The 110,408-nt window shown below is 39.9% G+C and overlaps 1 protein-coding gene across 2 annotated transcripts; it reads left to right on the plus strand.

The window, feature by feature from the left end:
* Positions 1 to 345: 345 nt before the first annotated feature.
* rasgrf2b (Ras protein-specific guanine nucleotide-releasing factor 2b) lies at positions 346 to 103,583 on the plus strand. Of its 2 annotated transcripts, XM_057831536.1 has the most exons (29): positions 346 to 1,006; positions 33,729 to 33,835; positions 36,530 to 36,677; positions 47,202 to 47,291; positions 47,364 to 47,500; positions 50,058 to 50,174; positions 50,262 to 50,341; positions 50,452 to 50,645; positions 52,950 to 53,059; positions 53,186 to 53,304; positions 55,880 to 56,040; positions 56,115 to 56,181; positions 61,178 to 61,314; positions 61,579 to 61,661; positions 65,950 to 66,198; positions 66,406 to 66,498; positions 72,634 to 73,100; positions 76,340 to 76,465; positions 78,990 to 79,079; positions 79,281 to 79,387; positions 82,268 to 82,380; positions 83,988 to 84,048; positions 84,556 to 84,659; positions 84,779 to 84,863; positions 86,468 to 86,665; positions 92,335 to 92,414; positions 92,499 to 92,616; positions 92,675 to 92,743; positions 97,566 to 103,583. In XM_057831536.1, exons 1-29 carry the CDS (start codon positions 731 to 733, stop codon positions 97,656 to 97,658), a joined length of 3,879 nt encoding a protein of 1,292 aa, XP_057687519.1. In that variant the 5' UTR covers positions 346 to 730; the 3' UTR covers positions 97,659 to 103,583. The 2 variants fall into 2 exon arrangements, with proteins under 2 accessions (XP_057687519.1, XP_057687520.1); XM_057831537.1 differs by lacking the exon at positions 66,406 to 66,498 and having other exon boundaries at positions 347 to 1,006.
* Positions 103,584 to 110,408: the final 6,825 nt, after the last annotated feature.

Raw genomic sequence — 110,408 nt, forward strand, 5'->3', positions numbered from 1 at the left:
TCTGTTCGAAAAATAATTTTGACCCATTATAAAAATATCTTTTTTTTTTTTGTTCGTTTCATTCATTTTTGTTGCTTGTTTTATTTCTTTACAACTTTTATAGACAATATTTGACAGGAAACATTCTTAATTTTAAACTCATAGGAAAGTCAATTATATGCAATGACTCTTTTCGGCCACCAGGAGGGCCTGGCCCTCATGCCCCCCTTAAACTCCGCTTATGATCGTCCCTACCAATGTTGAGACCAAACCCACGCCCTTAGACCAATGTATGCCACTGAGGTCTTTAATAATACTGTACTGTACTCTAATAATTGACGTTGTGCCTCTGTGAGAGAGTTAGTTTTCCAGGCAGGCAGAGAGGGAGGAAGGGGAAGGGCGGGCTGGTTACGTGTGTATGCATGTCTGCTCTGCGCCGCACTCGGGATTGACCAGAGTCAAAAGCCGATTAGCGTTATCTCTTTTGTGTCATTTTGTTCTCGTCCACTTGAGGCTTCTCCACGTTGTCACTGAAGTTGTGAGCGAGCGAGCCAGTGAGCGCTATGGGTTCCTCGTCGGCGTCTCCGGGCGCGAGCTGCTCCGCGGACTTCGGGTTTCGGACGGCGGCACAACTTTTACGCGCGGCTCGGCGTCGTTGAGCACTGAGCCTCCCGGCACCGGCAGGGAAACTGTCCCCTCGAGGATGGCGGCCAAGCGTTGAGCGAGAGAAAAGGAAGAAAACCGTCTGACGATGCAGAAGAGCGTGCGTTACAACGAGGGCCACGCGCTCTTCTTGTCGGCCGTGGCGCGCAAAGAGGGTACCAAGCGCGGCTACCTCAGCAAGAAGACGGCCGAGAACAGCCGCTGGCACGACAAGTTCTTCGCCTTGTACCAGAATGTCCTCTTCTACTTCGACAACGAGCAGAGCGCCCGTCCCGCCGGGATTTACCTGTTGGAAGGCTGCACCTGCGAGCGCGCGCCCGCACCCAAAATGTCCACCACGGGGAAGGAAGCCTTGGAGAAGCAGGTGGGAGACCATTTCAACACGTTTTACCGTCCTTTAAAACTCAATGGACACCAATGACGGCGCTAGACGTCCAATCCGTTTTGATTGGGAGAGGCTGGCAGGCAGCGCATGATCGCACTGACACTCCTCCCTGATTAATTCAACTAGACGTCTATCGTTGTCAATGGCAGGCAATGAGTACACCATGACACAAAATCACGTATTCTAATACACTCTAACGACAAGCAAAAACTCTTTGCATTTAAACACATTGACACTTAGTTTTTAATTTGCAGCTGGGTAGACATTTATTTAAGCCATTTTATAGAATCCATTTTAAACTGCCAGCCTCTTCCACTCCCAATGGATTGGACGTCTACCGCCGTCAATGGCAGTCAACAAGTTAGACACTTCTCCAAAAGTTTTGTTTTGTTTTGTGTTATGTTAACTAAAGGGCTGGTACTACGATTTGGGATAACATATTCATGCATTCATTTCAAGTCAAAATATTAGAAAAATATCTGTATAGTTATAGGATGTTTACTGGCATGTACTGGCATTAGTAACACACAGTTGAGGTATGTGGTAGTTAATTGGAATACTGTATTGGAAACTACGCTTAATATAAAATAGTACGCCATTTAATAGCAATTTTAATTGCTGGTTTTCCATCACATTAGTGTGCATAATGCTTTTGTAGAAAACTGCATAGTGGCTGTGTAAAGTTGCACAAAAAGGTGTTTGTAGCAGCATTGTTGGAACATCTCTGCAGTGTCAGCGCCTCCTTCCTTGCAAGTGATCCTCCTCACTGGAAGGACTTTGTTGCGCAATACATTGACTGCTGCAGTGGAGAGAGATGCAGTACATGATGTGGACTGGATTTCGTGGAATGCGGGAAGTTATAGTGCTGAAGGTTAAGATTTTGTCAACAAATGTTTCACCTTGGAGCACGGAATGAGGCAACAAGTTGTTGTGTGTTGGCTTTGCAAAATGGCAAAGCAAAGCAAATTTATTTGTATAGAACAATTCAACATAAGGTAATTCAAATGTGCATTTACGTGACATTAAAATTATAAAAATATAAAATAATACATATACTGTACATAAATAGGGGTGGAAACCTTTGAGTAGCTCACGATACGATACGATTTGCAATACAAGGCTCACGATAACAATAGTCTCACGATATGGCAATAAAATAATTATCGATACATTGGTCAGGAAAGCATTTTGGGATATTCTCCAACATAACTAATAAACAGAAAAACAAGCTATTTCCATTCTTTTGCTATGAATTGGGAATGAGTTAATCACTAGTAGACATTCAATCCATTTGAAGTGGGAGGGTATCATGTCATTTCAAACCAAGGGCGTAGGTTTGGTCTCAACATTGGTAGGGACAATATAACAGCATAACCTGTATGTACACTTTTTGCTCGAGATGTGATATTAGTAAGACCAAACAGATTGGGTGAATGGGTGTCAGGGCTACATTTCTCACGAATATGAACCTAGTTAATTGATGGGCTAAATCAGGGGTGCTCATTACGTCGATGACGATCCACCAGTCGATCACAATGCTAGCGTGGGTAGCTTGCAGCATTCCCCCCAAAATAAAATCCAATAAATTAATGTACATAGTTAATTGATTATGTTTGTGTTGTGTTGGCAACATATGGGGTTATTCAGCACCCCTCTCTCTCTCTAATCAGCTGCTTGCTCATATTTTTCTGGTTCTATAGTTTCCAGCAGAGTTCACGACATTTCTTACAGTTGAATTCAATTTAACAGTAGAAAACACATACAGGAGGACAACTTCTCTCGAAGCAGCTTCCTACTCGAGTTTCGCAGGTTACCAAGTTCGCACAGTTTAATGTTTTTCCAAATCCGATGCAGGTCAGACTTTCGGTAGCAAAACTAGTGGTGTGTTTCCAGCCTCCACGACATTGGTGTATTTTTCAATTACTCACAGTGGCTGCTGCTGGCCAAAAAACAACCTTCTAATATCCCTTCTCTGCGAAGGGGTTGGAGTAGGAGGCGGCATGTTGTCGACATGTATTTCTGTCAGGGTTCTGTGAGTGTGTGTGTGGCGGGGGTGGGTCATGTTATCCACACTCGAACGTGCGTTTAAGAGAAAAAACTGTTTAACTGAACTCATTCTATAAAGTTGCTAAAAAGTTGGTGGGCACAATTTGAGCAGCCAGAAAAGTTGGTAGTGTTATGTCCCTAGCGTCCCTGTGCAAACCTACGCCCTTGCTTCAAACGGATTCCCTTTCCCCTCTAAAGGATTGGACTATGGTCTATGGCCGTCAGTTACAGCCAATGCCAGGCTTCCTGCTTCACTTCCTGCTGATTTTGGCAATTTACAGGTCAAATCCTGTTGATGTTGGGTTACTGAGAAGGGAGTGTCTCAAGAATATCCCCAAATCAATAGGAAGTGATGTCTAAATGCCCTAAAATTAACAAGAAATGACCTGTAAATGCCCACAAAAGACTGGCTGTGAATGCTCTAGTGTCAGTGCTATTGATGGCGCTAGACGTCCAATCCAGTCAAAATGAACTGGATGTCTAGTGCCGTCAATGGCAGCCAGTGAGCTAACGTAGGCGCTATTCTAATGGAAGGTTTTCGTAGCAACATACTGTTCTCTTTTTTTTTCTCATTATCAAACAGTGACACCTTTTTTAAACCTATATATCGATTCATAGTGGGAGCATATCGATAACCTTTTGGGCCACAAAGTATTGCGATATATCATCTTTTCGAATATAGTGTCACACCCTTACATATAAATCACAATAAATCCTCAAGTCAATTAAAAACAAAACAGGAAATAAAAATAAAACCTTGTCATATAACCGGAAATTCGAACTATGTGGACAGATATGAATATGCTGTAGTAATCTGTAGCATTTTAGTCGTGATTTAAAGGAGCTAATGGTTTCTTCAAAGCTTCAGGTAACTTGTTCCAGAGGTGACTGAATACTGCCTCACCCAGCTTGGTTGTTGTTCTTGGAAAACACAGCAGATGGGTTCCTGACGACCTAATAGATGCTTCATTGGGTGGCAAACAAATCAAGCATGTATTTTCGTCCAAGGCCATTAAGTTTTTTGTAGTATTTCATAGTCTACATTTGACTCACAGGAAGCCATTTAACAATTTCATAACCAGTGTAATATGATCCAGTTTCCTTGTATTTTTAAGGACTCTGGCAGAAACATTCTGTATTAACTGCAGCTTCCTGATTGATTTTTTGTTAAGACCTGTAAATATACCGTCACAGTAGTCTAATCTACTCAAAATGAATGATTGGAGTTTTTGGAGGTGGCAGTCGCCAGTTAAAAAAAAAGACAAACTCTATATAGTAGGGCTAAATGATATTGGAAAAACTGGCATTGTGGCTTTTTGGAGGTTTGTGGAAAAAAAAAGTAATATATATTGCGACATTAAAACTAGAAGAATTTTCAGCAGATTACTTGAATAACTCAGTTTGGGAAGACTTTGGTTGACTCACCATGACCACATTGTATTCATATAATACTGTTTAATCCAGACTAAATCTGTTCATCTGTGAATGATGAAGATTACTGTATACATTCAGGAAACCATGTCTAAACACTTGCTGTTTTTATTAAGCGAAACAGAAGTTTGTGTGTTCAAATAAAAAAAAAAAAAAAAATTGTAGCGTGTCCTGCGATGGGAATGTTGGGCATGCGCACATGACGATGGCAATGTTTAAAAGATATATTGTGCAGGGCAACTGTTTAGTCCCTTTTAAGCAATTGCTATTTCATAACAAACAGGGTCATCACATTTAAACAAATAATTCAACAAAATCCTGCATTTGTGGATTTTTTATTCATTCAGGTCATAGTTAAGGATGTCGCGATATGCAATAAGTCAATTTATCGCATGGTGTATGAAAGTGAGGTTGGTAATTTTCCCGGCTGCGATTTATCGCCACGTGCGTGCATAAATACATTTGTGCGTGCGTCTGCTTGCGTGTGCTGCATGCACTCGGCACACGTGCATGTTGATTGCATATGAGACTCCAGTTTCTTTCACGGATGTTTATTTGTCGTCAACATATCGTAGAAATAAAGTTCAGATATAGTAACCAATCAGGACAGGGTGAATACTAGTGCAGGAGACAGCAGGCAGGAGAGAGAGGCGCAGCTGCATTTAAACCGAAATAACCCAGTTTTAAATTGATCTTTCATATCGGCCGGTCGGATTAAAAAAAAAAAAAAATGCCGATACTGATATATGTCAAATTTTCCAAACATCTGTGCTGATAACCGACTAAAATTTGTTATCCGGAAAGGCCTAGTCACAGTAATGATGCACAATGGTCCAATTGAGGCAAATAGGCTCTTTGTTGAAGATATTTCACCTTTAATCGCTTGAAAATGACAAAGAAGGACATTCCAATTACCTCGCGTCGTGATAAAGTAAGAAGTCTTTGCTTTTTTTGTTGTTGTTGTTGCTATAACCTCAAACACGAGCAATAAGAACAACCCGATTGTACTACTATGTTACATCACCCACTCTTATGTGGCCCCTGTGGGTCATTGACTTAAATTTCCAGTATAGTTTGTGGAAAGATTTGTGGGTTGTGCAAGTGATGAAATTCCTCATAGATGAGTGTTTATTTTAAAGCAATAAAGTGGACTGTTTGATGATGCCTTTTTGGTTATTGTGGCCAGGGCATTTCTGCCTATCTACCAACATTGTGAAAGACACTCAAGAGAATACAGTATTGATGGTGCAGAACATTTTCAATAATTATCCTGCTTGAAAAATGATGTTTCCACTGTTATAGCTGACAGGAATAGTTTGATTCAAAAGAAGTGTTTCAGCTTTTGACTTTGGTGATTTGAAACAATAGCTGAAGCATTTGGGTTATAAAGTGTCTGAACTAATCTAGATTTGTTTACAAAATATACAAAACCAGTGACATTCGGACCTTTCCACCTTTGGAATGTTCCAAACAGCTGTTTTTTTTTTTTTTTGTACATTCCTAGACTTTCCCATTCCTTTTTTGCCCGTTCAGCCTTTTTTAGACTGTATTTAAAAAATAAACAAGTAAAATACTGTAAGCCAGCCACAAACAAAGTGTTAAATAAATTTAAAATAAAACAAAAAATCTAGATAGCATTAGTTAACCTAATGCTATTAGTTAACCTAATGCTATTTAGATTTAGTATCGACTGCTATAAGACTGCAAGGGAAGCTCGGCTTCCCCCAAAATGTAAAAAAATAAGTGATGAAATGCATACTGTTGTATGTACATGTCTGACTAAATATGCGTTACAACGCGCTCAACTTTTGTTCAGAATTAACTTCTTACCACCGGTTATGATGCGGCTAGCTTTTTATTCATTCGCACAGCTTCTCAGTTCTTTCAACAGTGTGGAAGCTGTATGTCTCCAAAGTTAAGAATGCATTGTTCCACTACAGTAAAATGAGACAAGCCATTGGCTAAAGGCTGGGTTTATCCAACCCATCGGACGCTGTGAGTCCCTGCTGTGGGCAGTGGGCGGGGCTCAGCTGGCTCTGCTTCTCTGCATGATAATGGATCTATTGTAGTCATGCCCCCAAATTACAAAAGTCGGACACCAAACTGTGGAGTTCGTAATACTGTGTGGTCATGACTTAAAACATCTTTTTACTAACTTTAAAATAGCAAAAACCCAATGGTTTAGCGCTGTGCTTGAGGTCTTGAGATTAGGGGGAGGAATTTTTTGTGCCTTTTTCAATGCCTAAAGGCTTGCCAAATGCAAGCTATGGATAAGGCTCTATTTCTCAACTTGCCTGCACAACAAGAAGGTGAAAAACCTTAGCTCAGGGGTCTCCAAACCGGTCCTCAAGGGCCGCTATGGGTCCTGGTTTTTGTTCATACCGATCAAGCACAGACCTTTTAACCAATGTTGTTTCTACTAAAACAAGCAGCACCTGACTGCAATCAACTGATTACACTTATAAAACACCAGATTGGTGAAAAAGTGTGGTCTTGTTTTGTTGGAATGAAATCCTGCACCCACTACGGCCCTATGTTGAATAGTTTGGAGACCACTGCCTTAGGGCAGTACTTATTTCTCTAAACAATACAATAAAATGTACACTGGTGGAATGAATTCTACATTTTCCACAAACAAAAAAAGTGTCCTTAGAAATAAGACTTCTTTTAACCAATATACTTTGTTTCCACAGATTTCTGTACTATTTCATGTGTTTGTAGTGTTACCGCTGTACTTAATCCTGGTTTTAAACGTTCTGCATCTGGAGTAACTTTTGTAGACGACGAAACAACGCACAACTTGACATGGAACTACATGTTAGCGAAGTCGCTAATTAGCATAGCGCTCGGCGCTAACCAGTAACATCTCAAGAACAACAACAATAAAAGCTAAACAGTACAAGAGGGTTCGTGTACTCACCTCTGATAGACATTAGCGACTTTTTCCAATGAGCACGACTTTAACCTACTGCTGGACACCTTAAAGACAAGGAGCAACAAACTACAGTATCTCCAACTAACCACTCTCCCCCATTAGTAGGAGTAACGTTCTTACAGGAAGGCACTGCCCCCTGGCGGCTGGTGGCATTCTCTTCACATCCAACGTTGTGTGTGTGTCCATTAAAGGTGTTTGGGCGGCAGATATGTCTTGAATTTCTTTCCGTTATGAGCGGCTGTCATAAGTTATTAGGGAAAATCATCGTTTTTGAACATTTATGAATCGTAATCAGGCTCGAGCGTATGATGTGGCACTCGCGAGGTTTCTGCCGCTATCGCCATTTTGGAAGCGGAAAGTTCGGTGTCAGAACCCCGGGAAACATAAACAGTGAGGCATTTCAACACAGGTCGCTCTTTAAAAATGGTTGGAAATTATTGTGCGGTAAAGAATTGCAACAACCGATCGAATAGAAAGGAGAACGTACAGCTCAACGGAACCCCATTGAGTTTTTTTCCGGATCCCTACATGGAGAAAAGGCGAGGGAAAGGTCATATCTGAACTTACCAAACGTCGAAGAATGGCATGGGTGGCCTCGATCAGAAGGAAGGGCATAACGTTTGATTCTCCAGTTACACACAGAGTTTGCTCTATGCACTTCCACTCCGGTAAGTTAATTTCGTTTGTTTACGCACATTTCGGTAACTTTATGCCCTAAGTCGGCCTGTTGTTAGCTATAGCTACAGCTAAACAACTAGCATGCATACATGTGCATTGTCTTCATAAGACATCATTCCTGTCGTTGCTAAATGAAAAAGCTGTAATATGTTGACGTGAGAGAGTGGCTAAGAATTTGTACACAGGCGACATTTTCTGAAACAAAAAATTTGTACATCCGTGGTCACAGACTAATGTAAACACACATTGCCAACCTTTGCTAGAAAGATGGTGTTGCCGTTTGCTATGGTCATAATGATCAGGTCCTGCACCCATCCGCAGCAAAACTGTTTGTAGCTTTGTAGCGATTTGTAGTTTCGGAGTTGCTGATGAGTGTAGTAACTTACACCAAACGCTAAATACAGCATGATGTCCATATCGCGTAGTGGTGGAAGCTTGTCGACATCTTTATTCCATTTGTGTTCGGCTTGCTCGTAAGGGTCAACATTGTTCACATCCTTAAAATTGCTCACATATCTGTCCTTCGCCGTGGTAACAAGTTTGTGTCTGTATCGAACTGGCAAGTTTTCCTTACTTTTTTCCATCTTTGGCACTCGTAGTTGAATTATATTTGCCGTTAAGTTTAAATGTCCCGTGTTGCAGACGTGCTTCCAAAATGGCTGCGTTGTCACAAATCTTACATGATCCCGTGCTGCTGTGACGTAAACGCTCGAGCCTAATCGAATCGTGTCGAATCGCGATGCTTCTAATAATCGATTTTTTGGAACACCCGTATTGTGGTAGGACAATACCAAACAACTGGATCCCACACAGATTTTGAAATGCAGACACCTTACAGATTTAAAGGGGGGAAAATGATCACAAGAACTTAAAAGATACATTTGTTTCTTTAGGCCCAATTTTATTTTCATATATTGTTCAAATGCATTGTTATTGTTGTACTAAAGCAAATAAAAAAAAAAAAAAATCCCCTCTTCTGATCTATTCATTTATGATTACAGTACAACACTGAGTTATCTAGTCGTATTTGGAGTCTTCTAAATAATCCGTGTGCACTGGTTACAATACCATGAAAGTTGATCAGTTTGAGCACAAAATATTTTTAGTGTATTTAATTGATTATGTATTGAAAAGGATCCTTGATTTTATTATGCCTTTTGTTTGTGATGCCTCTGGCCCGTCTCTCTCCCACTGGCCTCTCTCACTCTCGTATTACAGCTGCGATGCTTAATTAGGGCTATTTTCAATCTGCCCTTATGAAGTCAAAATATGCTATGTTCAGTTCATCTTCACCCAGAATATGAATGAATGGATCCACTTTTTGTTCATTGAACTCATTCAGGTACAACACTGTATAGTGTTCATGTGAGCAGTATTAGCTGCTATGTTAAATGGTCGACAACAAACATACAATATTTAAAGCTGTTCGATAATGATTTTTTTTAACCGACAACCTGATGTTGTCTTGTTAAAGGGTCTAAAACAAACATACAGTATTTGAAGCTGTCCGATAATTACTTTTTAAAAGATGATGTTGTCTAACTCCAAATATCAGATACTGATATCAAACCGATACTGTTAAATGTGGTCTTGGACTCAATGGCTCATTGTATTTTGATGCCCCACTGGATGCTTAAAGTAGGCCTGTCGCGATAACAAATTTTAGTGTGTGATAATTTATCTCATAAATTATTGAGATATGCGATATTATTGCGCCCCCCATTTTTTAAAAAAACCAATATACAATAACACAGTGAGAAAACAGTATATATTAATAGATCAAGTACACCCATTTAAACGCGATAAATATTTACTCTTAAATCCAAAAATACTTTTTAAGAAATCACAACTATAAAAAATAGACCATGCCTCTTAAGTAAAAGACAACAATATTAATACCGCACAGAAACACAGCATAAATAAATGTGTTTTTCAAGAAAAAAATAAAATAAAATTGCACGTAATAACTTAAGCATTAAGGCAAATGAAAACTTTTCCCTTCATAGCTTCTGCAACGGTGTTCCATAAGGATGCAACGATACAGTTAGGTCACGGTTCAGTACGATTTTCGATACGGGGGACACAATTTTCGATCCGATTCAATACATTTAATGCTCTGAAAAAAAAAAAAAGATTATATTTTTTGTTTCTTTTGTTTTTTTTGTTTTTTTTGCTAACGAGCAAAAATTAAATTGCCATCATATAAACATGCATTTTAGTGCATAATATTTATGTGCTTACTTCTTGCTCATCTGAAGAAGTTTTGTATGAATGTGCTGAGAACAATTTTTACTGTTTGTAAAGTGAGGCGGGGCACACTGTTGATTGCTACAGCTCTCTTAGCAGCTAGGTTTACAACATGAGCAAGACATCCTATTTGTGGTCCGAATCCATCTGTGTCACGTACTGAATTAACAATATTTGCAACATTATCTATAGTCACTGGTATGGATTGATTTGGCCTTCCTAACTTCCATTCAGTCATGACAGTTTAGAAGTAATCGATGTAGTATATGGACTACGTGTCCCATAATCACTTTGGGCTCACGTAACCAATGGCAAGGGATGTAGCACATCTAGTTTGCTATTTCACGATATCTAGTGTGTGCGCACATTAAAAAAGTTACCAAACGCCGCTGAAGTCACGTCTGCTCATTACTGCACAACACCAGCATATGACAATCGACTTTCATAAACAGGACGAGTTTGAAGCACAGCGCTCTTAATTTGCCACTCAATGTTCATCATTTCCATTCAGCTGCTGGTTGTCAAAGCGATGTTGTTCGTAGCAGCCAAGTCGGTAACAATGTTTTGTCGGATTTCGTTGTAAATATCCGGCATTGTGCCGAAAAATAGTCGCCCGCGTGAAATGTCACCCCTGACGGGAGTGCCCACACGTCAAAAACACCCGCGCGCCGGAGATGGTCCACAGTCAATCCGAAGCACTGACGCGGCCGGTATACGTTGAACAATAGGATATAATAGGAACGATTGGCTCCGGCGCTATTTTTTGCCGGACCTGGAACGAAGATGCATTTTGCGCAGTTGGTTACAAGGAATCCGATTTTTTAACAGCACGTCTGCCGCACACACGCACACACGTGCACGTGAGGCGATAAATCGCACCGGAAAAATTACCGCCTTCATTTTTATTTATCGTGCGATAAATGGAATGATTGCATATTGCGACAGGCTTAGCTTAAAGAATGATAAATGTAACAACCTGAAGGTTTTCCAAATAAAATAAACATTCTGTAAAAAATACAAGAACAACTTCAACTGAAGTTATAGAAAAACTGCCAAAATAATGCCCATATAAATAAAGTAAAAAAAAAAAAAAAAAATCACCTCTCCTGATCTATTCATTTATGATTACAGTACAACACTGAGCTATCTAGTCGTATTTGGAGTCTTCTGAGTAAATCGTGTACACTGGTTACAATACCATGAAGTTGATCAGTTTGAGCACAAAATATTGGATCTTTTTAGTGTATTTTATTGATTATGTTTTGAAAAGGATCCTTGATTTTATTATGCCTTTTGTTTGTGATGTCTCTGGCCCGTCTCTCTCCCGCTAGCCTGTCTCACTCTCGTATTACAGCTGCGATGCTTAATTAGGGCTATTTTCAATCTGCCCTGAGCTGCAAGCCTGTTCTCTGCTACATGAACACTCTACATGTATCACAATGCACTGAGGAGCAAGAAAACAACTCAGTACAGTTTATTGTCATGTTTTTTTATCTTCTTTTTGTAGTTTGACTAATGGTGCTTGTCAACTTAAAGGGGAAGTGATCCCTGTGGAATGGGTATCTTTCTTTCCTTCTTTTTTTTTTTTTTTTTTTTTTTTTTTTTTTTGCATTAAAGTGAAGTAACCACCCCCATAGTGAGCTGCAACACAAGCGCACGCATCCGGCACAAGCGCACGCAGCCTGCTGCGTTCCCCGTTTTGTATTCTCACAAAGATACAAACCCTTCAAATTGTTGGAGTGCATTCACACCGGCCTGAATGGTTTCCACAGCGACGGTGCCACCGCTATTTCAACAAGAGTGTGTTTACTTCTGTGCATATTTGGCTTTGTCGACATACACAAGTACAACATCTTACCGGAGTGATGTATTGATCCTGACTGAAAAGTTCACCCGAAGACGAATGATGCATTTTGAGCATGAAGAGGACGCCGAAGCAATATATTCCTTTTGATTAGGGGAAAAAAAAAAAAAGAGTTTTCTGAAGTGTAGAAGTCAGGATTATCTCAAATTGGAGTGACAACATTGTTGGTGTGAGGTGTGTCAAAAAAATTGAGAACATTTGTACAGATGAAGTATGTATTCTGGGAATTTCCATGTGGCACACATGATCTTGTGGCATTTGCTTTGGTTAGCATGTGAAAAAAGAGAGTAACTTGTGGCAGGACAGTGAGAGGCGGCTTCACCATAACAACTAGATTTGAGAACCTCTGGGTATCTCACGATACGATTCGATTTGCAATGCAATGCTCACGATAGCAATGATCTCACGATATGGCAATACAACAATTATCCATACATGGGTCTGGAAATCATTCTAGAAAATTCTATTAAATATACTAGTAAACGTCCAATCAATTTGAAGTGGGAGGGTGGCAGTGAATGCCATCAGCGGTAGCCAATGAGTTTATTTTGGGGCATTTCACGTCATTTGGTGTTGATATTTTGTCACTTCCTTTTCTATGTGGGGTACTTATAGGTCACTTATTGTTAATTTTGGGGCATTTAACTCTCTTCCTGTTGATTTTGAGTCACTGAAAAGGAAGTTATTCAAGAATGTCCCCAAATGAATAGGAAGTGACTCAAAATTAAAAGGAACCTGTAAATGCCCTAAATTGAACAGAAAGGGACCTGGAATGCCCACAAGACTGGTTTTGAATGCTCTGTTTTCAGTGCCACTGACAGCGCTAGAGGTCCACTCAGCACTGTATAGTGTGCATGCGAGCAGTATTAGCTGCTATGTTAAATGGTCGAAAATAAACATACAGTAGTCCTGTCAAATGGTTGAAACAAACATGCAGTATTTGAAGCTGTCCGATAATTACTTTTTAACCGATAACCTGATGTTGTCTAACCCCAAATCAGATACCGATATCAAACCAATACTGTTAAATGTGGTCGTGGACTTAATTGCTTATTGTATTTTGATGCCCCACTGGATGATTAAAGAATGATAAATGTAACAACTTGAAGGTTTTCCAAATAAAATAAACATTCTGTAAAAAATACAAGAACAACTTCAACTGACGTTATAGAAAAACTGCCAAAGTAATGCCCATATAAATAAAGTAAATTGAAATGTACCAAAATGTCCGTACTCAAATAATAGGAATAAATTGCGTTTACAATAATTAGGGAGCGAAGCATTACAAAAACAGGCAGGCAATCATAGGACATGTCAGTGCAATAACAATTCCCAAAATGCAATTTGCTGGGCTTTTGTACAGATTTTAAATAATTAAATATTTATTATATATACAGTATCATTATTATTATATATTATTATTTTATATAGTTATGTCTTTTATTACTGTTCTTAGTGACTATTTCTTTCTGGTGACACAGTAGCTGAATGTGATTAGTTTATAATTCATTAATTTTAACTCAATGTTTATTTTATGTCTGCACCATTAGGGTCTTTCTCTCGGTTAATAAATCCCAAAGATCTTTAGTTTATAGACATCTAGAGATCACTCTAAGCACAGCGGCTGTGCTAATCTATGACCAGCCAATGCACAAAGACTGCTGGCTTGTACAGCAATTTGTAACCCAACATGCAAAGTGGCATAAAACCAATACTGATATTTTCTGATATAATTTAAATGCTTTTATCGGCCAATATTATCGGGAGGCTGATATTATCAGGCAACTCTAAACATATTCATTGATTTTTCTATCCTCTTTCTGTATCATATTGTGCGTTTTTTTTTCATATACAATGGATTCCTTTAGTATACATTTTAGCTACATTCACTAAGTGCTTCATTCCAGTGCTACTGACACACACAATCAAAATGTCAATGTGTCATATCAGCAATTCCATTGTGTGGTGATGTAATGGCATCGATCTTTGTGCAAGCTGACCATGTTCATGCATTCAAAGCAATGTCACCTCGTGGCCACATACTGCGTGGGATAATGTACCAATGCTGGCCTGTGGCATGGAGAAACCCCTTTGCTTGATTCTTTTTTAGTCAAATACAACTACATTTTTTACAAGTCATCAGTTTTTTTCATATTTTGTAATTACATTTTTAATTTCACGCATTGTTTTTTTGGTCAATGTCGAACAGTTGAAAGTGCAAAGTAAAATCTGGCCTGGATGCAAAAAAAAGTGTCTGCTGTGACGTCATTGATTGGCTTCACCTTGACTTTTTATTACGTAGAGTTGACGACATGAAAAAGCCTTTATTTATTTATTTATTTATTTATTTTTATCTCTTACGGCATACATGGCGATATAACTCTTTTGGAGACTCAATTGCCCTCAATGTTCAAACACACATGCACACACACAGTGGGTAATAAAGCTCTGAGGGAATGAGCCTCTGTAATGTGCACTGATGTTATTGTTATTGCTTGTATCTATGATAGCCACACATGGTGGGGAGGTGGCACACCCCACGGGGTTTTCATGTCAATATTTTGTACTGTCAACTATTTGGATCATCAAGCGTCTGTGCTAGGCCAATAAGGCAAAACAAACACAGTAAAGCAGATTTACAGTGTATTTAAACACCTCTGCTGTTAAACCGAAAGAAGAAAATCCCCATATGTGATATTTATGGCTCACAGGTAGTATGCCTGCAATCCTCCTGGAAGTCATAGAGCACCATTGCAAGAGTAAAACATTTAAAATGTGGAAAAGTGCAGGGTGACGAAACCAGAAAGGCAGATATAATGAGAATAAGAAAAGCTTTAAAGATTCTAATTGTTTTTACAGAATAATGACTTCTCTAAGTGCTGTAACCTTTCCATGGGTGCCCTGTGCAAAATGCATCGAGATGAGAAAAATGTTTTTTTTAATTTATTTTTTTTTTTGGGGGGGGGGGGGGGGGGGGGGGGTCAAATGCAGATCTCATTTTTATATGATTTTAATCATACTATGTGGTAATTTCCTGGGTAAAATCACAGTCTGAGAGGTTTTCTAAACCATTCACCTATGTTTGAGAAATCATCGAATGGCCCCTGTCTGCTGGTGGGGCCTGCTGAAACTCACAGTGGTACCTACCTCCTAGGCCTGAACGATATTGGAAAAAAAAACTATCATTGCAATTTTTGGGGTTTTTGCTATACATTGCGATATTAAAATTAGAAGAATTTTTACCAGATAACTTGAATAGCTCTGTTTGGGATAGGCCTGAATGATATTTGAAAAAATTAACATTGCAATATACAAGGGTTGCACAAAATAATGGAAACACCAAACATTTTGGCATCATAATCATTGAACATAATTGTTAAAGAATGGCATGAGGAACATTTTAATGAAGTTGAGCATCTCATATGGCCGGCACAATCACTAGACCTCAACCTTATTGAGCATGTAAGGTCAGTTTTAGAGAGTCAGTTAAGACGTCGATTTCCACCGCAATCGTTTCTAATTGAGTTAGAGGATGTTTTAACTGAAGAAAGGCTTAAAAATTCCTTTGGAAACAATTCACAAGTTGTATGAATTAATTCCTCAGAGAATTGAGGCTGTAATTGTCGCAAAATGCTGACCTACACCATATTAAATTAGTTTTGGTGTTGTTTTTTTTAAGGTGTTTCCATTATTTTGTCCAACCCCTGTATAGTGCCCAGGCTCCACACTTACTTTTTGCATTGGTAGCACTAGTTGCACCTAACTACTTTAATCATCTCCATAACATTCATAAATTCCTTCATTCATCTTCTGAACCGCTTATCCTCACGAGGGTCGTTGGAGTGCTAGAGCTTATCACAGCTAACTCCAGGCAGAAGACTTTGCCAGCCAGTCACAGGGCATCAATCACAATCATTCACGCACACACTCACACCTAAAGACAATCTTGAGTGTTCAATTAGCATACCATGCACCTTTTTTTTGGGATGTGGATGAGCATGCAAACTCCACACAGGAAGGCCGGAGCCGATATTGCACCCACGATCCCAGAACTGTGATGTTGACATTGCACCCACGATCCCAGAACTGTGATGTTGACATGCTAACTACTGTCCAACCATGCCTCCTTCATAATGTGAATTATTTTTAAACAAGAATAACGTAGAACAATGCTTCTCTTTATTAAATACTTAATTGAGTGAGTCAACTCACATTCACTCACGCTGTTGAGAACAGCCTCTCACATACACAGTGAATGAGTTGGCACAGCACACTTCAGACTGGGCTGTTTAAAGATGATTAACACATTTGTCCCCTTGATCATAAAACTACTGAGGCTTCTCTGGCCAAATCAAAGTTACAAACCTGTCAATCATCGTTAACGTTAAGTACCAAATGCCAGCTGTACTGGTGACCAAGAAAAACAGTTTGGTCGCACTGCTTAGCAGGAGGGAGGGTGAGAGTCTGTGGCGCTGTACGAGCATGAAGCAGAAAAACATGAATTTATTTTTAAAATTAAAACCCGATCCTTTTCACCCGATTCCGATCCTCTGAAAAATGGAACTATCCGCCGGATTTCCCATCACATGATCGGATAAGGGACAACCCTAATTTATATAATGCCATTTAATTCAGGTTTGCTGTATATAAAAGGGATCCAGGATCTGCACTCTTGCAGGTTTTATGAAGTAAAGCTAAAGTTTACTTATTAAAAAAACAATTGCACCGATATGAGTATTGTGCATGCAGACATTGCAATGGCGATGTTCAAACGATATATTGTGCAGGCCTACTACCTCCGCCTTATCCTCCAAGCTCATCCTCTACTCCTCCTGAGCCCCACCACCACTCACCCGCCTTGCCTACCCTCCCCTCCACCTCAAAACAAGTTTGCATGTAATGCTACGGCTTAGCTACCACTTAACGCTTGGGCAGACTACAAGTGTGAAGAAATATCATGTAACTTTATCTATATTTATAAATGCACGTGAGTCAAACTGTCAGCTAATGTGATTGTCTTTTATTGAAGGGCCTCTGCGTAGAGGCACTGACACATTTCCAGCCGTTTGAGACAACAATGATGCAAAGAAAAGTTTATAGTGAGTTGATTATGAAATATATAGCTTTCACTTAGCTTGTTGACTGTGCTTTCATTTGATTATTGTTATTATTATTCATTTCATATTGCACAACAACCTTTGTTTTGAAGGCATGTTTATTAACATAAAGATGCTTACAGTATATAAATGTCTGTTTTATTGTTTCATTATACAGTATTTCATAGTGTTAGGAGTTGGTTTTTATATTATTGATATTTATTTATTTTTTTAAGTAATGTAACTTCAATTAGTTACTTTTATAACTGAATAACTACTAGTAGTGAAGTAATTATTTTTCAGAGAAGTAACTTGAACAACACTGTTCACTGCACGCACATTTGCATCAAGTAGCAATTTACCTGACCCATCTTCTGAACATAAAGATTGCTGATAACACGGTATGGGCGCGTATAACTCTACAACATAGCCTTCTTGCTAAACGTCTTTGTTCCTCTACAATGACAAATACTGAATATTCTCTCAATTCCAACATTGCATCAAAAGCCTGTCATGTTCCAAATTTCCCACAAAATCTTGTAATTGGATGAATTTAATTATGAGCATGAGTGCAGCAGACTGGAGGTCCATGATTGTTTACTTCCATATTTTACTGCGTTACCCCACCCAGACTGTTTTGTCCTATGACTGAACAACGTTTGCACATGTGTCAGTTTGTTGTCAAATCCTGGGACTCTCTCTTTCAAAATTTGCAATGGGAAAAGCAACAGAATTAAATCAAAAAAGAAACTCTGTGTTTTGGTCTGGACCAAAGAAAGCGAACTATGGACTTTCCTTGTGTAAATATGCCCTCAGTTGTTGAGGGGATGGTACTCCATCTTCCGAGGCTTTAATCTTCCTACTGAAAAAGAAACTTTAGACATAATTAAAAGCTTGAAACATGATGCTGCTGGCCAGGTCAGGGCAAGCTTGATGATTAAAGGAGGCTTTTCTGCCATCAAGCCATTGACATACCCTCTCCGACCACTTTATTAGGCATACCTGTCCAACTGCTCTGTAACGCAAATAGCAAATCAGCCAATCACATGGCAGAAACATGAATGGTGAAGGCATTTCTAGTTTTCATTCTGTTTAATTATTCCTCTTCCTGTTTTATAATTACTTTCCTATGCTGCTACTGCTTGATTTATTGTACTCGTTGTCGAGCCATGCATTTTACATACATTGCTATGGACACTCATTCAGGTCACGGGTGAGCTGGAGTTCTATGATAAATCTTTATTATCATCAAGATAGAATTTAGTTGCCCATGTGTGATTTTTTTTTTGGGGGGGCGCACAGTACATACGAGACATTGCACTTACCTGCATCAATTGGTTTTCATCAAATTCATGATTACCACATAGCCTGTAGGCACACGTGGCTTCCTTCCTCTGTACAAAACCAATTTCACACTCGTGATATAGTCACACAGTGTGTTATTTTAACTTTCTAAGTTCATAGTAAGGCCAAACGTGAAGCAGTATGCATACTTCTATTCTTTTTACAGGTTCAAGGCCTGTCAAGTTGCCACTCAGGTTGTTGTTCTTCTTGTGGACACTTACTTTGAAGTCTTACTCCACCGTCATTCACAAACTGATTGTCTTGAAACTTGGTATTTCTGTAGATCGGAGCCCGTTTTTTAATTTGTTTTGTATCAGGGCTGATTGATTGTAATTAAAATTATATAAAAATTTGGTGTTAGAAGTTAGCCAGTATAATAGAGGGCACCCTGCTCTAGGAATTTGCAGTGTTGAATTATTGTTGCTTGTAGGTTTTGAGTATCATGTAGGTGAGAAGTTAGCCAGTAGTGGGCAGCTGTTGGTCAGTAATAAGACATGCGCGCTTTACTATAAAGCATCATCTTTCTAGTTCTCGGTTTGTTTTGGATTTTATAGATATTCCCTCTTACTTTTATGGTGTTAGCACATGGTGGTGGGAACTCACTCTTTAGAAAAGAATGTATTTGGGGGTCTTGACCTGCAAAACCCACAGTTTTTGCAAGCTTGTATATTATGATGAAGATGCATGATTATACACACACGTAATGCATACAGTCACACGCCACCATCAGCGGTATTAAATTATGTTAGTTCACTTCCCGTTTTATTTTGGTGGGTTCCTCATTTACTTTGTGTACACTGTCAGCCTTATCAGTGGCGCCTCCAGAAATTTTTCATAGGGGTGGCCAAATGGGGACACTTAAAATCTTGGGGTGGCACACCAAAACTAAAGCCATAATTTCAGGTTTTCATTTTATTATTGCAGTAAAAAGGTCAGGGGAAAACTATCAGAAAGACTTAAGGACACCGCTACTGACATACTTGGGTGTATTGTGTAATATTTGATGTTACTAATGATTTAATGTGCATAGTCCATAACTGTCCAGTCAACATTTTGAGTTCCACAACAATTCTGTTTTATTGTGTTATGTATATATTAGGCATCAGGTGTACATTTAACAAAACAAAATAATTACAGGGGAAAAACAGGTGCTGGCAGATTTGCATTTGGGATGAAATGCATAACTGATGCTACAACAATCTAACAATATAGTGGCAAGCGGGGTGGCCAGTGGGGTGGCCAACAAATTTATAGGGGTGGCCGTGGCCACCCCTGGCCACCCCCTGGGGGCGCCACTGCTTATCTTTGATCCCCGAGTTACCTGAGTGCCCGCATCTGCCTATCATGAGCAGGGGTAGACAATAAGGGAATTGTAGATCACTGGCCCTACTATTAAAACCACTGGCCCAGGTCAGTGCATCAGTTATTGTTCCTAATAATCATGAAAAAGAACAATTTGCTTGAATAACATGAATACAATTTATTGTTGTGGTAGATTTAATGAAAAGTGCAGGAAAACGGTGCAAAACCGTGAATCAGGTGTAAATAATTCAGTTCTATAATCATATTCATAATCACTCCAGTATAGCCAACATTATTTCTTGGGAGCTCCAGGGGAAGGCAGGTCCACACAAGAGCCCCGTACCTAGGCAAAGCTTTCCTGTCTTCCCCTTACGGCCCTCAGGAAGTCTCCCTTGGCTCGTTTGTCGTGGCAGTAATTTAGAAGTCAAAGAGATGGCAATTATGGATTCACAAAATACAGCAATGTTCAACTTTTGTTATTCTTCATAATTAGTTCTATCCCTCTGTGATTTTCTATGTCCTTTTATGTATGTTGTCTAAAGAACAGCCACAACTTCTCCCAGTGGGATGTTAGTCATTTTTTCCCCAATTACCAAATAAAACTGGAGCAAAGTTCATTTTATATATTGCTTTTCCTTTATCTGTTTTACCAATACATCAGGTTTCAATCTATTGTCAAGCATCATGTCAAAACTCAAAGAATGACATACAGTGGGGCAAACAAGTATTTAGTCAAACACCAATTGTGCAAGTTCTCCTACTTAAAAAGCTTAGAGAGGCTTGTAGTTGTCAACATGGGTAAACCTCAACCATAAGAGACAGAATGTGGGAAAAACAGAAAATCACATTGCTTAAACGATTTTTAAAGAATTTATTTCCAAATTAGAGTGAAAACTAAGTATTTGGTCACCTACAAACAAGCAAGATCTCTGGCTGTCAAAGAGGTCTAACTTCTTCTAACGAGGTCTAACGAGGCTACTCTCGTTACCTGTATTAATGTCACTTGTTTTAACTCATTATCAGTATAAAAAACACCTGTCCACAACCTCAGTCAGTCAAACTCCAAACTCCACTATGGCCAAGACCAAAGAGCTGTCGAATGACACCAGAGACAAAAGTGTTGACCTGCACCAGGCTGAGAAGACTGAATCTGCAATAGGTAAAATGCTTGGTGTAAAGAAATCAACTGTGGGAGCAATTATTAGAAAATGGAAGACATACAAGACTACGGATAATCTCCCTCGATCTGGGGCTCCATGCAAGATCTCACCCCTGGCGTCAAAATTATAACAGGAACGGAGAGCAAAAATCCCAGAACCACATGGGGGGACCTAGTGAATGACCTACAGAGAGCTGGCACCACAGTAACAAAGGCTACTATCAGTAACACAATGCGCCGTTAGGGACTCAAATCCTGCACTGCCAGACGTGTCCCCTGCTGAAGCCAGTACTCATCCAGGCCCGTCTGCGGTTCACTTGAGAGCATTTGGATGATCCAGAAGAGGACTGGGAGAATGTGTTATGGTCAGATGAAACCAAAATAGAACTTTTTGGAAGAAACACAGATTCTCGTGTTTGGAGGAGAAAGAATACTGAATTGCACCTGAAGAACACCATACCCACCGTGAAGCATGGGGGTGGAAACATCATGCTTTGGGGCTGTTTTTCTGCTAAGGGGCCAGGACGACTGATCTGTGTAAAGGAAAGAATGAATGGGGCCATGTATCGAGAGATTTTGAGTGAAAATCTCCTTCCATCAGCAAGGGCATTGAAGATGAGACGTGGCTGGGTCTTTCAGCATGACAATGATCCCAAACACAAAGCCAGGGCAACAACGGAGTGGCTTCGTAAGAAGCATTTCAAGGTCCTGGAGTGGCCTAGCCAGTCTCCAGATCTCAACCCCATAGAAAATCTGTGGACGGAGTTGCAAGTCCGTGTTGCCCCACGACAGCCCTAAAACATAACTGCTGTAGAGGAGATCTGCATGGAGGAATGGGCCAAAATACCAGCAACAGTGTGTGAAAAGCTTGTGAAGAGTTACAAAAAACGTTTGGCCTCCGTTATTGCCAACAAAGGGTACATAACAAAGTATTGAGATGAGTTTTTTGGTACTGACCAAATACTTATTTTCCACCATGATTTGCAAATAAAAATCAAACAGTTTGATTTTCTGTGTTTTTTTTCCACATTCTGTCTCTCATGGTTGAGGTTTACCCATGTTGACAATTACAGGTCTCTCTAATATTTTCAAGTGGGAGAACTTGCACAATTAGTGGTTGACTAAATACTTATTTGCCCCACCGTATGCGCGTCAGGCCGGCATTAAACAAATAATGAAATTAGTCGTTTCATCGATGTATATTTCTCTCTATATTTCATGTATAGGTGGGTGTATTTTATCAGGGTTTTATTCTCACGCTTGGCCTGGTAATGCATCGTCATTGATAAAGTGTTTTTATTATACGGCAGATGCCAGTAATTGGTGCAGACACTAAAGCAGCAAATTAAAATTGAAATGTTTGTGTGTGGTATATTCTTTGCTGCCACATGAACAAAAGTTCCATTTGTAACAAATGAACTTGTTCGGTGGCACCATTTCAAAATCTCTTCCTGGTTATTCCCGTTGCAGAGCAATAAAAGCAAACCATCGAAGACAATACGAATGCTATTCAAATCAATCCGAAAGGATAAGCATTGTGCCATTTCGTCCATTTTAAACTAATCTGATACCTGCCAGTCTTTCAAAGTACTGCCCATTGGCTGATTCAGTCTGAATCAAGCAGTAAAGTGGGTCTTAGGTCATTGGTCACGTGATTTGAGGCAAGCTCCGTAGCAGTGCTCCAGAAACTAGTCCCTCTAAGTTTGGGGTGTGGTTTGGAGCCCCGCGAGGGAACATCACTATTAGCCTATTGTCACATTCCCAAGACGATAAACTGTTACTCTTATATTGTTCTCTTGTCAATAATGTTGGGAAACAAATCTCCAGGTTGTAAGGGCGTTGATCTAGAATACCTGATTCCCATTACAGCTCAACCAACAAAGTCTGGAAATTTCCGTGTGTCGTGCTACACACAATTATGTGTCTGCCAGTAGTCGCAGATAGCAAAGCAGATGGCATATTTACGTCAGAGATGTGTATTCCAGTCTGGGGAGCGATACTGTCACGTGTGCTTTAAATATTCATAACAGATGAATACTTCTGGAAACTCCCCCAGTTGTCATTTACCTAATAAATGCATCAGCAAAGTCGCATCTCTCACCCTTTAATTATAAAAATAGCTGTTTCATCTTGAATCTTCAGATGGTTCCCAGCTGTGTACTATTCATTCTGCCTGTGAAATTCTTGGATTTTAATGATCCATTCACAATCACATTGAAATATTACAATTAACTGCTGATTATTGTAATGTTTCTGTTCGTGTTGTTTGAGAAAGGCTCCTCGAGATGAAGATGCAGGTGTACAAGTGGAAGCCGAAATAGTTCATTTCTCCAAGCGTTCGCCTCTTGTCTGGATCTGTCTAAAAGGAATTTCTTACAGTACAGTGAAAGCCCTAGGGGATTAGAAGGGTCCATTGGAGCCGATTTGAAGGGAGAGTGAGCGTGCAAGTGATTCTGAAATGACTGTGTGGGGAAGATGAATGTTGATGTGAGAATGAGTGCATGTGGAAACTGTGAGGCTGCCATTGACAGTAATAGACGTCTGATCCATTTGAACTGGGGGTGAGCATGTTTCAGTATCACGGACGTACAAATCTTTTCAACTACGAGGGCCAAGTTTAATGGCGGCCAATGAGTAAAAAATTTAAATTAAATTATTCATCTTCTGTGTCACTTGTCCTCATGAGGGTCATGGGTGTGCTCAAGTCTATTCCAGCTCATAGACAAAGCCCGCCCGTCTCGTCTGACCATAGGACAAGGTTCCAGTAATCCATGTGCTTTGTTGACATGTCTTCAGCAAACTGTTTATGGGCTTTCTTGTGTACCGTTTTCGGAAGAGGCGTCCTCCTGGGGTGACAGCCATGCACACCAATGTGATGTAGAGTGCGGTGTATGGTCTGAGCACTACCAGGCTGACACTCCCCACCTCTTCAATCTCTGCAGGAATGCTGACAGCACTCCTGTAATGAGTCGCATGACATTTTGGAGGGAAAATGACACGCAGTACTCAATTTGGACATTTAGGGATGTACATAGTTTCTATGGGGTGTACTCACTTTTGTTGCCAGGGGTTTAGATATTAATGGCTATATTTTGAGGTATTTTGAGGGGAAAATAAATTGACTCTATTATATAAGCTGCACACACTTTTCATTGTGTTAAAGTGTCATTTTGTCAGTGTTGTCCCATGAAAAGATACTTAAATATCTGCAGATATGCGAGGGGTGTACTCAGTGTTGTTAATTTTACTTTAAAAAAGTAATTAATTACAGTTACAAATTACTTCTCCCAAAAAGTAATTGCGTTAGTAACTCAGTTACCTGAATGTAAGAGTAATTAGTTACTTGGAAAAGTAACTAGTGGTAATTTTTTTTTTCCTCAAAAAAAAAAAAAAAAAAAAAAAAAACAGGTCACGCAATGTGAAGTTTAAAGGGTTTGGGGGACAATTGGCCCTAGCCCATTTCTTTACCCTCCACTTAACTAGACACAAGGGTATTGCGATAATTAGATAGTAACCTTTGCTATGTGTGGAAGTCATTTCAAGTTGTGAATCAACCGTTAAAGTTGTTAAAATTGCTCCCGTTATTTCATTAGTTCCCTTCTGTCTACTTTAAACATGTGTAAGTTTTAAAACTGTTTCATCATTTAAAGATAGATTTAAGTTAAGATTTTGCCGATTTAGGAGCATTTTAGATTTAAAAAAAAAAAAAAGTTACTTAGGTTCGCTATGAAGGATCTCTACATCAGAACCTTCCTGAGAGGTCTACTGCTTTAAGATGGCGGCTGTTTACTAACGCATGTAGTCCTTAAAACATGTTGCCAATGCAGCTGTGTCTGTCAATTGCATCCAGTTCTATAATATGATATCTACCGTGTCATGTGGGCGTAGTTTGTCGGCAATGGCTACAGTCAGGTATTATTGGAGCCACCTAGCATCGCGGTTGCAACGGCGTCCTCCCTACTCCTGCTCTGCTCTCTCGTCTCCGTGAGTCCGTTTCTCTCAGACTTTTTTTTATACAACCAACTTAGTAACGCATAGTAACGCACGCCTTTCCCGCCTCAGTAACGGTAACGGCGTTGCCAAGATAAGAAAAGTAATTAATTAGATTACTCATTACTGAAAAAAATAACACCGTTAGTAACGCCGTTATATTCTAACGCCGTTATTAACAACACTGGGTGTACTCCCTTTTGTGATACACTGTATATGAGGCTCCATGAGCAGCAACATAAAAAAATTCAAAGTCGTTTCCTAATAAAACCCTGATTAATTATTTTTAATACAAGTATAACAAAATTTAAAATGACTATAAAAATCTTAAGGTGTTCTGTTATTGGACTTCTGTGCTCGTCACGGTTTGTCCATAACGAACACCATGTTCAAACATAGGGGTGTCCACATGTGCACTTGGCACCAGGACACCCTAGGCCGCAGTTCAATGATCGACTTTGTAATCGTGTCATCGGACTTGCGGCCACATGTTTTGGACACTCGGGTGAAGAGAGGGGCGGAGCTGTCAACTGATCACCACCTTGTGGTGTGTTGGCTCCGATGGTGGGGGAAGTTGCTGGCCAGACCTGGCAGGCCCAAACGTATTGTGAGGGTCTGCTGGGAACGTCTGGCAGAATCCCCTGTCAGAAAGAGTTTCAACACCCACCTCAGCCAGAACTTCTCCCTTGTCCCGGGGGAGGTGAGGGACATTGAGTCCGAGTGGGCCATGTTCCGCACCTCCATTGTTGAGGCGGCCGATCGGAGCTGTGGCCGTAAGGTGGTTGGTGCCTGTCGTGGCGGCAATCCCCGAAAAAGGGGGACCGGAGGGTGTGTTCCAATTATAGAGGGATCACACTCCTCAGCCTCCCCGGTAAAGTCTATTAAAGGGTGCTGGAGAGGAGGGTCCGTCAGGAAGTCGAATCTCGGATTCAGGAGGAGCAGTGTGGTTTTCGTCCCGGCCGTGGGACAGTGGACCAGCTCTACACCCTCGGCAGGGTCCTCGAGGGTGCATGGGAGTTCGCCCAACCAGTCCACATGTGTTTTGTGGATTTGGAGAAGGCGTTCGACCGTGTGCCTAGGGGAGTCCTGTGGAGGGTGCTCCGGGAGTACGGGGTACCGAGCCCCTTGTTAAGGGCTGTCCGGTCCCTGTACGACCGGTGTCAGAGTCTGGTCCGCATTGCCGGCAGTAAGTCGAATTCGTTCCCAGTGAGGATTGGACTCCGCCAAGGCTGCCCTTTGTCACCGATTCTGTTCATAATTTTTATGGACAGAATTTCTAGGCGCAGCCGAAGCGTTGAGGGTGTCCGGTTTGGTGGCCTCAGCATTGCATTTCTGCTTTTTGCAGATGATGTGGTGCTGTTGGCTTCATCAAGCTGTGACCTCCAACTCTCACTGGGGCGGTTCGCGGCCGAGTGTGAAGCGGTTGGGATGAAGATCAGCACCTCCAAATCCGAGACCATGGTCCTCAGCCGGAAAAGGGTGGAGTCCCCTCTCCGGGTCGGGGATGAGATCCTGCCCCAAGTGGAGGAGTTCAAGTATCTTGGGGTCTTGTTCACGAGTGAGGGTAGGAGGGAGCGGGAGATTGACAGGCGGATCGGTGCAGCGTCTGCAGTGATGCGGACTCTGCAACGGTCCGTTGTGGTGAAGAAGGAGCTGAGCCAAAAGGCGAAGCTCTCGATTTACCGGTCGATCTACGTTCCTACCCTAACCTATGGTCACGAGCTGTGGGTCGTGACCGAAAGAACAAGATCCCGGATACAAGCGGCCGAAATGAGTTTCCTCCGCAGGGTGTCCGGGCTCTCCCTTAGAGATAGGGTGAGAAGCTCGGTCATCCGGGATGGGCTTGGTGTCGAGCCGCTACTCCTCCGCGTTGAGAGGAGCCAGTTGAGGTGGCTCGGGCATTTGGTTCGGATGCCTCCTGGACGCCTCCCTGGAGAGGTGTTCCGGGCATGTCCCACCGGCAGGAGGCCCCGGGGTCGACCCAGGACACGCTGGAGAGACTATGTCGCTCGGCTGGCCTGGGAACGCCTTGGAATCCCGCCGGAGGAGCTGGCTGAAGTGGCTCGGGAGAGGGAAGTCTGGGCTTCCCTGCTAAAGCTGCTGCCCCCGCGACCCGACCCCGGACTAAGCGGAAGATAATTGATGGATGGATGGAAATCTTAAATTTTACGCTAGCTGCACAAAAATCACCAAATGCAGAGATAATCACCTATATTTTCAGGATCAATAGCAATATTTAACATATCATATAAGATTTTGCCCAAAATAGCGACAAATTTTTTGTTTTGTGTGTGCAAATTTTAAACAGCTAATAAATCACTCAAATTTCTCATCAGTCAACTTAATACTTGAGGAAAGCATGCAGAATCATCTTAATTTTACTCAACAAAAGCAAAATTTGCATTATTCAGGTTGAATTCCGCTATTGTGTAGAGATTCAAAATCCAACATGGGGGCCATCACAAAACAAAGAGCTTTTTAAGTAGAAAATTCCTGTAAACAAATGCTTAGATCACGGAATTTCTATAGATATCAACATAGAACAGTATAGATTATTGGTTGAAAGCAAAAAACGGGCAGTTATCGTTCAACGTACGTAAATAATTCAAGCCAAAGTTACGGCATTGTGTAATCCAACATGGCGGCCGTCACAAAAAAAGAGCTTTTTAAGTTTTATAATTCTTGTAAATAAATGCTTAAATCTTAGAATTTCTATAGATATGAACATAAAACAGGCTAGATTCTTGGTGAAAAGCATCGTTTTACGTAAATATTTCAAGCAAAAGTTACGGTATTGTGTAATCCAACATGGCGGCCGTCACGAAACAAAGCTTTTAAAGTTGAAAATTCATGTAAATAATTGCTTAAATCACGGAGTTTCAATAGATATGAACGTAAAACAGTCTAGATTCTTGGTTAAAGGCTAAAAAACGGGCAGTTATCCTTCATTATACGTAAATATTTCAAGCCAAAGTTACACTAATTTTATCCATTGATTTTTTTTCACTTTTCAAAGTGCATGCATGCCGCTATTTAATATAATAATTACTTTGAATCCTCGACCAAATCACTCTTGAGATCTTTTCATCTAAATCCGGCGTTAAAATGCAGCGTGTGTTTGAGTTTATCAACGTGAAAGCCAACTCAGCGTTCTGCTTGGGTCGGCCCCCTGCGGAAAGGCGTGGCACAATGTCTGTGGGAGCTCTCTTGTCAATTGATGGTGGAGTCTTTGCCCAGCTAACTAGGGCTAGTCGGCGGGTACACTCTAAATTGGTTTGCTGGGCACAAGGAGACAAACAACTAAGGCTTTAACAATACACGTAACAAAATCGAAATCACGATACTGAGGGTCAAAATCATGTTTCATGGTGTGGGACGATAGAATCGTGACACAAAAGTGTCATGATCAATATTTTGGCGGGGATAGAGAATTGTCATATTTTTATTCCTTCATTTATTTTGCGTGTTACTGTTAAATTTTCAGGTGATTTTTTTTTTCATATAATATTAGTATTCGTGTCATTTAAGGGAAATATTTTTCATATTTAAAAATCTTTTTGTGTATTGAATCGTGATACGAATAGTATAGTTAATTTGAGCATCGTTAAAGCCTTACAAACAACCATTTATGTGCATCATAATTATGGGATGAAACCAGAGTACTAAAATCCCACTCAGCCACGGGGAGACATGCAAACTATACACAGGAAAAATGGAGCCCACACAAGATTGAACCCTTGATCTTAGAACTGTGAGACGGACGTTCCAAGCAACTCAGTCACCGTGATTGTATGAATGATATCAAATATTTTCAGAATTTTCCCATCTTTCACTATAACACAAAAATTTCTTTTCTTTTTGTGCCGAAACTTGTGAGAGGATCAATAGAAATTCAATGGCAAAGAGGCATCGCGGGTGATGGCAGAGGAGCATAACACAGGAAGAAAAGTCGGATGTGGCGTTGCCATGGAGACTCTACTCTGTTAGAAACAATTTCAAAACATGCACGCGCTAAAGAAATATTACGCAATGGCTCTTTTTTCACTCCGGATCCCTCGTCGCCTCTCTGTCAAAGTCTGTTACGGCACCGATTAGCATTGATGTCATAATGTCGTGGAAACCCTGGAATCAAAGTGACAGGTGCTTTTGGAATAATACAAATTTCATGACGCCTTAATATAAGGAAGGAGACGGGGATGTTTTTCTCCCAATAACCTCAGTGAGTGGAGCGGCCCATCTTTGAAGCACCGGAGCCTGTCCGTCGTCCTGAGGGCAAATGTGTGTGCCTCCTCTGGACTCTGTGTGCTTCACTGAATCCTCATGGAGACACAAAGAGATGAAAGCATGAAGGGATGCTAGTATGGAGTAGGAGGAGGAAGAGTGAGTTTGGAGTGGAGGCAGAGTGGGATGAGAGGTGACGTGCCAAGCGAGAGGAAGGGAAGAGAACAAGAGCCAAAGTCCACTCAGCGCTCTCAGTCTGGTGTGTGTGTGTGTGTGTGTTTTTGCACTGCTAAGAATAGCAGCTCTTTTGCTAACCCAGTGCCCCAGGACGTGGCCATTTGAATAAAAGCTTCTATCACTTCACACAATGCTACTGTATGTGCAGTTCTCTAGGTGAGTCCATGTGATGCTTTGCATCTCTGGATCTAGTATACATTTTAAGACCAGAAACACAAAGGAGTGATAACTAGTTAGTTAAAGGACACAAAGGCTGTCCAGTCTTTTGACAATTTAAAAAAAATGTTACAAAATGAAATGCATTACTCTTATCAGTCTACAACACTCAATTATTCGTCATACGCTCACGCTCTGGATGATAGAAAGAACATTTGAAAAGTTTTTTATTACAAAAACACTGTAAAGGCTTGGAGAGTCATTGTTTTCAGGGTGCCATTTGTGTTCCCAGTATATATTTAGCTGTATTATCACTGAAGCTGGACAAATACTCATTTGACTTTTTTTGTGTGTGTGTATTATCCATTGCTGTCTATTATAAATTCAAGGGTGCAGGCTTCTAATTAATTTACTTCTGGTAAAAGGTTGTTATGGAATTTTGCTATGTCTGCACTAGACCTGCACAATACATTGTTTGAGCATCGCGATTGCAATGTGCGCATGCGAAATAGTTCTATCGCAGGACATGCAACTTTATATTGTTTTTTTATTTTATTTTTTTAATGTAAACTTTTGTTCACTTTTGTTGTTTTTTTCTTCATAAAAGAAGCAATTGTGCAGAGACGTGGCTTCCTTTATCCCTTTTATTAACACCACTCTACATCATTTACAGATCAACCCCCTTAGTCTGGATTAAACGATATTATATGAATAGGTATGTCCCAATTGCATGTTTTTGCAACTAAGTCCGAGTCCAAGTCACCTGATTTTGAGAATCTACTGATAGACAGTCCCAATCCAATACTTAAATAATTTTTTTGTTTGTTTTTGCTTTAATGCTCTCACTGCCAAGAACACAATGAATTAGTTGCCACAGCACACTTCAGACTGTGTCCCAGTTTACATTTGTGCCTTCGATCATCGCTCTACCAAGTTGTCTCTGGCCAAATCAAAGCTACAAACCTGTCAATCATCGTTAACTTTAAGTACCAAACGCCAGCTGCGCTGGTGACCAAGACAAACAGTTTGGTCACACTGCATTTCAGGAGGGAGGGTGAGAGGCTCTATAACCATGAAACAGAAAAACATAAATATATTTTTTAAAATTAGGAACCTGTTCCTTTTCACCCGATTCCGATCCTCTGAAAAATGGCACGACCGTGTGATCGGATTGGGAAATCCTCTAATGAATACAATGTGGTCACAGTGAGGCAACAAAAATCTATCCAAACAGAGCTATTGAAGTCTGGTGAAAATTCTTGTAATTTTAATATCGCAATCTATCGAAAACCCCTCAAAAATCGCGATGTCAGTTTTTTTTCCAATATTGTTTAGCCCTAGTCCGCAGTGTGTTTCAGTGAGATTCAGTCAATAAAATAAGTACTATTAGTAGACAAAAATTCCCAAATAGTTGTTATGATTTTATTATCCTGAATAAACTTCTCAACAATCTTTTATCATGTGTTCGTTTCAAATTAAAATATATTGTTTAATTTAAAAAATAAAAGGCTTTCTGTTTGTCCCCAGTGCCAATGTCCACTCCTAAGTTGTACGTTTTAAGTCTTAAGTTAGTGCCACCTCTAAGACAATTGCTCATTTATTAATGACAGCTCGCTTCCGCGACAACATCTCACGGAAAATTCAATTATGGTAAGCAGTTTTATTTTTTATTAAATAAAAATTAGAATGGATTTTGCAGTTTTATGAAGTACAGTGGGGCAAATAAGTATTTAGTCAACCACTAATTGTGCAAGTTCTCTAACTTGAAAATATTAGAGAGGCCTGTAATTGTCAACATGGGTAAACCTCAACCATGAGAGAGAGAATGTGGGGGGGAAAAAAAACAGAAAATCACATTGTTTGATTTTTAAAGAATTTATTTGCAAATCATGGTGGAAAATAATTATTTGGTCAATACCAAAAGTTCATCTCAATACTTTGTTATGTACCCTTTGTTGGCAATAACGGAGGCCAAACGTTTTCTGTAACTCTTCACAAGCTTTTCACACACTGTTGTTGGTATTTTGACCCATTCCTCCATGCAGATCTCCTCTAGAGCAGTGATGTTTTGGGGCAGTCGTTGGGCAACACGGACTTTCAACTCCCTCCACAGATTTTCTATGGGGTTGAGATCTGGAGACTGGCTAGGCCACTCCAGGACCTTGAAATGCTTCTTACGAAGCCACTCCTTTATTGCCCTGGCTGTGTGTTTGGGATCATTGTCATGCTGAAAGACCCAGCCACGTCACATCTTCACCTTGCTGATGGAAGGAGATTTTCACTCAAAATCTCTCGATACATGGCCCCATTCATTCTTTCCTTTACACAGATCAGTCGTCCTGGTCTCTTTGCAAAAAACACAGCCCCAAAGCATGATGTTTCCACCCCCATGCTTCACAGTGCGTATGGTGTTCTTCGGATGCAAATCAGTATTCTTTCTCCTCCAAACACGAGAACTTGTGTTTCTACCAAAAAGTTTTGTTTTGGTTTCATCTGACCATAACACATTCTCCCAGTCTTCTTCTGGATCATCCAAATGCTCTCTAGCGAACCGCAGACGGGCCTGGATGTGTACTTTCTTCAACAGGCAGACACGTCTGGCAGTGCAGGATTTGAGTCCCTGGCGGCGCATTGTGTTACTGATAGTAGCCTTTGTTACTGTGGTCCCAGCTCTCTGTAGGTAATTCACTATGTCCCCCCGTGTGGTTCTGGGATTTTTGCTCATTCTTTTTATCATTGTGGCGCCACGGGGTGAGATCTTGCATGGAGCCCCAGATTGAGGGATATTATCAGTGGTCTTGTATGTCTTCCGTTTTCTAATAATTGCTCCCACAGTTGATTTCTTTATACCAAGCGTTTTGCCTATTGCAGATTCAGTCTTCCCAGCCTGGTGCAGGTCTACAATTTTGTCTCTGGTGTCCTTCGAGAGCTCTTTGTTCTTGGCCATAGTGGTGTTTGGAGTGTGACTGACTGATATTGTGGACAGGTGTCTTTTATACCGATAGTGAGTCAAAACAGGTGCCATTAATGCAGGTAATGAGTGGAGCCTCGTTAGACCTCGTTAGAAGAAGTTAAACCTCTTTGACAGCCAGAAATCTGGCTTGTTTGTAGGTGACCAAATACTTATTTTCCACTCTAATTTATAAATAAATTCTTTAAAAATCAAACAATGCGATTTTCTTTTTTTTTTTTTTTTTCCACATTCTGTCTCTCATGGTTGAGGTTTACCCATGTTGACAATTACAGGCCTCTCTAATCTTTTCAAGTAGGAGAACTTGCACAATTGGTGGTTGACTAAATACTTATTTGCCCCACTGTATGTTCAGTGTTGTTGATCATGATGTGTCCACTCTGTCAAAGCCAAATATAAAATAAAGTAATTGAATCATTTCATTTTCTTACTGGTGGGACGACAAAGTCAAAAGTCTCAACTGCTCTTTTCTATTGAGTAGTATGGCTTTAGCCTGAATCCTTGTCTTTGGTTTCAGCAATGCAGAGACAAACCGTTACAATTTTGTTGTTGTTGTTGTTGTTGTTTTTTTTTTTGCACAATTTCAATATTAATGGATCTTTGTGAGTCTTGATAATTAATTTTTGAATACTCCTTGGCAAGATTCAATCATTTAATTAGTGTGAAAAAAACATGATGGGGGACTTTAATGTTTTCTGTATGTTGACCTATTCACCATATCTTTATGTTACAACATTTATCTTTTTAATGTCTGTGTGTGGCATAAGAAAGAAAGCGATTTGTTGTCATTTTCCTCTTTGTACAGTAGTCTAAACGTGTTCTTCCGATTGCTGAAACGTGCCGTAATTGTGAATGTCTGAGTGGTTTTCTTGTCTTGATTTGAAGTTGTCTTGATTTCAGAATAGTAGCTTTGGAAGTGTGACTAATAAATTCAGTAAGCTGCCACGTCTACATGTCTGCAACACATGTCGAATGGAATGCTGTATTTGAGATGCCATGTTCTGTCTTTCATTTGCACATGCAGCACTACTTCCTCGTGGTGTTCGGACATGATGGACAGAAGCCTTTGGAGCTGCGAACAGAGGAGGAGGTTGAGTGCGACCAATGGGTGGAAGCCATTCAGCAGGCCAGGTATAGGATCTCACAAATGCATCCTGTGATTCTTCATATTGAGATAAATCAGGAAGAAAACGATGTGTTCAAGAATGCCGGGAGTTAGAAATATCCAAAAGTTCTCATATTTAAATGTTGCAGTGACACAAAACCATTGCAGATGCTCGATGGTGGCTTTACTTTTAAGTCCATAAATATTGGTGATTTTGGATGATCCAAACTCCCAAACAGTTGCACTAAAGCAACGTGTTTTGCTACATTAATGATACAAAACCATTGCAGATGCTCGATGGTGGTTTTACTTTTAAGTCCATAAATATTGGTGATTTTGGATGATGTTAACTCCAAATCGGTTGCACCAAAGCAACGTGTTTTTCTACATTTGTGATTCTTGACAAGCATCCGTGGCAACTCAGCCCCAGCAGCTAGCCTGCTCCACAGAAGGTTATGTCCACGGATAAAGTGTGTCTCGATTGGGTAGCTCTGCTGTCAGTCATCTTCTTCTTCACTTCCATAGTCTTCTACAACTTAATTGCGGCAGGCTAAACACATGCATAGCGCTATGATACCTTATTCTGTCGTATAGTTTGATGAAGAGAAATTTTAAAATCTACCAAAGGCGATTTCGTGATCAATCTAAAGATTTTTTTAAGTTGAGAATTCTGCTATCCCTAAATCTAAAAGCGCTTGTGAACAAAATTTATTTCTCAGCAGAATACAGCACACCATGTCAGTATTGTTAGAAATTAATGTTTTATTCAGAATTCCCATGTACATTCAAGTATTTTAACTTCAGTCGTTTCATGCTCAGTCATTTACATTCAGAATTATTTAAAGGGATCCTCGATCTTAAAGACATGTAGGCTGTAATAAACCACAATTGTTCTCTTGTACTAAAATATGTTGTTAGAAACACATAAAATGTTAAATCAATGGCAATATTTTATAATATTTAGTACATATTTTGAGCGATAGTCGGTGCCATGTTTTGCGGGCTTGGAGTGATGACGTAATTGGGACGTTTCCAATTGTGTACAACAATTGTGTATTGCTGCCTAAACTTGCTAAGTAAAATGCCACGATGTGCTGCTTTTGGATGCAATTTCCAGTCAAATGGAAACAAGGGGAGTAATGTGAGTCTCCACAGATTTCCTATTGACAAGAAGAGGAGAAAGGTTTGGGAAAATGCCTGTAGACTGACAAAACTTTCCAAAGACCCAAGGCTTTGTTCTCGCCATTTTTCTCCAACCACGTTCGAGGCTTTTAGTCCACGACAACTTATGAAAGAGCTCACCGGAGTGGCTGGATACAAGCGGAGACTAAAATCAAATGCTGTTCCAACTATTTTTTCTCACAAGAAGCCTCAACGCGCTCGGATAACAAGTGAAATGTGCGCAATAAAGCGCCAAAGACTCCAAAAACTGCTGGACGCTCTCTTAAGCAGGCAAGCCGCTCCTGTTGCTACAGTGATAAGCGAACCTTCTGGCGTGTCGCTAGTCTTAGAGGAAGCTAACAATTCACCTCTACTGTCAGTTCATCAGGCAGTAAGTGTGTCTGTTCAGTATCCACCTAATATGAGTGATGCTGCCACTCAAACTGATCCAGACACGTCCGATGCAGCGATGCAGTGGCCAGCTGATGTGCGCCGAGCACTTAATATGGACCACCCTTACGTAGCTAAACGTGAGTTGGATATACAAGACATGGAGGACACTCGATCCAGATGACGAATTTAATGAGGACAGTCAGCCACGACACGACTCCGATCCTGACTATCACACATGTGCATTCATCGTTTTATTACCTTTAGTGAGAGTTTATAATGTCAATAGTCATGAAAATAAAAATGCACAAATGACAAGGTGTGTTCAAGGGCGAGTCGTGCGGCAGCAGCTTTAGCAGAGAAGCCAAGACTTCCGAATTCTTATAAAGTTGCTCTTAATTTAAAAAATCTTTCAATTAATTCATTTGGTTTCAGCCAAGAGTTATGTTGAATGCTCTACTAGTAATAATTAAGGAGCCCCGCCTCCTTTAACTTTAATGACCGTTGCCATGGAGTGCGTTTTATTAATGTACCATACATGTTTGTGTTACTCTCAATAATGGTCAGCTATTGTATGGCAGGAGCACTTATTTTTGCTTTTGGTGAATACTGGCTTTTAGTTCTCTGAATATTGTTGAAGAAGCAGCTCTTTAGGAGTAAATGAATATGTGCATGCAATGTCCATTGCTCCAGCGGTGATTCTATAATGGATTTTGTGGTCTTGTTGAGAACGCGCGTTTATCTTAAAAATCCACATCTGGCTTGAATTAACTGTGTCCCATCATCCTGGCACGGCAAGCGTGCAACCAATTCATCCAAGAAAGCACCGATCAGGCTGAGTCAAGTCGCGTCTTCATGATTATCCTATAATTCTTAATCCTACTTATGTGCAATACCCCCAGGAATGTAGCCTTGTAATCAAGCCCCCTGCTGAGATTAGCGTGGAATACACTGTTTTTCATGTACATCTTTTCATTAAAAGAACATTTCTAAAGATGAAGAATGAAGTTGCTTTGATATATCTAAACAACCTCAGCAGGAAAACATAACATATTTCCAATAAACCACAAATGATACTTTACACAATCACCTTCCATGATGTTTGCATACCTTCCGATTCCAATTTTGTTTCTCAAGATGGCATTTCTTCAACGTACTCTGTTTTTTAGTTATTCTGATATCATCATCGAGCGAGAGGTGCTGATGCAGAAGTACATCCACCTGGTACAGATAGTGGAGACGGAGAAAGTGGCGGCAAATCAGTTGCGCACACAACTGGAGGACCAGGACACGGAGATCGAGAGGTTGAAAGCGGAGGTATCCTTCAAACACACAATACATGTAGACACTTTTGCCCAACACCTGTGGAATTTGTTTTGGACAAGGCAAGGGCTGTATCAAATATTATGATTCATAGTTATTTACACACAACTAACCTACTAACACAAGAAATAAAATGATTACCCTATCAGATTGGTATTATCTTTGTATAAAAAGAAGATGCACAATTATTTTAAAGCTTTTGCATACATTCATTCTGAAGCACTCTTGAAAATAGGTGAAAATACACAGCCACTAAACATTGCATGTGCTATATGTCCTGTACTACTGTCTCTTTGATTCCAATCCAGATGTCATGTGAAAGCACATGTTTACATCTACAATCTACAGTCATATCACTGTAGGTTGGAATGTGTAGTGTGTGTGTAGAGGGATTGATCAGCGTTCCGAGCGTGGGAGTAAAATAAAGAGCAGCCGTCACGTGTTTACGAGCAGCTGACAAGCAACTATTTTACTTATCTGCGCGCCACGTCCCTCCAGAATAAAACGCTTCTACACACTATCATACAGGCTGTAGTGACCATTGAAATAATGTTCATCTTGATTGTCTGCTGTCCCATAGTCACCCAAGCAATCACAGGTAATTATTAATATATGATAAAAGTCAATTCTAAAAGTAATGTTTGTTAAGTAAGCATTATGACAATTATAACTGGATGGACGCTTGAATGCTAAAATGAAGACATACTTACAACTGCCGTCACTTTTTTCTAGGCAGACTTTGGTGTTTATATGAATAACTCTTTTAATTCTATTGATGGAGAAAGACGACCAATCCATTTGAACTGGCAGAAGCTGGCTGTCAGTTTAAAAACATTGGGCGTCTCACAATGTCAACGGCAGGCAATGATTACCGTGATTTTCGGACTATAAGCCGCTACTTTTTTCCATCATTTTGAATCCTGCGGCTTGCAGTCTAGTGCGGCTAACTTGTTGATTCATTTGGGTTAATAGGTAACACTTTATGTGACAGCAGCACCATAAGCCTGTCATAGGATCGTCATAATTATGACATGAGACTGTCTTGTGCATTAATGAATGCTTATGACAGATGTAATTAAGTGTTATCAATCAATATCATTTGCTGTAAATATCCCATAATACTGTGAGGACAGCTGAGGTGTATGGTCCGGTGCGCCTTATCTATAAACAAATGCCGTTTTAGTGTCAAATTTGATGGGTGGCGGCTTATAGTAAGTTGCGCCTTATCGTCCAAAAATTACTAGTGTTGCACCGATACCATTTTTTGGCCCCGATACCGATACCGATACCTGGCTGTGCAGTATCGGCCGATACCGATACCATACCGATACCGCCCCGTTTATATATATATAATCCCCCCCCCCCAAAGAGCTACATAATTGGATGTGAAATCATTGCTATCAAGTCTTTGTCAGGCTGTTGCTTACCTTTGCAAAATAGGAAAAAGACTAGTACAAAGTATAATACTAGCCCCACAGTAAGAAAGTAAAAATAAGTTCATAATAATAAACTCTGAATGAACTGAGTAAACTTTTTCTAAACCTCTCAAAGGCCAAACAGTGCAACTTTCATGAAATTATTGTCACATTCTGCTGCTGGTTAGATTGTGTTTTGTTGCTGGGCTGTTAGTGGGGGCGTTCCTGACGTCGCACCTGAATCCAATGTGGGGTCATCAACGCAGCATTTAAGCACGGGTGAGCTCAGAGAAGGCTGCCGAGATATTTGCTTTGCTGATCGCCATTTGACATATCGCACTATAGTCTCACTTCATTTGCCTGTTACGCCCCTGCATTGGGTTTTTTCTGTTTGTGTGCTGCACTCGTTTGTAACCCTTACCCTGTGAAGGTATTTGAGTGTTTTTATTTTGGCTTTTTGGCTCGCTGCCTATCGTCTTAGTAACCTTCGAGTTTGTAGTACTGAGCTCCGTCGACCTGCTGTCACGGACTCCTTTTGTTATTTCTACTATCCCGCGATCGCGTGTAATTTTTTGTTTGCAATTAAACCCTTGTACGTATCCCCCGCTTGTTGTCCGCTTCGAGGTCCAACCTTGTTTCCGCATTTGCGGACGCTAACAATTATATGTAATAATAATTGACCACAGCATCCCGTCTCTCTATTAGCCTCCTTTTTTCGGGACGGGGGGGGGGTCCCTTATTTCTATTTCTGAAAGGTGGCAACCCTACTTTGGAAACAGTTCCCAAATTACTGCAGCATTTCTTAAAGTAAAAGACAAAGTTGACGTAGTGAACTGACTAGAGATTGTTGCACCGGTCCAGCGCCCATCCTCTGGGTAGCAGTCCTGCTCTTGCAGGCTCAAACTCGCTGTGTTCGTTCACGTTTCGTCTTCAAATGTTTTATCAGGTTCGAGGTATTGAAACTGGCCGATTTAATTCCACATCTCAAAACTTTCAGGCCGCAAATCTTGCATGCAGCCATTGATTTTAATTGACGGGATTTCTATTTTGAAATATTTCACGACCGCCGCCATAGCGGCCTTGTCATTGGTCAGGAGTGGCTACTGGCCCGTTCTCATTGGTCTGGAGCAGGCCAATAGCAATAGCTGCTTGGTGTTCACGTGTCATCACACAACACAGAGACAGTGTAGTGTAGTGAGCGCCAGGAGAAAAAAAAAGGCTGCGGTCAAATGTTATAATAAAAGACCGCTAAATGGTATCGGCGCCGTCATTGTTGGTACTCGCCGATACCGATACCACCATTTTGGGACGGATCGGCGCCCCGTGCCGATACTAGTATCAGTATCGGTGCAGCTTTAAAAATTACAGTAATTGATGTCAGTTTAATGTCATTTTAAATGTACTGTTGTCCAGGAATTATTCCTCCCTTATCAATGGAAGGATTGATTTGAAACGTCATTATGGATGTAGTACAAGCTACAAGGATATCTGCATCGACGCTCAGAACCCGATTTTTAAATTTTTGTTTCCTTAATTGCTTTCATTAGTTCAAATCCAATTAATTGTAACTCATAATAAAATAATCCTGTTTTGTATCAAATCGATTAGCAGTGAGCTCAGGTCACAGCCTTAGGGGTTACAAAAGGATAGACATCTCCAATAATGACTAATAAAAAAAAAAAAAAAAAAAAAAAGTTCATTGATCATTAAAATCCAATCAATTTTTTAAAAAATCAGAAAGGGTTCATGTTTGGCCTCAAATCAATAAGACCGAGCGTAGAATACACCTGTACAATTTCTGGAAAAATACAGCAATTCACATGTGAATTGTTCACAGTCTTCAGCCTGTAATAGCACAATAGAGCTTGCTTTGACAGCGTTAGGCTAATTAAGTGTCACTGCGGAGAAAGGACTGGGAGAGTTGGCAGGAACAAAAAAGACAAGTGACCTGCACTGCTTAAACTCCTGTAACTAAATGACCGTTGTTGCCATAGGCAAAGTTGGACTTTTGTGGCAGGGGGGTAGAACATGTTGATGACCCGAAACGTGGTGTAAGCAAATAAAATTAACTTACAAGATATATGTTCGATTAGTAGCTGAGCCCATGCTCGTAAATACGGGCATCCCAGTTATGTGGGTGTGCGTGTATGTGAGAGCGCACGTGTTTGTCCGTGGAGAAGAAGTTTTGCGTTCTGGGGGAAAAAAATCAAATCAAATAAATAAATAAATAAATAAACAATCAAAATTATCGCGTTAACGGGCGTTAATTAATTTTTTAAATTAGTCACGTTAAAATATTTGACGCAATTAACGCAGATGTCCCGCTCAGACAGATTTAAATGACAATACAGTGAAACGCTCACTTGTGTTTTATGGAGTTTTGCTGCCCTATGCTGGCGCTTGGGTGCGACTGATTTTATAGGCTTCAGCACCCATTACATTGTGTAAGTAATTATTGACATCAACAATGGCGGGCTACTAGTTTATTTTTTGATTGAAAATTTTACAAATTTTATTAAAACGACAACATTAAGAGGGGTTTTAATATAAAATTTCTATAACTTGTACTAACATTTTTCTTCTAAGAACTACAAGTCCCTCTATCCATGGATCGCTTGAACAGAATGTTAATAATGTTAATGCCATCTTGTTGATTTATTGTTATAATAAACAAATACAGTCCTTATGTACCGTATGTTGAATGTATATATCCATCTTGTGTCTTATCTTTCCATTCCAACAAAAATTTACAGAAAAATATGGCATATTTTATAGATGGTTTGAATTGCGATTAATTGCGATTAATTACGATTAATTAATTTTTAAGCTGTAATTAACTCGATTAAAAATTGTAATCGTTTGACAGCCCTTATATATATATATATATATATATATATATATATATATATATATATATATATATATATATATATATATATATATATATATATATATATATATATATATATATATACACACACACATACATATATATATATATATACAGTCAATGGGAATTCAGTCAATGGGAAAACCCATTGGCAGTGTATCAAATACTTGTTCTCTCCACTGTATATATATAGTTCATTCATTCATTTTTGTTGTTTGTTTTATTGCTTTACAACTTTTATAGAGAACATTTTACCGACAAAGTCTTAATTTGAAATGCATGTATTGGAAAGTCAATTACATGCAATGACAATTTCGGCCATCTGCATATGCTTATTGCCCACTCACAAAATCATTTTTAGTTTACTTTAGAGTCCACAAGATGGCAGTGAAGCGCTACTTTTATCTTGGACTACAGCATGTCCTAAATGAAGCGCCTAAATTCACTTCAATATAGTTCCAAGGTTCCGATATGCCACAAGTTGTGCCAACCCAATAAATGGTTTTCACAAAAAAGTACGAAATCAGCAAATATGTAACTTTTAAGCAAATCATAGAGGATGGGTAGTTTGGTATCCTTCAATCCTACCTGTTCATTTTCAAGTTTTTTTATTTTGTTTGTTTGTAAATATGTGGTAACACAAGAGAAAAGTTATATTTGCCCAATACATTTTTTATAAATGAATATACTGGGTGACCCAATAAAACATTTTACATTCCAATAAAACCTTGGTGGAAGAAAAATATTTTATTCATAGTAGTTTAAAACTTAAAACATGTTATTTAAGAAACTTTACTATGACATCTTTTAAAATAGCATCTTCCTGTACAAATGCATTATTGAAATCTGCTGTTGAGATTTTTCATTGACAGCTGCAACATCTCATCTGGGATACTGTGAATATCATCCTGAAGTGACCATGGTTACAAAAATGTTTACTTGCTCAAAGTCACAGTCTCGCGATGCTTCCACTTGCTCATTTCTGCCAATATGCACTTCAAGAATTCCCGTTTTAAGGTCAAAACGGCTTTAAAACAAAATTCCATTATTGTATCTTAGCTGGCATGTTTTAAGGTTTCAATTGCTATGAATATAATATATTTCTTCCACCAAGGTTTTATTGGATTGTTAAAAGTTCCCGTTTTATTGGATCACCCAGTAAATGATAATAAACAGTTTGAATTTTCATCACCAGCTGGTGTTTCTGGAAGGTATCTTAAAAATAAACGTGGAACTAATCCTATTGTGGTGAAAGATTGCACCATATTTTTCGCTTGAAGGTAGTGCGGAGGTGCTATGTAGAAAGACAGTCAACATGCTGGTGCTTGGTGAAAATGGAAGTTGTGGGCAAATGGCCCCCGAGGGGACCAACAGCTATCATCTCTATAAATCACACCTCCGACACCATGCATTGTATCTCACCCCGCTAATTGCTTTCATAAACAATTGGTCTGTATTGTTTTTGCGTCCTGATCAAGCCCTGCTGATCATCAACATAATCACAAAAGGCTTTTCTCTATTATATTAGGAAACATCTGCCTGGGTAATGGGGCAGCACATGAAAAAACATCATTTTAGAACCAGTGTACAGCCAGCAATCACTCTTGCATGTGTGTGGATGTTGATGAATAATTAAGCCAACTAGCCACTGTAACTATCAACAGTTGGCAGTCTTCTCATTGCAGCCATTTGCATGATGCTGCTCAGAGTGTGTAAGCGTTTTAGTGTATTGAGTTTAGGCTGCAAGGGAACTAAGGTTACACACACAAGCTGGCGCTGACAAGAAGGAAAATAAATGCTTTTAGCAGCTCTTCTTGCCTTTAAAAAAGAAAAAATGGCAATTACCGTGCAGAATCTGTTGCTTTCAATTCTTTGCAAGCTTTTCGTTTCAAATCTAGAAAGCTGGGTGCTGATTTTATGGCAGTTTTTTTCACCATCCACCAGAAAATGTCATGTTTTTAAATGTGAATGGACAGGTTATAACGAGGAGCTGCCACAGACAGAATAGGTCTTAACACAGGTCTTTAAAAGCCTTTTTACATTTTGCAGACAAAGAACAAGTACTGAGATTCAAGATATCTTTCACTTGGTCACCAAAATAAATGGTGATGATGAAGTTTAAAATAACATTTATTGGTTATCTTAATTCCAAAATATTCGTATTAGTCAAGTAAGCATTGATTTACACTCCTATATACTGTACATCAAGATTAATGGGAATGCAAGAGCTGATTTTGGAAAGCAATAAAACCCTTTTGATTGAAACTCTTTTACTCTTACTTTTTGATCTAATAAGGTGTTAAAATGTTGCATTGGCAGTATGGTGAGCTAGTGGTTTATAGAGGATGAAATATACTAGTCCTCAAAAAATTGGCATATTACGATAAAGTTCATTATTTTCTGTAATGTACTGATAAACATTAGACTTTCATATATTTAAGATTCATTACACAAAACTGAAGTAGTTCAAGCCTTTTATTGTTTTAATATTGATGAATTTGGCAAAAATATCAGGAAAATCCCTATCTAAAAAAAATAGCATATTTCATCCGACCAATACAAAAAAAGTGTTTTTTAATACAAAAAAAGTCAACCTTCAATTAATTATATCAGCTATGCACTCAATACTTGGCCGGGAATCCTTTTGCAGAAATGACTGCTTCAATGCGGCGTGGCATGGAGGCAATCAGCCTGTGGCACTGCTGAGGTGGTATGGAGGCCCAGGATGCTTCGATAGTGGCCTTAAGCTCATCCACAGTGTTGGGTCTGGTGTCTCTCAACTTCCTCTTCACAATATCCCACAGATTCTCTATGGGGTTCAGGTCAGGAGAGTTGGCAGGCCAATTGAGCACAGTAATGCTATGGTCAGTAAACCATTTACCAGTGGTTTTGGCACTGTGAGCAGGTGCCAGGTCGTGCTGAAAAATGAAATCTTCATCTCCATAAAGCTTTTCAGCAGATGGAAGCATGAAGTGCTCCAAAATCACCTGATAGCTAGCGGCATTGACCCTGCCCTTGATAAAACAATGTAGACCAACACCAGCAGCTGACATGGCACCCTAGACCATCACTGACTGTGGGTACTTGACACTGGACTTCAGGCATTTTGGCATTCCCTTTTCCCCAGTCTTCCTCCAAACTCTGGGACCTTGATTTCCGAATGACATGCAAAATTTGCTTTCATCTGAAAAAGTACTTTGGACCACTGAGCAATTGTCCAGTGCTGCTTCTCTGTAGCCCAGGTCAGGCACTTCTGCCGCTGTTTCAGGTTCAAAAGTTGCTTGACCTGGGGAATGCCGCACCTGTATCCCATTTCCAGCACAAGCCTGTGCATGGTGGCTCTGGATATTTCTACTCCAGACTCAGTCCACTGTTTCTGCAGGTCCCCCAAGTTCTGGAATCGGCCCATCTCCACAATCTTTCTCAGGGTGCAGTCACCTCTTCTGGTTGTGCAGCGTTTCCTGCCACACTTTTTCCTTCCCACAGACTTCCCACTGAGGTGCCTTGATACAGCACTCTGGGAACAGCCTATTCGCTCAGGAATTTCTTTCTGTATCTTAGCCTCTTGCTTGAGGGAGTCAATGATGGCCTTCTGGACAGCAGTCAGGTCGGCAGTCTTGCCCATGATTGCGGTTTTGAGTAATGAACCAGGCTGGGAGTTTTTAAACGGCAGTCTTGCCCATGATTGCGGTTTTGAGTAATGAACCAGGCTGGGAGTTTTTAAAAGCCTCAGGAATCTTTCGCAGGGGTTTTGAGTTAATTCGTTGATTCAGATGATTAGGTTAGTAGCTTCTCTAGAATACCTTTTCAAGATATGCTAATTTTTTAATTTTTTGAGATAGGGACTTTTGGTTTTTCTCGACTTTTTTGCCAAATCATCAATATTAAAACAATAAAAGGATCGAACTACTTCAGTTGTGTGTAATGAATCTAAAATATATGAAAGTCTAATGTTTTTCAGTACATTACAGAAAATAATAAACTTTATCACAATATGCAAATTTTTTTAGAAGGACTAGTATAAATACATCTCTAAATAACAACTTAAATGTTTCATTCATATAAAATGGGAATTAAATACATAAAAGTGTCATTAAATGTGTGTTGGTTGTTAGTGAAAATAACAGTGCTCAGTGCGGTCTTGCAAAAACACTATTTCGTTAGGGAAAATGGGTGTCAAAGTTGTCGAGTCGCACTTGAGAGGAGGAAAAAAACAGCAGTCTCTGGCAGCAGTTCTGTGTTTACAGTGAAATAAAAATTTTGCTATCAGAAATATTTGCAACATGTTTTGGTCTTAAATTAAATTCTTAAGGTCTTAAAAATGTCTTAAAAAGCACAAAATTTGACTTTTTAAATGGTGCAAGAACCCTGTGTTATCAAGCGCGAAGTTCAAAAGCCAGCTGTGATGGGATAGGAGTTGTTAGTCCCCATAACAGGGGTAGCTTGCACATCTCTGACGGCACTATTCATGCTGAAAATTGCATTATATAGAGATATTTGAAAATGTGTGGCGCAAGTTGGGATGGTGTGTTGAATATACTGTAATCTGTCATCCAAGCAGTTTTTTTCATGACCGTCCCTGCCTACCCAAGACAATCCACACCATATTCTACATGTAATACAAGAGTGTGGTTTCGTCGTAAAAGAATGCGGATACAAGAAAGGCCTGCCTGCGGTACAGACCTGTCTACCATTAAAAATGTGTAGCGCTTTATGACGCGTAAAATGTTACAATGGAGACCCCGGACTGTTGGAACAGTTGAATCTCTACATCAAGCAAGAATATGAAAGAATTCCACTGACAAAGCTTCAACAATTAGCGTCCTCAGTTCCCAGATTTATTGAATGTTGTTTAAAGAAAAGGTGAAGTAACACAGTGGTAAACATGCCCCTGTTGCAGCTCTTTTGGAATGTTTTGCGGCCATAAAATTCCAAGTTAATGATTATTTAGTTTATCAGTTTGAACATTTGAATATCATGTCTTTCATTTGCAAATAATTTTATTGTTTTATAAAAACTGGTATGAAAAAGTATCTGAACCTTTTGGAATTTCTCGCATTTCTGCATAAAATCACCATCTAATATGATCTGATTTTTGTCAAAATCACACAGATGAATATACAGTGTCTGTTTTAACTAAAACCACCCAAACGTTTATAGCTTTTCATATTTTAATGAGAATAACATGTCAACAATGACAGAAGGGGGAAAAATAAGTAAGTGAACCCTCTGCCCAAGGAGACTTAAAGAGCAATTGAAACCAATTTTTAACAAACATTTTTAGTCAGGCATGTGCCCAGTCACTGATGAGTGGTTGAAAGCTGCCCTGCCCACTATTAAACCCACACCTGGTAAGAAATGTCTTGATGAGAAGCATTGTCTGATGTGCATCATGACTGCCTGAATTCAAAAGTTTATCAGGAGGAAAACCTGAGGCCGTCTGTCAGACAGATGAAGCTAAAAGGAGGATGGATGCTACAACAAGACAATGATACAAAACACAGAAGTAAATCAACTTCAGAACTGTTTCAGAAGAACAAAATGCACATTCTGGAGTGGTCAAGTCAAAGTCCTGACTTGAACCCCATTAAGATGCTGTAGCATGACCTAAATACAACGATTCATGCCAGACATCCTAGGAATCTGACTGTGCTACAGCAGTTTTGTAGAGAAGAATGGGCCAAGATTAGTCCTGATTGATGTGCTAGACTGATCGACAGCTACAGGAAGCATCTGGTTGAAGTTATTGCTGCCAAAGGGGGGGACACAAAATAGTAAATGTGATGTCTCACTTACCTTTTTCCCCCTTCTGTCAGTGTTTGCATACTATCCTCATTAAAATATGAAAACTTATAAATGTTTGGGTGGCTTAAGTTAAAGCAGACATTGTTTTTTTCATCTGTGTGATTTTGACAAAGATCAGATCACATGATCATTGATGATGATTTTATGCAGAAATGTGAGAAATTCCAAAAGGTTCACTTACCTTTTCATACCAGTGTATGTGTCATACAACATCCCAGTTGGGAATTGGGTGTTGTACTCTTGAGTAGTTGAGGCTGATGTAACACAGTATTGAACGTGCCTCTCTTTGTGACTATATTATCTCATCCTGTATATGAAATGAACAGTATACAACTGATATCTGAACATTTCATAAATTTGTATAGATGTGTTTTGATTCATGTTACATTCGATGATTTGCGTTGGCAGATCATTGCTCTTAACAAAACCAAGGAGCGAATGAGGCCTTACCACGTCAGCCATGAAACCGAAGACCCGGACATTAAAAAGATCAAGAAGGTAAGTGTCATCCGCGACGCATAGTTTTAAAAGATGCATTTCCATCATATTTATGCTTGTGTCTAAATTCAGGTGCAGAGCTTCATGCGTGGCTGGCTCTGTCGCAGGAAGTGGAAAATCATCGTGCAGGATTACATCTGCTCCCCTCATGCTGAGAGTATGAGGAAGAGGAACCAGATTGTCTTTAACATGGTGGAAGCAGAGACAGAGTATGTGTTTGGATGTTGAAAAGCTTCTATAGTGTTATATTCACTTGAAACCCTCTGTGCTAATTGAGCAATGGAATGGATCATGTTAGAGTTTGCTTTTTGGAACACACAGATCTCAGTTGCTTTGGTCTTCTTCTTGTTGAGGACACTAACCAAAATTGCTAAGCCTCCGTTAATCGTGGAAAGATCAATATGAAAATTGGCGGGTACATTCTTCAGATATATACACTAAAAATTACGCAGTAAACCTTGGAGCCCCATTTTTATTATTATTATTTTTTGTCTAAAGGCGGATTAATCAGATTAACTGTGGATTTATTGCTGCCTGTAGTTTCTGAGGTGTGCTTATTTTGTCTCTGGGGTGATGTAGTTTAACTTTATTTAACTTTTATTTCAAACAAACAGTTGTCAGAGGTATATACTATTTTGTAAAGAAGATTTTTCCCCCTGTAACAGATTATTTTAATTTTCGTAAATAAACAGATGACTACGCACAATTCAGGAGCAGAAAGAATGCAGTTATGACCTAAGCTAAATACATTTAGTCATCAATGAACAATTAAAAGTTCTCGAGTGTCCCAAGGTGCCTTCGAGAAGATTTGGTACCTGACCTTCCAAATTCTTCTTCTTTTTCTTTTGGCCTTTCCCTTCAGGGGTTGCCACAGCGAATCAGTTGACTCCATCTAACCCTGTCCTTTTGCATCTTCTGCCCCCCCACCAACTACTTTCATGTCCTACATCCATAAACCTCCTCTTTTGCCATCCTCTAGACCTCCTGCCTTGCATATGGAAATCCAGCATCCTTTTGCCAATATACTCACAATCTCTCCTCTGGACATGCCCAAACCATCTCAGTCTGGCCTCTCTGACATTTTCTCCAAATCCTCTAACATGTGCTGTCCCTCTGATATGCTCATTCCTGATTCTATCCATCCATGGCTGAAAAACAACTATTTATTGAATGACCATCCATCCATCTATTTTCTCCCACTTATCCGAGGTTGGGTTGCGGGACAGCAGCTTCAGCAGGGAAGCACAGACTTCCCTCTCCCTAGCCACTTCATCCAGCTTTTCTTGGGGGATCCCATGGCGTTCCCAGGCCGGCCGGGAGACATACTCTCCCCAGTGTGTCCTGGGTCGACCCTTTAGCCTCCTCCCAGTGGGACGTGCCTGGAACACCTCACCAGGGAGGCGCCCCGAAGGCATCCTAATGAGATGCCCGAGCCACCTCATTTGCCTCCTCTCGATGCATAAGAGCAGCGGCCCTACTCCGATCCCCTCCTGGATGACCTAGCTTCTCATCTTATCTCTAAGGGATAGCCCGGACACCCTACGGAGGAAACTCATTTCGGCCGCTTGTATTCGGGATCCTGTTCTTTTGGTCACGACACACAGCTCTTGACCATAGGTGAGGGTAGGAATATAGATCGACCAGTAAATAGGGAGCTTCGCCTTTCAACTCAGCCTCCACTTCACCACGACGGACCGACGCAGAGTCCGCATCACTGCAGACGCGGCATCAATCCGCCTGTCGAGTTCTCGTTCTATTTTTCCATCATTCATGAACAAGACCCCAAGATACTTGAACTCCTCCACTTCGGGAAGGACCTCATCCCTGACCCGGAGAGGGCATTCCACCTTTTCCCGATTGAGAACCATGGTCTCGGATTTGGAGGTGCTGATTCTCATCCCAACCGCTTTTCACTCGGCTGCAAACCGCTCCAGTGAGCGTTGAAGGTCACGGCTTGATTAAACCAACAACACCACATCATCTGCATAAAGCAGATATGCAATACTGAGGCCACCAAACCGGACCCCCACAACACCTCGGCTGCGCCTAGATATTCTGTCCATAAGGGTTATGAACAGAATCGGTGACATAGGGCAACCTTGGCGGAGTCCAACCCTCACTGGAAACGGATTTGACTTACAACCGGCCACACGGACCAAACTCTGACACCGGTCATACAGGGACTGGACCCCCTGTATTAGGGATTCTGATACCTGGTACTCCCGGAGCAGTTTGCAGTTTTTAACAAATGCTAAAACACTAAATCACTAATTCTCTAAACCAAATTCTCTGTGGTTTACTCAGAAATAACTCAGAAATCCACTTTGTTCTTCTTCTTGTTTTTCTTGGGGAGGACACCAACTAAAATTTCAACTCTTCCGTTATTCGTGGACCCCTTAGAATGAAATTTGGTACTTATATTCTATAGATGTGTACACATTGATCCCGGGAACCCTATTTCTGATTTCTTTGTCTCAAGGCTGATTATTGCTCAGAGTTAGCCAGTAGGGGGATTTAGGCAGTCGTAGTACATTTTGAACCTCAAACACATTTGCAATCACTAAACAATACATTCCCCACTGTGAATGCAGTGTAATGAATGATTATACGTTTAATGAGTGTTTTGTGTTTTGAGTTTATTTAATACTTGTGTGAATGTGAGCTGAGAATGATTCTTTTTTTTTTTCTTTTTTTTTTTCTCTTCAATTCAGTAGAGATAGCATTTTCCTTCATGTCACATTTGTAATATGTATATTATGCTTACAGGTACGTCCACCAGCTCTACATCTTGGTCAACTGCTTCCTCAGACCGCTGAGGATGGCTGCCAGCTCCAAGAAGCCACCCATCAGTCACGACGACGTCAGCAGCATATTCCTCAACAGGTGTGCGCTGACACATTTTGATTCCAATCTCACGGCAGACGTGTGAATTATACGGAGCAAGCTGACAAAAGTGGTGTTGTGTTACAGCGAGACAATCATGTTCCTACATGAGATTTTTCACCAAGGCTTGAAGGCCAGGATTGCCAACTGGCCCACTCTGGTGCTGGGTAAGCTGTCGCTTGTCCACACACAAACACGCACTGTTGTTTGTAGCCACGCAAAGACATTTTTCACATCTTATCCAGAGCGTCAATATGATTGTCCGTGTTGTCTCCAGCGGACCTCTTCGACATCCTGCTGCCCATGCTGAACATCTATCAAGAGTTCGTGAGGAATCATCAGTACAGCCTGCAGGTTCTTGCCAACTGCAAGCAGAACAGAGACTTCGACAAGCTGCTCAAACAGTACGAGTCCAACGCCGCCTGTGAAGGGAGGATGCTAGAGACCTTCCTCACCTACCCCATGTTCCAGGTTGGTACGCTGACAGACAGGCAGCCTGCTGTCATGATAACCTACAAATAAGATTATAGAGACAATCAGAGGTGGGTAGCGTTACTTCTAAATAATATTACTAAAGTAAAAGTAGTCATCTGAAAAAGTACTGCAATTTAGTGCAAGTATAAGAGTATTCTTTTCACCGAATACTTAAGTAATGAGTAACATTGTAAGTAAATGCTGACAGTGTGATATTTTTTAAACAATGGTAGATTTTTTTTCAGCATGTCATCTATATGAACTGTTATTATTATACTGTAGAGCAGGGTTCACTAAATCTGGACCTCAATGCCATCAATCCTGTCGTGTTTTCTACGTCTCTCTCCCCTAACACACCTGAATCAAATGATTATGTCATCAGAAACCTCTCCAGAAGCCTGATAATGATCCTGATTATTTGATTCAGGTGTGTTGGAGGAGGGAGACATGGAAAACACGACAGGAAAAGTGGCTCCGAGGTCCGGATTTAGTGAACCCTGCTGTAGAGCAACTGTATAGCATATACGAACATGACCATATTAAGCCCAAAAAATACTAACTAGACTAATTTAATCTAAATTGAACATATCCCACCCAAAGAGCATGAGTGCCCTCTAGGGGAGAAAAAAAAATCCTACCGGGAAATGAAAACAATCATATCTTCGGTTTTCCATGGTCTATCTGTGCCAAATAAAAATGGAGAGGGCTTGAAATCGAGTAATGTTGACTCTATGTCAAATAGTTTCATTTTTACGCCGTGTGATTTAACAAGCAGGTGTAATCATAGGACTGCAAGCTTGTGTGTGGTCATGTGACTGTGTTGTTATGTCTGATTAGTATCACGGAGTCATAAGATTTTTTTGGTGATGTTTCACTGGTGAAATTGGTAGTGCCACTGTTGGCATCTCTGGCAAAAATAAAGTCAAATCTAATATGTAGAATAAAGAGGAAAAATGTAAAGTTAAGTAATAGAGTAAGAGTGGCGATTTTTCTTCACAAACCTACTTGAGTTAAAGTAAAAAGTTGAGTTGCCTGATTTTTATTATGGTTATCGGGTAGCAGAAATATCGCCCGATTAAAGCATTTTAAAATGATATCGAATAGTATCGACAATGTTTTTTTTTTTTCAATATCAGATTCGGACCAATATGCATGTTGCCTTCAAATTGAATGTAGAAGCCTTCTGCCTTTGTACAAGGGCTGGTCACATCTTAGCCCAGTAGTTATGCTTATTGAACACTTGATATCTCCAAACAAAGATGCTTGGGTTTTGTTATGTGAGCATTATCATTATTAAAGCATCCAGTGGGGCATCACAATACAGGGTGACCCAAAAAAAGTTTACACTCAGTTGACTGCTTGTTTAAAAGCCATTGAAACATATCTAAATAGGTTTTCATGCTTAAGTGATTCATTAAGGTCACTCAATGCAGCTGATAATCTCTCGTCTCTACAATTCCTGCGCTTCTGCTGAAAATGAAGAAAACTTTAGCTGTACCCTAATTGCTGCGTGCCGGTCTGACAACTACTGAGATTGCAGCAAATCTGAGAATATCCAGATGTGCAGTCTACAAAGTTAAAAAGAAGCTGAAAGATACTGGAACAGCCTCACGAAAACCTGGGTCTGGAAGTGCCCGATCTGTGGGGACCAAAAAGTTGATTGACAAGGTGATATGTGGCCACCCAGAGTCCAGATCTCAATCCCCTGGATTATAGCATATGGGCAACTGTTGAGGACAGTGCCTGTAAGAAGCCACAAACTTCTGTGGCAGCCTTGGAGAGGTCCATTGTTAGATCTCGGGAAAAGATAACAGCATCCTACATAGAGAAGACCTGTCAAGCGTTCCGCAGGCACCTGGAGGCTATTGTGACACTTAAGGAAGGACACATTGAAAAATAGAGTGTACTGTACATGTTCTTTACAATAATGTATAATTTGTGATTAAATTCTAATTCTAAGTTGAATAAACATGGCATTTAAGTTGTATTATGGCAGTGTAAACTTTTTTTGGGGTCACCCTGTACAATTAGCCATAATATGTTAAGTCCACGACAGCATATATCGATATCGGTTTGATATTGGTATCGGATATTTGGATTTGGATATCAGTTATAGGTTAAAGAGACATTATCGACAACCCTATAGACAACTCTCGTAAAAAAGTATGGCGTGGTAAAACTACTCAGAGAAGCACATCTAAAAGTTACTTAAGTAAATGTAATGGGCTAAATGGAACACGTTACTACCCACCTCTGCAGACAATACATGTTACTAAGGCATTTTTTTCTCCTTGGTACCAGATTCCTCGTTATATCATCACACTGCATGAGTTATTGGCACACACGCCTCACGAGCATGTAGAGCGCAAGAGTCTAGAGTTTGCAAAGTCCAAACTGGAGGAGTTGTCCAGGTAAAGATTTTCTCTTTTTTAAATTTTTGTTCAGTCCTTAGCAAATATTTATAATAAATCGATAAATAAATATATGTGAGTTCTCAATCGTCTCACTGACAATGACCATTGGTGTGTGCGTGGCAGAGTCATGCATGACGAGGTGAGCGACACCGAGAATATTCGAAAGAATCTAGCCATCGAGAGGATGATTGTTGAGGGTTGCGACATCCTGCTGGACACCAGCCAAACCTTCGTCAGGCAGGGTGAGTCACCATCACTTGTATGCATGTTGACATTGAAAAATAATCATCAGCTCCCGACTCATTTGCTGCATCCATTGATTTTGGCAGCCCTTTTCATTTTTGTCTTCGTCTGAAAGACAAATTACGTATTATTCTAAGTCATATTTAGTCATTTCAAAACATCTTCATCTAGTTTTAGTTGACGAATGTTATCTGTAAAAATTCAAGATTTTAGTCTCCCCCCTCCAAATAAATAAATATAAATACAGGTTTTCAGCAATTTCGAATGAACATTGACAGACGAGCTCATATTGTAACGTCTACAAGGAATAATGAAACCTTTGTGAGGATTTTATTTGCGACCGGAAGCACGAAGCACTAACACTGTAATTTGTAGCCGACATCAACAAGTAAAAACAACATTACAGAAGTTTAAGAGGACGCTCGCATTGCTAAAGTTAATACTAATGCTAGCGCGAATGCTGTGTTACATTGAGTTACATTTAGTGTGTGATGATCCATCAGCACAGACTTTAAAAGGCTAAAGCAACATTGCATATTCTCTCTTGCCAAAAAAAAAAAAAAAAAAAAAAAAAAAAAAAAAAAAAAAAAAAACCTTATGTTTCAAAACAAGCAAGCCTGGAACGCAACCTGGCTTGAAGAACATCAATGAGTTAACCACCAGTCACAGGTTACGGTCAGGGTGGGAAGGGGGCGCAGGACATGTCACATGAGTGACAAGACCAAACACTGCTTTGACGCAGGCTGAGTAACTACACGTACAATAAGAAAATGTCACACAATGTGAACATATGAGGGAAACTATGGCGTATTTTTGTCTCGTTCTCGTCAGATAAAAACTGGCATTTGTCTCATAATGTATTAGTCTCCCAAGACACATTTTTAGCCACTTTATCGTCTCGTCATCTTCATGAAAAAATTGTTGTCGGCGAAATATTTTCGTTATCGTCATCGTTGAAGAAAACAACAATGGCTGGCAGTGAATGATCCCTGTTCAAATGGATCTAGCGTCAATACGTCCATCTATTTTCTGTAGTGCAGTAGAAATATTAGACATTACATAAAGTGCGAAGCTTATGAAGACACTTCAACTTCACTTCAACATATGGTTGCTCAAAGGGCGTAGATTTGGTCACAATATTGGTAGGGACAATATAACAGCATAACCTGCATGTACACTTTTTGCTGGGGGCGGGACATTAATAAGACCAAACAGATTGGGGGAACGGGGGTCAGGGCTACATTTCTCACCAATATGAACCAAATTAATACATAGGTGTTTTCCGAAATTTCCAGGTTCGCGGTGACTCATTAACAGGCACACTTTTGCAAAATAGACAATGTTTATTGATTAGAAAATGCAGAATAAATGAGATTTATTGATTACAATCCCACAAAAGCAAGCAAAGAAGTATCAAAAACAAGCATAACAAGGCTAACGATGACGCTAGATCGAGTTTGTCAATCCCAGAATCCCCACGAAACCGTTACAGCACAACCAGGTGTTCCTTTAGCAATGAAAATCGCTTACCGTGACAAATGAGCGGGAGCCAACGCTCCGGTAAGGCGGCGAAGGAACAAAGCCAGCGGGTCACGTACGGATCGACTGACAAATGAGCGGGAGCCAACGCTCCGGTAAGGCGGCGAAGGAACAAAGCCAACGGGTCACGTACGGATCGACTGGTCCCACAGTAGTAGTGCTTGTTTTGGCTAATATCCACCGGTGAATGGGAACATTGGGAAGATTTTTCTGCAGCCGTTTGGCTGGTGTAATGCGAAAAATAAGCGTGTTAATCCGCAAAATCAGCTGAATCCTTAGTCCTTCTCATACAACAGTACGGCTGTATAGTGAAGATGACTCCTTCCTCCGTACACGTCACAGCGCCCTCTTTCTCAATTCGAGACTGTTGCCGGAAGTCACTCATTTTCATGGCGCGGGATTCAAAAAACTAAATAAATATAGCGATCGCTTCCACACACATCCAAGCGGTCCATTTCTTTCAGGAGCATAAAATACCGCGTGTATTATGAGATAAACATGCTTTTTCGTGTCACAGGCACTTTAATTCTATCTTAACAACATGGAAGGCAATCTAAATTATCTATATAACTGATCTCATTATATAATGTAAATAAGGTTGCATGAAAGTTGATGGGGACAATTTGAGCATCCTGAAAAGTTGGTAGTGTTAAGTCCCTACTGTCCCTATGCAAACCTACGCCCTTGAGTGGATCCATGCGTATTTGCTGATTGGTACCTGGAGATTTATGTATTTCCTGAAGTTTACACCATTTCCCCCCCCTTTTTTTTGTGTGTGTGTGTGTGTGTGTGGAAAAAAACAGACAGTAAAAGGCACCAAAGCTTGCAAAAAAGCTTGCAAGAATCACTGGAGATAAATTCCAGACAATAAAAAACGAATAATGTCTCACTAATGGTTGGGGGTTTATAATTGTTAGTTGAATGGGGGTGAGGAGGTTGGTGTTGTTCGGGCAGACGTGGGCGAGAACATGAACTTTTTGATGCAGTCAAGATCCAAATCCTAATTTGTCATTGAATGAAGAATTCTTTCCTCAGGCTCTCTCATCCAGCTGCCGTCGGTCGAGCGAGGCAAGCTCAGCAAGGTGCGACTAGGCTCGCTCTCCCTAAAGAAGGAAGGGGAGAGGCAGTGCTTCCTTTTCACAAAACACTTCCTGGTGTGCACGCGTAGCTCGGGTGGCAAACTGCACCTCCTCAAGGTGACGACACACCCTTCAAGTAGTTTTTCCAATTGAAGTGGACAACTTTTCACTGCAATTTCCTTTCACTGCAGCAAGGCGGTGTCTTATCCCTGATCGACTGCACCCTCATCGAGGAACCGGACGCTGGAGATGAAGAGGGTGATTGCTTGCACGCACACTTTTATGGTTCCCCAATGTTCGCGGAGGTTAATTGGCTGTCAGCTGATAAGTGAACGCTAATGAGTTCTCTTTAAATATCAACCGCTTCTCGTTTAAAGGCCAGGTTCGCATCCTTTGCCATGAATGCTCAATTCATTCACTGAGTTGTGAGGCTGCAGAAACACTCTTAAAGGTTTCTCAACTTGTGAAAACAGTGTTTTCTCTTTTTTTCAGCAGTGGGGACTTAAATAAATTTAAGAGTACATGGATTTTAAATTATTTTAAATGCATTTATTGAATAAATAAATGCAGTAATATGAAATTTTAACAACATAATAACAACATTAAAGTCCACAAATAATATTTATGTGGAATTTAGTCCAATAACATAGGAGAAAACGTGTTGAGGGGGACACAAAAAATTTGAACTTTTTGAAAATTCAATCCAAACCAAGACTGATGGGAGAAAAATATTTTCTATATGTGGGCATGCTTTTAGGGCGTGAAGGTGGTCTGGGTGGGTGAGAGTAAGGTGTTAAAAGACCGTATGATCATGGGTGGAGCTATAACATAGAGTTTTAACTCTATGCGCGGAGCTATAACATAGAGTTGGAACTCTATGTTATAGCTCCGCGCATGATCCAGGTTTTTGCACTTCCGATCCGATACCGATACTGTTTTGCACTTCTGATCCGATACCAATACTGCCTATACCGATACCGGCCTATCTGAGCATGTATTAAAGTTTAAAGTTATTTAGCCTCCTTACTTATGGAGAAACAGGAGTGCAAAAATTCAATAAATAAATACACAATTAAATAAATAATTAAAAGTGTCATTAAAATGCTTTTATTTCAATATTTATTTATTTATTTATTTCAATATATATTTCCATTTTTATTTATTTATTTCAATTTATATTTATTTATTTCGATTTATATTTATTTATTTCAATTTTTATTTATTTTAATTTATATTTATTTATTTCGATTCATATTTATTTATTTCAATTTTTATTTATTTCAACTTATATTTATTTATTTCAAAATTTATTTCGATTTTTATTTATTTATTTCAATTTTTATTGATTTATTTCAACTTTTATTTATTTCAATTTATATGTATTTATTTCAAAATATTTCGATTTTTATTTATTTCAATTTGTATTCATTTATTTCAACTTTTATTAATTTATTTCAATTTTTGTTTATTTATTTATTTATTTTAAATTTATTTCATCATTTATTTATTCATTTCAACATTTATTTATTTCACTTTTTATTTATTTCATTCTTGCACTCTTGTTCCCCGTGTGGCCGCATGAAATAATCTGTCATTGGCGCATCAAACTCGGTGGGCGGGCGTGAACTAGGCGGGGTTTGAGTTGACCGAGTAATAAGCGATTGCTTCGTCCTATTTCTTCCCAACATGGCGGCGTTATCTGAGATTTTGCATGAACTCTCTTGGGACAAGTTAGATTTCTCAGAACAAATTGAAGCAGGACATTTGGACCCTGAGTACGTGTCCTACAAAACAGAGCAATTAAGTAACGTTATTGGCATCATCTCGGCTCTGTCAGATCAAGATGTTGATCGAAGAGTTTTCGATAGTTCAGAACTGCGGTCAAGCCAGCCTCCACTCGTAAAAACGAAGTCAAACCAGCCGCCCCTCGTTTGGATTATTGTTTGCATTATATGCATTACGGTAATGCAATGCGCTGGCTTCAGAATGCAATGAGGTGGCTTCAGAGCGCAAGTCCCTTTATTAGATATATGAAAAACAAAACGTGACCTATTCGACAACGGGTCCACTTTAGAGAGACACTGGTTGAGTTTCCCGTAAGCAGACATAAACCTCTTTAAAGGCGCTGGCCCGCGCGATGTAGAAGCCACAGACTGGTCTCCACCATGGCCTGCTGGTGGAGTTCTCCTCAGTTTCCTCGATTAAATTTGCTGCTTCTCTGAGCAGCTCTGGGCACGTTTTGGACATATGTATGTTTTGCTTGGACAACACACGAGATGAGTCAAGGCCTACTACCGCTACACTGACCACGCTACTAATCTTCGTCGTCTTTGTGATTTTGAGGGAGCAATTATTTTTCAGATTATACGGATCTACACTGCCACTTTATGTATCGGGTGTACATAAAAATTAGCCAGTGCCTCAGGCGTCAATCTATTATCTGAGATCAACTAGTTAAGACTTGCTTTGCTGAGCAACCAATCAGACGTTAGAAACTTTGACGAACACCAAAAATGGCTTCTCTACACTTTGTTGCTCCATCCCAATCTATTCTACACACTCCGTTCAGCTGTTTGCCCTGGATGCAGTCCCAGCATGATGGGGAGACTTTTTTTGACAAAGACAAGCATTTCAAGATGCTCCGGTGACAGCTGACATGTTTTACCGATAAACTTTAAATTTACGTTACAGTCAGAATGTAGGAGGTGCCATATGGAGTCACAGGAGTGCCAAAATTAAAAATAAATAAATAAATGAATAAATAAATAAATGAACGAATAAATAAATATAAAGAGAAATAAATATATAAATAAATAAGTGAATAGGTAAATAAATAAATGAACAAATAAATAAATATAAAGAGAAATAAATATGTAAATAAATAAAAATATAACGGTATACTTTGTCATTGACATTTACTTTTGGTCATTAACAACCACAAACGGAAAAAACAATGACAATTGTATTTTTTGCCTTTGCCTTTTCTGTTTGGCTTTTACATTGTCATTTGTCGATCGCCTTTCCTCTTCGGGAATGTAAATGGCAAATGCGCAGAGAAACGGTCTGTCACTCAAATGAAGTTGGGCGGGGCTTTCCAACCAGCAATAGTAGTTGATAACTGATTATTCCTAGTTTACTCGAAGGAAAGTGACGTCGGTTATCGAGTTGCACGTGCGGTTTTTATGGATAGGATAGACTGGATAGATATGGATATGGATAGACTTTTTACGTGATAGATTCAACGATAGAAATACATTTTTCTAGACCAGTAAAAAAAATATATTATAAAATATATTATCCGACACACATGCCAGACCATTCAAAGAATAATTAATTTCTATGTCCGAATCTTCGTGTTTTTAATCATGACGACATTTGAGGAAGTGGCGTAGTGCAGTCACACAAAACAGCCGTGGTCGCGCTTGGGTAGCCATACGGCGCATGTGCGGAAAGTTAAACCGATACCGATGCGCTGTTATTTATTTTATTTTTTTTTGCGTATATCGGCAGTTGATCCGATCCAAATATCGGATCGGGACAACCCTAGTTCTAATATAGCTGTTGAACGCAGATGATTCCTATGTGGGGCCCGTGGAAGTGTGGAAGGGCCACCCACCGGTTGGTACTCATCACAACCAACCTGTTCACATTTGTTGATCCACTGGTTGCACTTATTACATACTGTATATCGTAGCATAATGATCATAGCATAGCAGGAAATTGCGTAAGTCATTTTTTGTCCAAATTGTGATATGTGCCTAACTTTATCAGGGTTCCCACGGGTCCTTAAAATGTCTTAAATTTAAAATATGAAAAAGACAAGGCCTTAAATTGTCTTAAATTTAATGGAAATTTGCAGTAGGTAGCTCTGTGTTTACGGTGAAATAAAAATGGTGTTTTTTCTTCATCAGAAATTGTTGCGATACGTATTGGTCTTAAATCATAATTTTAAAGTTTTAGAAATGTCTTAAAAACCATAAATTGTCTTGTAAAAGGGTTTAAGAACCCTGTTTATACTTCTTTCAATTCTGCATAATCCTGCCTTTCTGCTAATATCCTTGGCCAATCACAACAATTTTAGGAAACCAAAACAATACTAATAAAAAATGGCCAATCAGTTTTCAGACAAATATGTTTTTTTATCTTCCAAAACCAGTGAAATATGATTCAGCCCATGGGTGTCAAATATACGGCCCACGGGCTGGCAGGGGCCCTCCAGGTGGTCCAATCCGGTCTGCTGAGCTGTTCTGCCTGACAGACGTGTTGTAGCTCATTCGTACTGTGTACACAAAAACACATGCTTTTATTTTGACATTTGCGTAGATTTGTGTGATCGAGTGCTTGTATAACTGCACTTGGCCCGCTTTCATCCACAGTTACATTCATTCATTTGCCCCCTCCCAGTCAAAATGGATTGGACGTCTCGCACCGTCAAAGGCAGCCAATAAGTTAACAATGAATTAAACTCAACTGGACGCCACGAACTGTATGTAAAATGTTTTCCAAGAGTTTAAGAAGACAATGGGTCATCGTGCTAAATGCTAATACTAATGAGCACCCTATTGTAACGCTACAGGTTAGTTTAGTGTCTGATGATCACTTAGAACAGACCTTTAAAGGCTAAAGCAACATGTCATATCTAGCAGAGATAAGAAAGAAAAACTTTCCAAGTAGCACCTGAAACATGTTTTACAAACTGATACTGGAATGGGCACAGGCTTACGGTGAGTTAGCGTGTGTGTGGGGCGGGGGGTAGGGTTGCCACCTGTCCCTTAAAATAAGGAACAACCCGAAATTGGGAATTAAATGTTGCGTTCCGTATTGAACTAATACGGAATACAAATGAATAGATACATTTCTATGCATTTTAGGAGTTTTTGGGATGTCCCTTTTTTTCTCTGCCTGTACAGCTTTGGGTGCGAGGGGGGGCGTCCCGTATTTCTCATTTCTGAAAGGTGGCAACCCTAGCGGGGGGGCAGGGAGGATTTGCAGCACGACACATGAGTGACACGCCCAAAAACTGCTAAATGCATTCCAACAACACATACAATAAGAAAATATCGCACATAGCGAATTTTCATCTCGTTCCCGTGTCGTCAGCCGACAACTGGCATCCATCTCGTTATGTTTTCGTCTCGTCTCCTAAGACACTTTTTCAGCGCATCATCGTGATGTCATCGTCATGAAAAATCTAGCCCATATTGTATGGACTTGTGAAACAATTAATACCCATTGCATACTTGTTTTTCTTCAGCAAAAGTTGGGGGTCAAGTGTTTGGCCAGCTGGACTTCAAACTGGTGGTGGAGCCGGCTGACTCTGCTTCGTTCACCGTGGTGTTGCTGGCGCCCTCGCGGCAGGAGAAAGCTGCGTGGACCAGCGATATTAGCCAGGTGATACACACACCCGTGCACACAGAGAATAACAAGAACCGCCGAACAGAGAGAGCGCGGGCCCGCAGGGCTTTGTCGAGGCTTAGTAATGCGTAAACACAGACACGGGAGCGGCTCCCTGGAGGTGAGTTCAGCTCGGCGCCTCCAAAACACACACAAGCTCTATGCGAGGAGCTCGATTTCCGTTCGTAAAAAAGAGAAAAGTGCTTTCCACACTCATTTGTGATCTTTCTTCCCCCCATTCTCTTTGGTTTCCCCCTTTAGTGCATAGATAACATCCGCTGCAATGGCCTGATGACCAGCGTCTTTGAAGAGAACTCCAAAGTCACCGTGCCTCACATGATCAAGTAAGTATGTGAAGAGGAGGCGGCCATCTCTTCATGCGCATGCTGCAAAACATCAAGCACTTGTGGATGATGATGGTTTAAACGTGTTGATTCCGAACCTAAAAAATAGCAGTTTATTTTTCTTTGCTTTATTTCTTAATTCTTTTTTGTTTCACAGATCTGATTTGGTATTCATTCTTTCTTTTGCAATACAGTGGAACCTCCAAGGTCCAACATAATCTGCTCCAGAACAATTAGTATGGAATTTGCAACAGTTGTGCCCTTGGGAAATGACAAAAAGAGAATTACTGTGTTTTATGAGGTTTGAAATGCCCGCTGATAAAAACTAGTGTTGACAAGACAAGGCATGTTTTAAAGTGCGTATGACAGGATAAAAAAATTCTTAAAGAGCATTAGTATGTGAATTGGAATCATATTTTGAGACGATTCGATTATATACAGTACAACAAAATGGCAAAGCGCAGATGACGAGAAATTCGTTTTTTAATCTGCTGTTTAGCTCCGCTTGCCACTATAGCGCTCTAGCGTCCCCAACAGAAGGATGACGTCGGCAGGGTCATGGTTTCATCTGATTTAGAATTTAGCCCATTGAGGGGAAATTATTCAGAATGAGGAAAATGCAACAAAGAGAGCCGCAAAATGTCATTGTTTCAATCTCTCTACTCCACTATTATTACAGGATAATCTTTCTATCTATGTATTTTTCCCCAGTTGCTAAATAAATGTATGGTCAGGACAAATAACAGTCTTGTGCTAAATGGAATATGAAAATTAAAAATGCATTTATTAAGTACCACATGGCAAAATTACTCCATTATGGTCAAAACTGTCGACTTGCACTTTCCCGAACGATATTTTATGCCACTGGAGTTAGTCCGGCTTTTGTCATTTCCCAGCCCCGGTTTCGGAGAGCGTAAACCAACCAGGAGGCGTGACAGTTAGCTGACATGCTAAACCTAACCGAGTAAAGTTTTAAAGTCTTCGAAGCAAAAAAAAATCACACAAAACTGCGCCAGATGATTTCACACGGCAGCGGGGTTGTTGATTGTCTTAGCAACTCGCCCGGTGACGAGCAAGTTACAGCTCGTCGTTCCCCTGCTTCGGGCAGGAGAGCTCGTTTGCTGGTGAAGCAGCAGAGAATGACTGCCGGACAAACCGGTCAACGTTGGAGGAGCGCGTAGCTGCCACATGGTCAACCTCGAATATGGCGTAAATTAATGGTTAACACGACGAAGACGTAAATAGTGAGAGAGCGGCGTGCAGTTGTTGTGCAGCTAACATGGCAGGATGTTTCTGAGGAGAACTTTTCTACATGTCCGTCCATGATCAAACATAAGTAAATAGTCCTTTATATAAAGAAACTTTGTAGTGTTTACTTTGTAATCGCTGTATTCGCGGCCATTTTTAACACAAAGTTGCGATTTCTGATGGGGTGAAAATTTTGACGGAACACTGGGCACACGAAGAAGGCAATAAGCAGAGAATAGCGCTCTCCCAGCGGGCACTAGAAGGACCGAATGGGGTGTGTGACAAGCTGCCGGTCGTCGGCTGAGTGGCATTCTCAGTGGACAAGGAGCATTGTCAGCCACAATATGCGAGCCACCTTCGTATTAAAACGTGTGCCATGATCCCAGTATTTGACAAAATACAAAATACGATGTTTACTCACTTCATTGTAAGTCAAATGGTTCCAAAGTTGTCCAACTTGTTTTGGCCATTCTCCGAGGGTGAACGGGAACGTTTAGAAACCCAAAAAGGCTCACACGCCTCTCCCTGGTGCAGCAACAAATCCCTGCAGCACATTTGGCTGTCGTGATGCGAAAAATAAACAAATTAATCCGCAAAATCAGCTGAATCCACAGTCCATCTTCATGCTATAAACCAATGCTGTATTGTGAGACGCTGACCCAGGTGACGTCACATTCGCATTCCTCCTCAAAACAGGAAGTTATTCATTTTCATGGTGCGGTGTTCAAAAGATTGAATAAATAAAACGATCGTTTCCACACACATCCAAGCAGTCCATTTCATTCAGGAGCATAAAATACCGCATGAAATATGAAATAAACATGCCTTTTGGTGTCATAGGCACTTAAAAGCAGCATTTAACAGGACAACTGTCAATCAAGTGTAAACAGAAGATAAATGTTGTTAATGGAGGGGTTTGAAATAATTTGCGCACCCCTGATAATTGACATTTTTTGTTTATAAAGGTGTGCAGATCAGCAAATTCATTTTGATATACGAGCGATGTTTGGAAAGTTTTAAGCACCAGAAAAACTAACTATGGGATAAGGGATTTATTTATTTATTTATTTATTTTTACATAGTCTTGCTCCAACGGTAGAGAAGAACTCAAGAAAGGACTCAAGAAACCTGTCAACTGTAGCTATGACATCGTTATCAATGGCAAAATAGCGACTAACCAAGACATTTTTTATTTTGAGGGTAAAAGATGGAAACCGGACAGGGCCAGGTCTGGGAAATAAGCTGGATGGGAAACGAGTTCGAATCCACAATCGGCCATTGAGGTTCCATTGAATCTGAAACTAACAGAGGTTTCACTGAATCCTTGATCTGTGCTTATTCAAAAATCTGCAAAAATTATATGAATCATTATGATCGTGAGCAGAGAACCCCAAAACGGGCACGTGAGATGGTGAGAGTAGGAGATCAAACAGCCGTGGGGTCTTTGGCATGGAGAGCTTGGGCGAAGGTACAAATAGGCGTGAGGCGTAGGCAAGATCAATGAACTGAAAGGGATGATCCAGCGACGTGGTGGAGCTCTGGCTGGCTTATGTAGGCAGTTGATGATTGCAGACACCTGCAGTTGCTCCACCCGTCAGGTGCTGGTCCTGGGTTGATAGACACACCCATACACTCGCCCATCCCGGGGCCTGACAGGTACAATCTTAAAATTTGGCAGGAATACTTAAAAATGGTTGAACTTTCAAAAAGTTTTACCATGTGTACACAATGCTTACAACTTTGCTTATATAAAAAAAAAAATGATGAATGAAAATAATAGAAATTGTCAGTGGTGCCTAAACTTTTTTATATCACAGTATTTGTAATGAAATGGTATTTTCATTTGTGTTTTTAATTGTAAAGCAAATGTAAAAATCAAGTTCTCCACAATTAATTTTAAGGCTATCGTTTTTTTTTTCTTTTTACTTTTATTATTAATTGTCATATAAATGTAAGAAAAAGGGATAACCTTAAATATTAGTAAATAAAACAACATTTCTCTATTTTGTTAATTGTGTATAAAATTAAATGAAATACTATTAAAACCTTCTCATTAAATGTTTGTATTTTAATTGTATTCTTGTTTATTACGATAAATTATTATTAAGACATTTTAAAAGTTTTCATATACAACATTTTCATGTTGTTATAATGTACATAAATATAAAACAATGCTATTAATGATAACTGTTACCGTATTTTTCGGACTATAAGTCGCACCTGAGTATAATTCGCACCAGCCATAAAATGCCCAACGAAGAGGAAAAAAAAAAACGTATATAGGTCGCACCGGAGTATAAGTTGCATTTTTGGGGGAAATTTACTTGATAAAATCCAACACATAGAACAGATATGTCATCTTGAAAGGGAATTTATAATAAAAATACAATAGAGAACAACATAAATAATAATAATGAACAAGTATACGGTATGATAGTGTTATAGGATGCATGAACATCGAAATGCTAACGTGGTCGGTATGTTAGCGTAACATAGCTATTAAGAGTTATTCAGGTAACTATAGCATAAAAACATGCTAACAAGTTCACCAAACCATCAGTGTCACTCCAAAACACCAAAATAACATGTGAAATGACATAATAATGTGTTAATAATTCCACACATAAGTCGCTCCAGAGTATAAATCGCACCCCAGCCAAACTACGAAAAAAACTGTGACTTATTGTCCGAAAAATACGGTAATAATAATCACTTTATGAGTAAAGACAATGTTATTTTCAAGTATCATGCAAAGTGGAGAAAGCGTCAAACACTCCAAACCTCAATAAACCAAAGTTAATCAGTAAATGCTCTCTTGAAATGCAGTATGTGACGACGGTGACCTTTTGGACAAAGTAAGAAAAGACGCACGTAGTTTTGACAATTGTTTAGTGTGACGTCGAATTCTGAATTGTACTTGAGAGGTTTCAGTGTATGTGATTTTGGAACTCATTTTAAATTCCGCTCTTTTTCACGCTTTGCAGCAGCAGTCACCCTTGCTTGTGTGTTGTGTGTGTGTTGTACGTGTGTACCTCATCAGATCCGATGTGCGTCTCCATAAAGATGATGTTGACATTTGCTTCAGCAAGACGCTCAACTCCTGCAAGGTCCCGCAGATCCGCTACGCCAGCGTGGAGCGTCTGCTGGAAAGGCTGACTGACCTGCGCTTCCTCTCCATCGACTTCCTCAACACCTTCCTGCACACCTACAGGATCTTCACCGCCGCCAGCGTGGTCATGGACAAACTAGCCGACATCTACAAGAAGCCATTCTCTTCCATTCCTATCAGGTCACACTCCGACGAGGCCATTTGCCCCACACCCTTCATCGGCATCCTTTCGTTTCCTTCATGTTAGCAAGTTCGACTCATTTCTGTGCATCTGTCACAATCTGTTGTCCTTCACCTGAATTCATTTTTACAGCGTCATCCTCCACATTATTGACGTTTCCTTGTCCTCCGTGGCTGTGTGTCTACCACGCTCGGTCCAAACTGCAGGGCGCAGTACCACTCATTTGACCGTCTGTCCATCTCATCCATCTGTCCCGACTACAGTCTGAAGATCAAGAAGATGGCCATGGATCCGTCCAAGTAACCAGCCACTCTTCTTTGCCCTTGTCTTGGTCTCTTTCCTACATTCTCTGACTTGTCCTCCTCTTTTTTTGTCTCGCTCGGTTGATGCATGGCTCTCTGATGTAGTTTTACAATCAGTGGACAAGCACCTTGCCCAAATATCATAGGATGATTTAGTTTACTTTAGTACGGTGTGTTCTGTTCTCACTTCTAAAACATCCTTGCATCTGTAGTGATTCACTTGTCTCCTCTTCTGCCTGCAATAACCTTCTATTTTCATTTCCCCTCTTGCAATCTTGCAACGCAATTTGATTTCTGCTTGTTTTTCCTCAATGGCTGTGTTTTTGTTTGATTACAGCTATGCAATTGTTTTTTGTTTTTGTTATTGGGTTTTTGAAATAAAGGCCAATCCGTAGAGGTAGCAGTCATTAAGGTTCTTAGGTGAATGTGATGTGAAGAAGATGTGAAGCAACTGTAACAAAAAAGATGGAATTAAGAGAAGGCCTCTGGAAAACAATACAGTGGTACCAGACATACGAAAACTTTGGTGTACGAAAAATCCATTTTACGGAAAGTTTTTCAAAGCTTTTTTTTTTCTTTCTTTTTTTACTTCATATTACGAAAAATTATTGAGCATACAAAAGATATAATCCGAACCATGATGGATGATTCCCGCTCGCAGCAACGCAATAATGTTACTATGTTTGACTATAAGTGTAAGCAAATGAAAAATATACACACCACAATGTGTTACGCAATGCTCATGTATATGAAACAAAAGAATTATACAACTTAATCAAGGCACAAACAGTGATATGAAACAGCAAACAATTGCTGCAGAAGTTAGCTCATCTTTCAGCACTACGTGAGCTTGAGTGGTCATGTACTAACGTCCGTAGGACGAGTCTAACAGACTAGTTACACTAAGCCACTAGGGTTTAACAAAGCATTACAAATAAAGACAGGCAATCACAGGACATGACAGCAAATTTAATGTGGTGTTTTTTTTTTCACTGACCGCTGTAATGTGTGGCAGAAAATGACAGTAAATATAAAACAACACGGCGGGGCTAAAAACAAACATTAAGGCTACGTTCATACTACAGGTCTTAATGCATGAATCCAATTTTTTCATGTTTTTCCGACTCGAGTGAGTCATTAACTTGACGTTCTGAACATGACAAGTCGCATAGAACTGGACCATTTCAAATCCGATCTGGGTCACTTTCGTATGTGGTTGAAATCCGATCTGAGCCACATTTTTCCAGACTGTCGCGGCGGTCTGTACTGTCCAGTCTCTCAAATCAGAATTCATGCAGCAATTACGTCATCAAAAAGCGAGAGAGACGCTACGGTAGCGGTGCAGCTGTGCGTCATTAGTGCCTGGCTTGCCTTGAACACGGCTTTTTAGGAAGGGTCGGACTTGACAACAGTCATACAAAAAATAAAAATGGGTTGAGGGTAAGCCTGAGAATGATCGGTTTTCTGTCTGCTCCATATAAGCAATATTTCAACATTGCTTACACGGCCGAGAGTCTGGGCAAACTGCCCGTATGTGTGTGTGACATGCATGGACAGTGCGTGCATGCTATCGATCCATATACTTTGAATATAAGCCTAAACTGGGATTATTTATGTCTATTATTTGTGTCCTCTTTTTAAAAAGAAAAATATGATATCCCTGGAATGATGGATGAGAGCCAGCATGTGTGGTCATTTGTTTTGATGCTTCTGCGCATGCGGGTCGTCTTGCTCAACGTGTGTCGGACTGCGAATTAGTGCGCATGCGTAATACTTGAATGGCCTCAATGGACAAAGGCAGTCTGAACGGGCACGCCCAAAAAACAGATATGACAAAAAATCGGATTTGTGCATTAAGACCTGTAGTATGAACGTAGCCTAAGTGCAGGGGAAATGTAACTCACCATACGTTGAATCAATCTTTTTTAACAGCGGCCTAAAACTTGACGTCAGATCCTTGGTCGCAGGCATAATGAGTTCTTCTCCAATCGTGAAAGGTTTCTCAGCTTTAGCAATACAGTTCGCCATGAGGTATGATGCTCTCAGTGCCCCATTTGTTAGGTTTTAGCTACATATTATGCAGAATGGACTTGGTTGTAGGCTCCTCTTCTGGCTCAGCAGGTGGCCTTCTCCCCATAAAAAAGCTGCCCAAAGACGTCGCGGCCCACAGCATACATCCAACAGCAGTTGACGTTACTGTTTACATAGACTAACGCTGGGCTGTGATAGGTGTGCATACAGCCCAGTAATGGCACCCACCCACTAGATGGCGATGTACACAAATCTGTACTCGGATTAGTCAATAGTGTAGACGGGCATATTGATGTGTCAAGAGGCGCAGGCTGGATTGCGGTCGTTAACAAATGTTAGCACATGCGACACGGACCGGTACCAGTCCCTGGCCCGGTGGTTGGGGATCACTGAATTAGGCGATTAACATGTAAAATGCCACTGTGGAACAAATCAATTTCATATCTTGCGGTATCACTGTATATTAAAATAATCTCATTTAGTGCCAACATTTTGACAGTTAAACTGTTATTTCATACAGTGACATGAAAAGCTTTGGACACCGTGGGTGGGCATGCCCAAACTGAATAGATGCATTACATAAAATTAATTATTTCAAGCTCAAGCTTAAATGTCTTGTAATTTTGATCATTAGGCTCTGTAAATGATAGAACCCCAAAATTCCTCATTCTCTGAAGATTAAAATATCGAAAGAGCGGTCATAAATATCAGGTTTCAGTATACTGTATGTTCATTTCTATGCATTCCATACTTAGTTGGGCCATCTTTTAGATGGATGAATGTGCAGTGGCACGAGTGCATGGAATCCCAGATTGCTCTGAGAGATGTCTTCACTGTTCAGTATAGTTTTGGGTTAAGTCTGGTGCCTAATCTTTACACCAGCCCCTACATTTTCTATGTGGTTCAGGTCAGGGGAGTTTGCATCTTGTCAGTAGAAGCAAGCATTGAGTGCTCTAGAATTTGTATCGAATTTAGATTTCAGAAGACACAGCGAAACTACACCATTAGATAACATGTCACATGAACTAATTCTGCAAAATCTGAATTCGTTTGTATCACTGAGCAGCAGTCCAGCTCATTTTCTCTTTAGCTTAGGTAAGATGCTTCTGATGGTGGAATCAGGAATGGCTTGACATAAGAAATGCGACCTTTGTAGCCAATATCCAGTATTCTGGTCTGTGTGTGCATGGCAGCGCCGACTTCAGCCTCAGTCTCATTATGATGCTTGACAATCGAGTTTTCCTGTTTTTGTTACACCTTTTCATACCATACTTTGTCCCTTCCATTCAATTTTCTTTGAATATTTTTCTGTGAACAAGTAGTTTCTTGAGCATAGAGCAGGGAACATTTGCATGCGTTTTAAATTATTTACCTCACTGAGGTGTCTAACAATGACTTGTAATATCAAACATTTTCCCAATAATATTTTTTTTTTAGAAAATGAATTTTGTGTTTTTATGATATGCAAATCATCATTAATTAATAATTGAATTAATTAGTTAGAAGAAAGAAAAGCCTAAATGATTTCAGTCAGTGCGTAATGATTCGATACCCTGTAGGAGTTTCACTTGTGGGCTTTCCACTATCAATTTGCCCATGGCTGGTTTAGATGAAGCCTCAGATAAAACACTTGGAACAGAGCAACATGTGTGACACCATTAAAGGCCAGCAATTCCCATACCTGGTAATAAATAAATTAGGGCTGTCAAACGATTAAAAATTTTAATCGAGTTAGTCACAGTTTAAAAATTAATTAATTGTAATTAATCGCAATTCAAACCATCTATAAAATATGCCATATTTTTCTGTAAATTATTGTTGGAATGGAAAGATATGACACAAGACGGATATATACATTCAACATACTGTACATAAGTACTGTATTTGTTTATTATAACAATAAATCAACAAGATGGCATTAACATTAACATTCTGTTAAAGCGATCCACAGATAGAAAGACTTGTAGTTCTTAAAAGATAAATGTTAGTACAAGTTATAGAAATGTTATATTAAAAACCCTATTAATGTTTTCGTTTGAATAAAATTTTTAAAATTTTCAATCAAAAAAATACATTAGTAGGTCACCATTGTTGATGTCAATAATTGCACAATTCTCATGGTCATAAAATCAGTCACACCCAAGCGCCAGCAGAGGGCGACAAAAAACCAAAAAGCACAAGGAACAAGTGCACATGAACCTGTGCTGTCATTTTAATCTGTTTGAGTGGGGCATGTGCGTTAATTGCGTCAAATATTTTAATGTGGTTAATTTAAAAAATGAATTACTGCCCGTTAACGCGATAATTTTGACAGCCCTAGAATAAATAAATAAGTAAAGTTGCAAACAAAAATAAAGTTGCTATAACTAAAAAGTATAGTTGTCTGATGAAGACTTTTTAACTAATAACCTATATACCGACTTTGTCCATCTCCAAAAGTCTGATACCAATATCCAACAGATACCTTTATATGCATGTCATGGACTTAACATATTATGGCTAATTATATTGTGGATCCCCACTGAATACTTACATAATGATAAATGTAACAACTTCAATGTTTTCCAGATAAACTTTCTGTGAAAAATAAAAACAACTTAAACTAAAATTATGGAAAAAGTGCGTATATTGCAGCACTATAATGTTGAAATCAAAGCAATGCAAACATCAGGTTTTTTTTTTTTTTTTTTTTTTAAACAAGTACAAGTAAAAGGTCCCAATAAGGCAGTTCCTCAATGTGTGTGCAGGTACACACATCAACAAATACCGAACAAATCAAGCTCTAAAGAGAAGTCAGACGCTGGAGTAAAGTTGAATTGGCTTTAATATGGTCATCTTTCTCTTGACAAGAGTGCTGATACTTTTTTGTAAAACTAAAAACAACAAAATATTGTGTCGATAATTTGAAATAAAGTCACAAATAAAGTAAAGTATACTGAATTTGAATTTGAATAGCAACTGGTAGTTCGGGAGGGGAATTGATATGATTTTTACGATTACCATTCCATTATCGATATTGCTTAACGATTCGATTCTTTATCGATTCTCTTATTGATTCTAATTTGGGGAAGGAAAAAAAAACATTTTGATTGGCATCTAGTTTGTTTAATCATAAGTCACAACCTTACAAACTCACAACAAGGTCAAAAGAGGCCCAACGCCTCAAATGTTAACTGTGGCAAATAGACAAGATTGTGTAACATTTTACTGAAACATTTTTCTAATAGAAATTAAAAAATCCTTTTTAAAAGGACATATGAGTTGATAGCACTTAAAAATAATAATAAAAAAGAAAAATTCTGTCAAATACATCAAAACATTGCGCAGAGCCAAAGTGCAAAATTAACAATTATTTTGCAGAAAAATAAGCATGTCTGCTTTTTCAGGTAGGATACGTGAACTTTCTGGACTTCTAGGAACTGGTTCTCGATTCCCAACCCTACTGGTAGTACAGCTTGCAATTACAAATGCAAACAAAACAAAGTATATATACTGTATCTCCGATATACTACACAACGCCCATGAATATAAAACAAAGGAAGAATGTAACTTACAAGTGATGCTTGTATACGGCACAAACGACGTGGTGAGATGGCAAGAACTGCTATGGTATATCGGCTGCAGACATTAGCTCGTCCATTTAACTCTCCCTGTTTGCAATGATCTTGCGTCAACATATGATTCCGTCAGCCGAAAGTGCTGGGTTTATCAAACGTAATTACACCTAAGTGCCAGCATGGGTCGACAAAAACACCAGAAACACACACCGGCAATAAGAGGACATGACAGCAAAGCCATATGCATATTGCCTCAGAACCGATAATGAAAAAACGATTTTGATATTATCCGATATCATTTTAAAAAATTTTTATCCGCTAATATTATCGGCTAACCGACAATAACGGACAACCCACTAAAAAGCTAAGACTCCAATTCCATATTCTTTACATGTAATGGTCAGGTGTTGCAATGCTTTAGTTTGCATTATTTTGCAATCAGCCAATAATTTTAGGCACGCTCTTAATAATGATGGACTTTATGTTCAGATGAAAAGCAGCAGGTCACTTTATAACTTTTGTAAGATTTGAATTCCTCTTCCAGGTCCTTGGAACTATTCTTCGCTACCAACCAGAACAACAGAAGTGGCGAGCATATGAACGAGAAATCTCCTCATCTCTGTCGCAAGTTCTCCTCTCCCCCTCCACTCTCCATCTCCTCCCGCACTTCCTCACCCGTGCACGTCCGCAAGCTCTCCCTGCATTCACCCGTCAGCGGCAGGGTGGCCGGCCTGGACTTAAGCGGTAATCTCTCGGGAGTCAACCACAACGCGTCCCAGTCGGCCACCGGCAGCCCCACATCGGCCCACACGCCACAGACCCCGACTTCACAGACCCCAACGCCAACCGCCACTTCTCCCCCTCCGCCTCTCTCCGCCACCTCTCCACTGCAAGACCAAATGCCCCCAATGGCCTCATCTCCCGACCAGAGTCCGAGCCTGAGCACGGAAGGCGATGACGTACCCAAGATCGACCCTTTTTGTGGCAAACTGAGAAGAAGCATACGAAGAGGTCAGCGATCATTTAATGAATATCCAATTTAACGCATTTGGCAATCAAAGAGTCTGATGGACGAAAGGTTTGCGCGTGTGCAAACTTGATTACTCAGGCGAACGGATGTGGAAGCTGATCTCCTTAACCGAGCACACGAGGGAGTTGCACTAAATTACCACACAGCTCATTTTGCGAGTTCTGGGAGGCGTATATGCATATAGATTAATTCGGCGCAGGCAATGTGATTTATCAAGCCTTGGATGGATTGCTGAAGCTCATTGTGAGTCTTTAACTCTTTCACTGCTATTGACGGCGATAGACATCCAGACCATGTTGACTGATAGTGGCTACTGGCAACCGGTGACTTAAATGCAGGGGTGAAAGTGGCTAGACGTTTTTGCTGGAACTCACTGTATTAAAGTCCTCACATCTAAATGCAAAATCTCAATTTTAACTACTTTACAACATAACTTAAGTACATACCTGTCAAGTTGTACGGTTTCGGCATAATTTGTACAAGTGAGCACTGATTTTTAAATGTGTACACCGTACATTCAAAATCTGTACGTTTTTCGTGCATTAAGTTTTTTTTTTCCTCAGTTTTTTTTCCTCAGTTCGGATTTTGTCACCGTTTCGGCAACGAGACATTTTGCGTTACTACGTTGGTTGAGTGATGCGAGAAAAGTCAGAGACACGGAGAGAGAAGAATGTTCGTTGTGACGCTGTAGCAAACGCGATGCTAGGCTAGGTGGCTCCAATATTTCCTGACTGTAGCCGACAGCCTACAATCTAGATAACATATCACATGCATATAGAACTACATGCAAAATGACAGACTTGGCGGTGTTTGTAAACAGCCGCCATTTTAAAGTAGTAGACTTCTCAGAAAGGCTCTGTTGTAGTGAACCTTCCTAATAAAACCTAAGTAAGTTTTTATCTAAAATACTCCTAAATCAGCAAAATCTTGACTTGAATATATCTTATAAATGATGAAACTGTTTTAAAACTTTCACGTCGAAAGTAGACAGAAGGGAACTAATGCAGAAACGGGAACAATTTTAACAGCTTTAACAGTTGATTCAAACCATTAAATGACTTCTAAACATAACAAAGTTGACTGTTTTTTGAAAAAATGAAAAGAAAAAAAAAACATGAACGATAACACCAGTTACTTTGCCAAGTAACTAAATACTCTTACATTCATGTAACTGAGTTACTAACTCAATTACTTTTTGGGAAAACTAATTTGTAACTGTAATTAATTACTTTTTAAAAGTAAGATTAACAACACTGGTCATAAAGATGAAGTCTGCGGAATGAAAAGGGACGAAAGTGGAGATTTAATTCTGCCAATTTGTTGCCGAACACAATTTGCCTGCAACTATTGCTGATCACTTCTCAGAATTAGCAAAAGAAATGTTCCCTGACTCAAAGACTGCATTTGTAAGTTAATTTTATCAATTGACCTTTTTAATTTATAATTGGACACACTAACCAATTACCTTCAAGTCAAACTGAATTGCGAGCTGAAATGCAGCCATCAAAAGACATGATAGAAATTGCGAAAAGTGCTACATACAATTATAACAAAAGTCACTATTAAATTTTAGTAATCATGATGTAGCTGAAGATATTGATTGTTCTTTCAGGTTATATGTTACAATATTACCAATATATTCCATATTATTTTAAAAATTGAGTTTTATTTTTGTTTCATATTGCAACGTTGTAAGATTAGTCACCAATTTGTAAGGGCATACCTCACTATTTGTAAGATTGCCAACGGCCTCAGGTTGACATGTATGTAAGTATGTACAATTGAAGATAATAGGTATTGTATCAATGTATAAACATTGACTTTTTTGTTTTAATAAAGATGCAAGTAACATGCATTAACAAAAATAAATACAAATGACTCTTAAGTTATGCACATTGAAATGGAATGAAGTGGTACCTCAACATACGATTGCTTCGATACACTATCTTTTCGACATCCGACATAAAATTTGACTCGCCGTTTGTTTCTACACCCGAAGACATGCTCGAAATACGATGACATGACAGCACCGCAGACGTACGCACGGTGGATTTTCTGTAAGAGAAATCAACACAGGTTTCAAAAAGGTCTGTACAGGTGGTGAAACAAGGAAAAAGGTGACGCTTACCATTGAAATGAAGATGCAAATGATAGAAAATACGAGTGTGGGGTGCGCATCCTTGAACTGGCTCAACAATACAGCCGTAGAACATCTACGATCTCCACGGTCCTCTTCTGACCTCAGTTCGCCAGTTTTTATAAGTTAAGGTGACGATTACAGTATTATTGTGGTAACATCGCCAAAGAAAACGCCAGCTTCGTCAGGTTTTTATCATTTATCTCAGAACTTGTCCAACACAACACGCCTACTGTCTGCCGTACTTGACGGCGTTCTCAACAAAAAATTAAAAGTGAAAGTAAACTTTCAACCGCACCGCTCCCTCTCTCTGTGTCACTTCAGTGACGCGGTGCTTCAGGTACATATGACCATTTTGACTTACAAACAAGGTCCTGGAACGAATTAACTTCGTATGTAGAGGTACCACTGTGTATTTTAACGATAACGCAAATACTGACTTTTAAATTATGAGGAAATAAATAAGTAGCCTAACATAAATGAACATAAATAGAACCATACTGTATGTGCACATTAACATTAAGTTGTATATCTTTAAATGTGTACAATCCAAACTAGGCTTGTCAAACGTTGGTCTGCTCTGTAACGAGGGTTTACTCTAGATTCACTTTTTTTCCTCAAGCGTCATTGACCTGTTGATCAAAAAGAGTAAAGGCGGCTGGTGTGACATCGTTATCTCATTTTATTTGTGCGTTAAGTCAGCTGAAGAAGATCTCCGAGCCTCACGCCCTGGCTTCCTCTAATTGCGGCGCTAAACGTCTCCTGGTGCCGAGGAGGCAACCGTGTCAGCACATCCTCTCGCATCACATGTGCGCTCGACCGCGTGCATGGGTGACACACATTAGCGAGCGTGTGTCACCTCCTCTGTGTATATGCCTCGTTACTGCACTTGACTATTCATGGTCATCCGCACAAGCATTTTCCCAACGTTTATTGAGAAGGAGTGCATGTTTTTCAAACTCGCTGACAGTTTTTTTTTTTTCCAGGCAGCAGGTCTGAAGAAGCTATTTTGTATACAAAATATTTGTGAATAGAACCAGTATACTACATGTTTTTCATCGTTTCTGTTTTTTTTGCCTTTAGCTGTCTTAGAGTCCGTGTCACTGGAGAAAATCATTCCTGAGTCTCCTCAAGGCAGTGAAGCAGGAGACATGTCCCCATGTCGCTCTCCGTCCACGCCGCGACATCTCCGCTTCAGGCCCCCGGGAGGTAAGATTTTGTGTGCAGGCAGCCCTGGTTCATTACAAAAAGTAACCGAATACATGTTCAAGTTGAAAACACTACAGGTTATTAGACATTAGAGACCGTCAATGTTTGGGATCAAAATGTGGGTTGAGGAAAGGTTAGTCAGATGAATCTTAAAGAATATGTGTTGAATTTACAACATGCAACACGCCTCAATATACAGTAAGCTACTGTATATACCGTATTGGCCCAAATATAAGACAGCGCTGATTATAAGACGACCCCAACTTTTTCAAGACTCAAGTTTGAAAAAATACTTTTTGAAAACCAAATTTTTATACAGAAAATGATTACAGTACATCTGAAACAAATGATTATAACAGTATATTTAAGAGAAAAAGCATGTCATTTTGCCTCATTCAAATCTTAATATCTGAACATTTAAATATGTTGACTAAAGTGCAATCACATTCATAAATAAATGGCTTCTGGTTTTTGAAATGTAAATAAACCAATCTATACAAAATTGCAATAACCGCATTAACCATCAAAGTGAGGTCTAACTGTAATAGTAGTCTTGAAACAAATCGGAATAAGGAAAAACATTGCAATAAAATAATGCAAACTGGTTTAACTTGAGAGTAGCTGAGCTCTGTCATGACAGAATATTACTCCTCAAGTTCAGCATTCGCTTCAATGATATCTGGCGAATGTCTAGACCCCGAATATAAGACGACTCCCACTTTTCCAGTCTTATTTCAATGCAAAAAACACTGTCTTATATTCAGGCCAATATGGTACTACAGTATATCACTATAACACTATATCAATGTGACTTAATAATCAATGAATTAGAATTTTAGTGCCTGTGACAGCATTAAAAAAAAAAAATCTTAAATAGCATTATTATGTGAATTACAATCATATTTTGATACAATTCGACTATATAAAATAATTTTGCAAAGGGCAGATGACAACAAAATTAATTTTTTAATCTTCCGTTTAGCCTATCATTATAGCGCTTTCGCGTCCCCAGCTTGAGGATGACGTCGGCCGGGTCATGATTTCAGCTGATTTAGAATTCAGCCCATTGAGGAGGACAAATTAGAACGAGGAAAATTGCGACAGAGAGCAGCAAAATGTCATTGTTTCAATCTCTCTACTTGAATATTTTTACAAGATATTCTTTTTATCCAAGTATTTTTCCCCAGTTGCTAAATAAATGGTGGGGTCATGAAAAATAACAGTCTTGTGCTAATTGGAATATGAAATATTAAAAATGGATTTATTCAGGACGAGAGGGCAAAAATTACTGCAGAATGGTAAAAACTGTCGACTTCTTGCACCTCCCAACGGTATTTTTGCCACTGGAGTTAGTCAGGCTTTTGCCATTTCCTTATCCCGGCTTCGGAGACGGAGGAATGAGCATAAACAAAGCAGGAGGCATGACACCTAGCAGACACGCTAACCCGAACCGAGCAGCGTTTTTTTCTGAGGCGGGCAGGCAGTGCTTGTCGCCGGGGAGAGAAGGGGAAATGCAGAAAATGACGAAATCACACAAAATGACCCCAACTAATGTCACACACGGCGGCGCGGTTGATTGTCTCCACCGATCGGCCAGCCTACGTTGGCGAGCAGGCAGTGCTCGTTGCCGGGGAGAGAACGGAAAATGCCGAAAAAGACAAATCACATAAAACTACCCTAACCCCGCCGCCGGGGAGAGAAGGGTAAACGCCGAAAATATAAACAAAACCGGAGTAGTATTATCACCCACAAAATGCAAGCCACCTCCTTATCAAAACATTTACCATGATCCCAGTATTTGACGTAATATAAAACACGAAGCTTACCGTACTCACTTAGTCATCCGTCCGATGGTCTCTTGATTGTCGGACTTGTTTTGCCCATCGCGGTGAACAAGAATGTTTTGGAAATCTTAAAAGCCTCACACCAGTTTACCTGGTACAGTAACAAAAGGCTGCAGCACATTGGGCTAAAGTGATGTGAAAAATAAAAGAATTAATCCGCAATATCAGATGAATCCGCAGTCTATCTGCATGCTGTAAAGCAATGGCTGTGTTGTGTGTTGCTGACCCGGTTGACGTCACATTCGCATTCTTTCTTAACCTGAGACTGGAGCAGGAAGTCACTCATTTTTGTGTCGCGGAATTCAAAAAATTGAATAAATAAAACGATCGCTTCGAGCGGACCTCTAACAAGCGTACCATTTCATTCAGTAGCATAAAATACTGTGTGAAATATGAAATAAACATACGTTTTGCTGTCATAGGCACTTTAATGTAATTATTTCATTTTCTTGCAACAGGCATTGTTAACTCATTCACTGCCATTGACAACAACAGACGTCCAATCCATGTTGATCAACCTTAGAGTCAAAATGATGGGACACCTATTGCTGACAATGGCACTGAAACGTGATCATTTACTACCAGCCCTGCCCGTTCAAACGTATATGACTGTCATTTGATATGATTGCCGTCAATGGCAGTTACTTCATCATTTTGATGGTCATCCTGTGATCCTACAGTCCAGTCAGGGGAAAACTCGCGCTGCGCAGTTTCTCCTGCCTCCGCTTTTGCCATCGCCACAGCAGCAGCGGGGCATGGCACACCACCAGGTACGCAGTTGCGCGCACACACACATACACCCACACAAACAAAGCGGAGCATTGGAAAAACTCTCCGCTGTGGTCTGTCTCTAAGTGATGCCGTAAATTATGCTTAACATTCATCCTTCTCTGAAAAAAGAAGATTCTCACATAAGAAAGCTTGATGCAGATGATAGTATATGGACGTTATGATGATCTTCTGTTGAACAGTGTTCAACAACTCTGAAAGAACTTGTGATAAAGAATTCATCATCCGACGCGCTGCAACCAACAGAGTTCTAAACGTGTTGAGGCACTGGGTCTCCAAACACTCACAGGTGAGTTTATTTTGGGCTGCATGTGTCATTCGCTTATTTTAAGCGAATTTTGCCACATGCATCGCACTATTCGTACCACATTGTTGTGCAGTCAATTGGATCAGTGGTTTCTCTTATGCTGGGGTGTCAAATGTACAGGGTGTCCAATCCGGCCTGTTCTGCCTGACAGGCGCATTGTTGGTCATTCATACTATATAAAGATGTCCTATATGATCGATAAGAGCATTTAAAATAATTTTGGAAAATTTCAGCATTGCTTTTGCGCCAATATGTATGTTGGCTTAAAAATCAATGTACAAGCCTACAGCCTTTGTATGTGGGCTGGTCACAGTTTAGCACAGCAGCTATGCTTAAAATGACCTCTAGATGTCTCCAAATGAAGATGTTTGGGATTTGTTAGGTGATATTATCACATATGACTACTCTGTTACCAGACAGAAATTAAGAGTCACTAAGAAAAGTAATAAAACGCATTTTGTTCTTTTATTTTCCACAGAGTGTTTATTTGGAAAACCTCGACGTAATTGCATTTATCATTACTGAAGCCTCAATTGGGCCATCACAATACAATAAGCCATAATATGACCGCACATATCGGTATCTGTTTGATGTCAGTATCGGATTTTTGGAGTTGGACAAAATCTGGATATCGGTTGTCGGTTAAAAAGTCATTATCGGATAACTAAAAAAAAAAAAAAAAAAACATACAAAATCACATACTTTAATCTTGACACAGGTGATGTGAAACCGCATATTTGTGATTTGCATGCTTTGTTTTAACAGTAAAGCGTTTTTGAGCATCTGTAAAAATGCTGTCCAAATAATATTAATGATTATTATTATTAAAATTAACTCTTTGGCTTCCACTGATAACGATAGATGTCCACTTGACTCAAACTGATTGGCAAAAAATAAACTTGTCTGGCCAAAATGAGATATAATTGCCATTAGGGCTGCAGCAAATATTTTAGTAATCAAGTATTCTACTGAAAATTCCATCGATTAATCGAGTAATCGGATAAAACATTTTTTTTTTTTTTTTTTTTTTAGGTAAAGAGCAATTATAAATATACATGAGAAAACAAGACATTTAATCTAATACTGAACTATTTTTAGACAATCAGTGTCTTTATTATAAATGTACATTGTTGAAAACAGCCAACAATTGCATCTCAGATGTGATTCAGATTCAGATTTCAGATTCAGATTCAGAATATTTATTGTCATTGTTACAAAAAAGCACAACGAAACTTTGTTTGGAGCATCCATCCAGAACAAACAAATTCACTGCTTTCCCTCAAAAAATCTTAGATCTTATCAAGAATTTCTTATTTCTTACTTAAAAATGTCATTACGCTTGATAAGTGTCCAGTGACCAGTGCTACTTGGTGTTTTAGCCATTAATGACTACTGAGCTAAAATTGAAAGTTAGCTTTATTGTATTTTTATTTTACACCCTCATCACTCTACAGTGCTGTGTTTTTACAGATTAAATAACGGCTGTATGAAAGATATGTTAGCCACGCATCGACAGTCGTCATAATTAATAAAAACCTAGCCCTCCTTAGTGCTAACGTTACGTTAGTCCAATTTATTAGCGCTACGTTAACCTAATTTTACCCTGTCTCGACTATCGCTCCTCAGCTCTAGGAGTAAACGGGGTGCCTTCGGTGGAGCTGTATCATTGAAGACGTGCTATAGTGGTATACAAGCGCTGTCTTACAGTGAATACATGAAAAAGTGTTCGCCTTGGTTTCCAGCTTTCTTGGTGCCTTTCTCTTCGCTTTCATCGACTTCTTCATCGTTACCTCTATATTCATACATGGTTGAAGTCAAATATATCCACCACCTCTGTCTTCTTCCAGTACACACAGGACGTCAGCACGTAGGTGTGCATTAAAAGTAGTCCGGGCACAAGGTCATACTTAGAGCTTGCAAAATTAAGCGATTGCTCGAGGCGGAGAAAATTCCTCGATCAATTTTTAAAATCCAGTTACTCGAATTATTCGAGTAATCGTTTCAGCTCTAATTGCCATGAATGTGGCCCGCGAACCAAATTAGTTTGACACCGCTGCTCAAATGAATAGCACAGTTCTCTGTATGAATGTGCTTTTAGTTCAACCACATTTATCCTCTCTATGACTTTTTGTACAATCATATTAAACGTCCTCCTATTACCGACAATCTCACACACGCCATGAAAGGGCCAAGGAGCTTGTTAGAAGTAACCTTTGGGAAGGCGAGATGGAAAAGAAGAAAGCGTTCAAAATGTGTAGATGGCAAAAGCATATCAACAATTCAACAGTGCTGACTGATAATCAATCACATGGTTGGTTGTGAGAAAAGCTAGTGTAAGCTTGAAAAAAATATTAATAAATGCTAAATGAATAAAGCAGATGGAAAATTAAATAAATATGGAATAATTTAAAGCAACGGGTAATATTTAAATATTAAACTACTGTATGCATAAGAAGTATGAAATAATAAAAGGTATCTGACATGCGTGGGGCCAAATTTCAAACTTGTAACAATTACATTTATTTCACCACCTTCTATCTTGTACATTACTATGAATCAGTAGCTTCTTGTTTTACCCGATTTATTTTATTTTATGGCCGAAATATTAAAGCCTGTATAAAATGGGCAAATTGGATATTTTTAATCAGGTGTTTTTGTTTTTTTATTTTTTTTATTTTGTTATTTTATTTATTTGTAATTGTTTTATAATATAATGACTTTATTATTCATTCATCCATTTAATAATGCTTCAGGATTTTTATTTGGTTTGGATGGTGATTAGCCAGTCATTGCATTTACTTTCAAACATTATGTTATGAATAGCTTGAGCTCAACTTTTTGTTCTTGTGTTTGCATAATGAGGACTTTGAAATGAACGGAGAACTGAAAATTTCAGTCATGTGCCTCCTGGAGGAAGTCCTCCGAGACCCGGACCTTCTGCCTCAGGAGAGGAAAGCCACTGCCAACATACTTAGGTATGCGCACACAATTCCAATTGTTCTTTTATTGAGCAGCACAAGGATATACTGTATAACATTCCGTATGTTTCAGTGCAGTATGCACAATGTCTTGTAAAATTACTAGACTCCCGGAGCCTGTCATTCAAGTGCTCCAGTGATGTCAATCAAAAAAATATTCCGTACTTTCCTTTGCGACATGGGCGGTTGAGTGGTTAACACGTCCATCTCACAGTTCTGAAATTGGAGTTTGCCATTGGGCAGAGACGACTCAGGCAAGTAGAGTAGCCAAAGATTTTGCTACAGTAAGAGTAGTGTTACTTCAAAATCATATTACTCAAGTAAAAGTACAAGTAGTCATCCCCAAAAAATTGATTCAAGTACAAGGGGAAAAAGTATTCGGTGAAAGGAATACTCAAGTAATGAGTAACATTGTGAGTAACTGCTTATAATGTGTGATGTTTTTTAAACATTGGTATAATTTTTTTACTCAGTGCGACATCTTCTATATGAACTGTTATTATATTGTAGTACAACCTTTTACATGAACAGACCAGAAAAATCCACAAAAACCATCAAATTCCGACTAGAAAATTAGAAATGAAACATCACCAGTCCCAAAGAGCATGAGTGCCCTCTAGTGAGTAAAAAAAAAGTCCTCAAATGAAATTAAAATGACTTTACCACAATATAAGCCATCAAAACTCAGTGCAAGCAGTGGTTGGAAGTTAACCAGGCCTGCAATCACTGACCTTTAAATTCTTAGTAACCTATTGTACTGTGATGTTTTATTGTAATCTTTTGTTCATTTTTTTCTTTTTGTGTCTTTGTGTTACCTGCCTAGGGACCGTGGATGTAAATTAGCATTTTTGCTACAATGTGGCGTATTTACATCATTTCGATGTGTCTAATAGATGTTCATCAATGTGCACGGTCCCTATTAAATAAATAAAATTTCAAAGCTTACAAAGATTTCAAAGCTTTTTTAAAGATTGAATATACTAATTTTTCGCATAAAAAATTCTGTTAAGCTTATTTTCAGCTATTTTTCTTGTTTCAAGAAGTCCAAGTGAGTAAAATTTACCTGAAGCTCTAGCAGATAATTCCACTTATTTCTAGTAAATTTACACTAAAAACAAGGGAAGACCTAGTTACCTAGTTTTAAGGAGGTGTGTTTTTGCAGTGTGTGTGGTCACATGACATAATTTTTACATCTGATTGGTGTCCTGGAGTCATTTGGTTATTTTTGCAACGTCTGATCGATGAAACTGGTAGAGCCACCCTGCTGGAAAACACAAAGTCAAATCTAATGTGTAAAATAAAGATGAAACATGTGGTACGACTAGTGTAATTTTTTCCTTTTCACAAATCTACTCAAGTAAAAGTAAAAAGTATGGCGTGGTAAAACTACTCTTAGTATATGAAAGTTATTCAAGTAAATGTAATGGAGTAAATATAACTCGTTACTACGCCCCTCTCCCATTGGGTGTACACCGCTAACCGCTAAAGTTAGCCGGATGGGCTTCAGCGCACCCGTGACCATCGTGAGGATAAGCGAAACAGAAGATAAATGAATGAATATTCATTTAGTGAAATACTTCAACCTGTTTGTTTGGTTGATTTAGTGCCCTCTCTCAAGACGAGCAAGATGATGCCCAGCTGAGGATTGAAGATATATTGCAAATGGTAAGAAAAAAATCCAGTGAGACTCTCCATTCATGTAATTGCACTCCAATTTGTAACTGTTGATAGCAAACCCCTTCGTTTTTCCATCCCCAAGCTGGAACTGAGGAATTCTTAATTTTGTTTTGAAATCGCTTGTTTTATGAGGGCTGCTTCTTTGATGAAAAGGGCATCCCTCATGTACTTAAATGGTGACACTGGAGCACCCAAGTACACATTTAATTTCCCTTGCTACTTTCCCAACAAAGCCCCACAAGTATGAGACCTTTGGTTGTCCTCATTAAGTCATGGCTGATAGGTTCTCATATAAAAACTATTTGTCATAGCCAAACCTCTTATGAGATACATAAGGTGCTGCTTTGACGTAGGCCAACATTAAAGTGAATAAGAGAGAATATGAAAGAAGTTCAATCTGCCAACCCTTCAAGTCAAAATTAATTGGAGGTCTCTTAATTATGCCATTAGTTTGTGGGTTAATAGCATAGCCATTGTTTGTGTGTGTGTGTTCAGGCAGACTGTCCTAAGGTGGAGTGTTTTGAGTCATTGTCTGCAATGGAGCTGGCCGAACAGATCACTCTGCTGGATCACATCGTCTTCAGGAGCATCCCTTACGAGTCAGTGGTCGTGTAGTACAGTGTATAATACTTCATGTGCTTTGCTATATTTCGTGAACCGATCATTCTCTATATTTTGGTGCTATTCCTTTGTGTTCTCTTCACCATCTGTCTCTCAGAGAGTTCCTGGGCCAAGGCTGGATGAAGTTTGACAAGACAGAGAGGACCCCATACATTATGAAAACAAGTCAACATTTCAACGATGTGAGTAGAATTGAAAACTTTTTACACACCAAAACATTAGATAAAAGTAATACCGTGTTTTCTGCAATATACAGCACACTTGACTATAAGCCAGATGACCCAAATTTCCTAAAATGTAAAGAAATAACTGATATGCATTTAAGCCACTGACGTTAAAGTCCCAATGTCACCTCATGGGGTACTTTACTGAATTTGGTTTGCTGTTGTGAAGAGGTGAGAGGTGTAAATGTAAGATATTTACAGAGATTTGATTGAAATGCAACAAAAGCTAATGTTTTTGTGTAATCACTCAATTGCGCGATGTGCTGGTGATTTTGCCTCAGGTTCGTACCAGTAGAGCAGTGGTGTCAAAACGGTCCTCAAAGGGCCGCAGTGGGGGCTGAATATCATTCCAAACCAAACGAGATGAATACCTTTTCACCAATCTGGTGTCTTACAAGTGTAGTCAGTTAATTGCAGTCAGATGCTGCTTGTTTTAGCAGAAACCTCATTGGTTCAACTGTCTGTGCTGGATCTGTTGGAACAAAGACCGGGACCCACTGCGGCCCTTTGTGGAATCGGTCTGACACCCCTGCTATTGAGTACAGGTAGTCCATGGGTTATGACAGACCCGACTTGAGCGATTTAGACTTTACGATGCCTGTGTCTCGTCTGGTTTTTTTTGTATTTTTTTTGTATTTTTATTTTTTAATGTTGACTTTTTTTTTTGTGATGCATGCTTTTATTTTGGCGCAGGAATCATAGAACAGGAAGCGAGCGCATGTAAAGACACGCCCACCCCACACACGCACACACAGAGCAGCTGAGTGACAGAGGTGACAGCCTCCGCGCACATTTGTTGCTTGTGAAGAATTCAGAGGCTATGGCTGTATATAACCCCTTTTGTGCTCTTTATTGTGCGTTTTCAATTGTGGTTGAAAAAGTTTATGTGATTGTTTTTGATGATGTGCGGACGCTAACTGATTCATGCTAATCGTTTGTTATTGATGTATCAGCAGCTACTTGTAAACCCAAATTCAAATTGCTGTTATTGAAGATGAGACTGATGAGTGTGTGAGAGGCATTTTTCAAATGTCCCAAACTTCAAGAAAACACATTCATCAAGGTTTCCTGGGCTGTAACATCTCTATGCCAGCACGTCTGCTATAGGATGCATTCAGACTTTGCTAGAAGACGTACTCTGTACTTTTCAAACTAAATTTCCCGAGCCTCCAGGGTCATAGAACATTTTGGAAGACTTTTGCGTACTTGTGAGCAGGCACCATCATTAAAAAAAAATACATTGGGATAATGGTTAAAAAAAAAAACGGGAAGTTTGTCCTTGAAAGTTCTTAAAAGGTGTTTAAATTTGGCCATGAAAAGGTATACAAACCCCGCAACTCACACCCACTTTACACTCATTAACCCTTCAAGACAAGTAGTGCCTCTAACAGGCCGTTAATTAAAATGACCTAAGGAGTCATTTGCATTTCAGAAAGTAAGTACAATGCTATTCTGACCCTTAAAAATCCACATATACTTTATTTAAAATACAAGTGGTGGCCAAAAGTCCGAAAACAAAAAGGGATCTGGCATAGTTGTAATTTTGTTGCTTGTGTTCCTAGATGAGTAACCTGGTGGCATCACAGATCATGACCCACACAGACGTGGGATCCAGAGCCAGCTCCATCGAGAAGTGGGTGGCTGTAGCCGACATCTGCCGCTGCCTCAACAACTACAACGGTGTGCTGGAGATCACGTCGGCGCTTAATCGCAGTGCCATTTATCGCCTGAAAAAGACGTGGGCTAAAATCAGCAAACAGGTAAACAGATGTCACCCTCCATAACTTTTGACAGAAGTGGCAAATATGCTCAAGGGGCCTCAAAGTCTCACTGTCACCTCTGGGAGTAAATTACTCAATTGACATCTCGGGAAAGCTCCACCCCCCCTTAGTTACGGTTGCTATTCCGACAAGCTTCGCCACTCTAACGGCACAGCAATTGCAGGCAGAGATACATCCTGGAGTGTTTTAAGTGGTTTATTTTGGTGCAATACCAATGCGACATTTTCCAGATTGAGGCTAGTGGGTTTACAATATGCTGCAGATAGCTATATTTAAAATATAAAAAATGGTAGTAAGCTATCAAGGCAAAAGCGTACTGGTGGAACCCCATAGCAAAGCAAAATTGAAGATGAGATCTTGTTTATGTCTCATTTAAATCTCTGAGAAATGAATCAGCAATAATCGAGACCAGAGTGGTTTTCTGTTTTCTCAAATTTGTCTCATAGTGAGCATTACATGAGAAGGTCTTGAGAATAGTTCTACTGGCATGACTTTTTAATAAAGTCTCACAGTTGTCTCCTTTCAAGATCTCACCAAGAGACAACTATGAGTACTTGTGTCGATCTCAAATGTGTCTCAATTTTATCTCCTTACTTGGAATCACGATCTCAGTACTGTCTCAGTAAAAGATATGGATGAGCAAAGTATTTTATTTCTTCAACTTGCCTCAATGCTGCCTCTTTTACTGATCTCGCCAAGCAACCCTATATTGTGCCAGTCACAAATATTTCTCAATTTGATCTTTCCAGTCTGCAATTGCTCATTTTGGGTTTTCAAGATTCTTTCATTGTAAGAAAGAATAGTGTCTGCTCTGACATGTCCAGTCACATCTTAAATCATCTCATGCCAAAATCCGACAAAATATTATGATTGGTAAAATAATTAAATAACTGGTATCTGGTTCATTTGGTTCAACTTGTTCAATGTGAAAATTAGAGACGTGAACGAAAACTCAGCGCCGAAAACTATCGGCCACAACAAATGCATTATCGGTTTTTGGTTTCGAAGACCAAAAGTTTACCACAAAATAGTGTGAAGAACCTTAGTCCTCTTGTTTGACGATGTAATCAAAACAGGCAACACGCTGGCTGACGATGTCTCGCTAAAACTACTGGCTCACAGGCAACATGTCTGCGATTTGGAAGTTTTTTTTTTTTAAATATCAAAGAAATATATAAATTTGTAAATGAACCAAAATATAATAAATTTTCTTCATCGTTGCTACACGCTCTTTCTAAGTTGCTTTCCATTGATGTGCCGCGTCACAGCGAGCACAGTGCATCTGAGCCCGTACGTGATCACTGGTAGAGAAGTCGTTCCCAGAGGTTGTGAGTTCAACTCTCTGTCCTGATGAATTCATCTAAGTATCCTTGAGCAAGACACTGAACCCCTTGTTGTTGTGTCACCAGCAGGTAGATGAGGATATAGTATCAAAGCGCTTTGAGTGCCTGAAAGGTACTGTACAAGTATAACTCCATTTTTAATTAAGAGAATTTCTCTTCTCAAATATTGCTGAAATCTGGTTTTCTCAAATCAGTCTCCTTTGTCTCAATGATGTCTTTGCTCATTTTGACTCATCTAGGAGCATAAACTCAGAAACAAATAAGCAGAGAATGAGATAAATTTGAGATGATCAAATTCGTCTCACGAAATGAGATTAAGCAACAGATGTGTAGCAAATTTTTGCTATGGGACACTTAGAGCCTAGTAAAGGGTTGGGATACTAAGGTGTCCTTTCACAAAATATTACATGAAAAATAAAAACAAAATAAGTTCAAGGTGCTTATTAGGACGCTATATTTACTATAAAAAAGGAAGCAACACTTTAATGTTAGCGCAGTGAGCAGACTTTGAACAAGGGCATGAGCTTAACCAACTTTAACTAATTAAACATACACTTATAGGCTTATAGATGTTGTAGCGATGACATCCTAGTAAGATAAAATATTTGATAACAGGGACTACAACTTTGATGTACAGTTTTATGAATTTTCTTGCCTCTACTGAAGTATTTTAGGCGGACAGCTCGCTAGTAGGCCTCTGGCGTTAACTCAATCCTACCTTAAGAGAACACGTCTGTAAACTTGTTTCTTTTGTTGACATTTAGCTGGGAGTGACACCGTACATCCCAACTTTTTAATCCATCCGAATCCAGTTTTTTTTTTTTTTTTTTTTTTTTTTTTTTCCGAAAAAAACAAAAACACATTTATACTGATACACCTGGGGTTGATCATGGCATTTTACTGAAGACTGCTTTGACCAAGTGACAAATGAAGTTTTTCCAATGAAGAATTGTTGACAATGACATTGGAACCAAAACAACAAGCTATGGTTGCTAGCTCGTCGCCAAAAGTGCACCAGTAAAAACCTTATTTAAATATTTTCAGACAAATGATTCTTTTTTTCAATTGCTTTGCTTGCATCTGTAGCCCTTTTCACACACATATCCAGGGAAATTCCCGTGTAAAGTGACACGGGATTTACTTGCGTTGTTGCTTTCATGCATGTAGAGATGTCTCGAGAATGACGCTGGTTGGACACTTTCACAGACTTGTCCGGTGTTGCCCACTGGCGCTCTCTGTGCAAGGAGGGCTGCTGGCGCGATTTTATAACCTGGACATTATGTCATTTTGGTCTGCATCGGCTCTCAGAATGTTGGTCAAATCGTTTTTTGTTCCGGAGGGAGCGTTCCCGACATCGTAACTGCAGCCAATTTAAGCTCATCAAGACTGTATTAAGCCCAGGCGATCCAAGAGAAGGATGGAAGGAAGAATCCCGCTGGCTTAGGAAGGAAGTATCCCACTGGCTTTGTCTTGTTGTCTTATCTGCTCTCTGCCTATAGCTTAGGTTCATATTTTGTTGATCCTCGTCGACCTACTGTCACTGACCCATTGTGTTTTTCCCCCTTTTCCACAGTAGCAGACCCTAACATCAGCAACAAAATAAACCACATATTTCCAAAGATGGACAATAGACTTTCTTCCTTTGCTCTACGATCGCATAGCAAATAAATCTCGTTATGTTTTCAGTTTCATTAGCTATTTCCAGCTTGCTATGTTGATAATTGCGATGTTTGTATACTGCTTTTCGTCTTACTGAGAAGAGGGAGGAAGTGATGATCGGCTCCCGATGATATTTACGTCATCAGCCATCGTGCTGTGACCCGGGAATTTAACCCCAGCTATCACACACGCCGCTTCACAGTGAGAGTCCCGGACATTATATTAAGACGAGACCCATGAAGTGTCTGCATAATCTCTGTGTTAAGGAAATTGTCTCCATATGCAACTGCTGCACGGTTAAATCCCGCGATTTTCCCGGTGTTTTGGAGTGTGTGAAAGGGGCTATAAGCTGGTATCACTTTAATAGGCATAAATGTAAGATATTTATCATTCAGTTGGTGCCCGAGAGCCAATGTAAATGGATAGAAAGATACTGATTCTGTTTCGAACTCATTATTTGCACTGTGTGATGGTGATTCTACCTCCAGTTCAAGCTGTGGAATGGTGAGAATCTCTCCAGAATCATGACACTGGAGCGCCCAAGTACACATTTAATTTCCCTTGTGACTTTCCCAACAAAGCCCCACAACAATGAGACCAATGAGACTCTCAATTTCCTATTCTGACTCATCGCACGATAAAGTCAACGAGTCTCGACTACTTTTTTCCACTGACTCGTAGGCTACTGCCAGAATCCCTTTTGATGCATCATTGGTTTATACTATGCAGAGTAGGGGTGGGAAATCATTTCACGATATTCTACAATACAACAAATAGAAAAATGAGCTCTTTTCATCCGTCTGCTGTCAATTTCAATTAGTTTATCACCAGTAAACGTCCAATCTGTTTGAACACCTCTTCAAACGGATTGGACGTGCATGGGCTGTCAATGGCAGCCAATAAGTTAACTTTGCAGCATTTCAGGTACTTTACTGTTAACTTTGGGTCTCTTCCTGTTGATATAGGGTCAGTAATGGGTCACTTCCTTTTTATTTTTGGTCACTGAACAGGAATTTACCAGAGAATATCCCAAAATAACTAGCAATTGAACTGGGACTATAACAACATCAACAAAAAGTGACCTGTAAATGCTCCCTAAACTGGGAAGACTGGCTGTGAATGCTTTGGTTTCAGTGCCAATGTTTGCGCTAGATATTCAGTCCATTTTGACTGGGAGGCATATGAACATTTGCTCCCGAATGGGTCGAATGAACAAATGTTCATTTGCCCCATCCCATTCAAAATGAATTGGGCAGCTAGCGGCGTCAATGGTTAACTTAGTTAACTTAGACACTATTGTAGTGGAAAATTTTGGCAGCAACCTGTTGGTTCCTTTTTTTATTTATTTTTTAATCAGTGACACCTTTTTAGAACGATATACTGTATTAATTTTTGACGGGAGCACATCGATAACCTTTTGGGATACAAAGTATCACCATTTCGATGTATTGTCACCAGTGTTCTTATTTTTGTCAGCAGTGAGTAATCTAATTAATTTTTCCATCTTGGCAACGCCGTTACCATTACTGAGGATGTACAGGCGTGCGTTACTATGCGTTACTACATTGGTGAATGACATGAAAAATGTCAGACACAGAGAGAGCAAAGCGGGGGGGGGGGGGGGGTCGTGACGCGGTTGCAAACGCGATTCTAGATGGTTCGGAGCGTTAGCATAGCATTCGCGTTCTCGCCAGCATTTAGCGTGGCAAGTGTCATGTTAAACGCTCGGGAAACTTTTTATATACAGTTCGTGGCGTTCAGATGGGTACAATTAAGTGAAAATAATAGATTGTTTTCCTGTTCAGTATGCATTATCATCACCAAGTGGTTTTTTTTTTTTTAATCCAAACAACAATAGCAAAGATGGAAGAGGGAAGAGATTCAAGCCTCCCCTGCATATTGGGGAAAAAAAAAAAAAAAATATATATATATATATATATATATATATATATATATATATATATATATATATATATATATATATTAGGGGTGTGATGGTATGCACAAGTCACGGTCCAGTACGACAGGAAGAACGCTTTTCTCTCACAGTGTTTGAAAGTTAGTTTGTATACAATTACTCTTATATAGGTGAAATTTTAAAAAATAATGGTGTGATATAGGGTGACCTATGTTTTTATTTTGAATTAGAGGGTTCAATTCAATACGTTACTACAAACATTAGAGCTGTCCCAACTAGTTGACATAGTTGACGTCATCGATGACGTAAATAAATGAAGTAATTTGTAACTGTAATTAATTTTTTAAATTAAGATGAACAACACTGATGGTCACACCCTAATGCAGAGGCAAACCGCTACAATTTTTTTTTTTTTTTTTGCACAATTTCATTGGTAATGAGTTTTTATAATTGATTTTTGAATACCTTTTGGCAAGATGCAATCATTTAATTACCGTGGAAAACTGTTGGGCTTTAATAAACATTAGCCTTTGCAGGTATTATTGGAATAAGATTTGTTTCTCTTTAGAAATGGCTTCCACCCAGGGGAAAATGGATGTGATTAGAAAAACAGAGAAACTGCACAAAGGCAATTGCATACAATGTTTACCATTTGCTCCTGGTGGACTTGTGATCATCAATGAAGCCCACTGATTTCCTAACATACTTCATGTTCTACTGCTGCACAGACTAGAGCACTGATGGATAAACTGCAGAAAACCGTGTCCTCTGAGGGAAGGTTTAAAAATCTGAGAGAGACCTTAAAAAAGTAAGCCTCATCGATCGTCGCCGTACAAGATTTCAGTCATGATCCTGGTCTCGTTCAGCTGCTCTTACCTGTTTGTCGCCTCAGTTGCAACCCTCCGTGTGTGCCCTACTTGGGAATGTATCTGACGGACTTGGCCTTCATTGAGGAGGGAACGCCAAACTTCACTGAAGAAGGACTTGTCAACTTTTCCAAAATGAGAATGGTACAAAAAGTGAAACGCTGCCTATACATCCAGATGCCTGATACTCGTTTCTTTCTAGATTTCACACATTATCAGAGAGATCCGGCAGTTCCAGCAGACGCCCTACAGGATAGAGCATCAAGTTAAGGTATGTGATCATCATTATAATCATACCGTACCTTGACTTTCCGTGGGAACTCATTTGACCTCTTCCATCCCATTCCCTTCATTTTTGTTGCCTTGCAGGCACTGTTGTTTTTGGCAGCCCTTTTAATATCCGTCTTAAGGTGCTTTCACACTAGCACTGTTTGGTCTGTTTTAAACGGACCAGAGTCCTTTTTCTCAGATAGTCGGCTTCGTTTTGTAAATGTGAACGCGCATTCAAACTCTAGTTTGGTCCAAACAAACGAACCCTGGTCCGCTCAAAAATCGTGGGTTTCGGTCCACTTTAAGCGCATCCTGCTTCACTTGTGAATGTAAGCGGACCAGGGTGCACTTATGCTACATTACTACCAGCAGCTGTGACGCTCAAAGCTCCATCTCCTCCAAGGAGGGAGGTATTTCCTTTTCCAAATGTGTCCAATCAATGAATGATCTCCTCCAAGGAGGGAGGTATTTCCTTTTTCCAAATGTGTCCAATCAATGAATTCGTCTATCGTCCACGTGATGCTACTCGGAAAGTTTGGATGGCGCAGTGTCAATAAGGAACCTTTTCAACAAGGCATTTGCAAGTGTTGTTGCGAGGTAGCTCTCCAACTGGAGCCAGGTCCTCTTGGTCTAATGTGAAAGTGCCCTTAGTCTTCGTCCTTTGGACGAAATACTTATTCGTCTTAGTCATAATAGTCATCTCAAAATGTGTTAGTCTTCATCTAGCTTTCGTCGATGAATACTCAAAAATTTTATATCAAGTTTTAGCTGAGGAATACTCAGTTATTGCTGTCAAGCAATTAAAATTTTCATCGCATTTTTCACATTTAAATTGGAGTTAACTCGCACTTTTTTTGGGGTAAAAAAAAAAATCAATTTTTTTTTTCTGTTCCGTTAGTTTATCAAATTTTAATACTAATGCTGTCAAGCTATTAAAAGAGTAATCACATTCAGTCCATTTTTACCTCACGATTAATCGCATTTTGTTGTAATTTTTTTCAATGTCAAAATAATGATGTATTTTAAGTTTTAAATACACCAATTAGCACTGGAGTTGATCAATGTGCTTACATAATTCAAATTTAAGCAACATGAGAAACCAGAGTTGGGCAACTTTACACTTATAAAGATAAATTAAACATCCAATATCCCCAAATCACTTAAAATAAAACAGCGCGCGAAGGAAACGTCATTAGCATGACCACTCAAAGTTCTGAGATAATAGTTAGAGCCCAGGTCCTGCATGGAGTTTCCATTTTATTTTTTTGGTACAATCTATACCACCGATTTTATTTTATATATCTTCATTTGTTTACTTTACATTTCTATATACATGTATACTTTAATTAAAGTTATCACTTGTTATCATTAGTTTAAAGGGTATGTCAACCCCTGGGGAAATGTTAATATTCCATCATTTATCCATAAACTCATGCCTTTTGTATTCATATATTGCCACTTCGTGTAATTACACACAAGAAAATGAGAGAAATTTGGATCGATTGTCAAGCTAAAACGACCGGCGCCCGAGATCTGGCAAATTGTGTGCGTGACGTCATTACAAGTGAAGAGAGTGCCACCGGCCACTAGGAGGGCAGCGCCTGTCTGCATCAATATAATTACTTCTAGTGAGGGGAGAATTAGGGATGTTTTGAGCTGTTTATGCTGTTGCATTGTGTTCGTCCTGCACATATTCCAGGTTCCCTCATGAAGAAACACCCCTCGTTGTCAATAAAAGAGAATTCAGAATTGACAGTGAGGGGTGTTTCTTCAACAAGAAAAAGGCTCAGTGCTTTATTATTGAATGGCGGCGATGATGGCGGACAATTTCGTTTCTAGTTTCAGCGACGAATCCGACGTAGAAGGACATAACGAATGTTCATCTAATGGTGACGAGGAGAGTTACGAAGCTTTAATTGGTGTTTTAGGTTACCAATTTGAGCCCAAACGAACGCCAATGCAGCGTAATGAAACGGTCATTGAGGGGAGCAGTGACACTGATGAAACATCGTCAGCAGATCGTGTGGGGAAACACCGAATGATTTGTTTTGCATTTCTTTTTGTGAAGCTGATACACCGTGACCGCAAAATAAAGTAATGTATAGAATAATTATCATTTATTGCGCTATCATAGCTTTTCGCTCTGCCAACAGACACAAATATGAATGGGATCAGAGGATTTGTTCTATATATTTTACGAGCGATAATTTATACATGTGTCCAGTCCTGTATCCAATGCGTGATATTTTTTAATTATAAAAGAGTATTCACTCTGGCCATTTCGAGCTTGGCTGCTCCCCTCCTTTGCTTAGCCTTCGCCTCGTTTGCCAGTCATCGTCCTCTTTCTTGATATCTCGGGACTGTTAGGTGGCTGCGCGTGTATGGTGGGCACCGCATCTGCTTTGAGCAGCAATCTTTTAGCAAAACCCGATTTCACTTGTCCATAGTTCGAGAAGCTTTCAGGTAGAAAATGCACACCACAGTGCCGGAGGCTCCGCTGGGTCTAGAAAATTAGCCCTCTTTGCACGGACGAACTTTACCCATTGTCTGCGTAGTCCAGCTTTTTTTTTCCGCTTTCGGGAACTCATGGATACTACATTCCAATAAATAGCTATTTGTACACCACATAGCACAGCAGTTTTGAACCATTTTAGTGATGTTTTGGTCAAACAAACCCGAACGCTACTCTCTCGTCGATAAAAAACAATGGTACCTGGCTCCGCCTAGACTTTCATTCACTTGCAGTGACGTCCCCGCCCCATTCGGCTTTTCCGGAACACTTTCGGAAATGTTCGTCATTTTCGATCTTTTTTCGATAATTGCTCATTAATGTAATTGATTTGTTTGTTAACTTTATCAATATTTGTTATCTTGGCACATAACGGTTCTATTGATGTCTCACACCCCCTTTGCGTTTTCATACCCTTTAATATTACTCATGATTTAAAAAAAAAAAACATTGTGAAGAATTACATAAAATGATCAAACTTAACAAAATAATTGTCGTCCAAAGCATATATAGAGTGCCACATTTTGGGTTAAAATGCCAAAGTTACCTTTGCCTGAGGACTTGGATTTCCCCCTGATCCTCCGTGTCGTTATGCTCAAAAATGGTGAGCTCCAGGCATCTGTAAAAGGAGCGCGAAATGCCTGGAGCCGCCATGCTAGAGGTTCTCGTGGTGCTTGAAAACATTAAATAAATTTCATTCAACGTGTTCATGCAATGCTCAATTAGGGATGTTAAGATCGCATATTTTTGCATCCGAGTCCAATTTTGTGAATATGTTGATACCGAGTTGGTTTTATTTGAATAAAAGTTCCAAACGTGTTACAGTACTGTACTTTTTACAGTACTTCCTCTTCCGTTTTTTCCGGGAGTATTGTGGAGTATAAAATTTTTATATATTTTTGTATCTTTTGGCAATGTCATTGTATTTCTGGATTATTTTGTCACTTTTTAGCCCTTAAAAAGTTAAAAAATATATAAATTAACCCTGAACGATATTGGAAAAAATTGACATCACGATATATATTGCCATGGCTCCACACTTAGTTTTTGCCTTGGTTGCACTGGTGCGACTAACTTTTTTCTTAAGATGCACCAGCACAAAACGTAGGTACACCCACATTTTTCATTGCATCACCTTTAACTTTTAATCACTCTCCATAACATTCATTCATTTGACCGCTAATCCTCACGAGGGTCACAGGGGTGCTGCAGACTATCACTGCTAACTAGTCTAGGCAGAAGGCGGGGTACACCCTGAACAGGTGGCCTGCCAGTCGCAGGGCAGATATGGACAACCATTCAGGTACACACTCACAACTGCTGATAATTTGGAGTGTTCAATCAGCATACCACGCAAGTTTTTTTGAGATGTGGCAGGAACCCGGAGAAAACCCACACAGGTACGGAAAGAACATGGAAACTCCAAATAGGAAGGCCGGAGCAGGGATTGGACCCACGATCACAGAACTGTGAGGTGGATGTCTCACTGTGCCGCTGTCATAATGTGAATTATTGTTGAACAAGAATAACGTAGAAGAACATCTTTGTTAAATGCTTCATTGAGCGAGTCCACTCAAATTCACTCACGCTTTGACGCTCACACTGCGGAGAACAGCCTCTGGACAATGAAGATATACTAAACGATGACAAACACCTTTCTGCCTTTGATCGTAGAGCTACCGTTCCTTCTCTCACTAGATCAAAGCAACAAACCTGTCAATCATCGTTAACTTTAACTACCAAATGCCAGCTGGACTTGTGACGAAAAAGCAACAGGTGGGAGGGCAAGAGGCTGTACAAGCACGAAGCAGAATTTTTATTATATATATATATATTTTTTTTTTTATTAAAAACCCGATCCTTTAATCCGATTCCAATCCATTGAAAAATGGCGCGATCGGCCCGATTTCCCATCACGCGATCGGATCGGTACATCCCTAAGCTTAAATGAATGCCACAATCCTCCTCAGTGTGACACATTTTGGCATGTACTACATCTCGGGCAGGCCGAGAGCTGCAAATCCATTGCTGTATTTTCATCCAAACATGATCGAATATGACCATAATGGATCGCGCCAAGTTGCCAGGCAGGTTGACGCTCATCAACGCGCCCTATTTTGGCCATCAAAATCAGGCTAACTACATATGCAATAAGAAAATATCACAAACTGTAAACATATGACGAAAACCATGGCGCATTTTTGCCTCTTTGTCGTCCCGTCAGATGAAAACCGTCATTCGTCTCATTATGTTTTAGTCTCCATAACGATGTTTTCATTATCGTCATCGTTGATGAAAACAACAATGCTTGCAGGTAACACAGTACCTCCTGGATAAGACTCTGATCATGGACGAAGACACCCTCTACGACCTCTCACTGAAGATTGAACCTAGGCTTCCTGCCTGATCGCTAGCGGCCCCCATTGGGCAAGCCGGAGCCTGATGAACTAGGACCCTCCGACCAAGTCTGCGCTACCGTGCGATCTCGTGCAACTGCCTGAAGAAGAAGCCCAGGAAATGTTTTGCAGACTGGGAACAGAATGACCGATGGTCCTCAAGAATGGCGTGAGATAAATGAGGTTGAAGGTTTTAAGGAAAGAGCATAAGGTGCTGCTACCTCCTCTCGCGGTTCCTCGGAGCGGCACCACTCGGTGGAGGGAGTGGATCGATTGAAATGTAGCATACAGAGAGAGCGGGACAGCCAGATAGCATTTCCGTGTCAGCGTATGTATTGTGTTGCGCCTCGTCCTTGTGCCACTGAAAAATGCTTTCGCCTGAATTTGCATGATTTCAGCTTGGGGTGTAAATGTCTACATGGCCTTCAGGTTCATCTGACTCCTTCTACTTAGTACTAAGGCTTGCATGCCTTAACTCATTGGCTGCCATTCACGGCGATAGACGGCCAGTCTTGGAAGTGGGAGAGCTGACAGTGATCCTTCACCGACAGCTATCTCAGTTCTTATGGATTGGACGTATATCCCTCTCAATAATGAATTAGTCATTTTTCTGGCTGGATCGCAACACTCATCTTTAAATTCCCTGTAAAGTGAAAATGACTTGTGAATTGAAACTAGGAATGGGTTTACTAACAATTTAAAATTGCGCAGAATAATGGATGATACTCAAAGGCAACTTGCGACTGACATTCAAATACGTATACCACTAGTGCCATTTTAGCCACGAAAAAAATAAATGAATATATACTGTAACGCAATGGGTTCTATTTTGGTTAACACAGATATAGACTATATCACATTACTCATAAGAATATATCAAATAATTTATGATACAGTATATGTAAAACAAATTGAAATGAACTATGGCCGCCTGATGAGCGCACATGCCCTCTACTGGCCATCTTGGAACCTACAGGCAACAACAACTCTGCAATTGTTTAATCTAATTAATCAGCCCTGAGACAAAAAATTAAAACCTGGGCTCTGAGGATCAATGTCGATACGTCCCCAGACAAAACCTATCAAATTTCATTCTAATCCAACCATGAATAACGGAGGAGTAGCAATTTTAGTTATTGTCCACATCCAAGAAGAACTACATTTAAACAAGTTAGATCTTGAGCCCTCTCTCCAGCTGGTCTAAAAATATTGCAGACTGTTGAGGCACAGAGGCCTCAGAGTAGTGATTACACTCCTTTGTATGATGTGATAATACTGCTACCCGGTGGCCGATGCAGGCACAAAAAGAGCAATATTTAAAAAATGAATTCAAGCATTTAATCTTTATTCTATTCAATTACATTGTATTTAATTACAGTGAAAAAAATAAGTATTTGAACACCCTGCTATTTTGCAAGTTTTCCCACTTAGAAATCATGGATTATTATAAAATAATAAATAAATAAATAAAGATAATTATGAAATTGTCATTGCAGGTGCATGTCCACTGTGAGAGAAATAATCTAAAAAGAAAAGTCCAGAAATCACAATGCATGATTTTTTAACTATTTATGTGATACAGCTGCAAATAAGTATTTGAACACCTGTCTATCAGCTATAATTCTGATCCTGAAAGACCTGTTAGTCCGCCTATTAAAAGTCCACCTCCACTCCATGTATTATCATGAATCAGATGCACTTGTTTGAGGTCGACAGCAGCATAAAGACACCCGTCCACCCCATTCACTCAGTAATACTCAAACTTGTAACATGGTCAAGACCAAAGAGCTGTCCTAAGACACCACAGACAAAATTGTTCACCTCCAAAAGGCTGGAAAGGGCTACGAAGCAATTGCCAAGCAGCTTGGTGAAAAAGGTCCACTATTGGAGCGATCATTAGAAAATGGAAGAAGCTAAACATGACTGTCAATCTCAATCGGACTGGATGCCCATGTAAAATATCACCTCATGGGGTCTCAATGATCCTAAGAAAGGTGAGGAATCAGCCCAGAACTACACGACAGGAGTTGGTCAATGATCTGAAAAGACCTGGGACCATTGTTTCCAAAGTTACTGTTGGTAATACACTAAGACGTTATGGTTTGAAATCATGCATGGCACGGAATGTTTCCCTGTTTAAACCAGCGCGTTTCAAGTCCCGTCTTAAGTTTGTCTATAACCATTCGGATGGTGCAGAGGAGTCATGGGAGCAAGTTTTGTGGTCAGATTAGAGTACAATAGAACTTTTTGGTCATAATTCCACCAACCGTGTTTGGAGGAAAAAGAATGACTAGTACTAGCTCAAGAGCACCATCGCTACTGTGAAGCATGGCGGTGGTAGCATGATGCTTGGGGGGTGTTTTTCTACGCATGGGACAGGACCAGTGTTGTTAATAACGGCGTTAGAATATAACGGCGTTATTTTTTTCAGTAGTGAGTAATCTAATTAATTACTTTTCTCATCTTGGCAACTCCGTTACCGTTACTGAGGCGGGAAAGGCGTGCGTTACTATGCGTTACTATTGGTTCAATGACGGGAGAAAAGTCAGACGGACTCATGGAGACGAGAGAGCAGAGCAGGAGTGGAGAGGAGTCAAGGGAGTTGTGACGCTGTTGCAAACGCGGTGCTAGGTCGCTCCAATAATATCTGACTGTAGCCGATAGCCTACAAACTACGCCCACATGATGCTACTGAAGATATCACTTATTATAGAACTAGATGCAAATGGCAGACACGGCAGCATTAGCAACATGTATAAAGAACTAGATGCGTTAGTAAACAGCCGCCATCTTAAAGCTGTTGACCTCTCAGAAAGGCTCTGTTGTAGAGAAACTTCCTAGAGAATCTAAGTGGCTTTATTGAAGATGCTCCTAAATCGGCAAAATCTTGACTTAAATCCATCTCTAAATGATGAAAGTTTTAAAACTTCCACATGTCGAAAGTAGACAGAAGGGAACTAATGCAATAACGGGAGCAATTTTAACAACTTTAACGGTTGATTCACAACATTAAATGACTTCCATAGCAAAGGTTACTCTCTAGTTATCGCAATATCCACAATACCCCTGTGTCTGGTTAAGTTTAGGGTAAAGAATTGGGCTAGGGCCAATTGTCCCAAGAACCCTTTAAACTTCACATTGTGTCACCTGTTTTGTTGTTTTTTTTTGGGGGGGGGTAGAGAAAAAAACCATGAAAATTATCACCGGTTACTTTGCCAAGTAACTAATTACTCTTACATTCAGGTAATAGAGTTACTAACAAAATTATTTTTTGGGAGAAGTCATTTATAACTGTCATTACTTTTTCATGTAAGATTAACAACACTGGACAGGACGAGTGGACTGTATTAAAGAGAGGATGACTGGGGCCCTTTATTGTGAGATTTTGGGGAACAATCTCCTTCCTTCAGTCAGAGCATTGAAGGTGGGTCGGCATGGGTCTTCCAACATGACAATGACCCGAAGCGCACAGCCAGGAAAACCAAGGAGTGGCTCTGCAAGAAGGTTCTAGCATGGCTTAGCCAGTCTCCAGACCTAAACCCAATAGAAAACCTTTGGAAGGAGCTCGAACTCCATGTTTCTCGGTTACAGCCCAGAAACCTGATTGATGGGTGGGGCGAGATCCCTCCTGCAGTGTGTGCAAACCTGTTGAAAAACTACAGGAAACGTTTGACCTCTGTAATTACAAACAAAGGCTACTGTACCAAATATTAACATCCGTTTTCCCAGGTGTTCAAATACCTATTTCTAGCTGTATCACACAAATACGTTGTTTAAAAAAAAGCATACATTGCTAATTCTTGATTTTTCTTTTTTTATTATCTCGCTCACAGTGGACATGCACCTACAATGAAAATTTCAGATCCCTCCATGATTTCTAAGTGGGAGAACTTGCAAAATAGCAGGGTGTTCAATTAAATTTTTTCTTCACTGTGTGCTTTTTTAAAACATGAAATACTGTGATTTATTGTGTTATTTTCCTTTATTTCTTTTTAACCTGTTTGGTGGTGATAGTAAAGATGGCGATGTATTAATTGCATTTCTTCTTACCCCATTCACTGCCTATGATATCAACAGAAATGCAATTCATTTTGACTGGGACACTATAATCCCAGTTATTTAGGCGTCTGTTGCCGTCAATGGCAATCGGTAAGCCAAAAGCGGAAGGTGATTTTGTTTTGATCATGAGAAATTATAAGCATGCGATCTCAAGGCACCACAATTTAGAAATTTTGAAATCTTTACAGGGTCTTTAAAGATAATTTGGTATTTTTATAGAAGGGATAAGTATAGTGTGAGAGAAAGGAAGAGAAAAAGATTGTTATCAATGAGAATGAGAAATTTTGGAAAATAATTAGTAGATTTTTCTTTTTTAACGTGGCCGTCAAATATATTATCAATCATGTAAATCCACTATCGATCAGAAAAAAAAAAGTTGATCCCTCTCCGATTCCCGTTCTGGTAAGCATGTTCGTGCCACCACTGATATGCCAATTGCGCCCTCTTGTGTTGTAATAAGATCTGCTATCCCCAAAGCTTGTGCGTTTATTGTGCATTTTGAATCCATGTTTTTACTTGGACAGCCTGCCACATTGTGACGCAGTAGGCCGGCAAACGTTTGCACTCTTGGAAATTTAGCTTTGCTTCAGTGACGCTATGACGCATTTGTCAATGTTTGTTGTTTTATTTTAATTAATACTTCCTGGGGTCGTAAATGTGACTCCACATTAATTGAGAAAGATCTTATGTTGTTATGCTGTGAATAATTGACTGTCTCGCGTCTCTATGGCTCTTCTGTGTTGCAGAGCCAGAAATTTGTTGTAAAAATACACATAAAAAGGGAGGGCAGGGGTCAAAGTCGTTTGAATGTTTTAAAAAATGTAGCATTTAAATAATCAAACTGTGTTTTCTGTATTGCTCCTATGACGAACATAGCTGTCCTGCATGTACACAACAGCTGCATGTTGTGCATGTCTGACTGGTCTGGTCTCTTTGCTTTTCTAGATTACTAGGTTCTCTCTGTGTAGCTGTCAGGAGGCACATGTGTTTGTTCTAAACAATCCTGTTCTGCTTTTTGCACAGCACTTTGCCATTTCAAGTGCCAGTTGTACTGTACATGCCGGCGGAGGACAACTGGATGCTGTGTTTGTAATGTAAAAGTCCTATTTTCATGTTTGAGTGTTTGCTACTACTATCTACGTCTGCATTTTTCACTCGCTGGTGCAGGGGAAAATAAATCAACATGCCTTACGTGTTGGAGTTTTTTAAACATTCACTGCTTTTCGTACATTCTAGTAGGTACATTCTTAATTCTACCAATCTGATTGAGCTGACAGCAGTGGCTGTTCCTGGCATGGGCAGGCTGGGCGGTTGCCCGGGGCACCAGGGGGTGCAAATGTACTGCCACGTTTTGACATGGGTCTTACAGCGGCCCAGAGTACTCACCTTCCACGCTCCACATTGCCTTCAGCACCCCTCCATCCACACCCCTTTTTGGTGCCTTCTGTGTCTCATGATGCAGAAAAGGGGATCAAGGTTATTATTTTTGTTATTAGGGCTTTTGAGAGTTAAGTTTGGGTTACGGTTGTTGAAAGCAGGGGGTGCGGAAGGCGGAAGACGAAGCTTGATAGGGTTACTCGTTGAAAGCAGGGGGCGCGAAAGGTGAGTACTGAACCCTTCTCCATGTTGGACGGCAACATTGTTGACAGTAGGTGACAGAAGAGGAGCTATGAATTCATGGTAGTCCATTTAATGACGGTCGCAAGTCATCTTAAAGCCCAATAAGGAAACAGTGTTGAGAATTCTATGGCTATTTGTTTAAGAAAATTATATGAATGTGCTTGTATTACCATGTGAACAAAATACATTGTGCAATAGGGATAATTTGCTCTTAATTTTATTTAGAAATTATAGCTTTACTACAGTGTTCGGCTTTAAAGAAAGAAATGGGGGGCGGGGGGGGGTACGTGAGATGACTGATAGGCCGTGTGTTTTCCTATGTGCAACTGAAACAAAAATAAATTCGTTTAAATTACATTGTATTTATTTTTAACATTTTTTAATATTGTATTACGACATAATAACCGTAATCGTAACCCTGGCATATCGAGGTTCATACATTAGTATCGTGAGTTTAAGGGTAGCGTCCCATCCCTAGCTATATGCCCCCTCCCAGCCGCTGCTCAACCAATCGTCTCAAGCGGAAGGTGAATGATTCTCAGCTAGGCACCTCCCCACCCCCACCCGCTCAACTGTTCCTCTCAGAGGGCGGAAAAATGTCTATTCGCCCAGGGCATCATTTAGGTCAGGACCGCCTCTGACTGGCAGTGATCATTTACTGCCAGCCATCCGAAATGTTTCTGAGGTTTACTCCCGTAAATGGCACAGAATTAATATTTTGGTTTTGTTATTGTGATTAATTTGGGTTGACTTCTAGGTGTAGTAACTGATCCATGAAAACTTCTTCATGGGTGTTCATTCTGGACTGTTCCATATATCACCATAGAACTATTACACAAGTCTATTTATTTGAAGATCCAATTGACACTGTTTTCATGGGAGGAACCTTCAAAGATTATACAACTGCTAAATGGATGATAGCTCTTCTAGTCACACTCATCACTGACCACTCCACATTAAGCCACAGAATGCTGTTTGATGTGCGCCGGAAAAGAGCAAAAACTTTGTTTCCCCAAAAAAAAAAAAAAAAAAAAAAAAAAAAAAGCTTTTAGTGATGTTGTTTGCTCCTCTTTTAATGAGGAAACTGAGTGTATTTCTGACAAAACTTGGGAAATGGACTTATGCACTAACTGCTTTGCTCGTTGTCATTGTAAAGTAGAAAGTGGGTTGAGATTGAGTGGTTGATAGTGGTCAGAAGAGCCGGTGACGCAAATTGGGTGCCTCGCTTCTGTCAGACTGCCCCAGAGCAGCTGCGGCTTACTACCATCTAGTGTTGAATGAAAGAATAATTAACTGGCACGCGTCTTTGAGTGTCCTGAATAGTGCTGTATAAATCCAATGCATTATTATTGTTATGATTACCATTCAACTAGATAGTCGCTTCCTATGATGGACATCTGCAGCTCCCGCCTCTTTCTCCTGATTGGTTCGGACCTCAGAAGGCTGAAAGCTGGTTGGATGACTTGAGGTTGTCAAGATGGACCTGCACCATGACTCAGAGGTCTTGCTCTTACGCTACGAGGCTAACTGCAACTCATAAAGTTCGTCATCAGTTATGCAAAGTAGAATTATGGGGCATCGTTCTTAAAGCGGCGCATGCTGAAAATAACAGCATTTTATCACATTTAGGTGTCATCTGTATGAGCACCAGCTTTGTACTTTTGGAGCTTTTCAGTTGTTGTTTTTTTTTTTTATTTATTTTCTAATTTTGAGTGTGATCTGTCCAATCTGTATCTGTGCGTCCCTATATTTTCAATAGCACTTCTTAGGTCGATGGTGAGAACCTAACAATTCTCTTCATGAACAGAGAATAGAATGTTAAGAAGAAAAAGCCAACGTTTAATTAAGTCAGAGGTGTCAAACATATGGCTTGCGGCCCGCCAGGTGGTCCATTCCAGTCCGCGGGGTTGTTCTGCTGGACTAACACATCGAAGCTCGTTCAAAATGTACAACGAGATGCACATACATGTTTTTATTTTGACATCAGCGCCATAAAAACATATTTACTGTGATCAAATGCATGCACTTGAACTTGGCTTTCTATCGTGTCTGCAGTTCCATTAGTTAATTCACTCAGTCAAAATGGATTGGACATCTAGCACCGTCAGTTGCTGCCAACATGACCCAAAAATGCCCAAAGCCAACAGGAAGTGACATCAAATTAACAGGAAGTAACCTGGAAATGCCACAAAATCAACAGGAAGAAGCCTGGAAATGCACAAAAAAACAACAGGAAATGATCCAAAATTTTAATGAAGAAGCCTATAGGTATCTTAAAATAACAAGGAAGTGACACAAAATTAACTCATTGCCTGTCATTGACAGCAACAGACGTCCAATTTACTTATACTCAAAGGACTGGCTGTGAATGCTCATCTTCCGGTGCCATTGAACAAATGTTTATTTGCCCCTCTGAGTCAAAATGGATTGGCCGTCGACCGCTGTTAATAGCAGTAATTGAATAAACTTATTTGGCCAAAAATGTGGCCGGAGAACCAAAATTAGTCTGACACCCCTGTATTAAGTAATAAAAGAGTGATGGTTGTAAATTTAAGTCAACGTTACTCATCTAAACACTTCCATTCTCACTACAAAAATGACACAAATAGAGACTGAACACACCCTCTACCCCCTCCTCAATGGCTTCCAAAGTGCAATTCATCCTCTAATAATGAAAAGTGAAAATTGCAGCCCGTCAAGCGAAAACGACATCCGGTGGGTAATTGAATCATCACCGTTGAGCAGGTTTGAGATGAAGCCTCCGTAAGGACAAGATCAAACACCAAGAAGGAATGTCGACGGGAATAAAGTGAACGTGCCATAATCTGTGCATTCACGCCCACTCTGACGGAGGTAACAAATATGCATGAAAACATGCATGTTAATTTTCATCATAAGCCATTTTCGTTAATGCGCTGAGCAGCCACTATTTGTGAACACAGCGGATTAGAGCTCATTAAAACAGAGACGCTGATGTCCTCAGACATGGTTTTAAAAGAACATACAATCATCGGAAATAATTTTCTGCCTCGTCGTTGTTTGTCCTAAAATTAGATTTCTGCAGATTTGCATTAGTGCGCATGTGTGACTATTTTAATAGCTGATATAATAGAAAATACATTGCTGCATGATCTTATAAACTCCATAGAAAACATAATGTAGTTAGTTTGCATGTAGGCCAAAATATTTTTGAGAATAAAAGCTTGAAATTAAACAAGGTGTTTCAATTTGAGTTTTCCAATAATGACTTTCTAACCGATAACTCGATGTTGTCCAACTCCAAAATCCAATACCGATATATTTGGACTTAAATGATTGCTAATTGTATTGTGATACGCCACTGGATGCTTTAATAATGATAAATGTAATCACTTCAAGGTTTTTTGAATAAAATAAACATCCTGTTAAAAATAAGAGAACAACTTCAGCTTCAGTTATAGAAAATAATGTCCCATATAAATAAAGTAAATTGAAATGAGCCAAAATGACCGTAACTAAATAAAAGGAATAATTCACAAATAAATCGTGTTTGCACTAGTTATCCCAAATAGATACTAAGGGGTGACCAAACCGTTACAAATACAGGCCATCATAGGACATACCAATGCAATGATAATTCCCAAGATGCATTTTGCTGGGCTCTTGCACAGAAATCATAATTATGTGTTTTATTATTTTTCTTAGCGACTATTTCTTTCTGGTGACGGAGTATATATGTGTGATGAGTTTATAATTCATTATTTTTCATTCAATGTTCATTTTCTGTGTGCACCACGTGTGATCAGGGTCTTTCCCTCAGTTAACAAGTCCCAAGCATCTTAGTTTGGAGACATCTTGTGGAAAGCTTGGGTCAGAAAGCACAATTACGGAAGTCTGGAGAGCTGTCCATCGCATGTCTGGAATCACACGAAGCTCAGGAATACCTATCCTTGAGAATGGGGGAAGGACTGTTGTAACAAATATTGAAAAGGCTAGAGTATTTGAGTGTAAATTTAAGGATGTCCATGATGGGGAGAATTTGGGGACAGAGGGGTTGAATAAACGTAATGAAACTTTGCAGCATAATTGGCATAAATTGGAGTTTAATAATGATCACTCTGATAGGTACAATTTGTTTTTCTCAATTGGGGAACTTAAGAAGGCCATTAATAAGGGAAGAAGAACAGCTCCCGGCAAAGGACGAGATCAGTTATGACATGTTAAAAAGGGTGGGAGATAGCGTTCTGTATGAACTGCTTGCCTTGATCAATATTGTGTGGGAGGAGGGATGTCTACCAAAGTCATGGAAGCAGGCAGTTGTTGTGCCAATTTTGAAGCCAGGTAAGGATCCTAAACAGGCAGGCTCATACAGACCGATTGCATTGACCTCTGTTTTTTGTAAGATCATGGAGCGGATGGTGACTGATAGGTTGGTGTATAAGCTGGAGAATGAAGGAAAGTTCGCAGAGGTGCAAAGTGGCTTTCGAAAGGGTAGAGGAACTATGGATGCTGTGGTGTGTTTGGATTCTGATATTAGAAAAGCCCTTGTTAATAATGAATCTGTGATTGCGGTGTTTTTGGACATAGAAAAGGCGTACGATATGTTATGGAAGGAGGGTTTAATCATAAAAATGTATAATGTTGGTATTAGAGGGAGGTTATTAAATTGGGTTTGGAACTTCCTCCAACATAGGGTCGTTCAAGTGAGGGTGGGAACCTCTCTTTCTGAAGGAGCGGAAATTGACAATGGAACTCCTCAGGGTAGTGTTATCAACCCAGTATTGTTCAACATTATGGTGAATGACATCTTTAAGGAGGTGGGTCAGGGAGTGGGCACGTCACTTTTTGCAGACGATGCCGGAGTGTGGAAGAGAGGGCGTAATTTGAGTCACATTTTTGCTCAAATGCAGGCTGTCGTGGATAAAATTGTCAGGTGGGGAGAGAAATGGGGTTTTAAATTATCTGTGGATAAGTCTAAATGTATGTTGTTTGGCAATAAGAAGTTTAGAGATCACCAGAGTTTGCTGATGTATGGTAAACCGATTGAAAAAGTTAAAGATTTTTAATTCTTGGGAGTTATTTTTGATGAAAAGCTTACGTGGAAAAAACATATTGAAAGTGTAGTGTCGAAGTGTGAAAGAGTTATTAATGTGTTGCGAATGCTTTCTGGAAGCGCATGGGGGGCCTCTAGGGAAACTCAGCTAATGATTTATAGAGCAATGGTTCGCTCTAGATTAGACTATGGATGTATGTGTTTTGGAGCGGCTCAGCCTCCCATCTCAAGAAACTGGATACAGTTCAAGCAAAAGCTTTAAGGGTCTGTTGTGGTGCTCTCAGAACAAGCCCAATCCCGGCAATGCTGGTAGAGTTGGGTGAGACTCCTCTGTCAATTTGGAGAGCAAAATTAGCTATGCAATATGTGATCAAATTATTAGCATATCCGGGGAGTCATCCTGCTAGGCAGGTCCTTGAGGAGGTGTGGGAGTGGGGGGCTAACAAGACTGTGCCTTATGTATACAAAATGGGTAAAGAGCTGCAAAGGCTGAAACTAGGAGAGGTGGGTGTGGCTCCGAGTGTGATTTGGACTGGTAGTCCACCATGGACTTTACCTACCCCGGATATTGATATGTCGGTGATGGCACTGGCTAAAGAAGGAAGTAATTATGTGGGGCTTGTGGATAAATTGATGGCGAGTAGATGGGAGGGGTTTCTCCAAATTTACACTGATGGGTCAAAGGACCTCAAGTCGGGAAAAACTGGTTTTGCAATTTACGTCCCTGATTATGATGTTCTTCAGTTTAAAAGTATTTCTAATGTGTCTGTATATGCAGCTGAAATTGCAGCAATAATATGTGCTTTACAGTGGGCAGAGAGTACAAAACAGGAAAGGGTAGTGGTGTGCACTGATTCAGCATCTGCTCTGGAAGCTTTGGGGGGGAGAGGACAAGGTTCACGACCTGACCTCATCTCAGCATTGCTGTCAATCGTTCATAGAATTGAGAGGGCAGGCGGTGAGGTAGGTTTTGTATGGGTTCCAGCCCATGTGGGGATCTTTGGAAATGAAATGGCCGCTATGGCGGCGAAGTGGGCTCTCAAACGGGAAATTCAAGTTGAAATAGTCCCTGGAATTTATGAGTGGAAGGGTAAAATTAAGGCGTATGTGACAGCTGTCTGGCAAAAAATTTGGGAGAGTGACACCAGGGGGCGTCATTACTTTGCTATTAACCCATCTGTCAAATTTACTCCGGTGTATATCGGTAAAGAAAGGAAATATGCCGTCATGTTAACGCGTCTAAGATTGGGTCACTGTGGACTAGCTTGGGATCTGGCCAAGATAGGTAAACATCCTGATGGTAAATGTGAGCACTGCAAACAATATCAAACGGTGAAACGTGCTGATGGAGTGTCCGCTATATAGTGAGCAGCGACGGGAGCTTTTTGGAAAAAGAGGGCCGTTGCCGCATGGCACTGTGACTATGAACGATCTGTTGTGTCCCGCGGTGGGACAGGATGGAACGATAAGAGCTTTGGCGGACTTTTTCGTTGCCTCCGGGCTGAGATGGACATAGAGGTCATTACGTGATCTGGCCACATTGGGTAAGGCAGCAATGTGCCAATAGGCATCGAGTCTGCCGGAAATCAACGGAAGAAGAAGAAGAAGAAGTTTGGAGACATCTAAAGGTCACTCTCAGCAAAGCGGTAGTGACGGGATCTGTCGTTCACTTGAGTAAACGAATCCATTCCGGATCGTTCAGTAAAAAGATTCGTTCAAACGAATCGTTCAAACGAATCGTTCAAACGAATCGTTCAAACGAATCGTTCAACGAATCGTTCGCCCCCCTCATCTCCCTCCCCGTCCAAATGAATCGTTCGGTTACTGAACGGGAAGTGACGTTACCGAACGAATCACCAAAGACCGCTTCGCAGTATAACTGAACGGGAAGTGACATTCTTGGTCCCTCCCTCTCTCTTGCAGACAGGCTCCTCATTGACCGCTCGTCGTAGTTTCAGTAATGAGTGACAGGCAATATCATTCTGCTTCCACAGACAGCCTCGTCTCCTTCCCTCCCGCTGCTGCAAAAGCGAGGGAGAACTTCCGCGTC

Source organism: Corythoichthys intestinalis, chromosome 3 (assembly GCF_030265065.1).
Source record: "Corythoichthys intestinalis isolate RoL2023-P3 chromosome 3, ASM3026506v1, whole genome shotgun sequence".
Lineage (NCBI taxonomy): Eukaryota > Metazoa > Chordata > Actinopteri > Syngnathiformes > Syngnathidae > Corythoichthys > Corythoichthys intestinalis.

Excerpts from the sequence above, each read along its gene's own strand:
- rasgrf2b (XM_057831536.1), top strand. The coding sequence starts at position 731 with ATGCAGAAGAGCGTGCGTTACAACGAGGGCCACGCGCTCTTCTTGTCG. Across the intron at positions 61,315-61,578 it reads GGACCAGCGATATTAGCCAG|TGCATAGATAACATCCGCTG; the intron begins GTGATACACACA and ends TTCCCCCTTTAG. Across the intron at positions 92,415-92,498 it reads CTGAGAGAGACCTTAAAAAA|TTGCAACCCTCCGTGTGTGC; the intron begins GTAAGCCTCATC and ends TTGTCGCCTCAG.